Source organism: Populus trichocarpa, chromosome 12 (assembly GCF_000002775.5).
Source record: "Populus trichocarpa isolate Nisqually-1 chromosome 12, P.trichocarpa_v4.1, whole genome shotgun sequence".
NCBI lineage: Eukaryota > Viridiplantae > Streptophyta > Magnoliopsida > Malpighiales > Salicaceae > Populus > Populus trichocarpa.
Window position 1 is genome coordinate 11,318,631 of NC_037296.2, and position 112,543 is coordinate 11,431,173.

Sequence of the window (112,543 nt, forward strand, 5' to 3'; positions counted from 1 at the left end):
TTTTTTTTTTTGGTAACCCAGGGTGTCTGAATTAGTTTACGCGCACCACAACTAATCCCCGGACCTATTGAATATCTTGCAAGCCTAGTGAGCATATAAAACACCGCGGGGTGACAGGCGTACACAATGAGGTTTGAACCCTGGTGCAGAGAAAAGGAACAAGTCCCATTCACCGCTGGGCCACAATGTGATTGTCTAATATAGGGTAATTTCAGACTTACTGAATTATATTATAATTAAGAGTATTTTTATTCCTCAATAATTAAGTGTGGAATTAACATAGGAATATTATATTTTCTCTAAGAGTCGGTATTTCTTGGATGAGGAATCCAGCTCTTGATGCAAACATAAGTAGATTTGACATCGACAGCAGGTATGAAGGACACCCTGTCAAATGCAGAATAACAATTCTGAATTTTAGATTCTGCAGCTTCAAGTTCCATCCGAAACAGTATGATAAAAAAGATTGAAATTCCGTGTGAATGCCTTCGCATTCAAGAACTGACATCGACATCGCGGTGGTTGAGAGGAGCCATTGACAGAGGCTTACTTGGAATTGGGGGAGGAGACGTGACGTGAGACTCTCTTTCTGCTACCACTTTTTACTGCTCCTCCAGTTGTTATGGAGACCCCCACTCCATCAGTTTTCAACGGCTTAAATTAACCCTTATTTAAAATTCCTTTAGCCTTGACTTGCAACTACACAAGGGTTTGCGATACTGTTATACATTATTGATATTAACAAAAATTAAAATTAAAATTAAAATTAAAGGATATGGTTAAATCATTATAACCATACTTATAAAATACTATTGAATTAAATAATTTTTTTAATTTTTAATTTTTAATTTTATCTTTTTAATCTTACAATTTAACATTAAAAGATGCGATGAAATTATTATCATCACACTCATATAATATTATTCATTAAAATATTATTTTGGATTCTTTATTTATTTATTTTTTTAATTTTACCATTTATTAACCTATTTTTTTTAATTTCACCCCTCATTAACCTAATTCACTAAAAGGGTTTTTTTTTTATTTGCATTCCATGTGGTTATTTTAATCTCATGATCTAAGTTGCGGGCTGACTCGATTGATTTTTTTGGATCATTTTTTAATTGAATATTTTTTTTCTTTAATTTTATCCTTCAATATTCTATTATTTAGAAATTGAACTTCGTAATTTATTTCAACTTGTTTTATGTGGAGTTATCCTGGTCTCATTGATTTAATCTTTTTACTCGATTTCAACCTTCAACATTGAATTTGTTGGAATTGGAGTTTCGTAATTTTTTTATTTATATTTAATGAAGTTATCATGGTCTCTTGATCTAGGTCGCGGATTTAATAGGTTAACCCGAGTTGACTTGAGTTGTTTTTTATTCTTTTTTTAATTGATTTTTTTTTATCCTTCGACACATGATTGGTTGGAAATTGAGTTTTGTATTTTTTTTTATAGTGTTATCCTGATCTCATGACTCAGATTGTGGGTATGACAGTTTAACCTTGGTTGACTTTCGTAGTTTTTTTGTTTTTTTAATTTTTTTTTCAATTTCATTCTTTAACATTGGGTTAATTAGGAATTGACTTTCATAATTTATTTTGATTTGTTTTGTATAGAATTATCACGATCTTATGACTCAGATCGCATGTTTAACAGATTAATCTAAATCAATTCAATATGTCATCATCTTAATATTTGAAAAAAAAATGTTTTCCAATATGTCATCATATTAATATTTTAAAAATAAGTCGTTCAATATGCATCATATTTTAAGTTCATAATTAAAAAAATATTAGAAAATATTTGAGAAATTCTTGGGCATTTTATCTTTTTTTACTTTGAATAAGTATTATTATTGTCAACTGAGTGATATGCTCGGTGATTATAGAACTTAACACCAAATAAGTACCGTATTCCAAACTCTAACTCTATCCTTGATAGGGTTGGTATGATTCGGCAAAAGATTAGAATATGCTATAAAATAATTATCAAGTTATTTAGTTCATACCTACAAACAACCCTTATAAATCAGGGACGTCGATCAGAATTATTTAGTCATTTCAGAATTTTTTTCTATAAAATATGTATCAAGTTTGTTAGATTCTATGATTCTTCAGTGTTAATTAATGATGAGAAGTGAAATATTCTATGACACATCTTCACATTTCAGAATATTTTGGCTGTAAAATATGCACTAACATTAATTTTGTGATTCCTTAGTATTATTATTTATTAGTCATATTAAATGGAATATTCAATTATTATATTATAAAATCACTTTAATTTTCAGCCACTAAATGTTTACCTAATGTAAGAATCTCTGAACATTTCATTATGTGAGAAGTGAATTTACAACAAATATGCAACTCAGGCCAGCAAAGCAAAGCAAGAGTGAGATTGTTATGAAATTCTCATTAAATTTCATTATCGTTTCATATCAACTTCATGTTGTAACTCACTTGATTCGCACACAAGTCGGAGCCTAGAGATTCCGGATTCCAGTAACACTACCAAAAAATTATTAAATAATAACGAAATTACAAACATAATATTTTTCAACAGTAATCTCTTATTATATGATAGCGATGGAATATATCTGTTCGTCATTTTCAACAAACTTACCAATGAAATATATTATGTTGTTAATTAGGGATGAAATCACTGACACAATATAATAATTAAAAAATTAAAAATATTTTATTAGTGATTTTGTCGTTAATATGACACGTCATTATTTTCTAATAGATTTATTGTTGGTACAAGAGCCCTATTCTCCCCTCTTTCTCCTTCTTCTTCTTTTTCTTTTTCTTGAACGGCAAATCAAAACAGCAACTCCTCCCTCCTATTTTGCCATAAATCTAGGCCTCATCATCACGAATTCGTCCACTCAACAATATGTAGTGTCAGCATCACTGTCATGATACCATTTTTTTTCTAAATATTCCCTACATGAAATAAGCAAACCTACTCATTTATGTTCTAAGATAATGTATTAATTTGATATGGAGTATTTGTATTATAGTTTGCATGTATATTTAAATGTTACACAACCTTTTCATATAGAATTGAAGTTTGATTTGTATGTTAGGGTTTGTTTGTGATTTGAAAAAATTTGAATTTGTTTATAATTTGATGAAATTAAATTTGAATATGATTTTGTAACTTAATTAGGTCTATTATTATGAAATAAATTATGAGTTGTTTAATGAGTAACAATCATGTTTTGTCAATTTTATTGTTATGTTGTAAATTTTAGGGAAGTTGATTTTTTATGAAATTGATAACAATTAAATGATAATAATTTAGATTGAATAAATTTGAATTAAAAAAATAATAGATAATTAGTTGTGTACCAATTAAATATTGTCAATTTGATTTATTTAGTTAATATTTTGACACGATGCATACAGAAGCTAAAGACAACAAACACACACAAAATACAAAAATTTAATCTGTAAGAGCTGCAAATATGAACTCCAAATTCATATTTTTATTCTATAAAATATAATAATGATAAAATCTATCTTTTTAAGAGCTTTACAAAGTTTTAAATAGGCTAGAAACCCTACCTCAACTAAAAAACAAAAACTAAAATCCGAGAATACCAAGGAAACAACCATAAAAATCGAAACAATGCATGAAATCAAAAAATAACAAGGGAAATAACAACTCAACCAAAACCGGGGGCTCTGACAAGATTTTCGATATCTCAAGATCCGATGATCCGCATAGTGACATCGTTGCTACTATAAGGAAGATGACTTCCGAAAACTCCTGTAATATTTTTAACTTTATTTAATGGTCGGATCAAAAATTATAGCTTTTTTTAAGCCATCATTCTAGTTTGGCGTGATTAGACATCTTTTTGAGCCAAAATCTGTTTCATTAGTCTATAAATATATCTATTAGATCATTCACATAATTTGTTTGGGATAGTTCATTATTTTATTGTAGTAGATCCACTACTCATTATCTCATACTCAACTATATCACCTAATTACAGGAAGCCCAAATTCAAATACAAAACAATTGATGAATATATAGATTGAGTTGCAAGGCTAGCGGTAAAAGAAAAGAAAATGATGAACATGGAATTTAAAGGAGTTGCTATGCTAGACAAACATGTTTTGGATTAAAAAAAAAAGAGAAATTAACATTTAAGTTCTTTTTGTTTTTCTTAAACACAAAAATGATGGGTTTAAAATTTGTCCTTTGTAAATGAAAACCGACTAATAAGCTTTAACAGGAGAAGTCCATTCTAGAGACTTTGGCAAATTTATATGGAAGGCTTAGACGTTCTTTCAAAAAGAAGAGATTTCTCAATCAAATATAAGTTTGTCATATGATCATGTCTCAAGATAAGGATCCAGATGTGAAATTCTGAAGCAAATAATTCATCATTTCAGCTTTGAAAAGTATTATTTAAAGCTGTATGTACATTCAGCCACGTAGACTATGTTCTTGCCTCTCACTCCCCCTAAATTCAAAGCTGTACATTCAACCACGTAAACACATTATCTTGTCTTTGAATAATTTTTTCTTATATTCCTTTTCCACCATTGGATTGTTCTTAATTAACTAGCTAGTTCAAATAATCACCACTTTATCAAGAGTTATATAAAGAAAACACTTTTTAAGAAGATTTGTTTTCTAGAGGTTATTTACATAAAACACTTGTCAAATCTCGATTTTCTAATTCAATTTTGTTCCCCAAACTTTGATTTAAAACTTGACAAGCCCCTATCTTTTTTATGGTTAGATATAGTTACAAAGACTAGATAGGTGGCACATGCTACACCGTGGGTCGGTTCAAATTTTCTCAATGCAAGAAAATAATATTCAAAACGATAATAATCAGAGACAAATCGAATTAAATTTACCAAAGTATCACTGATTTGATATAATACTGAAACAACCCGTAAAAAGATAAGCGAAAATAAATTATAAAGTTCAAGATCACCTAATAACCTAATATCAAAGATGAAAAAAAACTTCAAAAAATATAATGTCGAAGAAGCAAACCCGAGTCAACTCGACCTATAAACCGACAACCTGTGATATGAGATCGGTATAAAAAAAATCAAAAGAAGTACCAAGCAAAAAAAAACAAAGTTCAACAAAAAAAACTTCAAAAAAAATACTTGAAACAACCCGTAAAAAGATAAGTGAAAAGAAATTATAAAGTTCAAAACCTAATAACCTAATATCAAAGATGAAAAAACAATTCAAAAAATATAATGTCGAAGAAGCAAACCCGAGTCAACTTGGCCTATTAAATTGACAACTTGCAATATAAGATCAGTATAAAAAAAAATCAAAAGAAGTACAAAGCAAAAATAACAAAGTTCAACAAAAAAAAACTTCAAGAAAAATACTTGAGATAACTCGGGTTAACTTTACCGACCATCTATTATAATAACCAAATAGAAAGAAAAGGGAAAAAATAACAAAGCTCAAGGGCAAATTATTCCATGCAAAATGATGAAATTGAAAAAAAAAACTTATAAACAAATCAAGGAAAAAAATTAGACTTCCAAAAAAAGCACTTAGTAAGAAATTGCAATATAACCCGGGTTAACTTTACCACCTCGCACTCAGAATAACTCATCTCGCGCTGACACGTGTATTTGTTTTTAAATAATATTTAATAAAACATACTCAAGGGTCAATAATTAATATTTATGAAAAAACCATGATGCAAATATGAAAATACACGCGGGGTGATGACGCGTCTACACGTGTGTGGCACGTGTAGGCCTACTTTATCAATTTATTAATATTATATTAATACAAATTACTAAAAAGGCTCTAAAGGCATACGAATATTATGAAAAAACCATGATGCAAATATGAAAATATCCAACCTTTAATTTTTCGAAGTTAAAGGGCAAACATGAAATTTTATTGTATATAAAATATGCAAAGAATAACAACTCCTTCAAATACCAATATTTTTTAGATCTGAAAAGCACAAACATTATTTAACTATGCAAATAAACATGCAAAGATGTAAAAGCTCTTAGTTAGAGGCCAATTCTTTGAGCTCCCAAGAGCAATATAGTATTTTTAATATATATAAAATACACAAAACGACAACTTTGCGCTTGATTAATTCTCTAATAACATTGGAATCCTATGAAAAATATGATTTTTCTTCTAATGCAAAGGCAATTGTTAAGACTAATGAAAAGTATTACACTGTTTGAATCAACAGTAAATCTCATCACAACACACATAGCTTTTTTTAGTTTTTTTTTTTTTTTGTTAATGAAAACAAACGACCTTTTCTCCAAATCTTCCCTGACAAGGACCTAAGGCAAGCAAGGAAGAAAAAACATGAAAATCTATTTTTATTTACTGCTTTGCATCGATCATCATGTCAAGAATATATAGCTAGGTAATCCATTAATCTATGTTTTAGGTATAACAAAAAGGCAAACACTAGATGCGGCCATGTCCCACTCTCCCGTGATTGGCTCTATTGGGGCCACATGCCAATCCATGATTGGCTTATGGCACGTACGTGTGGGTAGCACTCATAGAAAATGATACATGATTTTCTCTCAAGTAAACTTCATCCACATGAATGACAAAAGCTAGGTTGCTAAAATTATGGGAGAGATTTTTAGGGTCGGTCGGCAATGGTTGATGCTTTGCATTGTTGAGATGCATCAATCCAGGTAAGAAAATTTTGAACATGGGAGCAGACAACGCTTGGGCCCTTGCAAGTTCTTTGGGGACAATTTTCTTACAAAGTTGTTTTAGTCCTAGATAACTTGTGGTATATACTATGTTTTTTACGTATTAATTATAATTTAGGATTAGTACTTTACCAAAGAAAAATTTGATTGAAATGGCCTTCCAATTAAACCTTCATTACTTTACACTTTTTCGGGAGCATGCCATGAAGGAGAGAATGAACCCAAAGGGAGGCAAGATCACATGATAACAAAATCTAAAATAACTCCGGACACCCCACGTAAATCAAAAAAAAAAAATCTAAAATAACTCATGGTTTCACTGCTGTGAACATATTCATATATATTTCATTGTAGATTCTTATAGTGAAATTATTATTTTTCCCTTAACAATTCAAGTATTATAGCATGTTTTAAAAGGTAATATGATTTTTTCAGCATGATATATTTGCTATTACAAGATTAAATGGGGATATAAGAGTCTTTTAACCTTTGATTTGCATAGTATAATACTTAAAAATACACTCAAAAGTTGAGTTTCCTTAACTATAAGGGCAGGGCATATTCACTTTTTTCTTTTTCTTAGCATACTATAGTTACTAAAGTGCCCTTTGAGTCAAATAATCTATAGCTAAGATTGAAGGGTTTTTTGGTCTTTTTGTGTGGGGTTAGGGATACTTTGGCATTTGCATAAATTAAATTAAAAAAACAGAGAAAAGTTATTGGTGCGTGCATCACACGCGCTAGTGTTTGGAAGACGCCTACATCGTTTGAGCGGAGCGTGCAACGCCTCCAGATAACCAAATACCATATTTCAGGGCGGCGTTATATGTGTCTCGTTGTCCTCTTCATAGTAGTAAGGTGTATGTAACCGCCCATACACAGTGGAGCTCCGATAATTTTTTCTTTTCCCCTTCTTTTCTCTCTCTTCAACTTTGAAAAACATGTTGCCCTTGCAAAAAATTAAAAGAGTTTTGCCCTTCAATTCAAAATTTTAGGTTATCCTCTTTTCTTTTTTTTTTTCCAGATGAGATCTTTATTCTCATAATTGTTATTTTTCATCCTTAAATTTTTTATTTCATCATTCGACATTTGATTTATTGGAATTTGATCTCCTTAATTAGTTTTTCCCATTGTGTTTAGACCCCACCCAGGAGTTAATCCAGGACAAGCACTAGGTTACAGGTCGAGTGAGTTGATTCGAGTTAACTTAAGTCAGCTAAATATTTTGTTTTATAAAAAAATAAAAATGATATTATTTTTTTTTTTTTAAAAGGAAAATAGTTACCAAGTTTTGACTGGATTTTTCCCCAGTTATCCGGGACATGGGTCAACCTGGGTTTTTTACTGTCTTACACTAGATCAATTATCCCTTAATTTCTTTTGAAACCGGACCCGGTCTAAACCCAGGGTTATCTAGGTCACAAGTCAACCTATCAGGTCGAGCTGAGTTTTAAAATATTAGCTTTCTAGATGCATTGCTTCTAGTTTAGTTTAGTCACTAACTAAGATCATGGATTTGAAAAGTTAATGTGAGTTGACATCGTCTTATTTTCCGATTACATCCTTCAAAGTTGTTCGTTTTGAAAAATAATTTTTGTTATTTTCTTCAATTTTCTTTTCAATCAAGTTATTTTCATCTTATGATCCAGGTGGATCCTGATTGTCTGGGTTTTTTTTAGGTAACTTTTTTTATTCTTTTTTTATTTTGTCCTTTAAAGTTCGATTCTTTTTAAAATTAAACTTCTTCATTTTCCCTATTTTTTTTTCTATTGGATTATCTCATTCACATGATACTACTCGGGAGTTTTAGCAACCTCACTCGGTTTTGCTGTTGTTTTGTTTTTTAGGACTTTTTTTTCATTGATTTTTTTTTTCAATTTTATCCTTCTACATTTTGATTCTTGAGGATTGACAATTGTTATCTTTTTCAATTCTCTTTCTATGTTGTTGAGTAGTGGATTTTTTTTTTGTTCTTTAAAATACATTAACATTGCTTTTTTATGCTGAAAAAAATCAGTCTGGCCCATGACGAAGCACTAGCCAACTACCTAGGTATCATTTGAAATTGCGTTACAAATAGAATTTCACCAAAATTCAATTAGTTTTCTCTTAAAATTAATTTTTTATATATGTTTTTTTTATAGTTTTGATACGTTGATATCAAAAATAATTTTTAAAAAATTAAATAATATTATTTTAATATATTTCTAAACAAAATATATTTTAAAAATTAATTTCTACTGTTATCTCAACCAGTACCATAATAGTTTGAAACTAAAACAGAAGAGCTTCAGTATCTCTCGTAATATTGATGAGAAATGTAAGCAGCATATGCATGGAACCAATGGGGGCCCTAGTGCATAGCCAGTTCACAACTCCATTGTTGTGGAGTCAACCTCAATACTCTCTTTTAGTACACTAATCATCCAACAGTGACTATCATTTTCTCAAAGTGAAGGATTGAAAAAATTGGCCACGGAGACCAAAAGGAAAAGTGAATAACACGGCATTGTACAGGAAAAGGCACTCTCGTCTGAAATCCTTGGCCCTTTTTTCACGATAAAAATTCAATGTATTTCTCAATATTGCATGCAATTATCCCTAGATTTTCTAGGTTCACACGTGAATTCTACATGCACATCAATTCTGTCGGGTAAGTCAATAAGTTTGAATTCAAATGCTCAAGTTAAAAGCAAAATGATAGTGAGCAGTAGCCCATCTCTCCATGGATTTGGACTTTGATCTTTCAGTGAATTTTACACAAAAATCAGTCACTTCTAATGTGAATGCTGCCCAAATCAGTCACTGCTACTAGAATGATAGCTTACCAATCCCAGCGTCTCTCTCTCTCTCTCTCTCTCTCTCTCTCTCTCTCGCTCTCTCCCTAGGTAGTGGGTCGGTTTGGTGCTTTGAGAAAGTAGCTTGCTTAAGTCTCATCTAATAAAATTATTGCAAATACAAAACACAGTATGTTCCTGTGGTTACTCTCGTATGAATTTCTTCTTTGTGCTACTAAATTCTGGGTAGTTTGTTGCTTTGTAATTACAACCTTCATTTATGACAAATGAGACCTCTTTCATTTCCTTGTGAAGGAAGAGAAATTTGAATTCTATGAGAGCACAACTAATCTATGAATCCTGTACTGTTACAGGTTCTTACAGTCTTTCCATGACTAATTAATCATTGGCAAGATGTAAATAAATAAATAATTGGCATGAAACATAGACTATCTACTTGGGACTATGCCTTTCATGAATCATCTTGTGGTTCACAATGTTTACCATCTTCTATGTTTTCTTGACTTGACAATTCTCCTCGCATCAAGCAACATGGACAATAACTTGTCTCTCTTAATATGGGAATTAAGGCGCGTTAATGTCTGATCAAGGCATGATTAATTCCTTAAAAAAAAGTCATATGATAGGCTAATTGTGGGTGTGTCAGATCCAACCAACCACGCAGCCATCTAAATTAAGGAAAAAAATACAGTCCAAAACTATTTATAAGTCAATTTCACCACTTGAATGGATTTTTCTCTGATGTAATAAATGATTCTTTATGTGATAAAAATGAAAATGAAGTCAAAAACATAGCAAATAGTATCTGCAGGAAATAACCATCTTTGAAAAGAAAAGCATGGTCAGCAGCAAGGACAGACAGCAATGAGAACAGAAATAAAAACAAAAACAAAAACACATGATGATATATAATTATGGTGCATTTCGACAAGCACAATGCTTCACCGTTAACTTTGAGGAAGGAGAAAGAGACAAAATAATGGTATTCCATACCCACAATCACAAAGCTTAAAGAATATGCTACTCCAGTGACCACCCTTAAGAGGTTGTCTCAACCAATTATTTCAGTGATGCAGTCCGTAGAGTTGTGTGATTTTTTTGTGAAATATGTCAAGCATTAATCGGTCATGACCCCCGACATAAACTAATCCTTTCTTTGATCACCAGAACATTCCAACTTCTTGCTTATTTTTTTAGTAAGAGTCTCTTTGTAGTTTGTGGTCTCTAGGCTAAACTGCTTCTCTTGATCGCTGTCCACTATTCCAAGGCACCACCACCCCCATGAAGGAAACATTGCGATACCTTGCAGGCATTGCAGGCCCGAGTGGTTATGGCTCAAATTCAACTGCCGAGCAAGTTATTCAAGATTATGCTTGCTCGGGCCCTCCCCATTTAACTGCCATCATCACTGGTTAGTTTCCAGATTTTATCTCTGACCACCAAGATACATATACACACAGACAACTTTATTTTGATGGAAACTACCTACATTTCATCTTTTCACCATCTTCTGCTGATCATAGCATGGATGTATCAAAATATGGTCATGTCCTAGATTTTCTTCCCTTGTTTTTTCGTTTTCTTGGAGGGAATTTTAGCCTTCGAGATTGATCGTTTTTTCCCTTCCATCATCTTCCTTTACTCTTTCCTTATTCCTCATACCACCTTCATTTCTTTACTTTTCTTTTCCTCCTTATTTTCTCTTTAAGTGAGCATTGAAGAGTTTCTTGTTATGTCTTACAAGCGTGATCAGATACACAAGGGTTTAAACTTCAATCCCTTTCTCTCACACTCTGCTTCCAAAGGTTGATCAAAATGGTTCATTACTGATTCATACCACACCAAGCTACCATTTCTTTCTCTCTTTTTTCTTTGCCCTTCAATATATTGATATCTTCCATGTTTTCCTGTAGTTCTGAGTAGTCTAAGCACAAGAGAGCATAGTTTTTGCATTATTCTCCCTACAATCAGTATATTCTGCAGAGATTATTTAATTAGTGGCCCTTTTGGCTGGTGCAAGATATGGTTTTGTCTCTTTCGAATCATATTATTTACATATTCCCTGATTGGTTCGAAACTCGATCACTTCTTTCCATTATACATGCATCGTTTTTCACCTGCTTGTTTTTAGTTAAATTTCTCTACTCTTACTAAAAAAGTGTATCCACATATTCTCACGTACTATCTATCTATTCTCAACTTGTACAAGTATGAATACATGTTAGTAACTTTTTATTTTTTCAAAAGGGGCTACGTCAGGTATTGGAGTTGAAACTGCAAGAGCACTAGCTAAGAAAGGTTTGAGAATAGTGATTCCTGCAAGAGACCTGAAAAAAGCTGATGAACTGAAGGAAGTGATACGAGAAGAGAGTCCAAAGGCAGAGATAGTTATATTTGAGACTGATATAAGCTCATTTGTTTCTGTAAGGAGATTTTGTTCTGGTTTTCTCGCTCTGGGACTACCCCTTAACATCCTCATGTGAGTATTCAGTAGCTCTCTCGTATTTTTGTGACCAACAAGTTCATGAAGACAAAGTAGTGGGAAATAGTTACTAAAATATCACTTTAATTGCAGAAATAATGCTGGCATATACTCTCAGAAATTGGAGTTCTCCGAAGACAAAATTGAGATGACATTCGCTACAAATTACTTGGGTAATTAAACTTTATTTTTTTATTTATTTTATTTATTTTATTTTTTTATTATCTTACTGTGTTTGATTTGAGTTTTAAAATAGAAAAAAATATATATATACAAAAATGATTGAAACATTTTTAATTAGATGGAGACAAAGTTATAAAATAAATATGTTTTTAGATAATTTTAAAGTAAATTTTTATATGATATATAGATAAATATATATCTTTATTATTTTTATCTTACATCGTATAATAAAAAAATAAGAATATTTTTTTTCTGTTTTTCAGAAAAGAAAAAAAAAACTTATCAAAACTTATCTTACATTCTCAGGAGGAAATGATGACAATATAAAACTCATGATTGCTTAGAGATAATGAAAAAGAAGATAAGACGCAGATTATGCTTAACTTTAGGGTTATGATAATACCTCCTCAAATAATAAATTAATAGTAATTAATAACAAATGGTAAAAGTGGTGTTATCCACCTTGATTACAGGTTTAAATGTAATTAGAGTTTTAAGGCTCTGCTTGTTTGCTGGGAAGTAATTTTTTTTTTTAAATGAATTCCAAGAAAGTAAATTATTTTCTGATGTTTGGCAGTGTAATGAAAAATAAATTGGAAAACACTTTCCAGTATTTGGTTATGTCATGGAAAATGAGCTGGAAAATAATTTATTAATATTTTATTTTTCTCAAGTTTATTAAAATAATGAGGAACAAATCTTACAAATTAAAAGTTGAATGAGAATGAAATTGAAAAAAAATATAATTTCATAAATTATCTCAAATAAAATAAATAATAATCAAAATAATAGAGATCAAATCTAAAAACTAAAAAAAATGAAAGATGAAGAAATTAAAATAATAATAATTAACATTTCATAAATTATTTCAAATAAAATAAGTAAGAATCAAAAGAATGATGACCAAATTTGATACATAAAAAATTTCAATAAAAAAATGATAAGGGAAAAGCAAATAACAATTATAAAAATGAGGACCAAATTAAGTTAATATAAAAATTAAATTTTAAGAGATGAAATTGAAAAATAAATATTCAAAACAAAATATATATAGCAATCAAAAGTTTGATGACCAAATTTGATATAATCAGCAAATAATATGACATTTCTAAATTTTTCATGACTTCCGGAAAGTGTTTTCCGCCCAAATTTTCCAGGAAAACACTTTTCTGGAAACCAAGCCAAATTTTCCTTTGACTGGAAAGTGTTTTCCGTTGACCAACTTTCCTAAAGGTAAACAAACACATGAAATTTTGGAAAATGGTTTTCCGGAAAGTGAATTTCGGAAAACAAACATAGCCTAAGTGGGATTAGTCATTAATTAGACAAAGAGATGTTGACAAAGGACCTAAATTAGGATGGCATCCATAAAATTATAGCCCTAGCATTGCTCGGGTCTGGTAGTTTTTTGGACTCGATGCCCAATATTTATCCTCAAACGGAAAGCGCCAACAGAGGTAACAAATAAATGTGGATCTCTTCAATTTCTTAGATTTTTTTTCCCTAAAGTAGAAGAAAGAACTAAAAATCAAGTAACCCAAGTTCACATTGTTCTAATGATTAAAAGTGTTGATGTGGAATTATATCGGTTAAAAAAATCATAGAGATTAAAATTAAGATGGCAATCAAATTCTGTAAATATCGCATCTTCATGCGACTTCCTTCTAATATAGTTATGTATTGTCATTAATATTACTACAATCTGGACGGGCATATTATGCAAAATTCTTCACCTTTTTTTTCACTCCAAATGTACATTCTATCATACAACGTATTTTAAAGTGAGCGCGATTGAATACTTCTTCCTGACTTTGTGGTTATCCTTACCAGTGAAATTCTGGCTAGTGATATCTCTTGCCTCTTTATGGACCTAAAAATCCATACTTATTTGGATATTCAAAATCGGGTAAGTAGTACTTTCCTATGATAACAAATAATGACCTTGTAATTATTCTCAAATAGTTACAATACATTAACTTTTCCACGTACAATAACATTAGATTTTTTGTTCGTTAATGCCTTCTGGTAGCTTTGGAAGTTTGATATTGGAATTGTCAATTACCTTAAGAAAGAATCGAGTATCGTATGCACTACCTTCTCATCCAGCCCAAACAAACACGAATTGCATGTTAAAACTACATGCAGCCATTACTTTTTAAGTCAGTACACCTTTTTTTACTGATAAATGGTAATTTTCTTTGCTGCAGATACACAAGCACACACATGTGTGCCATCAATAACTTCTATACAATTCTATATGAAAAACAAGAAGCATCAATTATCAATTTCTAAGTAGTTTTAGAAAAATTATCCAATTTATTAATCCAAATAATTAATGATAAGGAAGTATATTGGTGTTACCTTGAAATGAGGCATGTATCTTGGATTCATCGTAATTTCATGTGGTGTGTTTACAAATTCAGAGTCTTTTAGTTTTATAACATCTACCGCGAGCAAATAAATTGTGGTCAAAACTTTATCATTAAAATATCTACTAACAGTTTCTTCTAAATGTTGAAATCTTTCATGAACTTTTCTATTTGAAGAACCTAATGCTAATGTATATAGAAACATGTCCATCTTTTCAATAACACTCATCATTCTTAAAGCTTTTAACCCATATTGGCTTTCTAAATCAAAGCATAAAGTTTGAAATATCGATGCATTTATCTTAAACATGTTTACACATCATTTCTAATGTTCATGTAAAATTTCATTTAACCATTGTATTCTTATGTTGTATGAAACCATACAATATTCTTTTTATATATAATTATTATAGTACATTGAGAGAGCTCTGACCGTGTATAATACTAGTTTATGATGATCAAACTCTCTCCTTTAAAATGATTCACTTTCCTCATCATCAAAAGCATTTCCATCATCGTCGTTATCATCATCATCATTTGTATTCATAACCAATACCACTATCATTACTGTCACCACTATCATAATTAACATAATTAATAACATGATTCATTACACTATCATAATCTCTATAAAATAAAGCATTAAACCATTGGGCGTTCATATCTTCAAAGGGAGATAATTTCTTGTATTTATAAGTAGAATAAATTATACGAGACTATTAGTTATACAAAAAAAAAATAACTAACAAGAAATTAATTTATGATTTTTTGAAAAATTTTATTACAAATATGATAATAATTGAACATAATTATTCTAAAGTTGTGAGATGTATTTTTTTTAATTTTTTTAATAGCTCCAAAATTAAAAAAAAATAGAGATAATAAAAGGTTTGATAATGAACTAGATATTTAACTAATAATAAAATAGAAATAACATATACAACTATATATATATATATATATATATATATATATCTTCCTATAAGCATCAAGGTTTGTTTGACGTTATATGTAATACACAATCAGTTCTATAGAACATAACAAGATAAGTAGAGAATAATTTATCTCGATTGCTTTAGTTTCCCTGGTAATGTATTTTGCAGTAGTCCTTAATATTTTGGCTTTTTTTTCTATTGGTTTATTTTCAATATTATTAATTTTATGTTGTTATTTCAATATTACTTTTTATAAGTTTCATGACTACAACACATTGCACAACTAAGAGAATCCGAACATTTATAGTTTCAATTAATTATTAAAAGAAAACCTTACACCAACTAATTTCATATCAGATTGAACTCTTGATTGATTTCAAATCTTGCTAATGATAATGCCAACTTTGAATCTTTGGATTTGATCCTGCTAGCTAAAATTCAAGAAAAAACCATTTTGGACCTTTTTCCCCCTCTCTTGAGACCTTGGTTGCCTGCAAGGTATATGTTGTCTGCAAGGTGTATTAATTGCTATACTGGTATAAAATTTGAAACTTGAAATGTGTATTAATTATTGCATGATTTAAGCATTAAGCATTACATAAATAATGAATTTCATCATATTTTCTATTTGTAACAAAACAATCTCGAAAGTAGAATAAGATGTTACTCAAATTTCAAGGTCCCTATGTACAAGGAAGATAAAAATAAATACTGAAATTCTGAAATTTTAGAGCTTTAAACTATATAGGTATTGTATTCAATATCCAATTATCACTAGACAATACCTATCTTATTATGTTTTAAATGCAATATACCTACAAACTTGTATTTATTAAAATATAGTGGTTACTTTCACTTGCAGTACAGATATCTAACCATCAATAAGCAAACAAAAGGGATGCATTTGACTTGCATTATTCAATAACTGTAATGACAATGATAATTCAAAAAATAAAAAGTGTAACTTGTTTGTGTAGTTTAAAAGAGAATGTTTTGTGGCAAGCTTCAAACTAACTTTCAATTCTTCACTTATAAATATGAAATATTAGCTTTGAAAGTGAAATTGTAACTACTATTGCAATACAACATTTATACATGAATGAATGCATGAGTAAACATAGTTAAACATTAGTTGTTGAATCTGTCAAACTAACTTTCAAATGTTACTATTCTCACTTAAAGTTCTCATCCTCAAATACAATAACACTACAAGTTCTGTGATTCTAACCATTGGAATATTAGGTGAATAAGTTCCAATACACACATAATAGTAAGGTAATTACAAGTATGTTACAATAACTGAATTAAGCAAATTCATATTATAATGAACCCAATGAAATATTAGTTTAACGAATAAAGAAAAAACTAACGCAACAGCTACAACACATTCACGTTACAATGAGGTCATTGTGATTCACTTTAACCATGGCTCTCCTATCAAAAGTATTTAATAGATAACAATACCATGTTTTCATTCAAACTGTTTTTAAAACAGAAGAATTAACATTAAGATATGGTTCATAAACCATATTAAAAATAAATAAAAACCTCATATTATCAGCATAGTAAAGATATTATAATTATTTATTGCACAAATATAATAACCAACTGTCATAGTTAGAACACACATTACATAAGCATATAAAGAAATTATATATATAGAAACAACTCACATTATTCAATAACAGTCAATTGTAACATTATTTAAGGATAATACAATGATATAAGTAATTTAAAAGGATAAAACCTCATTTATAGGTCTAAGGCTTTGAATTTCTTTTAAACATTAATTTTAGTCAGGAGAACTATCTATCAATATCTCTCATTGGTGCCCACATCTCCCTCTTGCTTCTTAAACAGAAGAACTCAATAGAAAATATGTGTAATTCACTACCGAATTGAACTTCATCTATGGAGTGAAGCTCTTTCATCACCTCTTCAATACGACACCCCTTCTTATCCTTAGTAGTGGAGGTGCAAACACTATTTATCAAAACATTATCAACCAGTCGATCCAACACATAAAAATAATTGTGCTTTTATTCCTTTTTTTCCACCTTGAGGTGTAGAATGTTGTGTTGCTATTCTCTTGCCACTACTATGATTGTTGTTGTTGTTGTTTGCAACATTGAATTCAGCTACCATATAACTCACATCATCAATGAAATTAGAAATATCATCCTCCTCTGAATCATCACTTCATATCCAGATTTGCTCTTTGAGTTTTTACTTGTTACCATAAGATTTAACCAATTTATCAAACATATTTTTTTTCAACTTCAAAGTTCATCAATCGACAAAGAACTCCAAAACATTAAAAAAAGATGAAAAATTCATCTTTCCACCAAAAAAAAAAAAGATTAAGCCAGAGAGGAGGACACCTGTCTAAGTTTGATATCCATGTAAAATCAATGACTATATGGACATCTTTTCATAAAGGACGCAGACAGGTGTTGTTCTATATCTAAATCTAAAGGAGAAATCTAAGACAAGAAAGATAACCTAAAAAATTCTGAAGCTACAAGCATATATCCAAGCTAAAAAGCAACAAACATAATAGAACAACAAATCACACATGCAAGTCAATAACAAATTCATTCAAAATCACTGAAAAGCAATTTATATTTAATGCTTGCGTGAAACACAATTCCACTCACCAAAATTCAAAGGAAGATTTATAGATCTCTTAGAATTGTATCTTGAAGTAATTAAAGGTGAAATTTGGGAGATGATTTGCAGATCTACAATAGATCTAGCTTGAGTTGTTCTTGTGTCTCTCACGAGAAGAAGGAAGAAGAAGGTTATTTTAGTTTGTTAGGTTATCAATGGTAAAAAGAAAGAAAGATAAAGAAAAGTTATCACGTGAACCACAAGAACAAACTATTGTTGGATGCTTGCCAATAATTGATATTAGATCTCATTTATTGGTGGGTCCCATCAATTCTACAGTTATTTTTTTTACCAAATATTATAATAATTGTGATATAACAAAAACATCAAAAGTACTATAATAATAAACAAGCTTTAAAAGAATGTTTGAAAGTGTAATTATGATTATTTTTTAAAATATTTTTTATTTGAAAAAACATCAAAATAATATTTTTTTAAAAAATTCACTCCCAAACAGTGACTAAGAAGAAGATATGCTCTCTCTCGACTCTTTGAATTTGAATATTGAGACTAGCAATCAGATAAATTTATTTATTTTGAATAAATAAAAATGAGTTTTCAAAATAGTTAAAAAAATATATTTAATCTTGATCGATAGCATGAATTGATTGGAAAATATAAAAAAAAAATGAAAAAATAAAGAAGCAATAAAAAGAAGAAAGAAAATATGACATTTTTATTATAACAAGTGTTAGCAAGGTGGAAAAACAAAGTCTTTATCATCAAGTAAAACCTTGGGGCCATCTGCAGGACATTTTTTGTTGACAGAGTTGCTATTAGAGAAAATGATAGAAACAGCAGAGCAGACAGGCATCCAAGGAAGAATAATAAATCTTTCCTCTGCAATTCACAGCTGGGTGAGGAGAGATGCTTTTTGTTTCAGCAAAATGCTTTACCCAGGGAAGTAAGATCACTCTCCTTTTTCTTATTTTCAGTATATTAAATAAATAAATAATATGCATCTATCATTTGAGTGCGATGAGACAATAGAAAACTAAGGGGCAAGAGCTTGGGCCAAATAATTACATTTCAAGTAATAATGATAACATAAGAACAATAACAAGAGTTACCAAGGATCTAACAAAATCATAAGACATATAGAGGTCATTAACAACTTGCAGGCAAATCACAGAGGGGAGGGAGCAATCATAATGGAAGAAATTGTTGTTATGGGTTTAGGCAAAAACTAAGCTTGATATTTGGTTTTCATTTTTTGCAGTTATGATGGTACAAGTGCATATTCTCAATCAAAATTGGCTAATATATTGCATGTCAAGGAAATTGCCACAAAGCTCAAGGTATAAGTCACCCTGGTCTGCCCTGTTAATTAGAAGAATTTTATGATACTCACCTAGATACTTATAATATTATAAGAGAGAGATTACATATAAAGAAGAGGAAAGAAAAAAAAAAAGAGAAATGAGAAAATTAAAAAAAAAAACTAATATGAGAGAAAGTTCTTACTATTTTTTTGGGATCATGTATAATTTTTTATCTATTCTTTATGTCAATCTCTAAATATCTAGTAGTTAATAATAAAAATAATAATAGCTTTAGTTAATCTCATAAAAGTTGAATGCTTTGCAGGCAAGGAATGCAAGAGTGACAATGAATGCAGTACACCCAGGCATTGTAAAGACTGGAATAATGAGAGATAGTTATAAGGGCTTTATCACAGGTAGCCTGATTTAATTTTTCTCAGAAAACATTTTCTTTGATGAGAAAAACAATCTCAAAAATACAAAACTTTCATCAGCAGATTCCCTTTACTTGATTGCGTCCAAGTTACTAAAATCTACATCTCAGGTTTGTCCACACCTCCTTGTCATTTCCCCTGCCAAAAAGATTCATGTATAGACAGACAAACACTGAAGTTAGTAGTGCAAATGTGTTTTATGGTACATGAAATATGCTGAATTCCGTGCATGCAGGGTGCATCAACCACATGTTATGTTGCTTTGAGTCCACAAACAGAAGGTGTGAGTGGAAAATATTTTGCAGACTGTAATGAAATTAACTGCTCAGCTCTAGCAAATGACGGATTAGAGGCACGGAAACTTTGGATGCAGACCCATGCACTGCTGCAAAGATATCTGTATCCGCCACCAACACAGCATGTTCTTCTATGTGACTGAGAATACATATTTAGGAGTCATGTGTATTTACAAGTTAGAAGCTCTATTAATGTACGTATAACTTAATAAAGGGATTCATAAGAGCAGGGGCCAATAAAAAAGTGATGGATAATTTAAATTTGCATTTAGAATAAAGGGATGGTAATGCTACATTCTTGTAAAATAGGGTCAGGGTGAATATAAGATTGAGTTCAGTTTCTGAAATTAATAAAAGGGATTATTTCATTTCCACAAGTTTACAAGTTTGTATAATTCCATTTTATAGGAAACAAGAAATGCGAAAAAAAAGAGAGAGAGAGAGAGAGACTAAGGGAGCATTATAGTTGATGTATTGATTAGTTTTGTTCTTGTTATATCAAGCCAAGCTCTTTCTTTAATACATTGTGCTTTAAAAAAGAAGAAATCCAAAGATTAGATATCAACAAAAGGGACATAATCATGTTTGGACCCTTACATTTCATTCCTCCGTCATCAATTCAGATTACCAGAAAGCACAGCATAAATGCACTAGTGCAGCTGGCTTGGGCTCCTTGTTGAGGCCATCGTGTCTGATAAGTAGTACTCGATCTGCTGGAGAGAGTCTCCATTCGCTTTCAGTTAATTTTCCAAAATGTATAAAAAGGCCCCGTGCCACATATCAACTATCAAGCCAGAAAGAAACCTAGTCACAAACAATGATTAGCTGCACACAAACAAGTTGAAAAGACTGCCTCTACTTCTTCATTTCTTAGCCTGCCATAAATTCCAAATCAAGAAAATCCATCAGTCAAAGTTGTATAGCACAAATGTCAAAGAACTCAAATGTGAGTTGTAATAAATACATAATGTGCAAAAAATGCCTAAATTTAAGGATGAGAAAGGGAGAATGTCTTTGCAAGAGCAAGATAAGAAAGAAGAAAGTTCAAGGAATGATAGTGACAAACATGTGAGGAGGAATACTGGCTAGTGAAATCCAGTCCTGTTGTTTAAATCAATTTGAAAACCAATTTCTAGCCATTATTTTTTCAATTGTCATCCTCCACTAATTGCCTAGAGTTAAATTGCATGAAAAAAAAATTCTAAATATTATGCAGATGGTATTCGGTGGTGGGAAAGATATAGAACTTCCTATGCAATCAAAATGATGTTACCTTAAAACGTGGAGACTGACGAACAGATACAGGAGACATGATTGCTCGACTCCCTCTTCCACGGCCATGGCTACCTTTGGAATTTCTTATATGTTCATCTGGAGTTTTGCTTGTCTTCGTTGGAGATTCACTTGTGTCACTGGAGATTGAAAGAGCTGGAGCAGACACAGATACTGTTGCAGATTCTTGGTGAAGAGTTGTGGTTTGAGGCAAAAATCCTAATGCATTATGATTGAACACACAATAGTATAGTTTATGAGTGCCAAAAATTGCAATTAAACAGCAAAGATAAAAGCCTATTCATCAAACTTCTCTACTTTTGGCAGTTGTCCCAGAAGAGCAACTAGCATGTCATATGGAACCAACATTTATGTTTGTCTAAATATTGAACAAGTACATGGAAGATGTTGCACAAGGGAGAAAGAGAGTGCCTGTTATTCATAAAGTATCTTCTCCCAAGTATGCAGGTTAAAGGAACGCAACAATTAAAACTCTACCAAGTGATGCAGATTCTTCAAACTTCTCTCTCATTTTTCTGACAAATTTGAACAAGCCATTGGTTTTATTCAACTCGTGGATCAACTGTTTGGTGTCATTCAATTGTGGATCACAACCCAACACTGCAAATTAGGCAGAAAAGAAACTTTACATTTAATAAGAATGTATTCAAACAACAGATCATGAACAATTTAGCCCATATCAGAACTAGAATGGACAAGGACTTAGTTTAGTTGAAAATTGGAACTACTTGATAACCAAATGCATCCATTACTTACATGTGTACATATCATTTTCATGGCGAATGGTGAAAGAGCACTCCTCATCTTGATTTTTCAAATTGATGTTGTTGAGTGTGAATTTTACCCCTAAATATATCGAGAGTTCATAAGTACGGAATTTACAGAGGAAAAAAAGGAGAATGAGTATTAAAAATGCAATGGCTATGATTACCCTGGCCGCCTTCAATTTTGAAGCCAAGAACCCTATTGTACCATAACATTGCCTCTTGAATATCCCTTTTATGGTCAATGTCTTGGTGTTCTATTTCTTCAGATGTTGCCAAAGCTGCCAACAATGCCAAAAGGAAAAGGGCTGAGAGCAGAGACCAATAAGCAACTTAACCACATAATTTACATGCTCAAGAGATTGGAAAAGGCAAATCAAACAAAACTCAAATATGGTTTCATAGGCAACTGATGAAGAAACAAACATATGAAATATCACAGCTTGCTAGAATTTGAGGATGTCCAAACTAAAAATTAATAAACATCATGAATTCAGACTTAACAATTCCTTTTCCGATCAAATATAAGCCATGGTTATGTAGTCAGCTCACATGTTGCATTAAAACTAACCACCAATAGTTGAGTTCTACAGTCCTGATGCATCCTAATGGATGTTTGCATGAGTTTCATTAAGGCCCTGACATGTCAGAAATGTGAAAACACATCCAACAAATCTCAACCTTCCAAACCTTTGTTTCTATTTCAGTAGGAACCAAAATCTAACCCCACTCATGTTAAGAACCACGATTTAATCATCAATTTCACAGGCATAGTCTATGCTACAAAAATCTCTTTCCAAAAAAGTTAGTTAATGAAACAATAAAAAGGAAATGCACTGTTATGGTAATGGAGTTAGTGTCTGAACAATTAACAATCAGCTAACAAAGGAAAATAATAATACCAAGAGATAGTTGGGACATAATCGTTGCAAACTCATCCCTTCTAGCTCTTTGAACTAGAACACTTTTTTGAAGTTCATGTATTCTAGCTCTTGTAGCAGATATTGACTCCCTTGTTGCCATCTGCTTAGCCTCTTTCCGAGTTTTAACTGTAAGAGAACACAAATTAAAAAAAAAGAAGAAGAAGCAGCAAATGGACATCAGAAGAAGAAGAAGCAAATGGACATCAGTTTTAAAGCGTTGTATCTCACGAAAACAAAAATAAAAATTGAAGCAGAGAATGGATTTTTTTGGAGATAAAAACACAAATTTTCACTAACGGTTCTCTTCTCTTTTCCAGCATTCTTATTAACAAACCAAGAGTCCCAATTTAAAAATAAAAAAAAATAAAAATGTCCTTGCTTCCCTTCTTCAGCTAATTTTGTGTCAGACGAAATATGAAAACCATAGCATTTCATCTTCCAAATAGCATATATTTGTTTCTTCTAAACATTTTGTGCCACTAGTTTATATCATTTCTTAAGTTAAGGGTTTCCAAAATAGCATGGTAATTTATGAACTCAAGCATACAAATGGTAAATAAAACAAAACGTCAAAATAGATGATTGGGAAGTGGGAGTAAGTTATTTCTTTGCAACTTTAGGCTTCCAGAAGGAAATAAAAATTAAAGTACAGCCTGATTAAGAGTTACTCAAATACACAAATTCAGCACAAGGGAATGAATTTGTTCTGTCTTCCATTAGAGGTTAATGCTAACACCAGTAAAATCAACTAGAAAAACACAATAGCGCTAACTGCAAACAAACAATACAGCCCTCCCAGAACATAAAGTTTCCATCGAAAATGGTAATGACGGCTGCATGTTTAAAGCATTCGGTATTTGATTTTTTTAGTCACAAACTTAAATCATAGTAGCATTTAAAAGTAGCAATGCACATTCACAATCAATCAATTAATTAATTAAGTAATTAGCACTCGTATTTAAATTGCCTGAAACACACAAATTAAGATTTCACGTCCAGATTACCAACCAGACACTTCAAAAGATCAAATATTGAAATGTTAAAAAAAGGTTTTTAACATCACAGAAAATGCCAGCATAAATTCACTGAAAATTGGTAAGAGAGAAAGAGAGACAAACCTGCCAGAACTTTAACAAATTCATCATCAGCTTCTCTCAAGCTAGATTTCAACCTCCCTGACTTCCCTGCAAAAAGAAGAAAAAGAATCACACGATTTTGAAAACCCTATTTCGATCCCCATACAAAACAAAACAGCTTAACTTCCGGAACTAACTACACAGCAACAAAGGCTAACTAGAGTAAAGTGAAGAATTCAGCAATGCCACTCTTTCTCTGACCTTGATTTTGCATAGTTTCTTCTACTATGGCTTTGATGGAATCCAGAGAGTTGCAAAACGACGCCATGAAGGAGTCCACTTTATGGAGTTGGATTTTGGCATCTCTGTCGCAGATCAACCGCATACACTCCATTTGAGTCCGTACAGTCTCCGTTGCTTTCCTCTGCATTCTCTTGGGCTGGGGTTATGACTTTTCTAAGCGGTCATTTTGATTTTCCAATTTTTTCTTTTCTTTTCTCGCATACTTGTTTTGCCTTTTCCCGGACTGAGCGGGAGGGAGCCATTTCACTAATGATTGTTTTTGTGCTACGGGCTACGGGCCTTTCTGGGAACTGGCGGTGGATCAAGCTATAGGACCCTGTTTAGCATTATGGTTAGCACGCGTTTTATCTCGATTACAAGTTTGATCATGTTTGGTTAAAGCTGAGTGTAGGGATATTATTAAAATTATATTTTTTTAAATATAATTTTTTATTATTTAAAACTAATTTTTTAAAATATTTTTATATTATTTTTGATAGGCTGATATCAAAAATAATTTTAAAAAAATAAAAAATATATTATTTTAATATATTTCTAAATAAAAAAAACATTTAATCATAATCATTATTACTCAAACACCCTTTAAATTTTATCCGTTATAGATTTGTACTACTTCTGTTGAAAATTCAAATTCTCTCCTTATAGCTTTTCTTGATAATATTTTTTCAAACTGCAAAAACTATTATAATATTAAATATCCATTTGATCCGAGCTAATAATTTATAATTTATGTGTCAAAATTAAATTTAAGTATTTTGAAACTAATTTTTTACACCGAGTGCGGTAGTTATTGGGCCCTGTGCATGTACAATGGGCTAATTTCGTAGCAATTTAAAACTATTTTTAGAAAAGAAAAGGAACATGTAAATAAAACAACAATAAGATTAAGAAAACAAAAAAAAAAAATATTTACTTCCAAAACCATAGTTTTTAGACCTGGTCCAGTTTAAAGCTCAAGTTTCGAGTTTTGATCGGGTTATTGGGTTTTGACCGGATAACCGGGTCGCCCGGATCAATTTGTTTTAAAAAAATCAAAACGACGTCGTTTTAGTAAAAAAAACAAAAATCAACGGGTTACAACCGGGTTTTTGACCGGGTCACACCGGGTTTTTTCTTCCCCTGTTTTTTCTTCAACCCAGCCCGGTTCCAGCCCCGGGTCAACCCGACAGGCCGGGTTTTGACACTATGTCCAAAACCATTGAAAACGTGGAAGAGGAGAAGGAATATGGTCGAACCTATCCGGTAACAGCCATGGAGAAAACCGTAAAACATTGCAAGACATTTTATAAGATAAAATGGCATAGACTATCAACTTGGACCGACGAAAGATTGACACGATGACAGATCTTTAGCTGCCTCTTTCGATGGAGTCATTAATGACAGACGGACCTCCAACTTCTTCCTCGTTAGTAACTTATTTATCTTACAAGTGACTACATAGCTAATTAAGAGGCATGCAAATTTTGAGTATACGTAGTGATTGGATAAAAAAAATTAAATATAAAAAATAATGTTTAGATTGTTTGAAGTTTTTTTTGGTATTGTTATAAAACTTAATATAATGTTTCAAATTTGAAAAATTCTGACCTGACTATTTGGTTAACCCAAGTTTTAAATTAAATTATAAAAGAACTGTTCTGGCGTGTTTTTGTTTATTAGGTAGGTCTGAGGGAAAAAATCAATTCAATACTAAAAGATAATATTAAATAAAAAAATCCTTATTACAAGATAGAATTGAAAAAAAAAAGATAACAAAAAAGGGTCAAAATCTAAAGTAATTAAAAACCTCGTATTAAATAATGGAATTGGAAAAACAAAGAAAAGATAAAAAAAATTAAAAAATTGACAAAAAAATCTTTTATTATAGTATAAAAAAAATGAAAATTGATTTACCATCAATCTACTATTAAAATATAAAATTAAATTACAAACTCATTTTAAAGGATGAAATTAAAAAAATATATATAAAGAAGGGCAAAAAACCTAAAGGAAATAAGAACCATTATTAAAGGATGTAGTTGAAAAAAAATACTTAAAAGATAAAAATAAAAAAAGACCAAGAAACCCAAATGACCAATATAAAAAGTCATGGGCCTATTACAAAAAGCCCAGAAACATAGGACTGAGGGAGACTCGTATATCTAACCCTTTTTTTTTACAACAGGTCACTGGTCATCTACGAAATGAAAACACATTTTCTCTTAGTATGATCAAGACACGAATGATCTCTCTAAATGAAATTCTCATGTAAGTTAGTTCAATATACATATCTTATAACAAGCACTTACATATTAGTTTTAAGTATACCTCATACCTCAACTTATAAAAACGTTTGCTTCCTTTCATAAAAAATAATAATAATAATAATATGTATCAGTCTCAACGTCTCTAAGTAATGTTCAATCGTAATAGAATAGTGACCATAAACATTTAGAAACAATACTTTAATGCAATAAGAATCTCATAATTATAAAAATAAACATATCTTTTTATTTAAAATAGATAAAACAAGTAATGTTAAAGAGCAATGTAAAACCATTCTTTAAATTTTATCAAATAGTTTAAACTTTTAAATCAAAATAATTATTTAATATAATATCAAATCTTTAATGAACGAATGATCAAGAATTTGAATTTTTACCACCTTATTCTATCTAATTAAATTAATAAAATTAGTGGTGAGCATGTATATGTTTTAAGTTGAAAGAAATGTTTTAGAAATTAATATAAAATTATTTTTAGATTCTCATAACAGCTTAATTAATTTTTTGAATTAAAATAATTATTTTACATAATATATATATTACCATAAGCTAGCTATCTTTCATCTCATAAAATATAATTAATATCCCTCTTTAAGCCGAAAGAAGAAAAGCCATTTAGGTCAATAACCTTAAAAGAAGGGAAGAACATTCTAAAAAAGAAACAAGAGGCACGACAAAATGCTAGCTAGTTTGATGGTGATTCAATTTGAAACCTCAAATAAAGTATGATTTCCAGTTTTCCACCATGGATAGAGGATTAGGCAAAGCCATTGAAATGCTTTAAAAAGAAAAAGAAAAAAAAGGAGCATTTATTTTCATTAAAGTTATGTGTGTATCCATGCAGTTGTGTGGTTATGGCTCGTGCTGTGAAAGGGACGGGGGCCATATATGCTTAAAAAGAAGCTCTTCTTGGTCTAAATGATCTCATAGCTGACTAGCCATTGATGATTATATATTGTTTACCCAATCCACAGAATCTTCTCTTCTGTGGGATATTGTTTCTCATCATAACCAGCCAATTATTGCTCAAAAGGGAAGCCTTCAACCACACACTTTGGCTTCGCAAAATAAATTATCAGTAGCAGGCAAGTGTTTGTGCTTTCCCGGAAAAGAGAAAAGGAGATGGAAAATGATTAGGGAATTAATAGAATCCAACCGCGACTTTCATATTCAGGACAGTGCCATTTTCATGGGCGATGAGCTCGGCTTTAAAATATTCACTGCTAATCTTGATGCCAAAGGCCCAAAAGCACGTTTGAACTGGGGAAAAAAAGGTTAAACAAATTTGAAGTTTCCCAGAACATGTACAGAGGTGCTCCTTTCTCACCGTTTTCTAACAAATTTATCACTGCTTTTGGTACAATAAAGCTAGCATAAGATCTCACCAAGAAGAACAGATGTATCAGTCAGTGAAATCCAGAGCTGACCTGAACTCAAAAGATTTTACACTTCTTGACTTGATAATATATACTCAAGATGCTATAGTATAGCAGTGCACGAACTAGAATTCCACAGCAAAGGTGTCGGTGCATATATATTATCACTCTTAAGAGTTTAATTTTCGAGTTTTCATTTTCATTTCTGCTACTTCATGCTAAATTTATCATCTCTTTTAGTCTTATATATATCTTGTGGTTAATCTTTTTATTTAATTAAAGATTAATTACGATGCTTGTGATTGTTTTAATTAGAGATTATAAAGATGGTGAGATTTGAACTTGACAATAGATTTAGTTATTAAATATACAATATTATATTAAAAAATTATTATAAATTAACAAATTAAATTATTGAATGAAATCCTATGAAAAGCTTTATGTTACTCCTTGATAGTGTGACTAGATTGTTATTATGCCACTTCCTTGATGGCTATATGTACGTAAATCTATTAATTTTTAATTAAATAATGAGTAGGATCAAAAGATTTGGAGCAAATATATACTTAAATTAGTTTTTGTATAAATAAATAAATAAATAAAGTGATGTGGACCAAAAAATGGAAAGGAAATCTAGGATAAGATTAAATTAGCTACACGAATGGGTAATAATTTGCATATAATTAATTAAACAGCACGATCTTGCATGTTGCTTATGATATATATATTTGGAATTGCATCTAAGACCAGCGCATATCATCAATTGAATAGTATTTTCGTACATGAAAAGCTTATACTTAAATAATTTAGTAAGCGTTTGGGAACACGGTTCAACCCGCGTTCCCAAAAATTTGAAATTTTTTTTTGTTTTTTGCTAAAATTTAATATGGTTTGTACGTTTTGGATCGTTTTGATGTGCCGATGTCAAAAATAATTTTTAAAAAATAAAAAAAAATCATTAACATGCATTTTGGCACGAAAAGTTATTTGAAAAGCACTCGCAACCACACTGTCAAACACACTCTTAGTGGTTTGATCAGGTATTGGTCCACACGGCATCGTTTGACAATGTGGTTTGAATACTTTTTAAATGTTTTTTAATGATTTTTTTCCCTTAAAAAACAGTAAATTAATAATTTTTAAGTTTTTTTTTTTTTAAGATGATTTGATATTTGAAAAACACTAAACACCATTCTTCTTTTTTCTCAGGCATGTGCTAACATTTTTTTCAAGTTCGCATTCATCTTTCGAAACAAACGTATGATTTTATTTGTATATATTATAATGCTCTCTTTTGAAAGATTGCAGACTAGAATCCAAGCATAATCTTGAATTTGACTGCTCCCCATCCCACTAGCTAGGTAGCAGCCATAAATTAAACCGACAATAAAAAAGAAAGGGGATTTTTTTATATATATATTTGAAGAGAGAGAGAAAAGGAATATTGACTAGAATCACATGTACCGACTCCAATAAAAGAAAAAAAAATTACTTTGATATATAATTTTTTGAAAACCAACTTAGAGATTGACTCAGAACAATACCTAGATCACAAGTCGAGTTAATTGTTGACCCGAGTTAACGTAAAGATAAAAATAATTATTATCATAATTTTAAAATCTGACTTGGAATCGACTTGAGACAAGACCCGGGTGATGTGTAAGGAAAGTCTACATAAGAATAAAAGTGATTATTATTATAGTTTTAAAACACAACTCAAGGGTCGACCCAGGACAAGACCCGAGTTATAAGTTGGGAGGGTCAATCCGAATTGACTTGGGTCAATGTAAGGATAAAAGTTCATAGTTTTAAAACCCAACTAGGAGGTTGAACTGGGTTGACACGGGACAAGATAAAGATAAAAGTGGTTATTATTATAGTTTTAAAATCCGATTCGGGGGTCAACCCAGAATAAGGCCCAAGTTACCGGTTGGGAGGTTGACCCAAATTTATTTTAAGAGATTCAAAGCAATCTTATTTTGACAAAAAAAAAATCAATGAACTTTTGAGCCGTGTTTAATCCTGAATCGAGTTGGTCTTATCAATTCTTCCTTTATTTTTCTTTTTTAAACCTGAACTATTCTGGGCCTTGGGTCTACCAGGTCCCTTGTCAACCCATCATGACAATCCAGGTTTTTTAACTATGGTTATTATAATATTATTATTTTAACACTCAATGTAAGCTAAAGTGAAAAAAATAATATGTAATTATTATTTTAGAATTTTTCATATTTTATCTTGACCTTATATTTGAATACCTTTTCTAAGTTTCGATGTGGCTGCGGGTGAACCTCACCCGCAGCCACAATACCAAACAACCACTTAGAAAACAATATATGTTATAATCTACACTTCAAACATTAAATAAGACAAAAATATTATTGTTATTGTAGTATATTGTTCTACCTTGTACAATATTTACCAGATATAAAATAAGATAAATTGTTCAATCTAATAAATATTAAACACAAAACAAGGTAGTTATTTATTTAACTCAATCATGTCTAGTGTAATCTAATATAATCAATATTATCCAACATATCAAACACTAAGAATGACCAAACAAAACCCTTATTTCATATACGAACTCAATGAATATATATAAAACATATATTTAAAATATAGATATATGAGTTCATATGATTTTATTTATATTTCTTTTATTATATAATCCATCGATAAAATGGTACTCTACATTTATATATAAAAAAACTCTTCTTATTTTGATGATATGAAATTCAATACACCATCAAACACCATATGTTTTGGATGATGTTACATAGGATCTCAAACTCTCTTTCATCGATAAAAAAAACAAAACTAACGGTAATAATAAACTCTCCATTTGGATCCATATATGCATGTACGTCCGCATGCATGAATTTCGAGGTAGCAGATAGCACTGACTTTCTCAAAGAGAGCTGGTTGAAATTTGAAAAACAGATCAGCAGCTAGCTAATCATGGGATGTTACTCGACAGTTAAAATGTGATGATCATCACCCTTACTGCTATTTTGTCCCTATAAATATAAATAAATATGATGTTGTGATGATCGAGATTTGAAGAAGCAATGCCAGTTACTGTGTATGTGTCCATTTGGAGAAACAGGGGATGGTGACACGCAGTAGTAACTGATGAAACATCTTAGCACTCAGACGTTGCTTTGTCTATCCAAACTCCCACAGAAGGTGGACCATATCTAAGTAATATATAACATCTGATGATCTGAATATGAAAGGAAAAGGAAGAGATTTGTTCAAGTTGTTATGATTATTGCATTAGGATCAAGTCCTTAATCCTGATTTAATTAATATTAACAGGAGAGAGAGTTCTAAATAATGATAGAAACCCAAGATTTTGGTAACCATTAGAGCTGCTCAACAGCTTGAGATTGAAGGAGGCTGCTCGTTCCAATTTGGTTGCGAAGTTAAAAGTCAATTCCAAGTCGTTTCAACAGGTTTATCAATAAAAGGGCAACATCACTTAATAATGGTGGTAGGAATAAGATTAGATGGCCTGAGATTGTGGTTTATATGGCTTAGGCTCTTTCTTTTTCAGAGGAAAGTGCATAAAACCTCACTATATTTCTATTTTATCTTCCTAGCTAGCTGTAAACTTGAAAGCAACGTCACTTAAAACTGCATTCTTCGGCCTTGAAAGATTCTGAAAGTGAACGGCACTTTCCCTTGTCTTTCTTCCCCCATGAGAAGGACATGGCTTGGTTAAGGCTCTAATATTCATACAAGAAAACGGGTAAAAATCATGTATATATGATCCCCCTACCCTGCACATTTAGCCTAGTCAACCTTTTTACTTCCCCTAAAAGGAAAGCTGAGATCTCTTCCCAGTCATGGAATTTATTTCACGGTTAATCGGATAGAAGGACAGATCATATGATCACCTTTAATTTGATGTGAAGGGGTTAATTTGACAAAGTTTTGGATAGAGGGTTTGGATCACTATATATTCAAGCTAGAGGGATCATGCATGATCATTTCTAGCGCGAAAAAAAGAGAAAAGAAAAGGAAGCACATCACCTTTTCGCTTGTGAGGCTGAAGCATCAACTGTGAGTGGAATAATTGGATGAAACTACTTTATGAAAAAATGGCACGATCCAACCACCTTGGTTTGCCGAAATTGATTCATGCTAGAAACTATACTGTATTATTTTTTTAAATTTGTTTGAAATAATATTATTATCCACAACAACGTTTTGGAAAATTATTAGGGTATTCATTTTTTTTTAAAAAAAAGAAAAAAACTCTTTCTGCTCCCATGCAATCGATCAGTGCATGTAAAATAATGTTCTCCTGAGACCAAGATTGAGGTTACAACGTGACTGCCGGGCTCATGTCTGGGCAAGGGGAATTATCTTCGTCTTTCCCCTCATAACCTTCTAATCGACAGCTTTCAAGGTCTTTTTCACTGGAATTAGTTGGAAGTGATATTTAAGTTTAGAGGGGGGATGATCACCTAACAAAGACAACTTGATCCATCATGTACACATGAATGCGCCAGAAACCAGCAACTGTGACGAGAAAACGACCCATCGTTTACTAGATTGCGTCCTCCCAACTTTGATAATATTTTGGAATGGGATAAAAATTATTTTTTAAAATATTTTTTATTTAGAAATATATTAAAATAATATTTTTTAATATATTTTTTACGTAACAACTCAATTGTGTTATCTCAATTTAAAAGGTATTTGAGAGTATGATAGATTTTTTTTTTGAAGTACTTTTTTATTTAGAAATGCATTAAAATAATATTTTTTTTAAAAAAATTATTTTTGATATCAGTATATCAAAACGACCTAATTGTGTCCTCACAACTTAGAAAGTGTTCGAGAGTATAGTAGAGATTACTTCTCAAAGTGATTTTCATTTTAGAATACATTAAAATAATATTTTTTATTTTTTTTAAATTTATTTTGATATCATATCAAAATAACCCAAAAAAATCTAAAAACATTAATTTTAAGCAAATTTTTTTTGTTAAATTTTGATAAAAAAAACAGATTGAAACGGGCACTAATTTCAAGCTCAAAACAGAAGGCAAGCAGTTTTAGTAATTATACTCCGAGTCTGTGACAGTTTTTTGGACCATGTCATATTCAAGAATTTCTAGCCTTTTCCATGCTCTAGAGAGAAATAAAATTGACATCTTCATGAGTCTCTTTGATGTATATATAGTAATTTTCTGAAATTGTGTCTGACATTATCTTATGACCGCTAAATTAAAAATGGAGAGTATATATAACCATACATTCTTTTGAAGTTAAAACTCAAGACATGTTCATAGAAAATATAATGAAGTTCTCATGAATTTTTTATTTTTAAAATTGATTTGATAATTAAAAAGTATTATTATTATAAATAAAACTAATTTCCTTCAGTGTTTTACTAAAGTAACAGTGCAATCCAAAATAGAATAAAGATTTGCCCTTCAAAAACCAAAGGATTATTGAACAGGAGTAAAATAATATTTTCATACTTTATTGCATGATGTAATTAATTACACCCATTAATTATACATAAAACTAATTCCCTCAATGTTTTACTATGCATGTAAACAGTGCAATCCTTAATACAATGAAGATTTTACCCTTAAAAAACCAAAGGATTGAACATTCACTAATGGGTAAAATATTATTTTCCACACTTTATTGCACAATGTAATTACGTACGTACTCTTGAAAAAAAAAAGAAACCAAGACAGCTAATGTTCGAGGAGCTTTTTTGAATTCTCATATCTTTTTGTATTGTGTAATTACTGAATAGTCCTTGTGATCAACTTTTTTTTCCAAAGGTCAAGGGGGATTTTTGTTTTTTGACCTTGGGTTTTTTGCAATTGTTGTGTGGGGTCAAAAGTGTTTTAGCCTTTTGATAAAAAAAAGTGCTTGCATCCTTTGGGCGGCGTGTGTGAAGCCTCTCGGTAGCTGTTGGTCGCCTTTCAGGGCAGCGTCCAAAGCATCGTGCCACCCTCTATAAGGTGAGCCGGCATGTGTCAGCCGTCAGGGCACAAAGGTGCTCTGGCAATAATTTTCTCTTCTCTCTTTTTTTCTCTCTTCTCCACCTCAAAAGGTGTGCTGACCTTACAAAATTGCAAAGTGGTCCTCAATCTTTTAATTGCATCGAATTTGATTAATTTATTTTTTAATTTCATTCATTGAAATTTGATTTTTTATGTTTTGTTAATCAAAATTGATCACCATTCTTTTGATTCCTATTTATTTTGCTTTTAATCTTTTTTTATTGGATTTTATTTTTTGATTTCATCCCTAATCATTTGATTTTAATTTCCCTTTTTGTTTTTGGCAATTTCACCCCTCATTGTTTAATTTCATTGAATTTTCATATCATATTTGGTGCTTATTTTTTTTTATCATGCTTTTAAAACCCGGCTCGGAAGTTGACCCCCGTCATGTCCTAGGTCACAAGTTGGGTCAAATGATCGGGGTTATTGGGGTCAATCAGAGTTTTTATTGTTCAAGGAGTAAAAATAATATTATTTTAATAAAAAAATAATGACAAAAAAAAAACAATGGGTTTTGACATGATTTTTTCCAAGCTAATTGCTTGATTTTTTATTCAGCAAAAAAATATGGTATTGTTTCGATAAAAAATAATGAAGAAAAAATTCAATGGGGTTTCGACTTGATGTTCCCCAAGCTAATCATGTCGTTGATCAACTAAGATTTTGATCTATTTTTAATATATTTTTTTTATAATTTTGGCAATTGCTAATTTTTTCAATTTGTTTATAGTCGTTGTTCTTTTATTTATTTGTTTTATTAGATACAGTCAATTCAATGATTAAAATCTCATTTTTTTTTGCACTTTTATAAATTAATTGAGTTTTTTTTTAACCTGATCAGCTCAATTACCCAAATCTCAAAATTTTTAAACTTTTTAAAAAACTATTACTTCACGTGGGAATTTATTTTTTGCGATCAGAGAAATTCCAGCAGCCCACGACATAGGGCGGGACAAAATATCCAGTATATATCTAAAATGCAAGACTTACACTAAAATTAATTGGATAAGATACTTTAGCCAGCCAAGCATGGGGTTACAAACATGTAGGAGGAATATATATTATAGTGGCAGGAGTAATGATGGAAGGAAGGAAGGAAGAAATATACATAGATGAAGCTGGTAGTAGATAGGGGACTACTCTAGTTACTTATAGTAATATTTTGTGATGCGTTGTTCTTGTCTCTTCCTCTTTGCCCATCGACACTCACTATACAGAAAAGCTGTCCGACACCATGGATGGTTTTGCCTTTTAAGCTCTCTCTCTCTCATGTGCTTAGATTCCTTATAGGCATAGACGCTCTTTTATCTTAAGATGATTTCGAGTAAAATAATATGAACCCACTACATAGTCACGAGGGAGGCAATATGTGTGTGTGTGTGTAAGTGGGTTATTGGATTGTCTTTATGGTCCAATAATTTCTATAACTAAGCCAAATCATGCATATTACAGTGTGATCTTCCACACGACATCACGTGATGGCTTAGTTTTTCATATCAGAGACCTAAATGGGATTTGTTTTTCAAAATGGCATCTGATTTTGCACAGAGTCTGAGAATATATTGTTTTTTTCTCTAAGTTCATCATCTGGACTCGATTCAATTTGGGTTTGGTGTATCTAATCGGTACAATATTAGATTTGGTATATGTTTAGGTTATTTTTCTGCGAGCATGCCTTAAAATAATTGCATGCTATGGGACTCACAGTACAGAAGGACCATGTCACAGATCTCATTCGCATGCATGATCTGCCAATGTTTTTCTAATTCTGGTTTAGATCTGAATCTCAACTCTTTCTGGCCTTATGAATTGTTTAAGACCCAAATTCACTGCGAGGTACGAAGCTGTAGATGCAGTACTAGAATTGATCTGCAGTGAAATTTGAGGGGGTAAAAAGGGCCCTTTAGAGTGTGTTTCCTCGACAAGATCCTTGGATCGCAGCAGCAGGTAATTTGTGAGCTTGCTTGAATTGAAGTTGGTTCTGCAATTTGTGTCAACTCATGACATCGAACCATAAAAAAAGGGAAAAAATGCGAGAATTATATATTAGTAGTGCATAAATTATTGGTTAAACTAGCAGATCATGCCACTTGAAGCAATATTTCTCTAACCAACACAAGGAAGTTTGTCAATCCTTTTCATCTCTATATTTTGAGCCTATTTGGGTAATGATTATATTTTCACATTCAAGCTACAAGTCATTTGCAGATAATTCAAGAATTTAGTGTGTAATTCACTTCAATTTGCAATACACTCTTTTATCAAGAATATAAAAAATAGACCAACACGGTAAGTTAACTCGAGATCCATTCAATTTAAAATTTAGGTTGGTTCAAATTAAAACAAAATTAAAAAAAATTAACCTGCTTGATGTGTCAAAACCCAAGTTGACTTGTAATTCTATTCATTCAAGTAAAATCTAAGTAAAAACCCATCATTATTTAAAAAAAATATATATTTTTTAGGATAACCCGAGACTTACCCATATGAATCTGTGCCAAGTTTTAAAACCATGCTTTTATTAACTCTCCACTGAGGACAAAACAAAGCTGGCTCAAACTCTTGCACCAAAATAAGTTAAATAACTACAAGCCAACATACAAAGGTTGCTCTAAAATAGTGTATGCAAAGTCAGTTAACACACTACCCCTTTCGAATTAAAAAACAGTTATCTTCTCTTCCCCCCTAAGCCATCTCTCTCTCTCTCTCTCTGCTGTAAAGAAAAGAAAAACTAGAAATACCCATCTAAAATTCCATTTCCTTCTGCAGAAAACATAATGGCCTAGCTGTTTCTTGGATCCGGAGATTCTGGGTTTCTTTCAATTAGTATAATACTATTAAACATATAGTTATAAGACTTGGAAAAGAACATTAACCCACAAGACATGATTTGGTTCCTCCCATTGTCTCTCCCTAGGCTCAAACCCTCTTTTTCTCTGCTGTTCCTCTCGTTGGAGTTTGTAGCATAGCTGTAATGCCTGTAAATCCATGGCCCCTCTTTTCCTTCTTATTCTTCTCTTCTACCCTTGTGCTTCTCTTTCCTTTTACTGCTTTCGCCGTCAACCAACAAGGCGAAACTCTTCTTTCATGGAAGAGAAGCTTGAATGGATCACCTGAGGGGTTGAATAATTGGGACTCGAGCAATGAGACTCCCTGTGGATGGTTCGGAATTACTTGCAACTTTAACAATGAAGTTGTGGCATTGGGTTTGAGGTATGTCAATTTATTTGGAACACTTCCCTCCAATTTTACTTTTTTGTCTTCCTTAAACAAGCTTGTTCTGTCTGGAACCAATCTTACTGGCACAATCCCAAAAGAGATTGGCACTGCTCTTCCTCAATTGACTCACTTAGACTTGAGTGAGAATGCCTTGACCGGCGAGATTCCAAGTGAGCTTTGTAACTTTCCCAAGCTTGAACAACTCCTTCTCAACTCAAATCAACTTGAGGGCTCCATTCCAATCGAGATCGGAAACCTCACTAGCTTGAAATGGCTAATCCTCTACGACAATCAACTTAGCGGTTCCATTCCCAACACCGTAGGCAAGTTGAAGTATCTTGAAGTGATTAGAGCTGGTGGCAACAAGAACCTTGAAGGTTCATTGCCTAAAGAAATTGGCAACTGCAGCAATTTGTTGATGTTAGGCCTAGCAGAAACAAGCATCTCAGGTTTTCTCCCACCGAGCCTCGGCCTCCTGAAAAAACTCCAAACCGTTGCCATCTACACCACCCTCCTTTCCGGCCAAATCCCTCCAGAACTCGGTGACTGCACCGAGCTCCAAGACATATACCTTTATGAAAACTCACTCACTGGCTCAATTCCGAAAACATTAGGCAAGCTCCGAAACCTTAGAAACCTTTTGCTCTGGCAGAACAACTTGGTTGGTATTATCCCTCCCGAGCTCGGAAACTGCAACCAAATGTTGGTGATTGACATATCAATGAATTCCTTAACCGGAAGCATTCCGCAATCATTCGGCAATCTAACTGAACTCCAAGAACTCCAGCTTAGCCTCAATCAAATCTCCGGAGAAATCCCAGCACAGCTTGGAAACTGCCAGAAGATCATTCACATCGAACTCGACAACAATCAAATCACTGGCTCAATCCCACCTGAAATAGGTAACTTATTTAATCTCACACTCTTTTACTTATGGCAGAACAAACTCGAAGGCAACATACCGCCTTCCATTTCCAACTGTCAAAACTTAGAAGCCATAGATTTATCTCAAAATGGCTTAGTGGGGCCTATTCCAAAAGGAGTTTTTCAACTGAAGAAACTCAACAAACTCTTGCTTCTTTCCAACAATCTCTCCGGTGAAATACCGCCCGAGATTGGAAACTGCTCGTCTTTGATTCGTTTTCGAGCTAATAACAACAAGGTTTCCGGAACTATTCCGGCCCACATTGGAAATTTGAAGAACCTGAACTTCTTGGATCTCGGATCGAACCGGATTACCGGAGTAATCCCGGAAGAAATATCGGGTTGTCAAAATCTCACATTTTTGGATTTGCATTCAAATGCTATTTCTGGTAACTTGCCACAGAGTTTTGACAAGCTCATATCACTCCAGTTTATTGATTTCTCCAATAACTTGATTGAAGGCACACTGAGTCCAAGTCTTGGTTCACTGAGTTCACTCACCAAACTCACTCTTGCTAAGAACAGGCTGTCAGGTTCCATTCCGAGTCAACTCGGTTCCTGCTCCAAGTTACAGTTATTGGACCTGAGTGGAAATCAGTTATCAGGGAACATTCCGTCAAGTGTTGGAAAGATCCCGTCACTGGAAATCGCTTTGAATCTAAGCTTGAATCAACTTAATGGGGAGATTCCGTCAGAGTTCACGGGGTTAAACAAGCTTGGCATTTTGGATATTTCGTATAATCATCTTACAGGCGATCTTCAACATCTCGCAGCTTTGCAGAATCTTGTCGTGCTTAATGTCTCGCACAATAATTTCTCGGGGCACGTGCCTGACACGCCCTTCTTCTCGAAGCTTCCTCTCAGTGTACTTGCCGGGAATCCTGCTCTTTGCTTCTCCGGTAACCAGTGCGATTCTGGTGACAAGCACGTTCAGCGAGGGACGGCAGCGCGTGTGGCAATGATTGTGCTGTTGTGTGCCGCATGTGCGCTCCTTTTGGCAGCGCTCTACATTATCCTAGCAAGCAAAAAACGTGGCAGTGGGGCCCAGGAGTGTGAAGGTGAGGATGACGTGGAGATGAGTCCGCCTTGGGAAGTGACTTTATATCAGAAACTAGACTTGTCAATTGCTGATGTGACACGATCGTTGACAGCTGGCAATGTGGTAGGACGAGGCCGGTCCGGTGTGGTTTACAAGGTTACCATTCCGTCTGGATTAATGGTAGCTGTTAAGAGATTCAAGTCGGCAGAGAAGATTTCAGCTGCAGCATTTTCATCCGAGATTGCTACATTGGCGAGAATTCGGCACCGAAACATTGTCCGTTTACTCGGGTGGGGAGCAAACCGGAAAACAAAGTTGCTGTTTTATGATTACATGGCTAATGGCACATTAGGGACATTGTTACATGAAGGGAATAATTTTGGATTGGTGGAGTGGGAGACGAGGTTTAAGATCGCATTAGGGGTGGCAGAGGGGCTAGCGTATTTGCACCACGATTGCGTACCGCCGATTCTGCACCGAGATGTGAAAGCGCATAATATCTTGCTTGGGGACCGGTTTGAGGCATATTTAGCCGATTTCGGGCTGGCTAGGCTGGTTGAAGACGAGCATGGATCATTCTCTGCAAACCCACAATTTGCAGGGTCCTATGGATACATTGCACCAGGTGAGTTTTCACTTTCACTTTCTGATAATGAATTATCATTAGATTGTGATAATTGGCTTTCTTAAGCACTGCTGAGAGATTATTGGACACTTAATTGGAATAATATCTAGTCGAATATGGTATAGGGATGAGACAAATTTGTGATTATTTGAGAAATCAGTTGGGATTAGTGACGATGGGGACTTAAAGCAAGGTTTAGAGATGGGTTTAACAAGTAATTAGGTAGCAAAATCACATCAGGCATGCCAACAAGCTGTTTAATTTGTTTTGTTCATGATTTGTTATTTCGTCGGCAACTGGAAAAGGCTGCGTGCACAACAAATACTACTTTTAGCAAAAAGTTCCTGCAGTGAGTGAAATGTCATTCACCCTGCATGAATGTCTAAGTTTCTGTAGGTAGACTTCCGAACTTGCTGCAGTGTCGCACTCTCTCGCACCTTTGGTAATTTTGCATGCACGATCATTTATCTTTGTATGTTTCAATTACAGAGTACGCTTGCATGCTTAAAATCACTGAAAAGAGTGATGTATATAGCTATGGAGTGGTCCTTTTAGAGACAATAACTGGAAAAAAGCCAGTCGATCCATCATTCCCGGATGGCCAACATGTTGTCCAATGGGTCAGAAACCACCTGAGGAGCAAGAAGGACCCAGTTGAAATACTTGATCCTAAACTGCAAGGCCACCCAGACACACAAATACAGGAAATGCTTCAAGCTCTTGGAATCTCTCTTCTTTGCACAAGCAATCGCGCTGAAGATCGCCCGACAATGAAAGATGTGGCAGTATTATTGAAGGAAATTCGACAGGAACTGATCACAGGCGGTGAGGCCCAGAAGCCGACCAACAAATCATCGAAAACGATGGAAAGCAATCCATCATATTCATCATCCTCGGTGACCCCAGCTCAATTGTTGATGCTTCAACAAGGGTCTTCTCGTTGCTCACTTGCTTACTCATCTTCATCATCAACTAGTATTATGTCAAGTGCTAATCAATAACAATCTCCTTGTGTAGTTTTGAGAGTTATTCAAATATATTAGTATTGTTTTTTAGAATAGGGAAATACATAAAAGAGTTAGCGCCACAGGGGTGTTTTGATCAATAGCTTGGTACCGAGATGATAAAATTGAGTACATAGCAAGTTCCTTTTATTGTCTCTACTCTCTGTTGAATGCTGCTATTGTGGTTTTTGCTACTGTTATGAACAGCATTTATAATAATGAAAGATACACACAAACATTGGCAAAGAAAGTGAAAGGGAAAGAAGAGGAAGAGATCAGTAAAGGAAATGGAGAAGAGATCAGTAACGGAAATGGAGGCACAAGCTATATATTTTGCTTCAATGTGAAGTCATTCTCCATAATTTCTGAGTAGTAGGATGTGGATGTCTTGATTGATGTGAGTGGGCGTGGTGTTATTTTCTGTGAGGGTTTTCGAGGATGATTTTCCTCTTGGGATGTGAAATAGAGAGACAGGGAGAGATGAGTGGCCATAGGGAATTGTAGGGTAATGATAAGAGAGCTTCTTTCTTGCTTTCATGCAACTATCAAGGTCCCTACCACGTGAAGGAGATAAAGAATTATAGGAAAGTACCAACTGGACATACAGAAACAAGCCATGAAGTAATCAATATCAATCAATCACAAGATTGGCTGCCTGCCTTGTGAAATTAAATCCCAGTACTCAAATCATATAAACCACCATTCTAGTTCATCAAGGCTGCTGTGAAAGATTTTCGTTGGATCTATTGTAATTCTGTAAAAAATGGCGTAGCACAGAAGCTGGTAGCAAGTGGTAACATGGTAAGCACTTGACTTCTATACATGTCCAAGAAAGAGAATGAATATGAGAAGTTTTCTTTGGTGGGGTGAAGCAAAATTTAATTCATTGCTTTAAAAATCATCCCCACTGTTTTTTAATTTTTCAGTCTGAATTTCAGGGAAGGCAGGCAGTGGCAGGATTGATAAATGTATTGCAGCAAAGGTTCCGGTGAGGAAAAATACCACAGCGGTTGTTTTTCTTCGGGCTCACATGCGCACATGCAGGTTAACACAAAATACAGAAGCTTGCAATCCATTAACAGAGGCTTCTTTCAAATTTGTTAACTATTTTTTTTTAAAAAAAGAAAAAGTACATATAAGATTCCCAACGTAGATCGTAAGACTAATATATTTGTATTTTGTACATTTCAAAAAAAAAAAAATATTTGTACTTTGTAAAGCTGTGAGGTCCCGTCCACATGCATGGGGCGGATCCCACATGCAACTATGATTTTAAAATAGCTGTTGATGATAACGCTCACCTTCATTACGCTTTTGCCTTTCAGACACTTGATTTTGCCATGTCAAGAGATGAATTTAGTACCTTCTATTTGGTCAAGTGGAAGGAAAACTCTCGGAATCTGTTCTGCTTGCCATTTAATTTTCTCAGTAAACAATTTGGTTATCACAAGTTAAATCTCAATAATTTATTCACAAACCAAAAACCAAATAGAACACATATTTGAGACCTTTTGAATCATCATGCTCAAGATGTTCTGAATATTTTTCTTGGCATTGAGAAACAAGAGGGGAAAAAACAGCAGATAATCTATCCGACAAGACCGCAGCTCTGGTACGAGGTGATGTTAAGCCTCAAAATTGTTAATCCTGCGAGGGTAAACCGCTTTTGAAAGAAACCCTTGATACAATATTAATGTACATACAGAGTGCATTGCTAGAGAAGTCCTGTTTTGCATCCACAGTTAATTTGGTAGCCTCTGAAACTTGCTATAAAGAAAGTATCCGATGATAACTACAGAAGTCAAGAGGAGAAAAGTTGGACAAAATCTATAAATCATTTACCCGGTAATCATGCACAATTCACGAGCCTGAACTGTTCTATGCATTCAACTTTCCAGAGACAGAATTTAATAAAATAATGAAGATACCAGAAAAGACTATAAACCAAAAATACGAAGAAATTAAGCACAATGCACAGGACCTTTATTTTCACCTCATGGCAAGATCCAACCCATATTGGGCTGATTATCATAAAATTCTTACATAATCCGCAGGGTGCACAAAACATAAAACTTAAATTCCTTGGCAAATAAAAAGCATACTAATATGGCATGTATTGCCGTTATGTGTTAGATATTTACATAAGTGAGAACGCTAAGAACTTGCACCGGTTTCAGTTCAGCTGTATAGATCATCCTCCTCGGCAGCAATAGTTGCTGGAGCAAATGGATCAGTGGCTCCTTCACCTGCCACATTCTCAGCACGGTCTGGAAACCGGAACTCAGTACCAAATCCACGAGATTGCTGTAAGGTCTGAGCAAAGAGCTGGTACTTCCTGATGTCTGCATCACTGACACTTCGACGTGCAAATTTCATTGACTCCTCAAAATGTGCTGCCGTTATTTCTGGGACCTCATCCACATCATCTTCTTCCATTGCTTCAGGATTGTCTTGCTTCCTTTTCTCCTTCTCAATATCCTGCCATTCCCCAAAAGTTTCAAAGAAGAGCAACAGTACAAACACAAACTACAAGCATTAGTCAAGGCCTTTTTCGTTGACTATCACACCAATTTTCAAGTTAAGTCAAACAATTTCAGGTGCACTAACAGACATGCTCAGCACAAACATTTTTGTAAGAAATAAAAACTAGATTTACGGAAGGCCAACCAACATGGGAAGCAAAGTGTTTGTAAGAAGTTAGAAGGATTACTACATATAAACAGACTCGCATCAGAAACTGGTTCCCACATGCACATTCAATGCAGTACATGTTCACCAAAAGATTAAATACATAAGAGAATTTCAATATAGACATGCTCATTCAACTTCTGGATGAAAATAAAAAACATAAAAATGAGACTCACCTTCTCAATATTTTCTCTAATGGCATATTTGCAGGCACGTTGACAAATTTCAGTGATATCAGCACCACTAAATCCATGAGTATATCGTGCAAGAGCTGCCAGGTCAACATCCCTAGAAACAGGTGACTTGCGCAAACATGCTTTAAATATCTGAAGACGGGAAGCCTCATCAGGAAGAGGTATATAAATCAACTGGTCCAGACGCCCAGGCCTGAGCAATGCTGGGTCGATAATATCTGGCCTGTTTGTTGCACCAATGATAAAAACTGTTTTCTTTGCCGTCATGCCATCCATTTCTGTCAGAAGTTGATTCAAGACTCTATCTGCAGCTCCCCCAGCATCTCCAGAAGAGTTGCCCCGCTGTAACCAGGAAGAAAGGAAAAAACAAATAATAAGAAACAAATAGTGAAAAGGTCAAAAGGAGGCCCTGATGACGTGAGCAGGATAATATTTTTACAAGCAAACTACGCTTCTAAGTATACATAGTAAAACTTTTCACTGAAGGAAAAGCATGCATACCTGAGTAGCAATGGAATCAAGTTCATCAAAGAAAAGTACACAAGGAGCTGACTGCCGTGCTTTGTCAAATATCTCCCGCACATTTGCTTCACTTTCTCCAAACCACATAGTTAGCAGCTCAGGACCCTTGACACTTATGAAGTTGGCCTGGCATTCATTAGCAATTGCCTTTGCAAGTAGGGTTTTACCACAGCCAGGAGGTCCATAAAAGAGAACACCTTTAGAAGGTGACATGCCAAATTTCTCAAACTTCTCAGGATGCTCCACGGGATATTGGACAGTCTGCCAGAAGCCCGAAACTTAATATAAGAATTTATATAAACTAAATCCAAGAAATGAGGAAGATGGTAAAAAGCAGGACATCTATAATCTTACACATGCAGAAATATTTAATTGAGATAAAATGGCAAACCTCTTGAAGCTCTCTTTTAATATTCTCTAATCCACCAATATCCTCCCATGAGACGTTAGGAACCTCCACAACCTATCAATCAGGAATATATGTTCATCATTCTCAGGAAGCATATAGAAATTTCATCAAACACACATGTATGACATTTTGAGCAATCTATAACATGAATCAGTAAGGCAATCTAAGTAAATACAAGAGGAATCGTCTGGTTAGGATTAAGTGAACTGAAACCAAAATGGGTGAATCGACTGCTGGGTCATCCATATGCTCCACCATTATTCTAATTAAAGCATACAATATTTCATCCAAATTTCCTCAAAACAATTGTAATTAGCATGAATGACCTTTCCTCAAAAGGATTGTAATTAGCATGAATGAAAACCTGATTTGTTCAGATTTGGGTAAAGGGGCTACTTTCTAGGGCTCTTGGGAGACTATAACCTCTTGTTTTTTTTCTTTAAAGTGGCAGTTGTACATTTCTCGTTTTTGCCTCAACATGTGTACAGCAAAAATGTCCCTTTTTTTCCTTCCTTTGATGAGAGACAAAGCACAGAGCAAAAAACCAAACAGCAATAATCTCCAGATAAGAAAGAGAACTAAGAATTTGTATTTGGCAAAAACTCACTGTTTCGCGCAACGCAGATGGATTTGAAGTTCCCAATGCAGTTTGGAAGTGGTCATTAGTCACAGCCATTGAGTTTAACACCTCGGCATCAACTGTCTCATCCTCTAAATCAATAACATCCATTTTCTCCCTAATACACTGAAGAGCAGCCTCAGTACAAAGAGCTGCAAGATCAGCACCAACATAACCATGGGTATCTTTTGCAACTCTTTCAAGATCAACCTGGAATCAAATGTTAATTGAACATAACCATGAGTAAACATTGTTATACAGCATAGAAAGGAGGAAAAGAGAGACAGTAGTTAAGAGACTCACATCTTCAGCAAGTTTCATATTTTTAGTATGAATTCTAAGGACCTCCAACCGTCCAACTTCATCAGGCACACCAATGTCAATCTCTCGATCAAATCTCCCAAATCTCCTCAAAGCTGGGTCAATGCTATTGGGCCTATTGGTAGCTCCCATAACAATCACATGTGCCCGTGACTTGAGGCCATCCATTAAAGTCAAAAGCTGTGAAACTATACGCCTCTCCACTTCACCGTGAGTCTTTTCCCTCTTGGGAGCAATAGAATCTAACTCATCAATAAAAATTATGGATGGAGCATTCTTTTCAGCTTCCTCAAATGCCTTCCTCAAGTTGCTTTCACTCTCACCAGCCAGCTTTGACATTATCTCAGGACCATTAATCAAAAAGAAGAATGCACCTGTCTCATTAGCAACAGCTCTTGCAATCAGAGTTTTACCAGACCCAGGTGGCCCATACAGCAAGATACCTTTTGGTGGTTTAACACCAATTGATTTGAAAAGCTGTGGGTGCCTAAGAGGAAGTTCAACTAGCTCACGAATCTGAGCCATCTGTTTCCTAACACCACCAACATCATCATAGCCCACTTCATTCAACCTCTCCTCATCCTCACGTTTGATGGGCTCTCCTTCACAAAAGATCTCGGTGTCTGGTGCCACAACACAGTATTCACCAGGGTCTGTCTCAATTACTTTGAACTCAACACTGCGCATGCCACCCCTGACAAGGAAAAGGTCACCTTTTCTTACAGGGCGGTACGATTCCAAGAAATATGCTGTTGAAACACGAAAGGAGAAAAAAGATACTCAGAATAAAACATTGTTAGTAGAATCAACTGCAAGACAAGACAAGAAGATCATGAAGGATTAAAAAAGGGTGCATATATCCAAAATGAAGAACTTACGCTTTAAATATGCATCAAAAAGACTTCCAGTAACACCCTCGATAGTGTCATCAATAGGAAGGATATGAACTCGCTTCCCATACTTCACATCAGGACATTGATGGACAGACACAACATCTCCAAGGCGGACTCTAAGATTAGCCCTGACAACTTTGTTCAATCTGATTTTCGGTTCCTCACATTGTTCATCAGCAAGAACAATGCAAACAGTGTCTTTTCGCTTCTTTCCCTATTTTACAACAAACATATTTTACAAATTCTCAGGAGCAAAACACAACACAAAATAGCCCCATTAAAAGCTAAACTTACCTTAATTAGCACAGTGTCACCACGAAAAAACTGAAGCTTTTCCATGGTAGCAGGATGCATAGCCACCACAGAGTTATCATCATTGATGGCCTCGTCAATAACAAGTCGATTGGGAGACTTCTTTCGCTCCAAAATTGCAGTCGAATAATCTTTCTTACTGCTTTTCATCATTTACACACAAACAAGTTCTGTTACCGCACGGTAAAGAGACGACTATTTAAAACCCAACAAACCATATAGTGCAACGAATCCATTCTTAGAACATAATCAAAATTATAAGCTCATAACAATAACCACACAATCATTCTTCAGAAAATAACAAAAACACATCAATCAAAACGACACAAAAGTTAGGTTTTTTTCTGATTACTTACCATTAAACAGAGAATAGCATGATATCATGACAAAAGTATCAAAATTTAGGTCTGTAAGGGAAAGAAGTTGCAAACTTTCTGAATACAAAACATAAAAGCACCAAAATTTGTACAGGCCCAACAGTTGTTAACCAATAATTTAACAGCAACAGGAGGTAGATGAAACATACGGGTCTGTGGAAGGAGAGGGCTGACTAGAGCTTGGATCGGCCATTGACTTTGAGAGTTGAGAGCTAGCAGAGGATAAATTGAAGAGAGGTGTTTATTTTGTATATTTATATATTGACAACAGTCAGGAGGTGGAGTCTATCTTCGATATGGAAAACAGGGACCGACACGCTAACTTCAGTGTCGAGCATATCTGTTTTTAGACGTGTCTTAAAAATATTTTTAGTTTAAATAAATATTTTTATACTTTTAATATATTAATATTAAAAATCTGAAAAATATCTAATTATATCTACATAATTATAATTTATTTAATGATTAAAAAGCTTTAATACTAAATATTACAATTTTTTCATTAAATTAAAAACAAAAACTTAGTCACTGCCCTTCCTTTTTATCCTCCATTTTCTCATAAATTGCCTGGATTTTTAAGATTTTCATAACCAAAAAGAAAAACCCATGACCCAGAGATTTTAATGCTTAAACTCATTTTCCTGTGCATTCATTGATCTTCTTGTTTTCTTAAGCAATTGAGTTCTAATAGCCAATGATTGTGATTAGGCGAAAAGATTTGCTAGCAAAGAAAGAAGCACAGCAGCGAGAACGAAAACCCCAGAATCGAAGCAAGACCCTTAATGCTGCACCTGCTGTCATGAGAAAGCAAGCTGCTAAACAGAGACGAGCTCCCCAAACAATTGAGGAACTGATGAACTACTTTGAAGCGCATGATTTGCGGATGGTCACCCCGTGAATTTACACGTATGGATTCTCTGCTGCAACTGTAATACAAGCTTCATAAAGTTGAGGAGCTAACTCAAAAACTTGTCCAGGAAGCTCCATGGTTTTCATCCATGAGCGCCGCCACACGAGTGAGTGCCTTTGATTCTACAGCAAAGGAGTAATATCACCTTCACTCTCTCAATTTCCATACTTTTTATCTCTCTCTCTTTTTCTTCTTTTTTCTTTTCTCACCAAACCCAGATAACTCACCCAAATGTCATTAAGAAATTATAAGCTTTAATGTTATATAATTTTATGGGATTTGACTTTGAAATTGAATGGCATCAATCTATGCACTTCTTTAAAATCCATTGATATAACTCGGTAGAGCCTTGATGTCTCGAATATCGCAGCTTGCAGATAAACCAAAACTTTTATCTCTTCCGTGTGAAATAGTCACCACTGATCTCTAGCTTTTTTTTCTTCTAGTATTATAGACATTTTAGACTTTGGCATGTTTTATTATTATTATTATTATTTTATTATTGTGGATATGTGTATCCGCTTGTGTTTCAATTAATTTTACGAATTTTAAAATTAATAATTATATAAACTTTTGATCATCTTGAGGGAACTCAAACTAATAATTAAAAAATAAATCCAAGTACCCACTATATATTAAATGGCACATTCTATTTGATGATAACCTTATCTTGCCATGCTATGTATTTTCATGCACAATGCTAAGGTAGCTTCAAATATTTAAGATATATATTGTTTATGATAGAGGAAGCATAATATTAAATAATATATTTATTTTTTATTGTATAAATTATTTATAATCATAAAAAAGTGAGAGTTATGGTTAGCCTAAAAATGTTTAATCACTTATAGTCTAATTATTTTAATAATAATAATAATTAGTGAATTTAATAAATATATTAAAAATGATATGGACTACCCATGCAATAACACCAAGAATCTATTAGAAATACCAATCAGACCCATTATAAAATCAATGATAAAAAAGCTGAAAGAGCCATTAAATAAGTTTGTTCAACATGTTAGGCCAGAATTGACTTGGGAGAGACAACCTTGCATATGGGGCAACGATTTTCTAATTCATGAAGGAATTAAATTTGGAAATTGTGCTTCCTGTTTCTACATGGAGGCTTGGCAATTAATTAAGAGTTTCCATCTTATGCAAGGAATATTAATTACAGCAATAAGAGTTTACTTCTGTGGAAGGGATTAATTAATTAAATCCTGGAGAATCCTATTTGTTTTTATATTTTAAAAATATTTTTGAAAAAAATTAAAAAAATTTTATTTTTTTTACTTCAAATTAATATTTTTTGGTATTTTCAAATCATTTTGATGTGCTGATGTTAAAAATAATTTTTAAAAAAAAAAATATTTTAATGCATTTTCGAATAAAAAACATTTTATAAAACAACTATAACCACATTCTCAAACAGTCAATCAGATTCTCAAATAAACTTTTAAAGGGGGAGCTACATAAAATAGCAGATTGCTTGGAATTTTTTCCAAGTTTTGAAAAGGAGTTCAAGCTCTACAGGGAAAGGCATGGCCGACATCAACATTCCAACTTAGGGGAGGATTATTTAAGCTTACAAATTAAATATCCTAAGCCTAAGAATGAAACTACATGGGGCGGAAATTACTGCTACATTCAGATATGATTTCCTAGCATGACAAATAGGTATAAAGTTAGCACTTTCCTTCCTAGTTTATCTAGGACATATATTCGGCCTTACGCTTGATTTAAATAGGGTTTTAGGTTATTTCATCTTATGTTTTATTCATATTTTATGGAAGCAATAATTTTCACATCAACTTTATTTTTAATTAATTATTTTCAAGTTTTTAGGTTTAATTAATATGTTTAGGTTATTTTTTTAAGTTGATTTAATTCAGCCCACATGTTTTGGGCCCAAGCTTTAAAGTTTTAGTATAAATATTCTATGTGTAATAATGTTTTAGATTTTTTTGAATAATACATTGATTTTGTTGTATTGAGGTATTCTTGTACTCTTTGGTTCTCTAAATATATAATTGAATTTGACTTATCTAAAAATAATTATTTTCTTGGCGTATTTCTTATACTTTTCATTTGCAATTTACTAATAATTGGATAGGGATTTATTTCAATAGTGTTGGTATTTTGATTCAGGTAATCGTTGTGTCATGCTTCTATCAAACTTGATTTTTAGCTTTTTGAGATTGTGTTAATCTTGATTGTGAGTTACGAGAACTCTATGTCTACGAGGTTCGCATCAAAAGGTTTTAATATTGTAGGAGTTTTTTCACATTAATTTAAAGTAATATGGACTCCTTGGACACAAATATGACTTGAAGATACCTATACTCAATTTAATATAATCATGTCTTTATGAGATTTAATTTGACATGACAAAAATGAATTTCATCCAAAATTATTTTTCAATTCTAAATTTTACTGTCCAAATCATTCATATTGTCAAAACCTATACATAGTGAAAAATATCTTATGATAAACTAATGTATCAAATATTTTGGTATCATCACTCATTTCATTTCAAACGAAGAGAATGAATTTTATTACATTTGCTCTTACATTTAAAATAATTTAAAGTTTTTTATTTGTTCTTGCTAAAGTGGTAAAGTTGTAATTTTGAAAGAAATGTATTTAACACTCAAGAGTTAACTTGTTTGATATGATTAACTTATTTTATACTCAAGTTGTTTGCAACAACTCCTTTTCTTTTAAGAAGAGAGAGATTGTCATTTTTAATATGATAGAAAAACACATAAAAACTCAAACATCTTTTAATTCTTTTTTTCTTGTGTGAGTAAAGACCATGTGTGGTCTTTTTGCCTATAAATACCAATCTTTAACTTCATGTGAAAAAGCTTATAACTTTATAATTTTACATACTTGATGCTTTAATAGTCCAAAAAGATTTCATCCTTCTTTCCATTCTCTTAAAGTTTTAAACTGTAAATTGCATCAAATTCATCTTTCGTATTCTTAAGCTAGATTACATCTCTTAAGGACTTGAGCTTATTCTTTGTAAATTTCTCTTTTGAAGTGTGATAATTATTATGAGAGTTTTATCTATTATGAGAGTTTTATCTTTGGTTGTGAGCCATTTGAAAGGTTTAAATCTTGATCCTTAAAAAGATTGTGATTGTAAGGTTTTCTAATATTGATCTCGAAAAAAGATTAGTATAATCTGTAAGCTCTCATCCGTTAAGAAGACCGTAATTTGATAATAAATATTTGAATAGAGGTTCAAGAACTAGAGTAGACAATTGCCTGAGTCACTATAAAAATTGGTATATTTCTTTCAGTATCTATCTTATTTCATTTGTGACTTGCTTAATTATATGATTGTTGTTGTTGAAATTGAGATTTTAATTTTATAAAAATATCAAACATTCAATTTAGCCCTAATTCACCACTTTTTAGGCTATTTTAGACTTTCAATTCAAAACCCTTTAATTAGTCCAAAAACACTAAATTAAACCAATAATTTTTTTTCTCTTTCGACCCCAATCTGCTCTTCCATGCAATTAAAAGGAAAAAAAACTACCACCATCGAACTCCTTTTATCAAATGGAATTTTTTTACACTAAGCTTTACTATTTTGGCAATTAAAATCTTGACAACAAATAACTTTCTCTCTCTTCATTGTTTTTAAGCAAGTTCCTCTCTCCTTTCTCTAACCCATAGACTGAATTGCAACAAAAATAAACTTTCAAGACAAAAATAAAAGTTTTCATGATATTTTAATTAACCATATATTTTCTATGTTTTTTACATTTTAGTCTTCTATCTTTTAATTCGTCATGTGTACGGTAATTTGAAGTCTAGTTAATTTTATCTAATTAGGCTATAGAAGGATGTAATTAGAAGAAACAAAGTTCAAAATGAAGAAAAAAAAATAATTTGTTTAGTCGTTTTGTTAATTCTAATGCTATTTATGGTCATGTTTGGACCTCTTTTTTAAAAAAAATTGGCTTTAATTTAATTTCTTTTATGTTTTCAGATCGTTTTGATATGTTGATATTAAAAATCATTTTTAAAAATAAAAAATATTATTTTGATGCATTTATAAATGAAAAACACTTTAAAAAATAACTAATATTATACTCTCAAACACACTCTATGTCAGTTACTGCAAACATGGTCTTTTGAGAGTTTTTTTCATATGATTTATTTGATTAACCATATATTTATAGAAGTGTTTGCGAGGCAGTAAGGGTGTTCACTGATATAGGTTGGTCAATTTTGGGTATATAATTGTATTCAACCTAACTTCTAATATTTTATCAACTGTAAACCAGATCCATTAAATTATTTTTTAGACTCGAGCTAGTTTGATATATCGAGCTGGGCTAAATTTTTTATGGGTTTACAGATATCCATGAGCTATGATAAAATTTTTGTGGATATTACATATATCAACGGGTTAGATTTATATTGCTAATTTTTATAGGTTAAGCTTAATTAGAACTAAGATTTGTACTCAATAAATTAGTCCCAAAATTCATTATAAATTGTAACAAATAATTTAGACCTAATATATCAATTGAATCAATTAACTAAAATAAATTAAATAATCAATCTAGATGGACTATACAGGTATATGAGTTGGATGAAGTTGATATATAAAGTTTTAAAAATCCTTCATATCTATTTTTTAGATTGGTTGACATAATTTTCTCATCCCGGAAACCAAGGCGAATAATTGGTTCTCAAAGACCTATTGAGAGAGGTGCATGTTGACCTGTTTTATGCTTCATGCCTGTATCAAAGATCAGTAGGAAGTGAAAATTTTTGCAGCCCACAGTATTCAAAGATGAAGACTAGATAATGATAGCACAATCTGCAAAGAAAGAATTGGGATGCATATGCGTAGACAGTATATTGAAACAATGTAGCTAAGATGGGAAACTCAAAAGCCAAAGCTGGTAATTGATCATTGATGGGTCATCAATATCTAGAATAATCCTTCCTTTTTTCTCTGCATCTCCGTAATCTCCAAGTTTTTGTGATGTTTAAATTCTCAATACCACAGCTAGAAAGAATTAAGCGAAGTTTGCCAGCGTGCATCTTAATGGGAAGCATAAAGTGAAAGAACTTGACGTTTTTTCTTTACCTTGTCTCATGATTTCATCGTTCCCAGTGTATAAATGGTGCATTATGTCTTGGAACGGAAGAAAAGCAGACAACTTGGTTTAGTCCCACAAAGTGCTGGTTTCTTTGCTTTCATGCTTTTCTAGCTTAAATCACCCTTATCATCACAGTCCTATCTAAACATTCTTGATCTAGCCAATGCCTGTTCTGCCAAATTCTTCATCACCCTTGATCATTGTGAATAATAGAGTGCATTAGATTGTCTGCTGTCACTCTAGATTCTTTATCAGATGATAGTGAAGGATCGGCCGAGAGGAACTTGGACAAGGGTCTTTCTAATATAGTATTTGATCAGAATCAGCTCAAATCCATGGCGGAAAGGACAAGCTTGGTTGGAGAAGAGGACTTGCTGCAGTTATCAGTGCTGTCTTCAACTATTAATATTATTATATTTTTTAAGAACATTATTCTCTTCTAAACTTATTACAATGGCTACTGAGATACATCATGCACGATTGTATTTAATTCCTCTCCAAAAGATGGATTGCACGTTCGGATAGTATGGTGAACACAGACAAGTCAATTGGCCTAAAGTTTTCTTTCTTGTTGCTCCGCACATGCAATGCCATGTTGACAGGATGTTTTATCATCAATTAAAGAAGAGTATTTACATTGAAGTTTCCTTAACGACAGTAAGCTTTCAAATTGCAGGCAGCAATGGCAGTGCTAGTGAGTCAAGTGCGTCTTGCAAGGGTGTTTATCCCATTGAAGGGGGGCCTCCAAGCCTCTTATTGTTTTGCCCCATGGTATCATGATTTTTAAATTACTCTGTGAAGTTTGAAGGAGTTGAAATTATATATAAACAAATACCAGAGTCATCAGATAACACACAGTCCCTACTGTCATTGAAAGCTTGTATTTCCCCCAAATATACACAATTCCCTTAAGTGGGATTCGCCTGTTAGGAAAGAAAAAAGACCCAAAAAACTATCCCAAACCTTTCTCAGGCCTGAAATGAAAACTAATTACTCAAATTAACAGCTTCTAGTCTCTATTCTATGTCATTTTCTTCATGGACACCTTACATTCCTTCCAGGACCTCCATAGTAAAAGTAAGTCCCCCAAACACTGTTTCTCCCTTGCTTTATATTATAACAATTTGAATGATCAGCCAAGAGATGTAGATTTGCTAGAGGGAGCAAATTGTTATCCCAATCCACCACCTGCAAATTCCTAAAATAGGATGCTTTTCCAAATCCCTCTTCTGCAAAATGACCACTGCCCATCTGTGTTGATGTATGGAACCCTGCTGATCTGAAGTTCACAATTTCCCCTCCAAATTGTACCATGCTTGCATGACTTCTCAAGTGGCTGAACAAAAACGCTGGCCAATATCCTACCAGGAGTCCTGATCCAAATTCCAGCCACCAATTTCCATGCTTTGGGTCCTACATGCCACCAATTTCCAACTTCTCAGTACTGTTAGGGTAGATGATTAATGTGTGCCATCACATCAAGTACTTGCTTTTATATATATATATATATATATATAACATGATGGACTTTCCTTGTTAGTCAAATTGTCCTACGTTCTAGTAATAATCATATAAATAGAAACGTGTACATAAATTAAGTTTGATTAGTGTCTAAAACATAAAAAAAAAAAACTCAGGCTGAAGAGACATAAGTAAATTTAGTTGAAGAAATAAAGATGAACATATAAAATAAATTAATATAAGATATTTTTAGAATAAATTCTATATTTTCCAAAAAAAAAAATAGAAAGTATATGTATTTATATTCTTATTATATGTGCTTCCAAACGGTAATTAGATTGTGTTTGTTTTTCATCGGTTTTTATATTTGCGGTGAAACAAACATGGTTAGGTATTTGGTAACAAACCAAACTGTAGTTTATAATGCAGGATCCACTAAAAATTTGAGTTTGAAATGCAGTTGTTATGCAGCAGTTTCTATATATTTTTTTAACTAAGTTTTGTAAAATCCTGTTTGTTTTTACGTTTCAAAAGTGCTTTTGAAAAAAATTATATTTTTTTATTTTTTCTTTGCTTCAAGTTGATATATTTTTTGTGTTTTCTGATCATTTTGATGCGCTGATATCAAAAATAATTTTAAAAAAATAATAAAATATTATTTTGATGTATTTCTAAGTAAAAAACACTTTGAAAAGCAACCACAATCACACTTCCACCAAACATTTTATATATGTTTTTTGATACACATAAACTTCTACCATATTTTTTATCAAATACATATCTAAATCCAACTATCACAACTAATCATATTTTTTTAAAAAATTATAATTATAAAAGCTACTTGAAAAACATATATACTCTTGGAAAAGAAAAGGAAGAAAAAGAAAAAGAAAAGGAAAAAGAAAAAGAAGACAGCAATGCAAACGCAAAGGAGAGGAAAGAAATGTGTGGTTTTACCCTTTAAGACCTTAAAGCCAGTTGGGTCAAGCTGTTGAAGACACTAATTAAAAAAAAAGACATCAAAGAAAAGCTGACCCCATCTAGGAAAAAACCTTCGAAGAAAAGTAAAAAAGAAAGAAGAGAGATTCTTACATTTTAATAGTATGATTAGGGAAAAGAACCAAGAAGCCAAGATAGATGTTCCAAGTCAAATTTATTAACCAATAAGCATTACAGGTCAGCTCAGACTACCATAGTTACTGGATTTGACAATGATGTTTTGTTTCTCAAGTATTTTGTTTAAAGGAAGCAAATTATAAAGCTTACCACCAAGTTAACAGTAAAAACTGCCTCAAAGCTGAAGACTTTGATGCTGTAGATTTGATTCAAACAATACAGTACTGTACCTCATTCTCAACTACCATTCATTGACCAGAAAAGCTCACCTTCCAAATCATCAAGCCAATATCAAATTGTCTGCCATTGTAAGATGATCTTGGAGATATCGCAGCTCCAATGGCAATCTTGTTGTTTGTTTGGACAAATCCAGAACATAGCAAGTTATAGCATCCAGTAGCTTGGTATGCATCGGTCTGCAAATCCATTAATTCCAATTGGCCACTGGTTCACATTTCCTTAAACTATGGAAGGGATTTCAAGACAGAGAGCCAAATAACAAGACTTACTGTCCAATAAGTGAAGAATCTAGGGTAATTATCTCCATATAAATCTGGACTAACCTGAAGACACATGAAGAAGGAGTCAATTTCTTAGGCACCCTATTACTGACTGAAACATGACTCAAACACCAATTACAAAAGTGAATTATGTTAGCATAATCAACGTTGAGATCATTTTGAACATGGTCTAGCGTATAAAGAAGATTCTTGCCTGCCAACCGGCTTCTATGGTATTAAGATCATTGCCGAAAGAGCCAGAGATGACCCAGATTTGTGATAAGCTGAATTCATATTCACTGGTTACACGAGGTGACCAGACATTTATGCTTGCCTTCGCTCCAAAATACTGGTCTCCGTTAGCAAAAACAACTGCATGCTGTAACACATAACATTATTAATACCAACACTAGGATATTTCTACAAGCACAGGCACAGCATTTTTCAAGGTCCATTATTTTTTTTGTCCTTTTTGGTGCAATAAATTAATGGCAGAGGGCTCTCTCTGTAATTGAAAACAACAACATTTATTGTCCTGCCACATTTTTTTTTTCTCACCAACCCATTTTTCACTGTTTAATTTGGCATGGAAATGAAATTATCATTTGTAACTAAAAAAAGATGGAGGGTTCTAGGAATAACTAGAAATGACAGATTTTCCAGTGAGTTGTGACCATTCTGGTTCAACTAATCCAGAAAAAGATAAAGAAAATGACCTAGAAAGAAGATAATGAAGCCCTTTATTAAGTGACTGGTTCATCATGGTTATCTGTTTGTTAGTTCCACTAATAACATTGCTTTTAGAATTTGCAAATTCTTGTTGCCAAATACTAACTAACCTCATGACCACTGCCTTCTGAGTCTCTTCTTACATGTCGTCTTAATTTTCTGACAAATCTTTTAACAGAACCTACTCTTAAAACATCTTTTACTGTGGTTCTTCTTATTGGAACAGTTCCTTCTGGGCATGATTCACCCGAATCTGTCCAGAGCTGATAGCTCTCAGCCACTGTCTCTGTCTCTCTTGTTTCATTGCCTTTCGGCCTCTCTGGTGGATCCTGAATTAATGTAGATACAATAACAAAGATCAGAATCACAAGCTTTTCAAATACCAACAAAAAATCAAGAATGGAAACTGTTCAGTAGAAATAAACAGAAAAATTACCAGGGGTTTCTTTCCTCTAAGCTCTGGATGGTCAAATGCTGGTTGAAGATGAGATAGAACACAGTCTATTACATCACCATCAGGGCTCTAAACCACAAAACGAGGAACCAGATCACTAAGAAAACATATAACACAAAACCAGGCAAATTCAACTAACATTGAAAGAGGGGGGGGGGGATAGAAAAGAAGAATGAAAAGTCAAAACAAAGTAGTACCTGAATTGTCTTGACTGCAGACTTGTTGATCTTGTTGAGAAAAGCATTGACTCTCTTTAGTCTCAATATTTCTTTACCCGGCCTGAAAGTTTGGTTGGCTAATAGCCGGTTACCGGAATCTGACTCAGCAGCTGGTACAGACAAGACAGGATAAATAGAAGAAGCAAAAACAAGAAGGAAAGCAACAAAAATAGGTATCATCGAGTGAGTGTCAACAGAAGTAGAAGCAGCCATTTTTTAGGAATGTATGTGTTGGTGTTGGTGTTGGTGTTGTTGTTTTTATTGCAGAAACAACTTGTGTTTGTTTACATTGGTGTTGTCTTGTTGTGTGAAGAATACAGAATGGTTCACAATTCTGAAGTTTTGTCCATGGATATGAATCTAACTTCATGTCCATACAAAACAGAATCACCACGATTCAAAAGAAGAGAACTACAGCTGGTTTGTTCACTAGCTAGTTCACTTTTTTCCATAATATATATATAGAAACCCCCGCTCTCTCCTCCAACTCAGATTCTGTTGTCTTGGTGTGTGGTCTGTCACACAAGGCATGAGCTTATTAAAATAGACCACCTCCATGGTAGAGTTGTGCTCTTACCAAGTATTAATAACTACCACAGGTTGTGGTCAAAGTACATAGAATACATGTGGTTATCGTACTAGCATCTTATGAATTTTACTCTTCGGTTCGGTATGATTCTGAAGGGAAAGAAAGAGAATCATGAAATCTTGGTCCTTTTTTTATATATATTTTTTCCATTTTTGTCAAAAATGGGCATCACACTTCATGCGAAGATACATATATTTTTTTAACTTACAATAATCTTATGATCTTAATTTTTCTTTTAATACTGCAACATTTATGACAGTTCAACCTTGATGAAATTGTAACGGTAACTCACTCCACTTCCGATTCTGGAATATGAAAGATGGAGATAATTATCCCATCTGTGTGCAGCACAACTATTGGACTGAAAAAGAAAGGAGTTATCATTCATGGCACTGCTAACATTACCACTATGAAGTGGGAAACTATGCACAGCACATTCCTGCAATTTGGTGGGCCAAATGTAATGATAGTGTTAGAGAACTCATGATGATGAATTATATGGTTCCCAGTGAGTAATTTCCTTCGATTTAATATCAGATTATGGATAACTAAAGAGGTCCCCTGTGATGATTTCATGGTAGACCAAAGTAATTGAAAATTAGTGAACCATGTGCCCCTTGCGTCGCGGTTAAAAAGTTTAATCATCCCTTCAGATTCCGATCCTTATCCTGGAAATACATGTTCGTTTATTAATTAGCGTTCAAGGCTGAGCCTCTGGGGATGAAGACTGTCCAAGGACATCTCCTATACGAAGTTACTTCCTACCTGCGCATAAAACCAAACTAAATTTGGTGTTCATGGGAGTTTAGTGAACAGTCGAGTGTAGTAAAACAACTGTGATTGCTTGATGGGGGAGAAAGGACTAATTAATGTTACCTGACCTAGCCAGATGCCTGGAAACTTTACATACCTAGCTAATAGTAAAATGTCCTAGGAAAGTTACCCCATCAGGTAAAACCTGATGGTAACTTGTGAAACTCTTTAAATCGAACAAACAAGACCAGTTTCTGCCTGGTATGAAAAGGGCTGTTGAACATGGAATATCGTTGCATATACTTTGGTGAAGAAATTCCCGGACAGAAAGGCTGAAAAATAGCTAGAGTTAGGATGAAAAAGTGATCCATCTTAATGACTTTAAGAGACTTGATCCTCCATTAAGCTCATCACCATCATTTCTATGCCTAGTCCTGAAAATAAATTAATCATCGCAATAATTTATAATTAATTAGTCCAGCCTAGGCCCCATGATGTCAATGATGTCACCATCTATGACATGTGATGTCATGGTAAATTAGGTTAGACTTGAATGTACATAACAGACTTCATTGCTGCTGGAAATAACTTCAAATTTATGACTCTTAGGAGAAGCTAGATGGTGAAACAGGATTCTCTAGGTTTACCCTACATTCTCGAAATCAGTGACCTAATAAGGAAAAGATTGACACCTGCAGGGGGGTAGTGGGGTGGAAGTGCTCTGTGGTCATGTTACTTCTTCTCCTGTATACTGTCTCAATATATCATGCCATTGTTTTGTCTCATTATACACTAATTGATCTGATCACATTAGCACTGCTCCATTCCTATAGGATCATCGTTAATAATTCATAGTAGAAGTCAGAGGAGTGATCAGAAGATGCTGTGTTAACATTGTAGGTATGCAGCTTAAAGCAAAGTGAACAAATACTCGACTCCATTACAACGCTGTGGTTTCTTTAGACTGAGCTTGACATGGTATACATGGGAGCAAAAATGTATGGGGCCTTAGCATGGTTATACTTTATAGAGTAATGGGGTATGATGCCTCCCACTTTGAGATATATACTTCCCTTTGATTAGTTACAATCCCATTCTTTATTTCTCTCTTCTTTTCACACACTTCCACTCACAGCCTCACCCACCTCTGCAAGAAATAAAAGAAAAACTGGTGAAGAGTATTGGCCCAGTGATGGTCACTCTCATAAAAAAACACAACTGGCAGTGAGATTATTAAGGAATTTGAGTGTGAGCATGCTCCTTTTTAAAGCTAGTCTAAGGGAATAGATTCCAGCCCCACAATCTAGAAAGAATGCGCATAAGATTGTTGATTTTTTTATTTTATTTTGAATGGAGCTAACATTTATCGTAGGATACACCCATCTTCTTAAAACTTGTGTTAGTGACAGTCCATGAAAGGGAAAGAATTCTATGATGTCCTTTGATTATTGCCACTGCATAATTATAAGGCTGCCAAAGCCATGATTTTTTTCACAGGAGACGAATAACGAAGTAAATAAAAAATCAAGGCAAGGATAAAAATATGACAAAGTCAAAAAGAATTGGTGACTTTATGCCTCAAAATTTGCTACTCTCAATATATTGAAGGCTAAAGGCAGAAGTACGAGCATGCGGTGTAATAGCTTTTTTCAAGTTATATCGTTTCGATTCTTTTTTCATTCCTGTGCTAGTCACCGAATAGATTATTAATACCACATTATAATGCATGCGATGCTTGTTGTAGCAGTCTTTGGCTAAATAAACAACCGAACCAATAATGAACACATAATTGGCTTGTGATGAGGGTTGTAGATACGCTAATAAGCTGTTTTTCAACATTTTTTAGGGCACAATCATCAAAATACATGGTCCGAGAAGATCAGCACTGTTTGCCTTCAGTAATAAGCTGTTTTTCAACATTTTTTAGGGCACAATCATCAAAATACATGGTCCGAGAAGAGCACTGTTTGCCTTCAGTAATCCGTAATGTGCAGAATGAGCAAGAACACCACATCTTAGTGCGTGCTTTTGATGGATGAAGATGAAATAGGTCTCCTGTCGTGGATGTGGAGACCATGTGTTGTTTTCTCAGTGATGTAAAATGTGCAACTCTTAATTATCACTATTTTTGTGGGGGGAAAAGCTGAAAATATTGTAGTTTTCTAAATGGCACACTAGAGAACCTTTCTGGCATGAATGGACAAAAATCTTGGGAGACTATCAAAGATATATATATATATATATAATCCAAGATGGTATGCTTTATAATCACAATATGGCCGTGTAGGTCAAAAGGTTCCTATGGCATCATTACCCTGACATGAAATGGATAACAAAGAAACTCAACTTGAGATTTCGATAAACATTCTATCTAATGAATTCCCGTAAAATTCAAATAGTTTAAAAATAAGATTTATATGTTATAAAATTAGTTAATTTTTAGTTTTAACAATTTAATTTATTTATTTTTTAGTAAAAGTAACTAGTAATTTATACCTAGTGCTTGGTAGCCAAGATAACTAATGACTGATACGTATAAAAAAATCTTATTTTGTAGATTCAGGCATAGTGCCGAATCCAATTAATTCAAGTAATAGTTTGGGCCCGTTTCACTTGGCAAAGGTTTTTTAGTTTATTAAATCTGAATTTATTAGTAGCCCTCCAAGTCTTTGTGATATTCAAATCTTTGTAATATTGATACGCAAAGACTTGTAAAAATATTTAGCTACCATGACAAGTTCATCGAAATTTCTTCATTAAAAAAAGGATAAAAACCCCAAGTAATAAATTGAAAAGCCCATCTGTAGGGACATGCAACATGGTTGAAAAAAATTTCTAAGTACATAGAGGGGAACCATGGAGGAACCTATACATAGAAAATTTTTGTAAGAGATGGAGAAATTCATGAAGAAAGAGGTTGTATTAAAAATTTCTAAGTGGTTGGAGGAAGCCAATAAAAACCCATATTTTTTCTCTTTATTTTAATCCATGATTTGCCATGAATAGTTAGTTCAACAGTACTACTTTTTAAAAATGAGGTGGTCGGAGAAGTTCGATTTTAAGTTTGTTTTTTTCCTATCTTATAAATTGGAAGGGAAGGAATGGTAATGTAAAGTACAAAACTATGTAATAAAAAGATTAACGGTGTCCATTTTCTTTTAAGATTAAACTATGTAAAGTACAAAACTATGTAAGAAAAGATTAAACGGTGCAAAACCATCATGATTTTTTAATGCTCATTTTCTTTTAAGGTTTTGAAATTGTTTTTCCTGATGGCATGACCTGGGCTTAGCTAATGTGTTCATGAATGCTACGAGTACTAGCCAATGTGATCTCGTGTAATATTTTTTTAAATTTATTTTTATTTAATTATATAAACATGAAAATATATATTCATAAAAAAACAATGATTAAAATTTTAAGTCAAAATTATCAATTCTCATGAGTAAACATGGTTTATGAAATAAAAACCAATAATAATATTTAAATACTTGTTAGATTCTAATAACTTGAATCAAAGAGGAAAGAAAATATTTATCTTTATCTTTAATAAAAACTCAATTTCCTTATTCATGTATTTCTTGTTCTTCTTTTTTTTAACGAGAATTTATTTTTATTAAAAGCATTGTTTTTAAAATAAAAATTATTATAATCATGGAAGGAATCTCAATGAAAAAATATAAAAATCATGAATAGATTATTTCAACGCGACTATATTAATAAGTCTAAGAATAATAAATCTAAAAATTATAATAAAAAAATAAAAAAATAGATATTCTATTCTTATTGAATATCAATGAGAAAAAAAATTTAAAAAAAATATGCATATTTATTAGAATAATATATAATTAATCGTCAGTTGAATGTTAACATAACCATAAAAAGTTGCAATGATTGTGCATGATTGTTTAAACATTGTTTTAATAAGTTTATTTAAAGATAATTTTATTATAAAAGACAAGCTTGGAAGAGATTACCATAGTCTACCAGTAGGGAAAAATGGAAGAGATGATGAAGAAATGATCCTTTGGTTTCTATAAGACCGGAAATATTCTGTGGATGAAGCTATTTCAAAATTGACCAAAGCCATTGTATCCAAACTGTCACAATTTTTGTTCTTTCAACTGTAATATATGTTTGAAGGTTTTGAATTTGCTACCATTGAATGATTTGATTCGTGGAAATGTGCAAGTGAAAGCATAAAAAACAGCCACAGAGCTGTATTTGCTCCACGTACAGTTTTGTGTGAGCTTTTTGGATATTGTGTGGTTTTCCTTCTACACTTGCTGGAAATGGCGTGAAGAATTTAAAGTGTCGGAACTGTCTGAAGAGCCAGTGAAAAGTCTAGCAAACACTGGAAAATCCTAGGTGCATGATTCTCTTGATGTGTATGGAAGGCCAGTGCTTGTAGTGGTGGCATCCAAGCACTTTCCTGCTGTAAGTTCTTAAATTCAATGAAACCTTCGTCCATTACGAAACTAACAGTTTTCACACGATGAACAGTGTTACTTAATCATCCCTACAGTCAATGAAAGATAACAATAAGTTATAATTTCTTTGCATGTATGTGGAGTATCGCAAAATCTAGAATGCCATGGATATATTTCCCCTGCTTTTTGTTTTAGAAGGCATAAGTGAAAATATTGACCTCATGAACAGAGCAATTTTGGAAACTAATAGATTACAGGGAACATCTCTACGACTGAGTTTTTGATAGGATATGGTTGCAGGTCCTTGGAAAGGGCCAGCTTTTCCTACCCCTTATGTCAATGATCTTCACTCTTGCATATTACAGTAGATCTTCTAGGTTCTAGATACATATTGGCATCCCAAAACTGACAATAATTTCAAAAGGATTTCCAATGGCCTTCTGATTATAGCTGGTCTTGCAAATTTTGATAAGATTTATTTGCTTCTTCTTAGATCAAGTTAGGAGATCTTACCTCTTTTATGAAACATTATCATACCCTGTCAATTACTGATTACATTCTCAGATGACCATAGAATATTAATTGTTGATGAATACTTTATATTCTCAACATCTTATTACTGCAATATTTTGAGCTCAAACAAAGATTAATTTGGATCTACCATTGTTCATCATCTTCTGCCATTGGTTCTAACCAAGCATAAATTACTCATGGCAGATGCATAATCCTGTTGAGAATGAGAAGCTGTGTGTTTTTCTAACTGAGAAGATCACTGCAAAAGCACCCAGCTGGGAAAGAACAAATATTAGGAATACTTGATCTCCGAGGATTCAGTACTGAGAACACAGATTTTAAGTTCTTGACCTTTCTGGTAATTCTTACAATCAGCTGATGATTTCTTATGACTAGTTGGAATTTCACAAATGTGATTGTCTGTTGCTGCTCTGGCCATTAACCTGTTTCTTTTATTGTGCTGGTGAAAACTACATACTAGGTGATGATTTACAATTTGTCGACTTTGCAAACATTTAAGGTCTGCATGGCAACTACAAGATATTAGGGAATGGAAGAGAAACTAAACTGAGGAAAAGAAGGGTAAAGAAAAGAAGGGAAATCAAATTTCTTTGTTTTGTTTAAGAGAAGTGAGCAAAATGAAGTTTTCTTTGTTTGGATATATGAATGGAAAAGAAAGAAAAACATTTTTTTAGAGGATACAATGAGTAAAATTCTGTCAATTTTTTCATTTCCTTAGCTTTCCTCCTAGTTTGGGCTGAAAACGAAGTAATTCTCGTGCACAAGTTTGGGTTCTACGGGAACAACACAATTTCAGTCATCTTTGCACAGCCATAAAAAGCCAATTCTTTCACGCCTCCAGCAACAGAATAATTATCATTCTCCTCAGCTAGATCAGCTACCGCACCAGACCCATCTCAGCCGCCACAAACACAGTTCACCCTCCCAACAGCCAACGGCAACCAGCAGCAAATCAGGTCGCATCCTTGCACAATAGAGCTGTATGAGTACGGCTGCAAGTAACAGCAACATAGATTCACTGCAGGCTTTCAAGGCAAATTAATTAACCCCTACCATGTCACCAACCACATCAGCCCATTGCTACCACATCAACACCACATCAGCCGGTGAAGCCATGTCAGCTCCATGTCAACCAGTGAAGCCACATCATCACCACATCAGTCAAGGGCTGCTACACCAGCTGCCACGTTGTCAGTTTCTGCCACCTCAGCTGCCGTGACCATGTCTGTCATGTCACTGTCTTCCCCACGTCATTGACATCAAATTCCAACATACTCCCAGGCAATCTAGTTAGTAAATTACTCTATCTTTTGTTGAATTTTACTTTTTTTATTTTGGTTTTGCTTTTATCATTTAAGGTTATTATTAATATTATTTTTGTGCCTAAAATTTTTTTTAAAAAATCTCACCTTATATTTTTATCCGTCAATTTTGCTCATCAACCTTTATTTGTCATTAATATTTATTATAATATCCTTTTTATAATTGTGAGTTCTTGCCTTGACATTGTGTTTGATTAATCATTTACACTTAAAAGTCTAGCATTATATGCATAAAATTTTATTGGTGTATTTTGTTCTTGATTAATCTTCACATTAAAAAAAATATAGTATTATTTTTGTATTGTGATTTCACTTGTAAAAACCATTTGTGATCTCAATTTCATTTATAAATTAGTGTTACATGCATTTATGTCATGATTATATAGTATCCAAGCTTAAGTTTATACTTATTATAAACCCAACACTTAGTGATACTCTTATGACCATTTAAAAGATACTGCAAACTTAGAAATCTTGTAGATCATCAATCTATGTCTCCCCATCCTAAAATGTCTGATTCAGCTGAGTCTTTTGCATATAGAATTCATAATTTGCATATTGAGATCATAAAACAAATTCAAGCAAGAAATATGAGCAATCATTAATTTTATTTCTGCAAATTAATGATTGCTTATATGATTATATTACTTAATGAGATCATCAATCTATTTCTACACATTAATTACCTATAAAAGTTTTGTTCTACAAATATAAAGGTTCATTCAACCTATTTTACATCATTCATAATTCTCAAAATACATGTTGATCAATATAAATACACAAAAGTAGCATATATTCAAGCAAGATCTATTCTACTGCTGCGAGAGTCCTGAAAATAAGATTAACATTTTATCAACATAATTATCAATAAATGCTATGTATCATTTCACTATACCCATGTAAATATTTTTTTTTCTATATACTTTATTATAAATCATTAATATCTTACACCTCTATATTCATCCAATTAAATTACAATCTTAGCCGTTTCACGGGGGTACTGCTCCCTCAATAGGGACATTAATTCATTCGCTCAAATATCAGGCACTAGTTCATCCGTCCAATTACCGGCACTACAAAAAATTCAAGATGTTTGATACCTACCTGCTGGTGATGCTCGACCAAACATGTAATTAACATAAGTCCATGCATTCAAACCATCATAACATCAAGAACCCTCCTTCATATAATACCAATTCTACTCAATCCAAGAACAAACATGAAAAACAACACAATGGATCATCATAGAGAGTTTTCTTACCCTTAAGAAATGAAGAATCAAAAGTCAAAACAAGTTGAATCAAGTTCTCCTTCACACTTCCCTCTAAGCTCAATTTTTTTCCTTCTCTAAAAGCACACTTAAAATCTTTAAACTTCTTGTAGTATCCTTAATGTATCAAACCCTCTCTTTAATTACTTAACATTCTTTCTATCTTACACTTTGTTTCTTATTTTTCAAGCAATTTCCATGAAAAATGACAAAAGCCCTCTTTTCACATTTTTTTCTTTTGGCCGGATGCACACTCCCTCTTTTCTTTCTTTCTTTTTTCATTGCGCTTGTAAAGAGGGTTGTTTTGGGAAAAGTTTCAATTTGGTCCCTAAAAAAATTTCTAGGCATTCATTTGTGCTATTTGTTCTTTTATCTGGAAAAAAATTCTTATCATACTCCAAAAATTCTGAAACTTTAACCTAGGTTAAAATAATATTTTATAAGACTCCATGCAAAATTTCAACTTAATCTAATGACCAGATTGAAAGTTACATGCTATAATGTAAAATTAGCCAGTTTGTGATTTTTCGTAAAAAATTCAAATTTTTATATTTCATACTTTTAGAAGTCATATCAATTAATTTACTCATATTCTCGAGACCATTTTTATATATATATATTTTACCAGGGTTTACAGTAGTGTTAAACCATTTAATTAAAGTGTTGCAAATAATTGAATCAAATAATTATGTCATTAATTTGCCACTAAACTTTGATATTATCTCTACTTTTGACACGAAGGATCTCGTTATATATAAAACACAACAGCCTATCCCTGATATTCCTTTTGAAACCCTTGCCCCATTATCCTTATCTTTGGCACAAAATAAACATATTAATGTTACTTTGAATGTACAAGTTGTTTTTACCAGGGACGGTGAACTTCAGCAAATCCTAGTATATGAGCTAGACAATCAGATTCAGACTATACTTGGATTATTAGAGAGACACCACAATAGCTTGATAATTGAAAGCGTTATCGGAGTCATCTTGACCTATACTTGACGGGGTCAAATTCTTCCAACCCCGGGAGAATTAGTGGGGACAACGAACCCGAAACATTGTTTACGCACTTGTATGATCATAGACGATGGAGGATAGCTCAAACTATTGAGACATTGGGCTTTAACTTATGTTTTAATTTTATTTATATGAACTTTTAATTGAGGTTTATTAAGTAGGCTTTATTTGTTGGGTTTGATTTAATTATTGTTGGGTATTTTATTTAATGTGTCATAAGCCCAATCGCTTATTATAGTTAGGGTTTTAGCATTTATATACTACTTTTCTAAATATTAAGCAGTTTTTTATGAATGAAATAAGAATTGCAAAGTTGCATATTTTTCAATCCCCTATTCTTCTCTCTCTTTGCTTTTAATTCTTAATTTCTTCTTTAAAAGTTTCTTTCTTTTACTGTTTAAATTCTTTTATTTATTTTTCCGCATCAATTGCAATTCCTTTCTTCTTGTCATTTTGAGGACAAACTCACTTAATTGTCTTGAATTGTCGAAGCAGCCAGTTGATGGACTGCAGGAAAGGATCGGGCTTTCTGTAAAACGTTAAAACAGAAATTATATCCATCTTCTCTGCTATCCAATTTAGCTTGCAAGCAAATGGCACCGACCGAAAGGTGTAAAGAGGATAAAAAAGCTCCCTTGGAATGATAACCTGGAAGGCAAAACCAACATATGGATATTCCATCATTGTCCCATATATGTTACATCAGAACAGATGAAGCAGAAAACATCCTTGTTATACATTTCATTATCACCTTAGCGAGCACGCAACCTAGCTTAGCCGTCATTATCCATCGTTGATTTATTATTATATCATGTTGGAGAAATTAGAAAAACAACGCCGCTAGGGACAAAGTTTAAACTCGTTTTCTTCCAGACATAATATAGCATTACAACATAATGAAGACTTTTATTTAATTTCTTAGTCAGAGTGTCAGACAGACATAGGGAGAAAAGAGAGATGGAGAAACCAAGGTGGTGGTTGTTACTGTTACCTAGTATTGTATTGTTGAATTTGGTGGGTCTTTGCAAGGCAATCGAATCGCCACAATATGCTGTGGTGCATGCAGAACCAGATTTCGAGGTGAGATTGTATGTGAATTCCACATGGATGTCTGCTCCAGTTAATGAACTCTCCTTTGAGAAAGCCACCTTGTTTGGCTTTCACAGGTAACTCCTGTGCCCAAGATTCAAGATCACTTTGAATTTTATATGCATAATATCTAGTTTGTTGTTTTGATTTCTTAGAGAAAAGGCGAATTAAGTTAGATGGTTTTAAGACTTTGTTTTGGTTGGTATTTTTCACATCTATAATAATTCAACCAGCTAGAAAAGTTGGGTGTAGGTTTCAATTTTCATCCAGACTCCTGGAGCTACCATTTCTTAAAGCTGATAGCTGCTTTATATTTTGTGACTGCTAAATCTTCCTTTGAGATTCTAGTTCATCTGCTTGATATCACCCTGTTGTTCTTTTATCAGGTTGTTTCAATACATCCAGGGTGCCAATCTAAACTATTCGAGGATTGCAGTGACAGTTCCCGTAGTGACCAGCATAGTTCCAGGAGCTGGGCCCTTCCGATCATCAGCCTATGTTGTTCGGTTTTATTTGCCTGTGAAACTCCAAGCTGACCCACCCGTCCCCCTTGATGAATTGCACCTGAAACCTTACGCATGGAACAGTCATTGCGTTGCTGTGAGGAAGTTCTCTGGGTATGCGAAGGATGAGAATATTGCAGAGGAAGCAAAAAGACTCGCTGACAGTTTGAGCAGGTCGCCATGGGCCAACTTAAGTTCTACCGAGAGCAATTATTCCTATTCTATTGCTCAGTATGATTCTCCATTCCAGTTTATTGGTCGTACCAACGAAGTGTGGGCAGATATAAAAGTATCCGGAGCAGATGGCTGTAATTCCAGTGCAATAGCCTCTTACTGAACAAAATAAATCTATCTTGACTGTATGTGTTGGAAATCTGTTTCTCTTATGCCTAAAGGATCAAGCACAAACATAATAAACCACTGTAGTTTCCTTATTCTCATATATATTTCTCTCTTTGTGTGTAAAAACATGTTTATGTATTCCATTTCAGCTTGTAAGTTGATACCATAATTAAGAACGTAATGGATTGTACTATATTTTAGCCTTTTAATTACTAACCAGCTTGCTCATTGCTGCGGATCTAGTTCTTGAAAAGTTTTCTTGTAGCCCTTAATATTAAAAGGAATACTGTTCTTTTCTGTTTTGAGAAAAAAATCTCTTTTTTTTTCATCAACATGGTTTTTTGAATAAATAAATAAATATTTGTAAAAGTTCTAATGATTTAGGAGAGCAAAATACGTATTTTAATTCCTATTATGGAAAAAGTGAATCGTAGCTGATCATTTGACATGAAAAGAGGTGACAACTTGCACACCAAACCAGCTAGAGGATGCAAGGATGAGAGGAAGAAAAACTTATCAGCAAGAATGGTTGTAGGAAAAGGAAAGAAATCGCAGATTGGGGGTACTATTCTCAAAACACAAATGAACAGTATCATGCCAATTAATTCCTATTATGGGACTGTTTTATACACAACATGGTTTGTTAAAAATGAAGGATTGCACGACATCGTTTGAAGAAGCAGAAATGATCCCCCAGCACGGCAGCAAAACGAATGATGGCTCCAACATACTAATTAATATGCTAAGCTCCAAATGGGGGTGCCTTTTTTAAATGGGATATATAAAGGTAAGGAAACGGTGCCGTTGGTTTTTTATGAAGAGAAACGAAATATAATCCAACGTGGCAACCCAGTAAAAAAAATTATTATGATGTTTTCTGATCTGGTCCCTGTTTTTTCAATTCTTTCAACGAAACCAATTGACTTTCTAAAGTTTAAAGTTGATCTTTAATTAAACCGATAAATATTTGAAACATTAAATTCGGTCCCTCGAATCATTTCTTCTCCATGATTAAATTATGGTACGATCTAGACCTCATCTAATCCCCATTGTACTGCAAACTTGGGTCAGAATCCTTCTCGCGGCAGGATTCTCTACTTTCACACTAGATATTCAAACGGGAATATCTTGAGCTTCTTATATCGAAATCAGGTGATTCAAAAACCCAAATTCATCTACATGTACATGACTACAACTTTCATGAAGGATTCAAAGTCAGATAAAATCTTTTGAAGAATAGAATTCGATCACAATCTGGTTGGTCAAAAAAGGTTTCCTGATCTGATTCGGAAACTGACAATGTTAAGCATCCTAATATGATTAAGAGTCTGACCTAAGAACAGGAGGCCCTAGGACCCAATAAAAGTGCAGATCAATTCTTTAACATATCATAAATGACAGAATATAGCTGGGATGGTTGGATATTGCATGAAATCAAGTCAGAATCAAAGTCTAAGTTGGAACAAAGTTGGTATTACAATAGAATTGTGACATCAACAGAATCAGTTTTTTAGTGCAAATTCTGAGGGATTTATCCAACCTTAAAGACCAGATAAAGAAAGAACGAATTTAGCATTATGGAGACTTCTAATTAGCCTAAGAATATTGATGATTTTGGCAGCAAAGGAGAAGTATAAGGAGAGTAGAAAACAGCTGAAACAGGGTTTGAAAAACACTTTTTTATTCTCTACTTTTGTCAATCTTCCAGCAACCATGAGCTAAACTCCTGTATTTGGTTCAAAAGAGGTACACATCATCTCCAGCACGTGGGGCCCAAAAATGAGTAACAACACAAATAATATATAACAAAGTGGGATTAAAGGATGAAATTGAAATCAAATAAAACTTTTACAAAAAGGATAAAAAAACAAAAATTAAAAATCAAAAGAATAAGGACCCAAGTTAAAATATCAATAACTATGATGACAACTCTAAAATTTTGAACACTTTTGAGGGAATGAGAGAGAAAAGTGGCAAAAAAGAAAGCCTTACCTGCGATAATATATCTAACCACCACCACCACATGTTGTCCCACTAGGAAGATGACACCTGGACAATTCCAATGAAATAGTGAAAAGGCATTTTTAACCATTTTGAGTCACTACACACGCCACCAGAAGATTGTGGGCGCTTGCCACACACATACGTCAGCCACTTTCTCAATTTTAATAATATTTTATATTTGTTAAAAGACCAAATAACCCTTGACTAACTTGATAATAACAAAAAAAGTAGGTTGAAAAGACTAAAACGCACTTGGATGCAAGATTTAAATTTTTTGATCTTAAGGGCAATTGAGTTATTTTACTATGCTTAGAAAGGTGAAAAATACCAAAAAACTCTTAGATGCTAGAATGAAATTTTTTTGCTTTGAAAGGTAAATTAGTAATTTTATTGTGCATTTAAAAAAGAAAAAAATTAATCTACCCTCGATTAATCTTATAATGATCAATAGGCAGTATGAAAAGACAAAAATACCCCCAACACTAGGGCCATTGATTTTTTAAGAAGGGTAAAATGTAATTACATTGTCACAATAAATAGTAATTTGAGTCTATGTGTATAGTGATTTTCCCTTCCCCTTTAGTTTTTTTCTAGATCGGTGATTCGTGCTACACCACGACCTAATCCAATTTTTTTAACATTAAAAAGGGATGCTTAGACGATGATAGTGTTTTTGAAGAAGTAAGAAAAATCCGATACTTTGGTCATTAACTTGATTGGATCCAATAAGATTGAGTAATTTAATGATATGATTTAAATTATAGGCAATGATAATAGATGAACACAAAAGAAACATTTGACAACAATTAACTAAACAAATAAACCACCAATATAATACTTAGAAGGAGAAGAAAAAAAAAATAGTTGAAGACTCACCGTCACTCCACCATGAACATCACTCATCACCAAAAGATTTTGCTCAAATAGTTCAAACCTCACTACAAAAGATTACATGATGACATCGAAAGAAGCTGCATGAGCTGCTAAAACAACACCCCAGAAAAGCAAATCGAACAAACACACAATGAAGTGGACATCCGTCTATTCAATCAATCAATTATATTTAATTTAAGAATAAAATAAATTTTTTAAAAATAAATTTAACAAAGAACAACAATTAAAAAGACCTGAGATAACATAATTAAATAAAAAAACAAATGATCAAATAAAGGACATAGAAAACAAATAAAAAATAGAGCTTAATCTCTAATTAAATAAATGTTGAAGGGTGAAATTAAAAAATAATATTAGCTTAAAAAATGATTAAAAAAACCCCAAAGCATTCTCGAGCAACACATTCTAAAGTTGAGTTAATTTCTCAAACTTGCAACTCGTGAAATCCTAGACATGACTTAACAAAGAAGCACAAATCCAAACTAATTTAATGTTGAAGGATGAAATGGGTAAAAAAATAACAATCTAAAATTTTTGACAAAGCAAAAAAAACAACAATCCAAAGAATGAAGATAAAATCTAATAGGAAAAAAAATGATGGAGGGTGAAATCACAAAAAAAATATCAATTCTAAAAATTATCTTAAATTACATAAATAACAATTAAATGAATGAGAATCAAATTTGACAAAGGAAAAAATTGAACGAGGATGTAATTGAAATAAATTTTTAATTTTATAAATTATTTCAAATAAAAAAAATAATAACAAAAAAAAACATTGACTAAATTGAAAAGAAAGAGAAGTTGAGGGGTTGATTTGAAAAATTAGAAGGTATGGTGCAAACATCGAGAAAGAGAGAGAAAAGAAAAGAAAATGGTTATTGGCGTCAAATTGAAGGCCTATGTGGTGCACGTGCTACGGGATCATGGAGGAAATGCCGAGACGAATTCGACGCAACCCCAAAATGACTTTTTCAGCTACTGGAATCAGACGCACGTGTCATCCAAAGACGACGAAGCGGCCGACGCGCCAACATATGCTCGACACGTGTCAATATATGTTGTTTTAATACTTTTTATTTGTTAAAATACTAAATTAACCGTAACATAACCCAATAATAACAAAAAAACCAATAGCGTAATGAAAAAAATTATCCTTTGACCCATGGTATAAGAATTTGAATTTCAAGGGCAATTAGGTTTTTTACTATGCTTATAAAAAAAAATGAAAACTCCTCTTATTATCGGTCAAAGTTTTTTTATTATAAAAGTAAATATGTTATTTTAGTGTATTTTTAAGTGCTTTGATGTCATTTTATTGTGCAAGTAGAAAGTATAAAACCAATCTTGTCATTGGTCAATTTTAAAATATCAAAATGGTCATATTGCAAAGATAATTTTACCCAAAACCATTAGCTATAAGGTTTTTTTTTGGAAGGGTAACATAGTAAAAATACTGTTATTGTTGACGGTGCAATGTGCACAGCAACAATGTTTTTGCCATTCCTTAAAAAAAAAAATTTAATATATATTTTTTCAATTCATTTGCTTACCCCAACCCCATTCTGCTTTAATTGTTTTATTTATTATTATTATTATTATTATTATTTTTATGTACAAGTTAACTTGTAGGTCAACCTTTTATTTCTTTGAGTTAAAAAAAAAAGTTGTCAAATATCAAAACTACTCATTTGTTTTTATATTTTAAAAATATTTTAAAAAAATTTAAAATTTTTTAATTTTTTTATTTCAAATTAATATTATTATTATTTTAATATGCTATTATTAAAAATAATTTTTTAAAAATAAAAAAAATATTATTTTAAAATATTTTAAAATAATAAATATTTTAAAATACAATAAACCCAATTATTTTTCTCTTTCTTCTCACTAGCGGATCTAAAAAATTACTATAATGAAAAATAAAAAATAAAAACGATTCTCACTCTCCTCAATCGTTGCTTTCACCCTGCACGGATCTCTGTCTCTTCCCAATCCCTTACGAAACCCGTTACGTAAATCTCTCTCTTTCTCTCTCTCTCTCTCTCCCCCGCCTTTTCTCTCCGCTAGGGTTTCGAGAAAAAAAACTAATAATAGAACGAAAGAAATCAAATCTCGGGCAAGTAGCTCTCTAGTTAATTGATCGTTCTTAATTTATTTCTCTGTTTGCTTGCCGAGAAACTGCCGGAAAAAATAGAGTGGTTTTTATCTTATTTTATCTGTCGAATTTGTACCTAGCCAGCGTGTTTTACATTGTGATTTCAGTTTCCTTTTTTATGTATAATTTCTATTGGTTCGATTCTATGTTTATTCGAGAGAGTTTCCAAGGTTTTATCTTCTAATTTTTCTTTGCTCTAACATTTTTTTTATAGTAATATATATATTTTTTTGTTTATTTGATTACAGTTATTGAAAGAGCTTTATTAGTTTTCCTATGTATGGATACTGTACAGTGGGATTATATGTTGGTGGTAAGAGAGGAACCCACCTTTCGCATGTTGGTTTTGGAGTGAATAATAAGATAGGGCATGATTTTACGAGGCTTCGTGTGTCGAGAAATCTAGATTCCTTCGTGTTGTTCATGAACTGAGCAAGTTGGGAATGATGTTGAGAGGATAAGAAGTGCTATAAAGGAAACGTGGGATGAGTTATTTTTGTCTATACAACACTCGACTCTTCTAAGTCTGCTCTTCACTAAACAATATGAGTTCGGTTGCATGAGTTCTTTTTGTCCAATAGCTTGAAAAATTTTATAATTAGTGGTGAACTGCAAGTTTTTGATGCACAATTGATTCAGTTTGAGTGATCTAAGTGTTGGGTTTTGTTTCAAATGGAATGAGATTCTATACATTGGTGCAGTTTTGTTTGCACATTTTATGATTTTATTTGATTACAATTGTGAATGATTGAGTGTAGAAGTGTTTGGTGGCTTCAGTGGAAATCTAGGCACTAGTTATTGTTAAAAGAGCAGTGAGTACCGGAAGATCCTAATGGTCTATTAATAGTAGTTAAAGAGAAAATTTAGCATGGAAATTACATTCTGGATATCAAGAGGGAGCAAAGAGAACATCTTTCTTACCTCTAGTTTGGATTCCATGAGCGAGAACCGGAAACATTAAATGGAGAAGGGGATTTTGCATGCTGTGTATAGTATATTTCTATTCTGGTATAAAATGCCAATACCATTTTCTATGGTGAATGTGGATAGGGGTTGATTTGTGGGTTGGAATGTTGAGAAATGTAATTTTTTTGTTTATATGAAGTGAGTTAGAAATGATGCTGTTAGTTGTTAGGAAAGAATTGGGATTGAGCTAGTTTTTAGAATTCTAGAATGTGTTAGGAAGAAAATGTGACATTAATTCTTCTAACACTAACTGAACTGAGTCTTCCCTCCAACTTGTAGACAGTTGCATGAGGTTGTTTTCTCACATAATGAATGAAGCATATGATTGATGGTTGACTAGTTTTTTTTTTTTTTCAATTAATTCAGTTATGGTTGTGTGCTTGTTGGGTGTGGACTAAGATTTCAGAAATTGATGCAGTCTTTTTTGTGCATGCTTCCCTTTTTTCTTTTCCTCTTATTAGAGATGAAAAACTATGTAGATCATTATTTATTGCACATGAAATATTTACTATCCTTTTGCCATGTTCTTTATTGTGAGACATCATATTGATGTAGTTTTATCTTGTTTCTTTATCTTCCTAGATTGTGTCAAAGTCTTTTGGATGACCTTGCTAAGACTTCTGAATTATGACATCAAGTATGTTGACCGCAGAGCGCAGGTATGGGGTTTATATGCAGTTTCATGCCTTTTGAAATAACCTATCATCTTTTAGCATGTGTTTGGTTTTGCATGGCCATTGGGAGGGCAGACATTTTCTTCACATGGTATTGATATTACCCTGCAAACTTGTGCAATATTGGCTTAGAGTGGCATCACCATTTTATCAGGATTGCTAGGCGTGTCATACTTCATAGATTCCATGCAGTTTTTGTATTGCCTTCGACATGTTCACATTTAAGAGTGTTGTGGTTTGGAGGCGGCAGTGTGGGCGTCTGTATTTTTGTTTTATGTTTGTGCATTATGGAAAGCTTTCAACTTTTATGTTCGAATGGTTTTGAACTTGAAATTATTGGATATAACCAACAATTTTCTTAAGAATTTTTATCTAAAAATGATCGTTTGCAGATGGGCTTCTGCAAGAAAAGGTGGCATGAAAGTTTTGGGGAAAGTTCCAGTTCCAAAACCAATAAACCTACCCAGCCAAAGGTATTTAGGTTTTTTCTCAATAACGTGTGGTTTCATATGATGAGGCCCTTGGTTCACTCCCAATCAAACTTCATGTTTTCTCTCTGATGTTTCAAGGTTAGAAAATCATGGTCTGGACCCAAATGTTGAAATTGTGCCCAAGTGAGTAATTCATCCACCTTTCTGGTTTTTTGATGCCCTTCTCTGGTTTTCTTGCTATCATTCTTCTTATTCTTCATGAAATGCCTTGATGCCATTACTTTATTTCTTCATTATGAACTTGGCTTGACTTGATCCACAATTTCTTCCTAACCTTGACAGGGGTACTCATAGCTGGGGCACCAGATCATCTTCTTCCACACCTAATGCCTGGGGTTCTTCAACGCTTTCTCCAAACACTGATGGTGGTAGTGGTTCTCCAAGCCATCTCAGTGGCCGCCCTTCATCTGGTGGAAGTGGCACTCGACCATCAACTGCAAGCAGTGATAGAACCCATGAACCCATCACTAATGCATGGGGTTCAAATTCTAGGCCATCTTCGGCATCAGGAGCATTGACATCAAATCAAACATCACCTGTGCCGCTGCGTCCTCGCAGTGCAGAAACAAGACCTGGTAGCTCACAGTTATCTCGGTTTGCTGAACCGTTGTCTGATAATTCAGTGGCATGGGGTACAACTGGAACAGCAGAAAAGTTGGTATAGTTTTCTTAAAGATCACTGCTTAAATCATCTCATACTAATTATTATGAACATATGGCATGTATTAATGTTGGCTGGTGAAGTATGTGCATTTCATTTTTGGCACCCCTTCCTTTTTATTGCAGATCTTTGTATTGGTGGGCTCTTTTCCCCTAACCTTCCATTTCAAACAATTGCAGAAACCAAGATAGTGATAGGCAAATAGGTTTCTGAATTGCTTGAGGCACTTGCTGCTTTGCTGCTTAAGTGGTGCTTGTTTGAGTAGGCAACAGGTTCTTTAATTAGTTGATTATATATCTAGTAATATCTAAAATGGTAGCCCTGAGAGATTAATGAAAATTGTAGAGTGCTTCTGTTGGTAAACCCTACAACAGTTCACTGGCAGTGATTATAATAGGACCTTCTAAGTCATATGGAGGATTGTGTTCATTAAAATGTTTGTAATTAAATGCATGTTAAGTTAATTGTTGGTTTTAATTGCAATCAGTAGCCCTAGCCCCTGAAACCTCTTATCAGCTGCTTTTTCAATCCATTTGATGGCCTTCTCCTTGCATTGTGAATGCATGGAGTTCCTTCCTCGTTATCTCTTAAATTACAATTCAAATTGATGAACTCAAAATTATCTCTTAAATTACAATTCAAATTGATGAACTCAAAATTCTCAGACGGGCATCCACATGCTTGGATCGTAATGGTTGTTGCTAGGAATCCCCCATGTTTCGACATTAGAAAACCATATTGATCTGTTAAAGATATCCACACAAGGTTATGGCTTCCCTACCCCCTGGGGAGCTACAAATTTTCAAATTGCCATTATTATCTGATATAAATACACCTGTCTGTGTTCCATAGTTACCCTTTTTTTCCACACACGTCTGTAAAGGGCTGCTCGTCACTATAAAAACCTTTTCTTACTCATTGACCGCTTTTTCAATAATAAAAGCCTTCAACTAATCTGTTTATTAACACTCATTTGATGGAGGATATAAAGTGTTTTTGCTATATAAACTACAAAGTGGCGGGCGTTACCACGTTGTACATGTAGAGTTCAAGGGCAAAAACTTTGAAGAGTTGGGGAATGAACCATTATTTGTGGCAAAATTGAATATGCCACCTGTAACATTTGACATGTGTCATACATATGTATATGATTTTATTTTATTCTACAAAGAAAGTCTTGGTCATTTACAGCATGGATTGTGGTTCTTATTATGATATCTTGAAGAAAGAGTAGTTAGTTGTAATACAAGGAGAAAGGCTGTCCTAGGAGGCTAGATTTGGTAGTTGTAATATCTTGAAGAAAGAGTAGGTAGTTATAATACAAGGAGAAAGGCTGTCCTAGGAGGCTAGATTTGGTTTACTGATAAAAAATCGGGTTGGGCTATTTGGTCCATGTTTTGGCATAAGGTTGTTAGTAACTCACATCCTATGTGCTTGATCATTCCCAACAACCCATGCCAAGACCAAATTGATTTTATTTGGTTTCTTGGGTTTGCTTGTGCGTTTTTCTTTTATTAATTGTATAGTACCTGATTTAAATACGTGCAGGGTGTGACATCCTCTAAGAATGATGGGTTTTCTTTGACTTCTGGCGATTTTCCAACACTGGGTTCAGAAAAAGAAATCTCTGGAAAAAACTTGGAGTCCCAAGGTTCATACTTATATTGCCTTGTCCTCTAATACTATCAACTTGGGATATGAATTTGGGCTCATTATATGATTGTTTGGGTGTTTTTAGAATTCAGTGCTTCTTAAAGAGCCAAGAAAACTTGTTGTCATTTTTGTAGTCTTTCAATCACACATAGTTCAATTGTCTTTGTAGGTATAACCAAGTAATATATTGATATCTACTTGTTTTGATTTTGAAAAGGTTGTGTAAATTTTCTTTTCTATTGAGGGTGCGGGGAAGACTTTCATGAATTGGCTAATTTTCTTTTTCCCTGGTATCAGTTTATGTATGCTGAGTCATATTAACTTTTGAAAAAAATCCTCACATCCAATCTCATTCTCAAATAATGTTACACATAAGATTTATTCATATGGATGTATTAATCTATTCTAATTGCATGTTTCTCATTCATGATCAGTCATATATATTAACTATTTAATTGCAGAGCATGGTTCTTACAGTCGTCCTGGTTCATCATCAAGTGTAGTAGCTCCAGGGAATGAGAGTACTGGAAATTCTGCAGGTTTGTGTTTTTGGCACCGGACTTCTATTTTTTATATGAATGCTTCTGCCTCTTTTATGATGTAACCTGGTGCGCTTGCTTGCATGCCTTACATGTGACAACAGCCACTGCCTGACTAAATATATACAATAGTCATGTTATTATTATTATTATTATTATTATTATTTCTGTTCTAATTTCCAGGTGATGCTTCTATAAAGACAAATGCAAAAATTGAATCTGCAAATTCTTGGAGGAGAGAGAATCCCATGTATGGTGAAGATGGGTTGAGGCCTAACATGGAGAAGTGGCACCTTGATCCCCATTTGTATCCTAATTCTAATATTCGTCATCAGAATTATGATTCTTGGCGCGGTCCCCCTGTAAATAATCATCCTGGTGGTGTCTGGTACAGAGGGCCTCCAGGAGGTCCGCCTTTTGCACCCCCGATTGCTCCTGGTGGCTTTCCAATAGAGCCATTTCCTTATTATCGTCCACAGATTCCCCCTGCTACTCTTGCCAACCCACAGCAAGGTCCTCCACCAGGATCTGGACCAAGAGGACCACATCCAAAGAATGGAGATGTGTTCAGACCCCATATGCATGATGCCTTTATTCGCCCAGGCATGCCATTTGGGCATGGCTTTTATCCTGGACCAGTCCCTTATGAGAACTACTATGGTCCTCCTGTGGGCTACTGCAATTCCAATGATCGAGATATTCAGTTTATGGGAATGACAGTGGGTCCTGCTCCCTATAACAGATATTCCGGTCAAAATACTCCTGATCCTGGAAATTCCCATGGAAGACCAGGTGGATATGGCCCTAGTGGTCACACGATGGTTTCTGAACAACTTGAGTCTGGTCATCAACAAGATACCCGAGGACCATACAAAGTCCTTAAGCAGCACGATGGTTCAGAGGGAAAAGATGAAGAACACAAGTGGGATGCCATGATGACAACCAACACATCATATCCTGGGAAGGCAGACCATCAAAGAAAGTCATCGTGGGAGAATGGCTGGAGAGCAGATGACAAGAAAAATGGAGAGAGAGATACAAGAAGATATGGAGAAGAATTTTCTTTTGAGGCCACTGACAACCAAGGAGGTGCTAAAGTGAAACCTCTTGAACATGTGGGAAATTGGAAGGCTGCTGCTGATAGTTCAGTTAAGGAATTGGAACATTCAGAACATGCAGCATCTGCTTTTCCAGAAGTTCCAGCAGCCCCAAAAGATCCCAGTCTGATTAGGAAAATAGGTTTAAATGCAAAGGCCCAGGCCTCTGATGGAAGGCAAGAAGTTAAATTTGTTTCCAGTAGAGAGGAGCAGAAGAATAGGTTACAAGTTGGTAATGCCAAGTCTAATCATTCTGCAAATGAAGCTGGTACTAGTTATGTATCTCAAAGAACTCATGTCAGTGGCATTGTTGACGCTGGTTTCCATGAAGACCGCATTTCTGCTGCAGATAAGAGCCTTGAGGTACAAAATGCTAATGAAACACCAAGCTCCAGGTGTGTTCTTTTTTCCCTGCAGGCTTTCATTGGCAATGGATCTGTTATTCCAATTGTGGACAGCACTAACATTCAAATTCACAGGAGATCAACTCAAGGTATGCATGGAAGATCTGATCATCATGGAAAAGGGAGATTTATCACCCAAGAGCCTGATAGGTGGCAGAGAAGATCCCAAGTTGTAGACTCGCCGTGTGTATTGTCTTCTCATTTTGAAAGTTCTAATGTTTATAGGCAAGACCATAGTTTTGCGGAGGCAACTGAAAAGTCTGGGTTATGTCATCAAGGGAAGGATGATGGAGTATCTGTGCCACCTCACCCTGATCCCGGTGATAGCCAGACACATGTAATATATTCATCTTTTATTTTTATAATTCCATTGTTATCTATCAGCATCTTTACTTGCTGTAGTTTTTAATCAGCATGCTACTATTCAACGGATTAAACAGCGAGAGAAGGAAGAGGAGGAATGGGAAAGAGAGCAAAAGGCCAAGGCACTTGCAAAAGAGTTGAATAAGTGGACAAAAGCAGCAGAAAGTTTAAGTGAGGTGCTGCCAGAGAAGCCAAAGGTGACCCATAAGGAGTCCATTGTGACACATGACCAATTGGAACCACTGCTACAGGATGTTAGTCATGCTGATGCTGATCACCCTGATAATGCCCCACAGATTCATGACAGTAGAGCTTCTAAGCAGAAGCGTGTGAGCTACAGACAGAAGCAGAATGGTCCCTTGGGAAAGACTTCCAATGATAAGTTATCATCTTCTACAACTGAAGCACCAAAAAATGTTACTGATATAGCAGCTAATGCTCCTGTTTCTCTTGAGGGTGTGAACAAACTTACCTCAAACTCAGAATCAACTTTACCCATCAACCTAACTGCCATGGCCGAGTCTTCAGTAAATCATAGAAGGAAGAACAAGAATGGAAAGAACAAACACAAAATGGATGATGCATCAACATTGGCAGTTGTAACACCAACTCTATCAAAAGAATCAGCTGCTGCTTTAGACACTTCAGCTGGAAGTGGCAAGTCGGCTTCTGAATCTCTTTTGGATCCAAGCTCATTTCAGCCTCAGACTGATTCTAGAGATGGAAATCAGTCCATGGATCAACGCACATCATCACCAAACGAAGAAGCTCATGGAAGAGTAAATAACCAGTGGAAAGTGCAACATTTTCGCAGGATGCCAAGGAATCCACAAGCTAATAAATCAACTGAAAAATTCCCAAGTGGCGATGCTGTTATCTGGGCTCCTGTTCGGTCACAAAGTAAAATTGAGGCTGCTGATGAAGCCACTCAGAAGAACGTGGCTGATGCCATTAGGGCACCCATGAAGAGTGATCAGCAAGTGCAGAATAATGCAAGAACTAAACGGGCAGAAATTGAAAGATACATTCCAAAACCTGTAGCCAAAGAAATGGCTCAGCAAGGAAGTAGTCCCCAGTCAGTGGCTCCATTAATCAATCAGATTACACCAAATGAGACTGCCGGAAAACCCGAATCTGGTTCTCCAAGCGTTGAAAGTTCTCAAACCTCTTCCACAGGCATGGGAAAGGTAGGATCCACTTTGGAAGCTAAGAATGGCGATGGCAGGCAAAATAAGTCTGGAAAAATGCATGGATCATGGCGCCAGCGGGGATCAGCAGAATCAACCACATCTTTTACAAGTAGGAATGTTCAAAAATCAATTGAGCATCAAGTCCAGAAACCTGATGTAAGTTCACCAAAAGAGCAATTGAGTCATTCTGATGAATGGAATGAGCCTGATGGCTGGAACATTCTTGAAAATATTGATGTGCCAGTCACTACCCTTGCTATAAAAGATCAGGGTGCAACAGCCAGAGGTAGGCGGCAATCATACAGGGGACAAAAAGGCACAGGATATAGTCATGAGCCTGATGAGAAGAGAATTAATACTGGGGACACCGAAAAGGTTTATGTCCAAACTTCAGGCTCAGAGATGCATCAAGCTGACTTACCTGCAACTTCAAAAGAAAATCGGTCTGTTGGGGAAAGATCAGCATCTCATTGGCAACCTAAATCTCAGCCATTTTCAGCAACTAATCAGCGAGGAAGCAGGACCAATGGTGGTCAGAACACAGGCTCTGAAGTTGGTAGGGGTAATAAAAAGGATTCCACTTCCCAAACTTTCATGCCACTGTTGTCTCAACCTGGCAGGGATATTGCTACAGTTAAGGCCCGGCCTCATCCTGATCGCTCTCTATCTGAAAAGAGCATTTTGGAAGAAGTTCCACGCACTGCGCATCAAGAGGGTAAGAATGGAAGGAAGATACCTTCACATAAAGGACGACGTCCTAGTAGCCCAGTTGAACCATCTCCTTTGAATATGGATTTTCAACAAGAGCAACGTGTGTCTTCAGGGTTCCAAAAAAATGGAAACCAAAACAGCCGTTTCGGTGGAGAGCATGATTCTCGTGGCGAGTGGAGTGGTTCTGGGAAAGATAACAAGCAACAAAACGTACCTGCAAACCGTGAAAGGCAGATACAGAATACACATTATGAGTGCCAGCCAGTAGGGCCACAAAATACTTACAAAGCTAACAATTTTGAATCTTCAAAAGATGTTTCCCATAATTCTGTTGCAAGGTCCAGGGAGAGAGGTCAGGGTCGCTCAAGGCATGGCGGGGGAAACTCTCATGGATGGCAAACTGGTAGTAGTGTTCGAGTAGATGCCAATTATGATTAGGGATGAAACTCTCAGATCGGTTCTGGTGTGTCAAAAAACCATGCCTTCATAAAAGTTTGGGCTTGATCCCTCACAGTTTCAGGTATTTTAGTTTAGGTAGTCATATTCTGCTGTAAATAATATTGGATCATCACAGCTGATGGCATATTAATTGAGCAGGGCTTGTTGCAACACAGATGGCGTCCAGGAAAAAGAAGAAGACGGACAGACAGACAGGAGGCCCTTGGATGTGGTTGATTTATTTTCTTATTTTTAAGATGTATTTGATCTGAGCAGTGTAATTTGGTGACTGGTCGCAGTGTGTTTGCTGTGGAACCCTAGATATGTTTTGAGCAGTGTAACTAGTGATCAATATTCCTTTTATATGAACACCGGAAAGAATGAAGTAGAGGAGCTATCCTGGTTTTCCCACACTTATCCCAGCCTCTATTCTTTGGTCCTCAAGGGAGTTTAGCGTGGGAAGAGAGGTTTGCGCACCATCAAGGCCAGTCACCGTTAGATAAATAATATTAGGGTGTTTGTGGTCCACCGCATGGGGTTTGGATTGGACAAGTGACTATGACGATCCATTGTTTAGTGCACACTTTGGAAGGGTGTTTGAGACAGTATCGTTCTGTTTTTCCATTTCGGTTTCGGATATATTTTCTGTATTTTTATTCAACTATTGACCTTTTTGAATTCTGATTGCTTTAAGATTTTAATTTGGGATATAAAAATATATCAGAAGACTCTCGTAAAATTTTAGCCAGATCCAAGTATCGAATTAAAAGATATTAAAAGATATGATTGATATTATAAAATTGAACAATATTAAAAAAAACAAAAAAACCTTATTCAGCCAGAACAAAATATATGGAATATGGGCGGAATTTTCAAAATGAGTAAAGATTCTGATCGAGATGAAATATATTAGGGTTTGTTTTGTTTTTTGAATTGGAACGAGATACACTGGCTTTTCTTGACAGAACAGAATGAAATTGATAATTTTATTTAAAAATGTTTTTATTTAAAAATATATTAAAATATATATTTTTTATTTTTTAAAATTTATTTTTGATATTATCACATTAAATAATGTATAACAATAAAAAAATAATTTAAAATAATTTTTTTTTAATAAAATGGTGTTTCAACAAAAAAAATTACATTTCCACTGTTCTATTCGCGCATTTTCCAAGGAATTATAATATTTTTCTTGTGAAAATTGTAAAAATAATAATTTGTTTGTTGATTATAAAAAGTATTCATTCCTTTTCTTTTTCTTTTTGTAGTTTTAAGAGCTCGTTTTGTATTATTTTATTTATTTATTTAATTTTGTTAGTTTCATAAATATAACAATTAATTCTCACTATGTTTATCGAATTATCTATTTTATTTCATAAGTTTTTGTTAGTTTCATAAATATAACAATTAACTTTCACTATGTTTATCGAATTATCTATTATGTTTCATAAGTTTCATGAATAAATAAAATCAACTATTTTATTTCCAAGTTATATATAAAAACTAATTTATTTATTTTACTTATTATGACAACCGATATTCTTTTTAACTTATTTTTGAAAATAAATCATTTAAAATATTTTTTATTGTTTTCATACACACATGTAAAGGTGTTTTAGAATTTAGAGATAATGAGTATGGACAATTTGGCGATATTTAGATCTATTTTGTGCCATGAAAATAAATTTTTCACAAGTTATGTTGTCAAAGATTCCTTTAATACACAGTCTAACCAACATCAACCATTATTAAATCGAACACAGAATAAGATATATATATATATATATATATATATATATATATATATATATATATATATATATTGAAAATTAATATTTTTTTAATTGATAAAATAACATAATCTAAAAAAATTTGGTAAAATAATATAATTTGTATGTATCACAATTGAAAAACTCAAAATTTAAGTTTTTTTATTTATTCATGTGACATTAAAATAAAATTTCAATTGAGTTTGCTCAAATTACAATGAAAAAAACAAAAAAAAAAACATCAAAGACACAATAAAACTCTGATTACAAAACTATTAATATTATCAAAAAGATTTCAATGAAAAGAATGCAAAGATACCAATAAAAGTCATTAACAATAAACAGTAAAACTCTGATTACAAAACTATTAATATTATCAAAAAGATTTCAATGAAAAGAATGCAAAGATACCAATAAAAGTCATTAACAATAAACAGAGTAAGTCACAATTGTTATAAAAAACAAATGAGCCTCTCGTCATCATTGAATAATAAGTGCAACACACTTAGATTAATGTTTATAACCTTTATTAGTGTTGGATTTTTCTTATCGATATCTTTACAATGATATTGATAGTGTCATAATCGGAGGTTAACTATACGTTATATATCTCTTTTTTTATTTATTTATTTTTTGTTTTTTTTTCTCTTTGTTGTAATATGTGTGGACTCTTTTTTTTTTTTTTTTTTTTAAGTCACATATTTCACCTTTTCCAATTAAGACATATATATAAACTATACTATTTTACTGGTTTTTTTATATTATATTATTTTACCAATTTTCTTTTAAAAAAACCATGTTAATAAATAAAAATAGTCGCAATGTGCCAGAATGAGTAAAGATAAAGAGGCCTAGGCCAAACAAAAATATAACCCAAACAAACCTGACTTCGGATGGATTCGACCCACTAGTTATTCTATCATTATTATTTTATTTTATTATCCTATTCCCAATTTCCCATAATTATTTTATTAAAAAAATCAAGGTAACAAAAAAAAACATAATTGTTTTTGCATTTTAAAAGTATTTTTTAAAAAATTTATATTTTTTATTTTTTTAAATTAATAATTTTTTAGTATTTTCATATTATTTTAATATGCTGATTTCAAAAATAATTTTTTTTTTAAAAAAATATTTTAATATATTTTCAAATAAAAAATACTTTAAAAAACACTCAACTCCCAAACTCTCTTAGTTTTATCCACAAATTTTATTTTAATAATAATAAATAAATAACAATAACATTTTAAAATTAAAAAATATTATTTTAATATATTTTTAAATAAAAAATACTTTAAAAATATTATTTTAAATATATCATACTCCCAAACTCTCTTACCGCTGTTTTAATAATAATAAATAAAAATTATAAATAAATAAATAAAAAAAAAGTGACCAACTGAAGAGACCTTTCTTTCTCTCTATCCATCCGTTCCGTTTAAACAGGAATTCAATCCAGATACCAAAAGAGTTTCTCTTTTTTTAATCAAATAATCACAAAAAGCTTGTCTTTCTGTAGACCTTCTCTCATGAATTCAAGTCGACAGGTTTGTGTCCAACTATCAAAATTCTATCTTTTCTTCATTTATTACCTTCAATTATTCAATCTAAGCCTCAATTATTTCTACCTTTTCATCTGGGTTTGGTTAGTTATGTTTTCTGCTTTGTGGATTCTTTGTAATTTGAGGTCTGTTTGGTTTCCCGTAAAATTTTGAAGCTTTCTGCATTTGCCTGGTTTTTATGTGAATATTGTAGCTATGTTTAGCTTGTGTATCTGTTTGGTTGGTCAGAAAATTGAAGGAAAGTATAAAAACGAGAGGAAATTGAAGTTATTGGGATACTGGGTTTTTGGATAAAACAATAAAGTCTGGTCATTTCAGCTAATTTGAAGGCATAATTCAGCTTATTCTTTCTGTAACCTGTTGGAGATCAGTGCAACAGGAAAAAAAAAAACTTTAGAAACTTTTGTTTTTTTTTTTGTTTTTCCTTTGGTTTTTTGAAATTGAATGGAGCGTGAGAGTATTTGTTGCCTCATCCTAATGATTCCATTAATAAAAATGATTATTTTAGCTTGTGTTGATATCTGTCTGGTTATTCTTTAGCTTTGTATTGAATAAGGCGCTGTTGAGTAAATGAGTGGGTGCTTGAAGTGGAGAAAATGGCATTGGTGACCCATCAGATGCAGGTACTTGAAATGTAATTCTGCGTAGATCTTATGCCCTAAAAGTGTTACTGTTTTCTCCCCCCAAGTTATTCTCAAGTCATCTAAGCCTTAATCCATGGCAATCAAATTATCCTCATTCATGTCTTTTTCATCAATTCCACTTTGTTATTTGTTTTTCCTTCCATGTTTCTGAGATGCAAAATTTATTGAATTTGATAGTCTTGTATCACAGCAATTGTACTTTCCTTGTTCAACGGTGCATGTGAAAAAAACCAATCACATAATGCAAGTTCAAGTCTGTAACATCATATTTTCACATTGTTTTGCAATGTCCCTTATTTTGCACTCCAATATACTGTAATTATAAAACATATTGCTTTGTCTGCTGCAACTAGGGTTCTTATGCAACATTTCCTTCAAGGCCTTTATCATGGAGCAAAGGGGTGAAGTTGAAGCCACATGTAATGACACTTCAGATGTTTGGGAGAACAAATATGTGTTTCTCAGTAAAACGCAGTCTTCTTTTAAGGTAAGATATGCCTATATTAGACCCGAGGAATGGCAATCTCGTTTCGAGTTGAATTCATGATCAGCCGTTTCTCTTTGTTGAACCAAATTGAGATTGAGCTGCATTGTTGTCACAGTGCAGGGGCTTTTGCTCTTGGACCCAAAGTGAAGCTTTTGAGAATTTCAGCATTTAAGGGTAGTGCACAAAATGATGAATCAGGAGGCAGAAAGAATGGATCCAAAGTTTCCAAAAATTATGTTAAACTTTCTTATGTGCCAAAAGAAAGTGGGGAGACCATAATCAACTCTTCAAAGGTGCACACTATTCCAGTTTCCTATACTTCTGAAGCAAATAACAGAATCGCAGGATCTCCTGCTATTAATAAATTATTCAAGAAATGGCTGAGCATGTTGCGCACGCAGTCACCAAGTCAAGTTGCAGATGAGATTCTGGAAGGACCTCCTCCAAGTGAAGAATTGCAACAAGCTCAAAATTCCACCCAAAATAAGGAAAGAGTTGAGATTGTAAAGTTGGTTTGGTGTCGCTTCCTGATTCTGGATGCAACAATAAAGATACCCATACTAACATTGTAAGTATTGTTGTTTCTGCCACTATGTTATTGGGAATCAATTTAAATCACTTCTTGTTCTGATGAAAAATATGACTCAAAATAGCTCAAAGGTTAAGGATTTACCATTTAGCTGACTCAACTACAGTGAGGCAGTGAGTTTTTGTTGAGTAATTGGACTGGCAAAACTAGTATTTGATTTTTACATATCGAATGAACAGTTTTTGCTACACTGCTACATGATAATCTATTAATTATACAAGAATTCTTCGAACTCTTGATTTCTAAATGAACACATTTTGTAAACATCTCAAGGGTTTTTAGTTTGTAATATTTGTTATCTTCATAAGATTTTTTGGCTGCTTCTAACTTGTGTTGGTGCAATTTCAGCATCCCTTTGGTCCTGGCCATCAATGTGATATATGGAGCTGGAGTGTCAAAAGAATTGACTCCATTGTGGATTTTGGGGCCCCTGATTGTTGCCATCTACATCAAGTTATTCCAGGGCTTGTGGGCTCTCTATGTCTTCAGCTTTAGGCAGACAGTTAAATTAATCAAGAATGTACCTGCCTACTACCTTGTCGCCTCTGGCTATATCAGACAGGGGAAGCTCAAAGACGACATGCAAGTTCATGTGTTGCAACCTGTGCTACACATAAAGAACTTAGACCGCAAAGAGTTTTCAAGAAAAAAGACGAAGGAATTGCAAGAGTGGTTGACGGAGAAGTACCTAGATTATGTGGAATCTATATGGCCCTACTATTGTAGGGCAATCAGGTTTTTAAAGAAGGCTAATCTGATTTAAATTTGATAATGTTAAAGTTTTAGGCAGGGGAGAAGTGTTGAGGTTAGAGTTTCTTAGGAAAATGTTTCAAGAGGTTGAGATTTTTTAAGAAGTGCTGACCAATCCCATTTTAGACTGGGGTTCTCATATCATCAGGCAAGTCATGGAGCACAACAGAGGCAGATTTTTCCTATTTCTGTAATTTTATAGGGCATTCTTGCACGAGATTCCCATCACCTTGTTCCTTTTTGTATTATGTTCTTTGAGGTTGCGTTGTAGCATGCAAGTGTTCAACTCTATTATTGGGTTATATTAATGATGATTTATATGGTTTCAATATACCCTTAAAACCAAAACAAGTAAAAACAAGAAGGTGGTGTTCTGGGATCCTTTTCCATGGTTCTCAGGCCTTCTGCATCCTCGCTAGTAGCAGGTCCTCCTCTCTCGCCCCTCATTTCCTATTAAATTGCAAGTCTCCTCCACTCTCATATTTCTCCATGGTCGTCTGGTTTGTTAATGCTGAATTTGCTCCTAAAAGAAAATAGAATCCTTTGCAGGAAAAATGTCATCGCCACTGTCCGAACCAATATTACCACAGTACCCGGGGACAAATCCCATGAGAAGATTATAGAGGGTGTTTTATCCTGATCATGGATACCAAATGAATTAAAGAGAAAAGTGGAGCTTTACTCTTATGCCATTAAGGCCGACTTTTTGCAGAGAATATGTAGCTTCATCCATATGCAACATTTAGAGGGTGTTTGGTAGTGTGGTAGTGGTTGCTGATTACTTTTTATTACTTCCTCATTCCTTGCTGTCCATCGCTAACTGGTTTGTTGTTTAAACCAAGAGTGAAAATCCTCTCTCATTTTCCAAAATTAACCCGTGCAATGCAAGTACGCAACAAGAACAAAATTATGGAACATATAAACTTTAGGGTTGTGTTTTAATGTTTGTTTATAGAAAAGAGTTTCTCAGTTTTCATCTTTATTCTCTACTTTTTAACGAGCAGAATATTTTATTATTATTATTTTTGTATTTGTATTCTAAAACCACTTAGAACAGCTTTATCATGATACAATGCCATGAAGTTGGTCTCTAAAAGCAATTTTTTTTTTTTTTTTATGATGGAAATATACATAATACCAAGGGAAAATAAAAGATGGGAAATTGAATCGAAAGAAAATGTCCTCAGAAATAGAATTTGACCATAAGTCCACCCGCTTTATATATACACCAAAAAAAAAAAAAAAAAACTCTAACACCTTAATATCTCCGACTTCTTCAAATTTATCTCCCATCCTTAATAAAATCCCATTTCCTTAACAATATCTCATATGGGTATCCTTAAAATCCCTCAAATTCAAATGGGTTTGCTTTAAAATCATACAACATGCATTACTTTACTCTCTGCTGAACTGGGTTTTGCTGTTACATTTACTTATTCAGATGGCTGTCAAAGTTGCTTCTTCTTCATTTTCTTGCATTGCCACTCCACTTTCTTCTCCTTTTAAACTAAGGAGAAGCTCCCAGGTATCTTTTTTGCTTTGTTTTAGTCTCTCTTAATAGTATTGCTGGTTCTTGTTATTGCTTTGTGTGTAGTAAGAGTTTTTTTTAATTGATTCTCAGTGACATGATGATAGAAAGGAGTAATTTGGTCTAAATTGTTTCTTGAGTACGGCCTTTTGGATAGTTATGCTTCAAATGAGATGCTTGTGATTTTTGCAATTGGTGACAGCATTTTGTTTTAATGTTTCTTAGAATTGCAAGTTCTTTTTTGGGTGATTTATATTGGGATCAGATTTTAGGAATTAGATTTATGGCATGGTAAATTTCACCAATACTGATGAAGAAATCTCCTTTTTTTTTTACTATGATAATGGAATTTGAGAGAAGGGGTGAATAATCAAATCCTCTTCTGCAGTTAAACATGGGATTAGAAAGTGATGTTTAACTTCTGGTGAGGGATTAATATTTCGTTGTACACTGGTAAAATGAGAATCAAATGTGGAAATCCTCTTCACTTATTCTGTTAGCATTGTTTTTTCTCTGGAAAGATGAAGGTGCATTATGCACAATAGTCTATGGCCCATAAGAGCAATGCTTTTCTTTTGATGTATGTATGTGATGATACAAGTTATGTTGACTGACTGACTCTTCAATAGATAGCTTCATATTTCATGGTTTTTCTCCTTCATTCCTTTAAGATATTCCCCAAATATATACATTCAAAATGAGTCAGCTGTCACATGCTCCAACCAGGGCAGTTCCCTTTGATCCCCTCCTGGCTTTCCCTTTCTTTTTCAGGCGGCAATGTTTATCAGGATTTTATTTGTAAAGTTTCCACCAGATTTGGAAGAGACCAACTAATTAAACCAACTCAGCCGCCTTAACTAATGCCCGCATGCTTCTTCTTTTTATCTCATAAACTTTTTTTTTTTTAATTCCATACCATGTGAATTTGTTAGCAATTTAACTGTTTTTCTTGTTTAGATTGTTGCTACTTGATTAGAGTCAAACTCTTGTAATTTCAAATTTTATGATATTTTTTCTGGCAGAGTTTCTATTTAAAGCAGTGAATTCTTCTTAATGAGCCTGATGCATCGTTTGACTTCTTGCTACTTTATGCTAAACTTAGCCAAGGATTCCTAAAGATCTATTTCTAGATGACAAGCTCCATGGTAGTTTTCTAACACTTCACTCTTGTTTCATTGTTCAGCTGAGCTTGTCAGAAAGACCATATAATGGACTACATTATAAGCTTAGAAATGCTGATGGTAAGTTCCCAGACTACTTGAATGATTGCCAAATTTCTAAACTTTTATTCTAAGGTGCAATTTGACTCCCATAAATCTGATTTAGTCCATGATGCTACTAACTGTAGTGATATTAGAGCCTCCATACAGTAGACAGTGTGTGACAAAGTTGGTTTTTCTTGTCATGCCCTTCTTTCTGTAATATTGATCTTCACATGCTTTTTTTTTTATAGTCCCAAAGTATGTCCATACTCCAGTCATCAAGACAAGCGAGCAAGTTCTTTTTTATCCTTTATCTTAAGGAAAAAATGTTCAACAAACCAATAAGATTAAATTCATATTTAAGAATAAATAAGCACACGTGAAGTGCATCTAATTCACTTCCTTCAACATTATGCTTTATGAAAAATGGATCAATATACCAATTTTATGTAACAAGGTGAGTAAAATATGAGATAGTTATTTATCCTCTATTGATAAGATTCTCAAATTTGATAATATAATTGGTGCACTTAATTCTGAAATTCTCAGTCCTTGCTACTGCACTAAATTTGCCTTCTAATAGTCTTCTTCTGTATTTTGCATAGTTCACTCGTGCCACTTCATAGATGATCTACCAAAATTAAAGGGAAAATTTCCCAGAAGGCAACATATTATCTTTGCAGCCTCTCAAGATCAGTCACAGTACAGTGAGATCAAACCAGATGCATCAGAAGAAGAAGATGACCATCCTACTGCTGAAGCTCTCCCTACTACTAGCAGTTCAATTAATCATTTCCCAGGAACTGATGGGAAACCTGGTTTAATTTCATTTTATAATCGCCCATATAAAATGGTGGATGAAGTCATTATATCTAATGTGCAAAGGAATCCAAGCAGTCTATTATGGTTCATTGGTCCTGCTGTCCTTGTAGCCTCTTTCATTTTCCCTTCGCTTTATTTACGCAAAATACTCTCTGCAGTATTCGAGGACTCTTTGCTTACAGGTGATCAGGCTTACTTATTTTGTTGTGATATTGCTTTTCCATTAATGATTTCAATTAATGTCAATTGTTATTTTTTACAAGCATTAAATGAGCAAGTAAAGAGAGTGAAAAACACAGAAAACTGCATAGAAGAATGGAAAAAAATTCCACTAAGATTGTCTGGAAGGAGGGATTGGTTTATTTATTTTGGGTATTGTATTTAATTAGCTAGATTACATTGATACGAATCTTGGTAGTATCACCCTGTTTATGCTGTCCTGTAATCGTTGATTTTTAGCAAGGAGCCACGGACCGTATTAGAGATTTCAGTTGACATTTATTTTAGACAGCTGTGAAGGAGAATTGATAGTTGATGCCAACAACTTGGGAGAATGAGATATAAAGGATATCAGTGAAGGATGGTGTTAGAGGATTCTATCAAAGAGCATTGAAGTTGTGTGCAACTAGGATATGGTATCTCTATGTCTAATGTAACTTGAATAGTAGTAACTTTTTGAGAAATAGGAAATGATATTTGCTTCTAGGATATGATCTCTTTAAGTTTTTGCTTCGTGTTCCCGGTTTGATTGCTGGATGTATTTGCTTCTTCTCTGAACATTCCTTTGTTATCTATCTGCAGATTTCCTCATATTGTTCTTCACGGAAGCTCTTTTCTACTGTGGTGTTGCTGTTTTTCTTCTGCTAATAGACCATTTAAGGAGGCCAGTGGAACCATTATCTTCTGTAAACAATAACAGAACCCTGGCTCCCCATTTGGGACAGCGAATCTCTTCTGTAGCTGCCTTGGTACTTAGTCTTATAATTCCCATGGTTACAATGGGCTTGGTCTGGCCGTGGACTGGCCCTGCAGCTTCCGCAACTCTTGCTCCATACCTGGTTGGTATCGTAGTACAATTTGCATTTGAGCAGTATGCAAGATACCGGAAGTCACCTTCTTGGCCTGTCATTCCAATCATCTTTCAAGTAAGGGCAGATGTGGCCTATCTTCTGTACGATTAGGTTTTGGAGAGGAAAAAAGAAAAAAAGAAAAAAGAGGAAGAAACAATGTTTAGTTTTATTCTCTGATACACTTGGTTTTATAGTTGATTTACAGTCTAGAAGTCTCCTGATATATACAGTTCAACTCATTAAATTTGGCCTATTTGATAGGAGATTCTATTTGAGTTATTTATTGTTACTAGTCAGTTAAGTGTAAATGTAAGATATTCTTTGTGATTAACAGGTTTATAGATTGCATCAACTGAATAGAGCCGCACAACTGGTGACAGCCCTGTCATTCACAGTGAGAGGAGCTGAAATGACCTCACACAATTTGGAGATAAGCAGCTCTTTAGGCACACTTTTGAATGTCCTTCAATTCCTTGGGGTCATCTGCATTTGGTCGCTGTCAAGCTTCCTCATGAAATTTTTCCCACCAGCTGCCAGGACTGCAGAGTGATGCTTGAACATCGAAGAGTTGGTATGGCTGTATCTCGCTTTGCTGAATAGAATGCCAATGCTTGATTCAGGTAATCCAATACATGTAGGTTTCTTTCTTTGAGCTATGGTTCTGGCATGGTGAGCAGTTGGAGCTCAATGGATATTAAAGAATTTAATTGTTGAAAGCATGGTGAAAAATTGTGGCACTGGTGGGATTATTTGAATGAAGACATACTGGAGAGCAGTGTTGCTAAAAGTGGCAGTGATGTTATTTCTGCAATTTAGTGTTGTTTTGAGTTTCTAATCTTATGATCAGGATGCTAAACAGCACTTGGTTTTTGTCATTGGCCATTTTTTCCTGTATACTGATCCTTCTTCCTTCTAGATTTTTCATATTGTAGAATGTGTTTCAAAAGCATCATGGCTAATTTATAGATATGGATGCATCCGCACTCCTCATCTTTTTACTGAAACAAGTTATTGAAATTTTGAAGCGTACAAATCATTTTCTTGTACTCGTTGGCTTATTAAAAAGTACGATCAAGGCTTAAAGGTGTCTTTATATATTGTTGACATGTTTCAACATCTAAATATTATTACGTGGGAAGCTTGCATGCCAGTGTTTTCTGTGCTCTTGAAACTCTAATTACTACTAAATTTGAGTTATCATATTGTTTCTTTGACTTTATCAATATTGCAATTGTGTTGTTACCCTCGAGTCTAACAAGTTGGAACCATTTAACAATCACTTGCATCTTTGCTTAGAATGGTGAGGGGGCAGATATTTCTTGTTGAGTACCTTTACATACTTTTAGAGATCCCCAGTTTGCAGGGGACTTTAAAGAAGAGTTGGCTACCAAAACAAGCTCTTGGAAGAATGGAGCAGATAATACCACATTACAAGCCATCTTATCTGTCTTTCAGTGTGAAGGTCTGCATTTACTGGTAGTTATCATAATGAAGTCTTTTGGTCCCTGCATAACGAATTTAGACAATGCTAACTGGTATGGAACGGTTGGATGATTAGTATTTAGAAGCAATACTCTTACCTCAAAGTACATGACTAGAGGTTTTGCCTATTTCTATGCTACCAGAGTTGTAACCTTTTATTATATCTTCCATTAGGTATATGCCTTTCCTTTCTGTTATCAAAGGCAAAGACATCCGCCATTATCACTGAAAGCTAGCTATTTCTTCTGCTTCCATGTGTCATTTAATTTTGTTTTTTTTTTTCCATTCTTTTATCTATGAGTTTTCATTTGGACTGAAATATCTATTTTCATATTTCAGCTTTAAGAATTGTTCCGTGAGCTTCTTTTGCCTATAATATGAAATTCCTACCGTTCCTTGACTTCCATCATGGTCTTCAAATAATGTACCTTCTCTTTTGGCTCTATCCTCCTTTTCCACTGCGCTTTTGTCTGTCAATGGTGTGATAATTTAAACACATTCCTTTTAAATTGTAGATTGATAACATTCCTTTAGATTAATTTAAATAAACTTTGATTAGGTATAAGCTAAAAAAAATTCCCTCTCTAAAAAAAAAAAGAAAAAAGATCTGTTTGTTTAATGACCTTCTTGGTTATCTGAGATTAAATGGTGACATGTACTACCCTTTTTTCCAAATGGCTTTTTTTTTGTTTATCATAAAAAAAAAGGCAGGTATTTAATTGCACTAGATACTAACATATCTTCAGCATGCAGAACTGGAAGGGTGATAGTGTTCTTGACTTGGTGTTTCTAGGAATCGCATGTGGAGAGGGAGGGAAGTGAGGAAGCAAAGAGTTATTATAGTCACTAGGGCAGTATTCTTCCTTAGCAAAAGCAAAAGCAAATATCGAAGCACTTGGGTAGCAAACGGTACATGCTGATATGTACGTTGTTTCCTTGTCTGGGGTAGGTGATGGGACAGAGCCTATTGGAATATCATTCATTGTGGTTGTCTCTGCTTAGATCCTGAGAAGCTAAGCAAAGGTAGATGTAAAAAGCTGCCATCGATGCAAACACAATTTCCAATCAACTATGAAGTGAACTTGCTTGTCCTTACATGTTTAGCTTCTTTTTGGAAGAATCCTTTCAAGATGCAAATTTCTCTTTCATTAGGATTAATCAAGTCCTAATTGGGCCAAAGAAGCAGTTCTTGAGAAAACTTCGTGTGGTCCTGGCTTTATTCTGGAATTAAATATCATTAGTAAGTTGGTTTCTACTGTAAAATTCGTTGTGGTTGTTTTGCTCCTCTGTTTTCTTCCTGTTTTCAATATGGTATTAGGTGGTTTAGGTTGAGGGAGGAGATGAGATTTAGCCCGTGGACTACCAATGGATAAATTCTGGACAAAATAGTAGTTAGCAAAGAAAATTCTCAAGATGTTTTAAAATGCATTGCACCTATCTATTCACCAAGGTACACGCATGCGCGCGCACACAAAGGAAAATGATGGAGGTAAAGAAAATACTACACAGATGCATTTAGGAAAACCTCGTAAACTCACCGAAGACAAATGATTCTAGCCATTCATCAGAGGAAACCTAGATTGAGTCACTGATCTTTATCCTTGATTGCTTTCCAATTTCCTTTTCTTCTGTCCTGACGATATATCTGGTCCATTGTGCTGCTAAATCAAGGAATATATGGTAGCCCAGCTGGACCATACTGGTTTGTTCAATCATTAAGGACCTCTATGCTCATTGGACATCCTCTAGCTTCATTCAATAATGCGTTTATGCCAATTTAAGCCGACAATTGTTGAAAGTTTAATTGGCATGGATTAGAGAGTCAAATTCTACTTTGATCTTTGGGAACATTTCTGATGGATTCTTTTCGGCAAAACCTTCTTAATATGATATCAGAGTAGATTGATATTTCCTGTTGCAAAAAATCCATGCTAGATAGACCCCATCTGTGGGGTATTTTTTTTCCTAGGAGCAAGTGGGTATCTCCCCTAACCTTTTGTTTTCCTTTAGACAATGCCCATCACTTTACCTTATCCAGATACAATTCCCCATCTCACAAGCTATTAAACATGCTACTATGTAGAGTACCATAATAATTGCTTTGAGAGGAAAAGGAGAAAAAAAATACCCCACCTTTTAGCAAGCCTTGAAAAGGTACGAAGAGCAGGTTGTGTGTGAAAGTAATTTGTGGTTAAGGCTAGATTACTATTGATTCACTATTGTCAACTTTCAAAACAATAATCATAGGCAGCCCTACTTCCACTGAACTATATAAACTTCAAAGGTTCCATCATCGTAGCAGTTAACAAATTTGAGTCTCTCTCATTCACATTCCTCTTTAATTCCTTATCCTATCTTGTCTTTTCTCTTCCTGATTCTACTGAACTTGAGATTCACTTGTTTGATTTTGCCTTTTCTTTCATCATGGAACCAAGCTCCTCAATTGACTAAAATGAGTTTTTTAAAACAAGGGACTGAGACTGTCATTTGAGATTCATCCTTTTCACACAACTTGAAATGGGCAGCGCTCAAATGTGTAATTTGGTGCTGTTTCTGGCAATACTTCATGCTGTTCTTGCTGTTAGTCCTGGTGAAGATAATTCAGCAGAATCCTACTGGCTTCTGAGAATCAAATCAGAACTAGTTGATCCTGTTGGGGTTCTTGATAACTGGTCTCCAAGAGCTCATATGTGCAGCTGGAATGGACTTACATGTTCCCTTGATCAAACTCATGTTCTGGGCATGAACTTGTCAGGCTCAGGACTATCCGGTTCCATTTCACACGAGCTCTGGCATCTTACATCACTTCAAATACTCGACTTGTCTTCGAATTCTCTTACTGGCTCAATTCCTTCTGAGCTTGGAAAGCTTCAAAATTTGCAGATGCTGCTCCTCTATGCAAATTCTCTCTCTGGTAAAATTCCTGAAGAGATAGGCCTTTTGAAGAACTTGCAAGTTCTTAGGGTAGGAGATAACTTGTTATCAGGTGAGATTACACCAAGTATAGGCAACTTGACTCAGTTGAGAGTGTTGGGTCTTGCCTACTGCCAATTTAATGGAAGCATTCCTTCTGGGATTGGTAATTTGAAGCATCTCGTATCTCTTGACTTGCAGAAGAACAGTCTCGATGGCCACATACCAGAAGAGATTCATGGCTGTGAAGAGCTTCAAAATCTCGCAGCATTAAACAACAAGCTTGAGGGAGATATCCCTGCTTCAATAGGGATGCTTAGATCGCTGCAAATATTGAACTTAGCCAATAACAGCCTTTCAGGTTCAATTCCAGTTGAGCTAGGCCAGCTCTCCAACTTGACGTACTTGAGTTTACTTGGAAATAGATTGAGTGGCCGGATTCCTTCACAGCTTAACCAGTTGGTTCAGCTTGAGACACTTGACTTGTCAGTAAATAATTTCTCAGGAGCCATTAGCCTCTTCAATGCCCAATTGAAGAATCTTAGAACTTTAGTTCTGTCTAATAATGATTTGACAGGTAGCATCCCAAGCAACTTCTGCCTCAGCAATTCATCGAAACTGCAACAACTTTTTCTGTCTCGAAATAGTCTCTCTGGCAAGTTCCAATTGGATCTTCTCAACTGCCGCTCGCTCCAACAATTAGACCTCTCTGATAACAATTTTGAAGGAGGGTTGCCGTCTGGCCTCGAGAAACTAGAGCACCTCACAGATCTTCTGCTCAATAATAACAGCTTCAGTGGAAATTTACCTTCAGAAATCGGAAACATGAGTAACTTGGAAACTTTAATTCTTTTTGACAACATGATCACAGGGAGACTCCCACCAGAAATTGGCAAGTTGCAGAGGTTGAGTACCATCTATCTCTATGACAACCAGATGTCAGGAGGAATACCAAGAGAGTTAACAAACTGCACAAGCATGACAAAAATTGATTTCTTTGGAAATCACTTTACGGGATCGATTCCTGCAACAATAGGGAAGCTTAAGAATCTGAACATGCTTCAACTGAGACAGAATGACTTGTCAGGTCCAATCCCACCGAGCTTGGGCTACTGCAAAAGGCTTCAGATCATGGCGTTGGCAGATAACAAGATCTCAGGAACCTTGCCAGAAACATTCAGATTCCTTACAGAACTGAACAAGATAACTCTTTACAACAACTCCTTTGAAGGTCCTCTTCCCGCATCCCTCTTTCTTCTCAAAAACCTCAAAATCATCAATTTTTCACACAACAGGTTTAGCGGCAGCATTTCTCCCCTCTTGGGTTCAAATTCTCTTACTGCTTTAGACCTAACCAACAATAGCTTCTCTGGTCCCATTCCTTCTGAACTAACCCAGTCAAGAAATCTAAGCCGTCTCCGTCTTGCTCACAATCATCTTTCTGGAGAAATTCCTAGTGAGTTTGGCTCACTCACCAAGCTCAACTTCTTTGATTTGTCATTCAACAACCTCACAGGAGAAGTGCCACCTCAGCTTTCAAACTGTAAAAAGATCCAACACTTCCTACTTAACAATAACCAGCTTGCAGGCACCATGCCTCCTTGGTTAGGGAGCTTAGAAGAACTTGGAGAACTAGATTTTTCATTCAATAACTTCCATGGAAATATACCTGCTGAGCTTGGCAACTGTTCAGGATTACTCAAGCTTTCTCTTCATAGCAACAAACTCTCAGGCAACATACCGCAGGAGATAGGAAACCTTACTTCTCTCAATGTCCTTAATCTTCAGAGAAACAATCTTTCAGGCTTGATCCCTTCAACAATCCAGGAGTGCGAGAAAATCTTTGAACTGAGGCTCTCAGAGAATTTCCTGACTGGTTCTATACCACCTGAGCTAGGAAAGCTGACCGAGTTGCAAGTGATCTTGGACCTGAGTGAAAATTCTTTCTCTGGTGAGATTCCATCTTCTCTTGGAAATCTGATGAAGTTAGAGGGATTGAACCTATCTCTAAATCACCTCCAAGGAGAAGTACCTTTTTCACTTACAAAGCTGACCAGCCTTCACATGCTAAACCTGTCAAATAATGATCTCCAGGGCCAACTTCCTTCCACCTTTTCGGGATTCCCACTTAGCTCCTTCCTGGGCAATGACAAGCTATGCGGCCCACCATTAGTATCATGCTTGGAATCAGCGGGTCAAGAAAAAAGGGGGCTTTCAAACACTGCTGTTGTTGGTATTATAGTGGCCATTGTCTTTACTTCTTCTTTAATATGCTTGGTGATGCTTTATATGATAGTAAGAATCTGGTGTAATTGGAGACAAGTTACGATTTCGAGCATGGACGCTGGGGGCACTGAACAAAGAAGAGAAGAAGAAAAATCGGAGTATGGAGACAAGGAGAAGAGAAGGAATGGCGAGTACTGGAAGGTGAATTCCATGGCATTGGTTCCTTCACAAGATAAGCAAAGTCCTAGAACATGCATATTCCATTTCAAAATGGATACAGAAATCACAGGGAATACATTGGTTTGAGGAGATGGAGTGATTTTTATTTTCTTTCTCAAAACTTGTGCAGCGTCTTGAGTTTGTGTAATTCTTTCTTTCTTTTCCTTTCTTTGCAAAGTGGCATTGTTATAAATTGTAATGCTCCACCCTGTAGTTTCAATAGTTTCAAAATTTATAGAATTAGGTGCTTGTTGTTTTAGAGGCAAATATCATGTGCAGTTGTTCAAGAATCAACAAGTGCTTGCATTGAATTCTTGATGTGGGATTGCATTCTGGTTTATGATATTACATATAATTCTGTCATACCATATTCAGTGTGTTTGTTGGGAATTTGAGTTGATAGTTTATTTTAATTTATTTTTTATATAGTTATTGTGGTATAGAAAAAATATCTTGATATCAAATTGGTTCTTGACTTCACAAAAATAAAATTGATTTTATTTTTTTAAAATAAAATAAAATTAAGGGACGAGATTTGAAAAAAGACAAACAATCAGAACAACCCTTTTGTTGTTTTAACAAAAGGTACTTTCAAGTTTGGTCCTTCATATTTCATGTTTTCTATAGTCATTGAATTTTTGTTAATTTCAATTTCATCCTTCCATGTTGTGTTGATTAAGATTTCTTATTGATAATTTATTTCAATGTGTTTTTTTGCGCTCATTGTTATATCAAATAATTATCCCAACATTGGGCTGATAATTTATTTTTTGAGATATTATCTGGATTCTTTATTTGTCTAAAGATTAAGAGTAGATGGATTAAAACTAAAGAATAGGAAAATATTGAAGCATAAAGGGAAGAATAGCATAAGCCAGTCATAGAAACATGCGCTACCTTTCAAAGAAGATGATGTTGTGACGATTCTAACAACATAAAAAATGACATTGATGGGAGCTTGGAGGATGACTCACGTGTCACTTAAAGGCTACGAGCCTTCCACATGCCTTAGCGTGCTTCGCATGTACCAAACATGTAACATCCCAAAATTTTTCACAATCACACATGTGAAAATTCAGGTAATTATTTTTTGAAACGCAACCACATCAATCACATATGGAACTCATTCCTTATCCAAATAATTAAAATAACATGATAGATATTTAATACTACCTCACTTAAAATATATGTAACTAAATTAAATTCAACATGGTAATAAATTCCTTCATTTATAAAAATGATTAAATTAAATCCATCATAATATAATTCTTTCATTACATGACTTTAACAGTTCAAATAAAATACCCAAGGTAACAAAAGAATGGAATAAAATTCACAATTATATTCCTTTTTAAAATTACATGTTAATGTTATCATGATTACATGTATTAATCTTATACAAAAAGTAAGGTCTCAAATCTACTAAGTCTTGTCAGGTCGTGCCGAACTTCAAAATTAATTTAATATTAAGGTAAATTAATTTGCATGACAAATAAAGTGACAACATAACAAATACCAATTTAACCAAACTACTATTTCTATTTATAATTAAGTTCTCGAATAACTTAATTCACTTTTTTCTCAAACAAGGAGAATTCTTATGACCCAACCTTAGATGGCAACCCCCGATCCGGGTTCCAAAACTCATTGCCTAAACTTAAACACATTCCTAAAAACTTAGGAATCCATCCATCCAACTACCTAAAACAAGTCACCAGTCCCATTACACAGGGCAAACTAGCCATCTTGCATAAGTCCCATTACAATGGGCAAATTGGTCAACTTAGCCCAGAATATGGCACCAGTCCCATCAAACAAGAAAAACCAGCCAACTCACACCAGTCCTATCAAACAATGCAAACTATCGTAGCTTGTCAGGCTCTAATAATCAATTCTCAAGATTTGGAAATAATAAAAAGGAAATTATTATTGTTTAACTAAAAAATTAGACAATCATAATAACTGAATTAAAAATAAATTAAAACTATTATAGACAGATTCAAGGTAGTTTGAGCTTTAAAGGCTAAAATTGAATTTTGAATTCTTTAAGATGAAAATCTCATTCTACCTTTTTTTTTTTAAATAGCTAAAATATGATTACGGAAACAGTTTAAATTTTAAATTAGACTGATTTGAAATTTAAACTAGATCAATTTCTATTTGACTAGACTCTTAACAATATGATTTCATTTTAGAAAGATCTAGGGCTGCCTCTTATGTGTCATCATATAATGGCTTATTGTACTTAGACAATCCATTTGGTCGTGGGGTAATCCTTTCTGTTCATTTCCAACTATCCATTTTTATCCCTTTCTTTTTCTTCCCAAAACTTCTATGTAATGTCTGATGAGATCACCTTACTATCTTTTTTCCATTTCCAATCAAAATTCTTAGAATTACAATAGAATTATTGAAAAAATTAAAATGAAATAATTAATTAAGTAAGACTTGATTATAAATATGTTTTATAAATGAAGGATTTGAATGTAATTAATGCAAGGGCTTGCATTTCTAGACCTACAAATTGAGTAAGCACTTTATTGTATAAATATATAAAACTATCCTGAAATAATATAAGCGATATGTTTCAGGAGGCAAAATGATATTTTATCATGTTTTTTCTATAAATAAAATGTTATGCTTTATATTTTTTTATAATAAAGTTATAAGAAAAACACATTGTACACATCATATACACTTATATAGATAGTCTGAGTAGAAAAGAAAGAGCCAGCATTCAAAGCATAACATTCCCTCTCTTCTAAAAGAGTTTTATGAGTTTTTTAATATTGCAGTTCGGGTGAATTACTGTTAGAGAGTAGATAATTGAATGATTTATAGTTTGTGATAACTCAACCTTAAAGATTTGATCGAACCTTAGAAAAAAAAATATTGTTCTTCATATAATATTTATATAAACACTAAATGATCTCAAATTGTTTCATGGTATCTTAGGATTTCTAAAAAAAATTAAAATTAAAATTATTGTTTTTGTTATGTTTATATGTCTCAATAAACCTTATATATTTGAGAACAATAAAAGAAACATAAAAGAGGAAGAGACACTACCTTTTAATTTTGGACCATTTTCATTGGTCAAGTATTACGAATTTCTTCAACTTAATTTTGATATATATTATAACTAGCCAATAGCCCACTGTTTTCCAAGTGATTCCTGTTTTTTTTAAAATAAATCATACTTTCTTAAAATATATAATAATAATAATAATAATAATAATATTTTTCTTAAAATAGCATGATATTTATTAAAAATATTGTAATAATGTTTGTTAAAAAAATTAGAGTATTTTATTATGTTGATCATTGTCACGCACTGAACCCAAAAACCATGAAAATACTCTTTTTGCATGACAACACTACATGCCTTATAGGCATGCAAGACATCTTAACTCCAATTTAAAAATAATACTCAAAATAATAATCCATTAAAAGAAAATACTTTGAATCTTAAATTAAATTAACCAAACATAAATCATCTCACATCAAATAACTTAACTTTAAAATCAAATAAAAACAAATGTACAACAAGTATAAGATCATAAATTGATCTAATAATTGAAATATTAAAGTATAGAAATCAACTATAAAGTTTTGAAGAAACCACTTGATATTTTATACGTCTTCCAAACCATCTGGAAAAAAAAATTGAGTATCATACACTCAGTAAATAACAATTCATCTTTGTAACTGAACCAAACATGCCAAAACTTACTAGTATATATTTAGCTTAAATTCAATTCATTTATTACACTAAAATATTAGTAATTTCAAATATTCAAAAGACCAAAAACACATTTCTAAATCATTCACAAACTTAAATAATTCAAACCAATCATTTTGAACACAAACGTAGATTGCACATTCATATTTAAAGTCAAATTCTGAGTCAAAGGTATACGATCACTCTAACAACAATAGCAATGAGTCATATTTTGCCATATAACTAGACATCAAATTCTAAATAGACATGTCTATAAGTGTTTAATCTCAAAGATTGGGTCCAAAGCATAGTCAATCAAATTCATATTCATATTCAATCCATGAATGAGTTCATAAAAGCAAAACAAATTCAAAATCATATTTAAACACTTTTGTAATCATAAACATACTTTAAAAAAAATACTTAACATTATTTACAAATCATTTATCATGTATGATCCTTCTAATTTATGAAACAATAAATATTTTAATAAGAAAACTCATTTAGTACATAAATATATATTTTCTAACTCAAAATAACAAACGAAAGAGATAAATAGTTACTTACCTGATACACAAATTCAAGATTAGCTTTAGAGACAACCAAACACTCCTAACAACTTAACAATAGCAATCACCATAAATTATATGTGCATTAATATTCAATGCAATACATGAGCTTGTTTCTAATTTCTAATTTAATCAAAACTTAAATATATCACTAGTTTAAATGACCCTAAAATTCTCTCCAAAAATCACCAAACACTTAAACCATATTATTACAGCCCTCTATTCTACTTATAAAATATCTATTTTTAATAATTAAATACCAAAAATAATTATGTAAAAATATGGCAATTGTGGTCCAAAAATAATAACATTATAAAATTATAAAATATGATAAAAAATGGCTAAGAAATAAAGGTTTTTCAAGTAAAGCAGTATTCTAAGAATAATTAAAGTGGAGTTGTTGAAAATTATTAACTACATCTATTTTTAGAAAATTATTTATCAAGAAAATAAATTAATTTGTATAACAATAAAGTTCTTTATGAAACACCTTTCATGTATTAAAACGCTACATAAAAATCAATTAATTTTTGTATACTGAGATGTTTAAAACCAAATTATAAAATTCATTCACTCTCCAAAATAAATTTCAGTTAATAATTACTATATCTCAATAATTAGAAACAATTTTTTATATATATAAATTCATAAGAAAATATTAAAAAAAAACACACACACAAACTCCTTTGGTAATGTATTAAATAAAAACAACAAACTTTGGGCCCATAAAATATTCAAAGTGAATTGCACTCTCCAATTAACCTAGAATGGGCTTCAAAAAATTCTTGTTCTTATAAACCTATAAATTATATATTTAAGTAACTTACTTTCAATTATCATAACTCTTAATCCATAATTCACAACTCCAATTTGGGTAAATAACCTATCAAATCAAATAACTCATGACATGCTATAACTAGGTAGAAAATTTTGATCATAACACTCAGTGAAAGACCATATTTCGGTGGCCTAAAGTTACTAACTCATCATCTTTTTTTCTTTCAATTCTTTAATTTCACTATCACTTTAAATTACTCTAACAAAAACATATAAAATCACTTCCAATAGTTTCCTATCAATCCAAGACGCTATTAGTTTAATACTCACTCTTTAAAAGTGATTAAAAATAAAATATCATAAAAATCCTAAATCTTTTTCAATAGCCTTAACATGCATGCAAAAATTCAATTAAAAGGATAAAGAACATACACCTTATATATATATATATATATATATATATATATATATATATATATATATATATATATATATATTGATCCTAGATCAAATATCCTCATTGATCTTTCTCTTCTTCTCTTTGTTGATATAGGTTTTGATCGTCTAATAAAATAGAACGTAAGTTACTCTAGAGTTTTAATTTTTTTTATTCTCTAAATTATTATGTAACTATTAATATACTCATTATTACTTATAATACTCTTAATTAATAAAAATGGAACAATATAAAACCTAATTAATTATATTTTATTTATTATTATTATTATTATTATTATTATTATTTCCATATATATATATATCAAATTATATGAAATATCATAATTGCCCATTAACCATTGTTACCTATAATTTCCAAATATATAGTCTTTTATGTAAAGGAAAGTAAATAAAAAGGATAGATAATTGAAAAAAAAAATGTTCAAATATCCAGTGAGGAAGCTCATGGGTTGCATGATGTCTTAATTTCTAAGTAGTATTGAAGAAGAAAAGAAATAATAAAGAAAGGTTTTCGCTTTATTCATGTTTTTTGTATTGTAGTCTATCTCGCGCGCGCGCGCACACAAATATATATATATATATATATATATATATATATATATATATATTACATGTATGCAGAAGTAATTCTAGCTATGCCACTGATATTTCTCCTATGATAAAGCTTAAGAATATCTAATTAACAACTAAGTAAGAATAGATAAAAATAAAATCATATTAGATTGGTAACATATCATATTATATGGCTTTTAGTCATATAAGTTCAGAGGCAATAGAGGTCATGACGTGATATTCGGCTTCTATGCTAGCACAAGCAATGACTAATTATTTTTTACTTTTCCACGAAACCATATTTCCTCCAACAAATATACAATACCCCATAGTAGATTTGCGATCAAGATTATTTCCTGCCCAATCTATGTTAGTGTAACTGGTATCTGTGTGTGACCATGGTTTTGCATAAGGATTCCATGTCTAATAGTTCCTTTGAGATATTAAAAAATCTGTTTGACAATCATCATATGGGCTGCAATAAGTGAGTGCATGAATTGACTTACAATACTAACTGAATGACTTATATCAGGCTGTGTAATCGTAAGATAAATAAGTTTTCCCAGCAATTTTTGATAAAGCTAAGGTTGATCAAAAGACTCCCCATCCAAAGTCAACTGTAATATGCTATATAGATGTGTATTTGCAGGTTTGCATTCAAGCATATGATCTTCACGCAACAAACCCAGAACATTTTTGCTTTGATTAAAAAACAACCCTATGTAAGAAGTATCCATCTATATGCTAAGAAAATATTTAAGAACTCCAAGATCCTTAATAACAAATTGTTGATGAAGAATACTCTTACAATTGGTAATGGCCGCATGGTTATTACTAGTAAAAATAAGATCATCAACATCAATTAAAACCACCAACCTTTCATCAGACTTGATACGAATAAATAATGAGTGGTCAGCATTGTTTCTTATGAACCCAAGTTCATTAAGTACAACAAAGAGTAGTTTAAATGGGAATGAAGGAACATACAAGGCTAAAGATGTAATTGTTTGAAAAAGTAATTTAATCTTCCCTTGCCTAAAAATTGGTGCACTTTTACCATTAGCAATGAATATTTGAGATGGTGGAGAATTTTTTTTAAAGTCAAGCGGGTGATTATATTTGTTGGTTGGTTATATTTGTTGGTTGGTTTTGTGATCAGTGACACCACTGAATCTATGACACAAAAATCATGCACATTACTTATAGTAAGAGCTGTAGAAAAGACATTCAAAATAACGTGTACATCCTTAGCCAAGATATTTTTATTTGCATCTATAAATCCTGCAAACTGACCAATCAATGTGGATGGATCTTTATTCATCTTTATTCTTCTCTTCATCATTTGCACTCTGCTTTGCATGAAGGTAGGATGCAAATTCATTGATGAGGTTGACTAGACTAAAGATAAAAGTTGATAATCCATTTGTAGATTAGTTGGTCATAAAATTGGCTTTATACCTTGGTACGTGGTTGAAAAAATTTATGTCCTCCTTTGTTCTCTCTTGAAAAATTTGGTTTTAGTTCAGGATGAAGATCCTAACATCAATAAAATGAGTGTCTAATATTGTTGCAATGATTACATTTTAAATTGGATCTTCTACCCTTTTATCCCTTCTCTTTAGAAGGTATCTAATTGGATACAAACGCTCAAGCTTCAAATAAATTTGATTTGATGTTCAAGTTCATGATTTTTTTTCAAGTGTCCTCCTATCGAATAGTCACACAAATATTTGCAAGAGACGGTAATTTAGAGTTAATGAGTATACGACTACAAAAATCTTTATAGTCAGGGGATAAATTGGCCAAAAGTTAAAAGACTTTATCTTTTTCAACTCGTTTCAGTAAGGTTGCAACTTCTATGGTGTAAGGTCAATAAATTGCTAATTCATTCCATGTACTTTTTATTTCCATGTACTTTTCTTCTCCATAGCAAACCATGATTTGTACTATGGAGATTTGTCATCAAAAGAAGCATTACTTTTATCAATAAATTCAATTATTGACCTTCTACCAATCGCTAAAGACATAACCCTTGACTAAGAAAGATAATTGAAATCACTCAATTGAAGAGAAACATAGGAGTTGATTTGAATTAAAATCAAGATGATTTAATGATGAAGGGATAATATAACTTTTCATATCCTCCAAACCAGAGGAAGCCATCTAAAATATGAGACAGGTAAATATGGACATGCTTTGATACCATGAAGAAGAAAAGAAATAACAAGAACAATTTTTGCTTTAATCATGCCTTTTGTATTATAATATATCACATATATAGAGATTACATGTATCACAAAAGCCTTAACAATATTTAATTAACAACTCATAAAAGTAAGACTAAATAAGAATAAAATCATATTAGATTCATCGGCCAATAAGTTTCATGTTGTGTATTCTAGCACTTGGATTTTAAATCTACGCACTCTCTAAGAATCCCGATTTTGAAAATTTGTGAAAAAATAGATGAGAAATCATAGATTTTCACAGCATTCGGCTTGGCAAGACTCAAGGAATGAGGCGCAAAGCCGTAAAATGAAGGAGGTAGCTAGAGTTGCATAAGAATGAATTGGAGGAATGATTTTAATCATATCAGTTTTGTTTTTTCAGCGTTTAAAAGGACAAACTAGTTTTTTTCTTGAAAATTGTTTTGTCATATGCATTAATTTGATGGCTTCTCAGAAATTAAACAGTAAGTTCTTTACTTGAATCTAACGATTGAATTATTTCAATTTACTGCCTAAGATCCAACAAAATGAGCTATACACAATGAGAAGGTACATTATCAGAAGCTCACAACAATAGAGGATTATTGAAAATAATTTGGCTCACGAATTGTATGCTAATCTATAAGGTTTATGTATACCTTGCAATACAAGACCTCTTAGAAACTGCAAGAGTACCCATATATATACATACATATATCGGTAATTTCTTTTCAGTCAATTTGTGCAAAATATGGCCGCTTTGCCCACAAAGAGTCGCATGCGGATGGAAGTTTTTTGCACATATTTTGGATTTGAACCTCATTTCACAAAATCAAGGAAAAAAACAGAGAAAAAAACATGCTCAAAATTAATCTCCCTCAAATGTCAATATCATGCATGGCCCTTCAAAAAAAAAACGATCACCACACACAGGTAGGTGGATAACCTTCCCATGTATAAAAGAAAACCACCATGATAAAAACTAGGAAGGAAGGAAGGAAGGAGAGAGAGAGAGAGAGGGTGGCGAGGAGGAAGAAAAGAAGAGGCTACGCAAAGGAGAGGGGTTTGGCAAGGTTTTATGCAGGGGTCTAAGTTATTCTAGGGTTTCTGGGCAGCGGGCGTATTGAAATCTAGAAGGTAGGTTTTGGGCAGTTGCCCTGATATTAAACAAATATTAATTTCCATGCAAGTTGTCGTTCTGCTTATCCCTTACGGTGCAACTTGCAAATAACAAGTGGGTGAGTTTCTAGACTCACAGCCGGCTAGCATGCTACCTACCACGACTCAATAGTTGTGTTAAAAACTAATTTTATAAATTTATTTAATAATTTAAAGTCTTGAGTTAAAATAATTATTTTATATAACATCTAAGCTTTATAATAAAAAAATCACGGTTCAAATAGTTTCGCTTTTATTTTAATCAAATAAATTAATAAAATTAAGCATAAATAAAATAACAATGATAAGCTTTTGTAAGTTTTGTCAAACTTAATTTTTTTTATTTATATATTAAAAAATTATAAGATTTTTTTTTAAATTTCATTTAACAATTAAATTTTTGAATTAAGATGACACCTTTTAATTAAAAAAAAAAAACCTTAGAATCTTTTTCTCTCTTTACACACATTCACGGGTGTATATATCATGCATCACTCTCCTAACATTATCAATTAAAAGTTCAAACTTCATTCCCAAAAATTTACCTCATCTTGCGGGTCATACAAAAACAAATGTAAGAAAATGTGCATATATTAATAATATATTTTCTATTTACAAGTAAAATTTTGATCATGAAATTAAAACTTAATATATATTAAGTAAAATTATTTTTTTAAAAATCTTTGACCGACTAAAGCTAATTCTAACTAACTTATTACAACAGTGGCGAAGGTGGGGGCTGGTAGGGACCCCGGCCCCTGCAAAGAAATGTTTTTCCCAGCTCTTTTCTTGTACAAAATAATTGAAATTTTAACATTTTTAAAATAATTCTTTTAATTTGACCCTTCTTAATTTTTTTTTCTTCCTCCACCCCTAACTTGTACGACATGATTTATAAAACCAACTAGATTTAATAACATTATTTTTCTAAAAATAAACCACACTAATGAACCAAATGATATCTAAGCTATATGATTCAATTTAAAAGCATGTACAACTCCTTGTAATTGTTGACTCAAGACCACATGAAACGGGACATAATTTAACAACCATATTATAAATCACTAGTTCGTATGTTCAAGCTATATTGTGGGAAGATCACAATTTTTCTGAACATAAAAAAAAGTTCATGTTTCATGTATGGAATTCTTTAGCATTATTATTAAACTAAAAAATACAGTTGTTTTAAAAAAAATTTGTCTATCAAGATAAAATTTTCTATTAATATATCTCTTATTTACCTCAGTGAATACAAAGTTTTTAATTGAAATAATTATTTTTGTGAAAAAAATATATTTTATAATTGTTAAAACAAGTTTAAAAAATATCAAACTAGTATGTCCATGCTTTATGTGTGATTAAAAGAAAACAAAATCATAAATATAATTAAATCATGATCAAAATCTATTTAAAAATTTTAAAAACAAAAATAATTTGAATTGAATTTTCATGAATAATTTAATGTTAGTATTATTATTTTCATATCAATTACATAATAACTAAGAAGCAAATTATTAAAATTAAACTTAAAATTTATAATAATATTGAAGAACTATATTCGAACTAAAACTAAAATGTACATGAATACAATCAAATTCTTCTTAGTGTGACAAAAAAAAAAAACCAAAGACAAAAAAAGAAAAAGCATAAAAGTGTAAAGGTTAGCGTCTGGCCCACCAATAGCAAACTAGGAATGCGTGGGCCATTTTTTTTTTAGTTTTTTTTTATTAAAAAAATGAACATGTCTTCCATCTTTTTTTTTAAAAAAAAATGTCTTCTACTTTCTTAAAAATAATATTGTCATTTTCAACTATTGAACATCTGACCTCTAAGTTACTTAAGCTAAGATATAAAAATGTAAGGGCTAGCATCTGGCCCATCAATAGCAAA

General features: G+C 33.2%; 10 protein-coding genes and 1 long non-coding RNA gene across 26 annotated transcripts; 8 read left to right on the forward strand and 3 right to left on the reverse strand.

The window, feature by feature from the left end:
* The first annotated feature begins 10,381 nt into the window (after positions 1 to 10,381).
* LOC7458067 (short-chain dehydrogenase TIC 32 B, chloroplastic) lies at positions 10,382 to 20,517 on the forward strand. 3 transcript variants are annotated; one of them, XM_024581767.2, is made up of 8 exons: positions 10,402 to 10,920; positions 11,757 to 11,988; positions 12,085 to 12,164; positions 18,899 to 19,052; positions 19,368 to 19,446; positions 19,736 to 19,826; positions 19,905 to 19,954; positions 20,080 to 20,517. In XM_024581767.2, the coding sequence occupies exons 1-8, from the start codon at positions 10,791 to 10,793 to the stop codon at positions 20,281 to 20,283; spliced, it is 1,020 nt and encodes a 339-aa protein (XP_024437535.1). In that variant the 5' UTR covers positions 10,402 to 10,790; the 3' UTR covers positions 20,284 to 20,517. The 3 variants fall into 3 exon arrangements, with proteins under 3 accessions (XP_024437537.1, XP_024437535.1, XP_024437536.1); XM_024581768.2 differs by having other exon boundaries at positions 10,410 to 10,920; positions 19,908 to 19,954; XM_024581769.2 differs by lacking the exon at positions 19,905 to 19,954 and having other exon boundaries at positions 10,382 to 10,920.
* On the reverse strand, positions 19,682 to 24,758 carry LOC7484423 (kinetochore protein SPC25 homolog). 3 transcript variants are annotated; one of them, XR_002976896.2, is made up of 9 exons: positions 24,458 to 24,758; positions 24,239 to 24,304; positions 23,100 to 23,246; positions 22,365 to 22,478; positions 22,190 to 22,279; positions 21,911 to 22,033; positions 21,414 to 21,631; positions 20,738 to 21,015; positions 19,682 to 19,982 (listed from the first exon to the last, which is right to left on the reverse strand). XR_002976896.2 is itself a non-coding variant. In XM_002318645.4 (8 exons), exons 1-8 carry the CDS (start codon positions 24,624 to 24,626, stop codon positions 21,004 to 21,006), a joined length of 939 nt encoding a protein of 312 aa, XP_002318681.2. In that variant the 5' UTR covers positions 24,627 to 24,758; the 3' UTR covers positions 20,591 to 21,003. The 3 variants fall into 3 exon arrangements, 1 of the variants encoding a protein (XP_002318681.2); XR_002976897.2 differs by having other exon boundaries at positions 19,682 to 20,279; XM_002318645.4 differs by lacking the exon at positions 19,682 to 19,982 and having other exon boundaries at positions 20,591 to 21,015.
* An 11,873-nt stretch (positions 24,759 to 36,631) lies between these two features.
* Positions 36,632 to 41,146, forward strand: LOC7458068 (leucine-rich repeat receptor-like serine/threonine-protein kinase RGI4). Of its 2 annotated transcripts, XM_052446139.1 has the most exons (3): positions 36,791 to 37,393; positions 37,498 to 39,987; positions 40,477 to 41,146. In XM_052446139.1, the coding sequence occupies exons 2-3, from the start codon at positions 37,818 to 37,820 to the stop codon at positions 40,986 to 40,988; spliced, it is 2,682 nt and encodes an 893-aa protein (XP_052302099.1). In that variant the 5' UTR covers positions 36,791 to 37,393; positions 37,498 to 37,817; the 3' UTR covers positions 40,989 to 41,146. The 2 variants fall into 2 exon arrangements, with proteins under 2 accessions (XP_002318081.2, XP_052302099.1); XM_002318045.4 differs by having other exon boundaries at positions 36,632 to 39,987.
* Positions 41,147 to 42,952: 1,806 nt separating this feature from the next.
* LOC7484424 (cell division cycle protein 48 homolog) lies at positions 42,953 to 47,653 on the reverse strand. Of its 3 annotated transcripts, none has more exons than XM_024582605.2 (9): positions 47,476 to 47,653; positions 46,932 to 47,091; positions 46,623 to 46,851; positions 45,727 to 46,493; positions 45,412 to 45,633; positions 44,787 to 44,858; positions 44,375 to 44,656; positions 43,856 to 44,215; positions 42,953 to 43,469 (listed from the first exon to the last, which is right to left on the reverse strand). In XM_024582605.2, the coding sequence occupies exons 1-9, from the start codon at positions 47,517 to 47,519 to the stop codon at positions 43,170 to 43,172; spliced, it is 2,436 nt and encodes an 811-aa protein (XP_024438373.1). In that variant the 5' UTR covers positions 47,520 to 47,653; the 3' UTR covers positions 42,953 to 43,169. The 3 variants fall into 3 exon arrangements, with proteins under 3 accessions (XP_024438373.1, XP_002318682.2, XP_024438374.1); XM_002318646.4 differs by having other exon boundaries at positions 46,932 to 47,088; positions 47,476 to 47,652; XM_024582606.2 differs by lacking the exon at positions 47,476 to 47,653 and adding an exon at positions 47,306 to 47,362 and having other exon boundaries at positions 46,932 to 47,088.
* Positions 47,654 to 54,214: 6,561 nt separating this feature from the next.
* On the reverse strand, positions 54,215 to 58,490 carry LOC7458069 (uncharacterized). The gene is made up of 7 exons (XM_024581952.2): positions 57,829 to 58,490; positions 57,614 to 57,700; positions 57,288 to 57,506; positions 56,663 to 56,827; positions 56,458 to 56,511; positions 56,218 to 56,364; positions 54,215 to 54,784 (listed from the first exon to the last, which is right to left on the reverse strand). Exons 1-7 carry the CDS (start codon positions 58,060 to 58,062, stop codon positions 54,407 to 54,409), a joined length of 1,284 nt encoding a protein of 427 aa, XP_024437720.1. The 5' UTR covers positions 58,063 to 58,490; the 3' UTR covers positions 54,215 to 54,406.
* A 4,687-nt stretch (positions 58,491 to 63,177) lies between these two features.
* LOC112323604 (uncharacterized) lies at positions 63,178 to 65,544 on the forward strand. Its single transcript, XR_008056997.1, has 2 exons — positions 63,178 to 63,628; positions 64,339 to 65,544. It is a non-coding gene; the product is annotated as an uncharacterized LOC112323604 (long non-coding RNA).
* A 3,074-nt stretch (positions 65,545 to 68,618) lies between these two features.
* On the forward strand, positions 68,619 to 69,910 carry LOC7458070 (uncharacterized). The gene is made up of 2 exons (XM_002318046.4): positions 68,619 to 68,933; positions 69,243 to 69,910. Exons 1-2 carry the CDS (start codon positions 68,725 to 68,727, stop codon positions 69,694 to 69,696), a joined length of 663 nt encoding a protein of 220 aa, XP_002318082.4. The 5' UTR covers positions 68,619 to 68,724; the 3' UTR covers positions 69,697 to 69,910.
* A 4,624-nt stretch (positions 69,911 to 74,534) lies between these two features.
* On the forward strand, positions 74,535 to 84,366 carry LOC7484425 (protein MODIFIER OF SNC1 1). 6 transcript variants are annotated; one of them, XR_008056871.1, is made up of 11 exons: positions 74,535 to 74,718; positions 76,306 to 76,382; positions 76,790 to 76,870; positions 76,967 to 77,011; positions 77,171 to 77,546; positions 79,098 to 79,200; positions 79,664 to 79,741; positions 79,925 to 81,233; positions 81,318 to 81,579; positions 81,656 to 84,026; positions 84,104 to 84,366. XR_008056871.1 is itself a non-coding variant. In XM_052445748.1 (10 exons), the coding sequence occupies exons 2-10, from the start codon at positions 76,351 to 76,353 to the stop codon at positions 83,942 to 83,944; spliced, it is 4,575 nt and encodes a 1,524-aa protein (XP_052301708.1). In that variant the 5' UTR covers positions 74,548 to 74,718; positions 76,306 to 76,350; the 3' UTR covers positions 83,945 to 84,366. The 6 variants fall into 6 exon arrangements, 1 of the variants encoding a protein (XP_052301708.1); XR_008056874.1 differs by having other exon boundaries at positions 74,548 to 74,718; positions 84,121 to 84,366; XR_008056875.1 differs by having other exon boundaries at positions 74,548 to 74,718; positions 81,683 to 84,026.
* Positions 84,367 to 87,095: 2,729 nt separating this feature from the next.
* Positions 87,096 to 90,077, forward strand: LOC7484426 (uncharacterized). Of its 3 annotated transcripts, XM_024582945.2 has the most exons (6): positions 87,096 to 87,263; positions 87,819 to 87,901; positions 88,276 to 88,409; positions 88,525 to 88,702; positions 88,811 to 88,977; positions 89,347 to 90,077. In XM_024582945.2, exons 2-6 carry the CDS (start codon positions 87,875 to 87,877, stop codon positions 89,759 to 89,761), a joined length of 921 nt encoding a protein of 306 aa, XP_024438713.1. In that variant the 5' UTR covers positions 87,096 to 87,263; positions 87,819 to 87,874; the 3' UTR covers positions 89,762 to 90,077. The 3 variants fall into 3 exon arrangements, with proteins under 3 accessions (XP_024438713.1, XP_002318084.3, XP_024438712.2); XM_002318048.4 differs by having other exon boundaries at positions 88,525 to 88,977; XM_024582944.2 differs by lacking the exon at positions 87,819 to 87,901 and having other exon boundaries at positions 87,097 to 87,263; positions 88,525 to 88,977.
* A 799-nt stretch (positions 90,078 to 90,876) lies between these two features.
* LOC7484427 (uncharacterized) lies at positions 90,877 to 95,416 on the forward strand. Of its 2 annotated transcripts, none has more exons than XM_024582943.2 (5): positions 90,877 to 91,273; positions 92,460 to 92,517; positions 93,105 to 93,482; positions 94,102 to 94,445; positions 94,705 to 95,416. In XM_024582943.2, exons 1-5 carry the CDS (start codon positions 91,190 to 91,192, stop codon positions 94,918 to 94,920), a joined length of 1,080 nt encoding a protein of 359 aa, XP_024438711.2. In that variant the 5' UTR covers positions 90,877 to 91,189; the 3' UTR covers positions 94,921 to 95,416. The 2 variants fall into 2 exon arrangements, with proteins under 2 accessions (XP_024438711.2, XP_002318085.4); XM_002318049.4 differs by having other exon boundaries at positions 90,886 to 91,273; positions 93,084 to 93,482.
* Positions 95,417 to 97,952: 2,536 nt separating this feature from the next.
* LOC7484428 (LRR receptor-like serine/threonine-protein kinase GSO1) lies at positions 97,953 to 101,578 on the forward strand. The gene has a single exon (XM_002318050.4). It carries the CDS (start codon positions 98,370 to 98,372, stop codon positions 101,295 to 101,297), a length of 2,928 nt encoding a protein of 975 aa, XP_002318086.3. The 5' UTR covers positions 97,953 to 98,369; the 3' UTR covers positions 101,298 to 101,578.
* Positions 101,579 to 112,543: the final 10,965 nt, after the last annotated feature.

Bases quoted from the DNA above. Each gene is read 5' to 3' on its own strand.
- LOC7484427 (XM_002318049.4), top strand. From the start codon at position 91,190: ATGGCTGTCAAAGTTGCTTCTTCTTCATTTTCTTGCATTGCCACTCCA. The intron at 91,274-92,459 runs GTATCTTTTTTG...TTCATTGTTCAG, and splicing joins AACTAAGGAGAAGCTCCCAG to CTGAGCTTGTCAGAAAGACC. The intron at 93,483-94,101 runs GTGATCAGGCTT...ATCTATCTGCAG, and splicing joins CGAGGACTCTTTGCTTACAG to ATTTCCTCATATTGTTCTTC.
- LOC7458070 (XM_002318046.4), top strand. From the start codon at position 68,725: ATGGAGAAACCAAGGTGGTGGTTGTTACTGTTACCTAGTATTGTATTG. The intron at 68,934-69,242 runs GTAACTCCTGTG...TTCTTTTATCAG, and splicing joins ACCTTGTTTGGCTTTCACAG to GTTGTTTCAATACATCCAGG.
- LOC7484426 (XM_002318048.4), top strand. From the start codon at position 87,875: ATGGCATTGGTGACCCATCAGATGCAG. The intron at 87,902-88,275 runs GTACTTGAAATG...TGCTGCAACTAG, and splicing joins TGGTGACCCATCAGATGCAG to GGTTCTTATGCAACATTTCC. The intron at 88,978-89,346 runs GTAAGTATTGTT...GTGCAATTTCAG, and splicing joins AAGATACCCATACTAACATT to CATCCCTTTGGTCCTGGCCA.
- LOC7458069 (XM_024581952.2), bottom strand. From the start codon at position 58,062: ATGGCTGCTTCTACTTCTGTTGACACTCACTCGATGATACCTATTTTT. The intron at 57,701-57,828 runs GTACTACTTTGT...TTTGTGGTTTAG, and splicing joins CTGCAGTCAAGACAATTCAG to AGCCCTGATGGTGATGTAAT. The intron at 56,828-57,287 runs GTTAGTTAGTAT...TATGTGTTACAG, and splicing joins CAGAAGGCAGTGGTCATGAG to CATGCAGTTGTTTTTGCTAA.
- LOC7484425 (XM_052445748.1), top strand. From the start codon at position 76,351: ATGACATCAAGTATGTTGACCGCAGAGCGCAG. The intron at 79,201-79,663 runs GTTCATACTTAT...ATTTAATTGCAG, and splicing joins AAAAAACTTGGAGTCCCAAG to AGCATGGTTCTTACAGTCGT. The intron at 81,580-81,655 runs GTAATATATTCA...GTTTTTAATCAG, and splicing joins CCGGTGATAGCCAGACACAT to CATGCTACTATTCAACGGAT.
- LOC7458067 (XM_024581767.2), top strand. From the start codon at position 10,791: ATGAAGGAAACATTGCGATACCTTGCAGGCATTGCAGGCCCGAGTGGT. The intron at 19,827-19,904 runs GTAGCCTGATTT...AACTTTCATCAG, and splicing joins TTATAAGGGCTTTATCACAG to CAGATTCCCTTTACTTGATT. The intron at 19,955-20,079 runs GTTTGTCCACAC...CCGTGCATGCAG, and splicing joins TACTAAAATCTACATCTCAG to GGTGCATCAACCACATGTTA.
- LOC7484423 (XM_002318645.4), bottom strand. From the start codon at position 24,626: ATGCAGAGGAAAGCAACGGAGACTGTACGGACTCAAATGGAGTGTATG. The intron at 24,305-24,457 runs GTCAGAGAAAGA...TTCTTTTTGCAG, and splicing joins AGAAACTATGCAAAATCAAG to GGAAGTCAGGGAGGTTGAAA. The intron at 22,479-23,099 runs GTATTATTATTT...CATTGTTGGCAG, and splicing joins TATGTCCCAACTATCTCTTG to CTTTGGCAACATCTGAAGAA.
- LOC7484424 (XM_024582605.2), bottom strand. From the start codon at position 47,519: ATGGCCGATCCAAGCTCTAGTCAGCCCTCTCCTTCCACAGACCC. The intron at 44,859-45,411 runs GTGAGTTTTTGC...CCTGATTGATAG, and splicing joins CATCTGCGTTGCGCGAAACA to GTTGTGGAGGTTCCTAACGT. The intron at 44,216-44,374 runs GTATGCATGCTT...TCCTGGTTACAG, and splicing joins TTGATTCCATTGCTACTCAG to CGGGGCAACTCTTCTGGAGA.
- LOC7458068 (XM_002318045.4), top strand. From the start codon at position 37,155: ATGCCTGTAAATCCATGGCCCCTCTTTTCCTTCTTATTCTTCTCTTCT. The intron at 39,988-40,476 runs GTGAGTTTTCAC...TTTCAATTACAG, and splicing joins CTATGGATACATTGCACCAG to AGTACGCTTGCATGCTTAAA.
- LOC7484428 (XM_002318050.4), top strand. From the start codon at position 98,370: ATGGGCAGCGCTCAAATGTGTAATTTGGTGCTGTTTCTGGCAATACTT.